Genomic DNA, 144,179 nt, shown 5'->3' on the forward strand with positions numbered 1-144,179 from the left:
AATCATGGAATCCTGAAGATATATTTTTGATGTCTGGTCCTTCAATTTCTGACTGCATTTATTTTTCTTTAATGATTCATTTTAGCAATGCCTTTATTTTACTATCAAAATCATCTCTGGATATCTCTCCTTGTGAAAGCATATTTAAGTGTGCTTTTTTTAAAAAACCAAGCATCTCAAAAATTATGTCTGATAGAATATGCACCATTCTGCTCCCATAACCCCCAGGAACATTTTTATCCTGGTTGCCTAAAATTCTGAGCAGCTAATAAAGCATTTCTCCTCCTTGACCTTGGAGACAGTCTTTTTTTATATTCTTTCTGTCCCATGCAATTAAGAAATGCAATGTCACATTTTTCTCAATCAATTAGATCCCTTTGGATCTTTTGAGTTCTGCTATTCTATAATCTTGCAACTCACAATAGTATTTGTGATAGTTTTTAGAAATAAGGAAGTAATGGATCAAATCTGGGGAAGTAGAAGTAACAGATTACTTTTTCAAAAAGGAGGCTTCGCTGAATAAATGAATGAATGAATGGGGAAATGGGGGAATGGGAAAAACATTTTTTTTTAACAATTTGAGCTACTCAATAATGGAATGAGTTTATAATAATAATAATATTAGACAACATTGAAAAAATAATTAAAAGACTTATATGCATTGTGACCATAATCCTAGGAGATGATTAATAAAAGTATTCTATCACCAATTGTTTCAAGTTTTTAGTGTTAGAAATATTATTATATTAATTTGATAGATGAGTAAACTAAGGTTTACTTAATAAGATCATAGGATTTAGAGCTAGAAATAACCAAGTTAGATATAATCTATCTCCCTCATTTTTACAAGTTAGGAAACTGAAACCCAAAAAGGGAAAGAGATTTGTCCTAAAGTCACAAAGGGCCCATCTATTCTCTGCTGGATCACTTCCAATGATGGAAATACATAACTTTGCAAAGTGAACTTTGCAATGAGACCAAGACCTGGTTTTCTGATTCTGAGTCCAAAGAACAGTGCATCAGCAAATATTTGCCCTCCTCCCATCCCAAATTTTTTAGGGTAATGAAAGAATAAAAGGTAGCTAATGGGTGGAGTTCAGTTCATTTCAATTTAAAGAAAATTTATTAAGTTCCTACTAGGTATAATCAGGTATGTGCAGGTAAATGTTTAATAACTGGAAAAAACCCCACACAAACAGAACACTTTACAATTTAATCTGTATTATTAGCATTTTTCCCCATCGCTTTCTTAAGTCTTCTCTTCTTGTTATTCAGTCATTTAATAGAGTTCAATTCTCCATGACCTCATTTGGAGTTGTCTTGGCAAATACTAGAGTGGTTTTCCATTTCCTTTTCCAGCTCATTTTACAGATGAGGAAAATAAAGCAAACAGGGTTAAATAACTTGCCCAGTATCAGTAAGTGCCTGAGGTCAGATTTGAACTCAAGAAGAAGAATCTTCCTGACTTCAGGCCTGCCACTCTATTCACTGCTCCACCTAGTTGCCATTCTTAAGTCTAGACAATAAAAAATAAATCACACCCTGATTTGTAGCTAATCCACTTTTTGAGATGTACATGTTTACACCAAAAAATGAACAATTGAATCCCATAGCCCCAAAAAAGCATTGGGACAAAAGACCAGGCTACAACCACAAAACTCAAATGATCCCTGCCATTAAGGAACTCTGTTCCACTAAAAGGATAAATAAGAAACCAAATGATTAAAGAAAAACATATAAATAAATTTTCAAAAAAACAATTTTATGAGGGAAAGAACACTGAAAATTGAAAGAATCAGGAAAGGTCTCCTAAAGGACATGCAACAGAACTGAGTTATGGCTTCGAATGGGCAGGAGAGACAAGGCAATGTATTTTCCACTCATGAAGGGCCAGAGTTGATGCAATCACTGTTCTGTGTGGAGAATGTCTAGCTGGTCAGTTTGCCTGGAATGGAGACTATATGAAGTGGAATAAAACGAAATAATTTCCAGGAAGGGAAATAGGAGAGGAGAAGAAAACAGAGAGTCTTAAAAGTTAGGTTGAGCTTATAACATTTGATCTTAGGAGCAATAAGTTTTCTGAAGATTTTTTAAGGAGAGGTCGAGGTGTCATGATCATATATTTTAAGAATATCAATTTAGCAACTATAAGAGGAATGGATTAGAGAAGGAAAATATTGGAAACAGGGAGAATAATTCAAGTGAGTTAAGTCAGCAAATAGTGATTTATTTGGTTCTTTTGTTTGTTTTTTGCAAGGTAATGGGATTAAGGGACTTGCCCAAGGTCACAAAGTTAGTAAGTATTAAGTGTCTGAGGTCAAATTTGAACTCAGGCCCTCCTTACTCCTCCTTACTTCTGTGCCATCTAGTACCCCCTCAATAACTATTTATTAAACAATTGCTATGTTTGTACCACAGTTTTGTGGTACAGTGGCTAAAGCACCAATCTTAGAACTGGGAAGACTCATCTTCCTGGGTTCAAGTCTGGCCACAGATACTTCGTATTTGTGTGACTTTTAGGCAAATCACTTCATGCTATTTGCCTCAGTTTCCTCATCTTTAAAATGAACTGAAGAGAGGGATGAATATGAAAGATGATGAGATAGAATTGGCAAGATCTGGCAACGGATTAAATGGGAAGAGATTATGAAGAAATGGTAGGCTGGATGCAAGGTTGTGAGCTTGGGGGACTGAAAGGAAGTTTAGAGGATTAAGTGATGGGTTTGGGGATAGTATGATAGGTTCTATTTTAGACATGTTTTATATGAGATGCCTATGAATTATCCAGGTAATGAACTGATCTTTTCCATCTCATCTTCTGAGTTCAAATTGGTCCTTAGACACCTACTACCTGTGTGATACTAAGCAAGTCACTTCATCTTGTTGTCTCAGTTTCCTTCTCTGTGAAATGAGCTGGAGGGGGAAACAATAAATCACTTCAGTAACTTTGTCAAGAAAATCCCAAATGGGATCACAAAGAGTTGTGAAGTTACTGTTTTGGGATTAAAGTTTAGAAGAGACATTAGACTTGAACTTAAAGATTTGAGAGCTATCAATGAATGATTGAAAATGTATTTATTAAGTATTTTTTGTATGCCACTGTGCTAAATACTGGTGATGCACGTGAATCCCCAGCAAGAGTTAGAGGTAGTATCTAAATCCAGATCTTCCTGACTCTAAAGCCAATACTTTGATACCATGTTGCCTCCCTCAATTTCCTATATCTGGGTATCATATCTTTATTAGCAAAATTTGCTGTAAAGATTTTCATCCTTTTAACTTTTCTTCCTGTCTCTTTAATAGGCAGCATGAATAAAATGAATAATTGTTAGAGCTAACATTTATATAGAACTTCATGATTAATAATGTGCTCTGTTTGCTTATATGGTCATCACTCACCTCATAGAAGTTGTCAGAAGTTATTATTACTCATTTGATCCTTATCTTGTTATTTAGAAGTTTACATTTTATTATCCCTATTAAAGAAGAGCAAATTGCTCAGAAAGATTAATTGATTTGCCTATGAATTTACATTAGGGAATCAAAACAGACCATCAAAAGTGCTTAATAAATAATTGAATCATCTTATGTTTTTTTTTCTCTATTTCTCTGTTTCCATTAATGTTTCAGACCCCCCCCCCCCCTTTCTTCTTGAAAGCATAAACCAAGTTTGGAATCTGATTTTTGTCTGTTTTTGAAAAAAGAAGTATCCTTTCCTAGTGGGAAGAGAAGAGCAGTTAGAAAGACAGGATGGATTGGGAGGAACCTCTTTGTTTCAAAGAGCTTGTGTTAGAAAAATGAGGAGGATTCCATCCATTGTTCTGTAATTATTCTTTAAATTGATGTCCAAGCTGCATAACTGACATCAAAAGAGGTTGAGGACATATCCTCACTCCAAGTTTGGACTTGAATGGCAAAAATGTTAGTGTCAACAGCTAAAATTATCGAGTTAAATTTTTTTGTTCTAGTCTGCCTGTTGCATAATCTGTTTATTTGTGGCAGACAGAGATCATCTTCCCAAGTGGGATAGGGGAAGATGGATTTGACTCTTTCCCCCTGTTAAGGCACAATGGTTTTCTAAATTTGCCTTGGAACTCAATTTAGTCTTGGATTTTTTTTTGTCACTTGGGTGGAGGGATGGTACCGGATATTAATATTGATGGTGATGTAAATCATTATCTCTAGTCTTATTTTGATCCAGTGTTCTAAGTTCGTTTTCAGAGACCTTTGAAGGTTAAAAGTCCAAAGTTTGCTATCACATAATGGTAGTATTGTGTGTGTGTGTGTGATTATTTTAAGAATAAATGATATTTGTAACTTTTGTATTTATAACACAATAATAGCCTTTCTCCTGCTACCCCCTCCCCCTTGCAGCAAAGAATAACATCTAATAGAGTGATATTAGCTGATGATGCAGACTATATTCTACCATACCTTGTTATTGAGAAAAGGGCAATAGATTTCATCATCTCTTCCTGAGAAAGGCAGCTAGGCAACCATGTGGCACAATGGACAGAGCACTGGGCTTGGAATCACAACCAGCCTCAAACACTTAATAGCTGTGTGACCCTTTGAATAAATCCCTTAATCTCTATCTCAGTTTCCATCACTGTAAAATGGGACTAATAACAAAATGTACCTCTCAGGATTGTTGTGAGGATTAACTGACATAATATTTGTAAAGTTCTTAATATTTAGTATACTTAGAATAAAATGTTTAGTTACTATGTGCTTGAAACTTAGTAGGAACTTAAAAAATACACATTTATTTCCTCTCTTCTAGAATGTTTATTAGTTTTTTCATTTATTCAGATTTCAGTTTCCTTTGATTGCTCTTTTTATTTATATTATCTTAGGAATTGTGTTTATTAGTCTTTTTTTCTGTATATTTCACTCATCAATTAACATACAATTTTCCCAGGTTTTTCTGATTCCTAATGTTTGTCATTTTAAATGGCATAATAATATTCCATTTTGGTTTTATAACCACTCTTTGTTTAGCCTTTCCCTATTTATTAGACACCCATTCATTTAATTTCTAGTTCTGTGCTTCCCTAATAGAATTTCTTGAAGCAGTGTTTCTGGCTAATGCAAGATCAGGTCTTCTTTATCTCCTCAAATCCCCCAAATCCTTCCCCCCCCCCACCCTGGCCCTGTCCTTTCATTTTACCTTAAAGCAACTTAATATGTATTTAAGACTTGTGGCTCCAGAATTTGGGACTGACTCATGAAATGATTCACTGTGATGAAATTCGAACTGGGCATGGTATGTTTGATTTTTAACACATGTATAATACATGTATTTAGCTGTCACTGAAAGCACTGACAGTTTATGGGAGAGGTACCATGTACAAAGAGCCAGTAGTGGGCATTCCCAGCACACACCCACTTCCAAGCATGCTGTGATATGAGCTTTTTTTTTTCCCTTCTGAAAAGCTGAATACTCGTAATATAGGCAAACCCTCAGCCCACTGTATCCAAAAACAACTTCATTTGCTCGCCCCATTTAAAAAAAAAATCAAGTCATGTTTTTCTTTGAGGGCCACCTAATGAGACCAGTCCTGCAGGTATAAACAAGATTCAATTTTGGAATAAAACTAAGTTGAAGTTAAACCAAAAGGAAGGAATGGCATTGTGACCAGTTTCCCATTCAGTAAAAAGCTGCTACCGACCCAGAGTTTCTTTGAGGGTCATTATAACAAGCATATTTTGGCTCATGTGGTTGAATTTCACCTCTACCTACCCTTCAAATATTTTCCAATTTTTGCTTCCTAGGATTTTGACTTCTCTCCATAGTGAGGTTATTCTACTCCATGGTGAGGAGTATTCTAAACACACCCAAGTTAACCCTTCATAACCCTAAATAATTTGCCATTACCACTCATTTCTTGATACTTTAATAAATGCCTGCTAATCCAGCATGGGGTCGAATGACTGAGAATTGGAAAGAACCTTAGAAGAAATTATTCGCTAACTTATTTATCATGATATTATTTCTCTCTCTCTCTCTCTTTCTTTTTTTGTTTTTTGGCAATGCAATGGGGTTAAGTCACTTGCCCCAGGTCACACAGCTAGGTAATTATTAAGTGTCTGAGGCTGGATTTGAATTCAGGTTCTCCTGACTCCAGGGCCAGTGCTATATCCACTGTGCCACCTAACTTCCCTTTATTGTGGTATTATATCAAAGTCATCCATAATTTTCTGCACTCTAAAAATACAGTCCATGCAGTATTTAGAGATTATCATACATTGAGCTCTGAAGGAGACTCAGAGATCATTTAGTTTGACAGTCTCATTTTACAGTGGAGAAAACTGGGACCCAGAACCATTATGTCACCTATCCAAGGTAACAGGGTCTAATTTCTGTTGAATTCTCCTTACAAACAAATCTGACAAGCATTTCTTGGGCATTTTATTATGTACATTTCTTTTGAAGTAAAATTTTTGTATACAGGTTAGTCTACTATGTTTCAGGGATAGAAAAATAAAAAGAACTTTTAGTCTACTATGAGAAATAAGCAAAGAAAGAAATCTAATTAGGTAATTTGAAATGGAAGATGAAACAAGTGTAAACAAGTAATGGAATCAGGAAAAGCTTCATTTAGGAACTTTGAAGGAAGCTTCTAAGAAGTGACAGCAATGAGGAGAGAATGAATTGCAGGAGGAATGTATAGATTGGAAAGGGGAGAAAGTGAAAGCCAGTAGCCTTATTAGGAAGTTGTTGTAATGTTTCATAAAAGAGGTGACATGATGCTAAACTAAATTTAGTGGCCTTTAAGTGCAAAGAGGGAGATAGATTTGAGAGATATGAAGGTAGAACTGTCAGAGAGCAACTGCTTAAACAGGTGAGATGAGATAGAAGGAAGAGTTGAAAATGACCTTGAGATTATATACTTGGGTGACTGAATAATGATGCCAACAGAAATAGAGAAATTTGAATAAAAGATGAGATGGATTGGGGAAATGGGAGGAAATAATATGTTACTCATCTTCCTAAGTTATTCCCTTTCCTTCTCTCAATTCATGTTTCTCACCATCTTATTCACAGTTGAGGATAATACTTCAAGAGGAAGAGGGGCTTAGGCATAGGTTGCCTGTCATTTATCCAAGCAGGCAAAAAATAGAAGCAGTCTAACCCTACAGAGCATCATTGGCCACCCACTTAAAGGAAATGACATCATTGATTTTTAGCTAGGGTGGCCCACGGATCTTTTTTGTTGATGTTGAGTTGGCTGTTTACTTCTGATATGTAGAACTTGTCATTGAAATGATATTCTGGGGTAAAAACACAAAATCATCTGTCTGAGTATGAACCAAAGAGAAATACCATAGCTCTGTTTATCACTTTTATGATAATCCCAAATGGAAGGATTTTCTGGGTTAGTTTTGATTTCTAGAAAAGGAACTGTACCTTTAACTAGGATTTGAAAAAATAATATCTTTGCTTCTAATCAGGCACTCTCCCAGGCTATGTCAGCTGGCAGGGTTATTTCTTTGGGACAGAGGGGGAGAGCCCAACTCCTTGGGGCCTTGGAGCACTGTTGGACCATGTGCCCTGATTTTTGGTTTGGAAAATATGGTCACTGTAAATACATCTGTATGTCTGACATGTCCAATATGCTCTTGGCTTCAAATTTCCCAATGATATAATTTACAAAAACTTCTAATTAAGATCACTTAAGGCCAGATGTGAACTGTCCCAGGAACCCAGTGGATATTGGTGGAGGGGAGGTGATGATGAAGTTTTAAAGCAGGCATGCATAGGTGGCCAATATGACTTTATTGTGGACAGCAAAGTAATATGATAAGAGAAACTAAAGGAGGGATAATTCAATAACTCCCTTCTATTCCTATACCAAGGTAGAATAGCTAACCTGTTGAAGGAGAACTAACCTGCTCTGGTCAGGGAAAGAAATCAGGCCAAATTATCTAGTCCTAGGGGGTTTGAAGGTGGGAGGTTCTAGAAAATTGGTGGAGTTGCCAATTTTAGAAAACTGTATCAGGAATGATAAAAAGGGAGAAAATGAATTGTTTCTCTTTTAGTAATGGTAGATGGGTTGAATTGGAGGGAAAACTAGATGGTATAGCAATAGACATTTTTTTTATTGTAGAAACCATTACTTACTTATGCTAATAGTGAACGGTAAGAGGAAGAGGAGGGAAGAATGGGTAGATATCTCAAACTCTATTTTAACATTTCAAATTCCTTATCCATAAAGACTTTTTCACCAATATCACTCATCAAATTGAGAACTATGATTTGGTTTGGTGAAAAAAGCTGGTGCTAGTAGTGAGGAAATCCTGGGATCTATACCTAGATGGGGTATTAAAAAGTTGTGTGCCCTTAGGCAAATCATTTTCCTTCTAAGTTTCAGTTTCCTCCTGTATAAAATGATGGACTGAGTCAAGGGTCAGCAAACTATAGCCTGCAGGTCAAATCTGGCCCTCTTCCTTTTTTTATTTAATGGTCCATGAGCTAAGAATGTCTTTTTTTTTTTTACATTTTAAAATAAAGATTGCTTTTAAAAATGTAAAAACCATTTTTAGCTCATCAGTCAGACAAAAACAGGTGGTGGGTAGGATTTGTCCTTGGACATTAGTGAGTTGTCATCTTGACTAGATGACCTCTAAGTGTTCTTTCCAGTTATAATGCTCTATGATTCTTTTCCTTGCTGTCTAGTTATAGCAGGCATGTGAATACTGCTTTTGGATTTGACCTTGCTTGTTTCTCCCTCTCCACTATGATATCACCTGCAATTGGATTTAATCCCGTCAGCTTTTTTTTTGGGGGGGGGAGTAGCATAGTTATTTTAACTTTTCTGAACATCACAAGAAAAGTCCTGGGAATTTCTGACACCTTCTTCCAATTCTCCTCTTGTTTTTCACTTGGGGTGGTCTTTATCTCTTGGGAGAGAAACTCACATATTTGTGACCCTGCCCAGTGATGCATTCTAAATTGGAATGGATGAAGGGCCAAGTATCCACCACTGAACCTCGGTATTATGGGGCCTACCTAGCAACAACAAACAATTATTAAATACTCAAAGTGTGTGGAGCTTCTAAGCACTGGGGGAAAGAGACAGACAATTTTTATAAGCTATTTTCCCTGCTTTCTTGGTATTTAGTCTGGTGCAGGAATGATACATGCACAAATAACCATAGCATTCACTATTGGCTAATATGTATACTAGAGAAGCACTGTACAACAGTGTGGGGTGAGAGCTAATTTAGAAGTGAATTGGAGAAGCCTTTAGTAAGGAGAGATCCTTGAAATGAACTCTGAGGATGAGAAGGGAAGAATGGGAGGATGTACATTTTTGGATAGAGGGAATAATAATAGGAGCAGAATCAATGAATATTTAGCAGACAAAGAAAAATTCAATGTAGTTGGAGTATGGCATATATGGATGGTAATGATATGGCAGGAGAGGCAGGACAATGTGATTTTATGGAGATCTTTGATGATCAAGCAAAGGATTCTGAACTTGTCTCAGTAGACACTGAACTCCGTTTTTTTTCAAGGATTCATGCTAACTAAAATGCATTATGTAGTAGATCATACCAGGAGTCATTCTAAATAGTTTTTGGGGTGAGACCTGCTAAAATTCCTTGAGGGGAGGGAGCACTTTGTTTCTGCTTCTGGGTATCCCCAATGCTACAGGGACATATATTGATAATATATAGTAGGCACTTAATAAAGGTTTTGTTCAACTGAACTAACTTGATTATGGAGTCATTTCATTCCTGATTAGGTTCAAAATTAGTTCCTTCTCATCTTCATGTAAGAGTGTCACTGGCTTTGATTGGGTATTGTTATAAAGATTCTATTATAGTCTTACATATTTAGTTCATATCTGAGTGACTAGAGGACCAGGTCTTATTGAAAAGAATTGTGTCATTTGTTTATTCTTTAAAGGTAAAGATGGTCTTCCATCTCCTTTTTTTGCATTAACACCTAGTGAGTAGTGGGTACTTAATGAATGTTAATTCTATGACACTATGGAAATCATGACCAGCCATGATGAATCCCTAGAAGAGGGCAAAGATTTAAGACATTAGTTAGGAGAATATTTCTTTATTATTATTCTATTTATTCTATTTAATATTCTATTATTATTCTAGGGAACACACAATACATTATATTGTGATTTCTTCTTTATGAGGACTAGATAATGTCATTTTGGTATTAATCAGGTTCTGTAAGCAATTGTGTATAGGGAAGTATACTAGGCACTAGAAGAGATACAAAAATTGAGAGAAGAAACAACTGATTCCCACTGTGAGTTTTTAATCTAATAAGGGGATAAAATACAAATAGATTCAATAATAATTCATAATAATATGTGATAAGGGGATTCAGAGATATGGTGGCAAAGCATTACATAAGCTCTGAGGGAGAATTTCAACCAGTGGTATCAGGGAAGGCTCATGGATGAGGTAGCATTTGATTTAATTCTCAAATGATAGGATATCAGGTGATAGTCTAGGTGGGGATCAAAGTGCCCCTTATTTCCTCAAAATTACTCTTTCATGTCTCAATCCAAGCCCTGCCTTTCTTACTTGTCTCCTTCCTGATCCCTTATCATCTTTTGATTAGAGTCATCTATATCAGGATGACTATGATCAGAGTTCCTGCCAATCATTTGAAGGAGATAGTAATATTGAACTGAAGATCTCAGATCTGATTTCCAAGACTTGAAAGACACTGGAGACCTCCTGTGTGCTACACAGGTTTAAGCCTTACTAACCAGAACCCTTGACTCTGAGAAAAGGCTCATTCTACTTAAATTCTAAAGTATTTAATCAGGAGTAATGGAGGTCACTCAAGAAGGCCTAAATTGCCCCTAAATAAAAGTCAATAGATACTCTTAAACAGCTTTTGGAGCACTGCTGCTAAGGACCCAATATGGTTTCTTATTATCTAAAACTTCTGGAAAACATGATGCCTTAAACCCTTAATTCCTAACCTACATATTACCTTAGACTTCTTGGAAAGTAGACTGTGACTCATTACCCTTATCTCCCCTATGAGACCTGATAATGATCCTGTCTAATCCAGAATGTCTACTGTGTGTCTATTCCTGAGTGACCTTGAAAGAACCAGCAGTAATGGTGGATCCCAAGTCAGTACTACTAGTGAGGCTACCTGGTTATACTCATGTGAACTTTTGATTACCTACTCTATCCTTTCCTTTCCAATCATGGTTCTCCACTTACTACTGCTTGTATGGATTTTTTGTTTAGATTTGGTTTATTTATTTTATATTATTACAATAATCTCTGTTATGAGAGTAAACATACCCCCCCCCAAGAAGATGAGAAACGTCAAGAACACTGAGAGTGGGAAAAAAACGTACTTCAGTCTGTGTTCAGATTCCAATGGCTCTGTCTCTGGGATGAGTTGCCTTCTTTATTATAAGTCCACTAAAGAAATTGCTTCAATATTTTTCCCACAGTTGCTATTACTAGCTGTATTTCCTTCCTACTCTCATTTATTCTATTCTCTCTCTCTTTTCGCCCTGTCCCTGCTCAGTCTCTGAGTACCCTTTCTCATGATCTACCCTCTCTTCTATCACCTATTCCCCCTTTCCTCCCCCCCCCATTTCCCCTTTTCCCACTCCTTTTGTCTCATTGTTCTCTAGGGTAAGATAGATTAATATACCCTATTAAGTATGTATGTTATTACTTCTCTGAGCCATTTCTGATGAGAATGAAGGCTCACTTATTCCCCCCCCATCTTCCCCCATTCCACTCCATTGTAAAAGCTTATTCTTGACTCTTATGTGAAATATCTTAGCTCCTTCTTCCTCTCCTTTCTCTTCCTCTCAGTACTTTCCTTTATCACCCATTGACTACATCTTTTTACTACATTATGCCATTATATTCAGCTCCTTCCTGTGCCCTGTCTATTATATGCTCCTTCTAACACCTCTTATAAATGAGAAAGTTCATATGAGTTATTAGTATATTCTTCCGATGCAGGAATACAAACAATTCAACATCATTAAGTTCCTCATAATTAGTCCTTCTCATCCACCCCTTCTATGGTCCTGTACTTGGAGATCAAACTTTTGTTCAGCTCTGGTTGTTTCAAATAGGAAAGCTTGAAAGTCCCCCCTTTCATTGAAAGTCCATCTTTTCCCCTGAAAGAGGATGTTCACTTTTGCTGGGTTGTTGATTCTCAGTTGTAAACCAAGATCTTTTGCCTTCCAGAATATCAGATTCCAATCCCTACAAGCCTGTAATATAGATGCTGCCAGATCCTGTGTAATCTCAACTGTAGAGTCACAGTAGCTGAATTGTTTGTTTCTGGCAGCATTTAGTATTTTCTCTTTGACTTGGGAGTTTTGGAGTTTGGCTATAGTATTCCTGGAAGTTTTTCTTTTGGGATCTCCTTCAGGAGGTGACTGGTGAATTCCCTCAATTTCTATTTTACCCCCTGCTTCTAGGATCTCAGGGCAATTTTGCTGTTTTATTATTTCTTGAAAAACAAAGTCTAGGCTCTTTTCCTGGTCATGACTTCCAGGTAGCCCAAGAGTTTTAAAATTATTTCTTCTGGATCTGTTTTTGAGGTCAGTTATGCTTCCAATGAGATATTTCACATTTTCTTCTAATTTTTGTTACTTTGGAATAGTTTTATTTCTTCCCTATTTCTTGCAAAGTCATTGGCTTCCTTTAGCTCCATTCCACATTTGAAAGAGTTATTTTCTTCAGAGAGCTTTTTTATCTCCTTTTCCAGCTGACCAATTCTGCTTTTTAAGGCATTCTTGTCCTCATTTGCCTTTTGAGTTGTTTTTTCCATTTGGCCTAAACTGGTTTTTAAGATATTTTCTTCAGTATCTTTTTTTACATTTCTTTCACCAAGCTGCTAATTTGATTTTCATGATTTATCTGCATTGATCTTATTTCTCCTCCCAATTTTATCTCTACCTCCCTTAATTGATTTTCAAAGTCTTTTTTGAGCTCATCCATAGCCTGAACCCATTTTATATTTCTCTTGGAGGTTTTGGATACAGAAGCTTTGATTTTGTCATCTTCTGAATCTCCCATGAGATCAAAGCAATTTTCTATGGTCAGATCCTTCTTTTTCTTTTGTTTGCTGATTTCTTCAGCTTATGATTGATTTACCACACTTCCAAGGCTTTGGGGGGTTTTGAGACACCTCACTGGGACCTTGATTCCTCCAATGTCTTATGAGAGACTCTGACTGCTTTGTTGCCTGTGCTCTGGTCTGTGGATGACCTCAGGCCCTACCCTCTGCCCTGGAGCTGTGAGGATGGTCCCTGCTCAGCTATGGTGGTATGAGGGTCCAAACTGTAACCTGGGTCTGAGTGTGGGCAAACAGTTGCCCCAGGGAGAGCAGAGAGACCTCTGAAGCCTCCCTGACCTCCTTACAATCTGTGGTCTGTGCTTGGGAGGTACAGGCTGGCTTCCCTGATTCTGGCTGCAAGTTCTCACCATAGGGCTACTCTGAGGTCAGTGCTTACTCCACACTCACTCTGGCATGGCAGAGTTCTCTCACCACCCCTTCAAGCTGCTCCTGGTGATCCCTGGGCCAGGAGGTCTGGAAACAGCCCTCTCTGCCATGGACACAGGTGCCCCAAGGGATCTAGGCACTCCCCTGGCTGCATTACACTATGGCAGCAGCTGTGGCTGTGTGCTCACAGTGGTTTTTTCCAACCCCCAGTCCTGGTGAAACAGACCTTTTACTCAGTCTTTCTGTGGGTTCTGACCCTCTGAATTTTGGCAAGAGTCATAATTTGGCAGCTTTTGGAGTTTTTTGTGGACTGAGTTTCTGGGAATTCCTGCCTTCACACTGCCATCTTGGATCTGCCTCTGTATGGATTTAAAAAAAAACCAACTCTTATACTGCTCTTCTATTTTTGTATATCTTGATCACAGGATGAAACAATTGTGTTAAAGGCAAGTGAGAAGGATACCTTGTACAGCAAACCCCTTACTATAATAAACAAATGTGCAACTCGTGTTGCCAATTGCTTGATTGGTCAGGGGATCATCTTTGATACCCAAGGACCAGTAGTAAACTCACATCTCAGGTTATGCTCCTTAAGATAGGAACTGTCTTTCTTTTTCCTATTTGTATCCTCATCACTTAGTACCTGATAGCAGGTGTTTCTTAAATTTTTATGGACTATTAACTATCTGCAGTCCCTCTGAGCCAAAGGGTTTGAATTCCAGGAAATCCTGTCTGCCATTTATTAATCTTCTTTCCTTTTAGTCTGGAATTTATAACAAGTTCAACTATATACTTTCTCCTCTTGCAGGAATGCCTTGTATTTTTACCTGGTTATCTTAGATACTTTGGTGAATCTGAACCCCAGATTATTCCTACACTCTGCCTCCTACATTCCTATCATAGAAAAGGACTATTGAGAGGCATCAAACTTCGCCTACTGGTGTGTTGTAAATATATGCTACCAAAACTCAATTGGACCCTCTCTATCTTAAAGCAACCTTTTAGTCTTCCCTGACTGCCTTTCTGTTATGCTTCTTCAACATTTCCCCCCAGAAAATATTCCCTTGTCTCTTCAAGCCTCCTATATCATTCTTACTCCTAATCTCTCAGCAAAGGACCTCCATGCACATTTTACTAAACAAATAGGACATTCATCAGGAGCTCCTTTTCTCACTTACTTTACATTTCTAAGCCTCTTATCATTTTCTCTTCTTTTACTCCAATCTCTGATTAAGAGATAATCTCTCTCCTCATCTAATTATAGCCTTGGCCATATTTGCTCTTATTTCCTACAAAAGAATGTATCTGTCATCTCTTCTCTTTCTCTAAATTTAAATCTGTCTCTTCTGAACACATGTCCAGATTTCCCCCATCCTTAAAAAATGACCCTATTATATTTGCAAAATACATGTCAGTCAGTCAGTCAATATACATGTCAGTCATTCATAGCCTAACTCTTAGAGAAATTTGCCTATGCTATAATGATTGCTTTCTTGTGTTCAACTGATGTTGAAAATAGGCACAAATTATGGGAAGAGAGGAGGTAGTTGAAATGAGAGGCGCAGTGTTTGAATAGACTGCAACTTGTGTATTGAAATCCTCTAGTGTAAGAGGAGAATTTGGGGTGAAGAAGACTATGAGATAAATGCTATCTTTTTTTTGTTTGTTTGTTTAGGTTTTCACAAGGCAATGGGGTTAAGTGGCTTGCCCAAGGCCACATAACTAGGTACTTATTAACTGTCTCAGGCCAGATTTAAACTCAGTTATTACTGACTCCAGGGCTGGTGCTCTATCCATTGCTCTACTTAGCCACCCCAATGCTAGCTATCTTGAGAAAGGAAGGAAAGGGAATGGAGGTTTGGTTGATAACTGGCTCTTATAGTGGGATAAATCTAAATGGAGTGAATCTCACAGGAGAAGACATTGCAGAGGAAGGGTTTGGATGAGTCAGTGGGGAACAAGGAATAAACTTAATCTTCTTACAGACAATTGTTTCTGAGGGTAAAAAGGTATAAACTGTACTGAAAAAATTGTCCAAAGTCACAGTGCTTTCATAGGTATCTATGAATTATGAAAGATAAAAAGTAAAAGAATGAGAACAAACTTACGATGAAAAGGGATAGAATGGGAGTTACAGAGGATACAATAAAATACATAAGAAGATTTGGATATTGTTTTGGAAAAGGCTGAGGTAGACGGGAGTGGTAGCAGGGGAGTACAGGTGATCTTCACTTAGGCAGTTAGTGATTCTTGTATTATCACCAGAAAAGGAGAGGAAGAGATGGAAATTTGCTTGCTAGAAATCAGAGATGTAGGACATGTTGAGTGGGGCTTCCTCTTTCAAAACTCCTTTGAATAGAAAAGGTGGAATCAGATTTAAATAATTTTTAGAGAAGGGAAATAACACCAGTGATTCATTCTTTCTCTGATGAAAAGGAATCGGTACTAAAAATAGATGGCAGCACAAAGGTTGTTGGTCAATAGGTTAGGAGTAGGACCAGAGAAATTGAGGAGTAGACTGATAGGATCTAGGCCAAGATTAACACAATAGCAGATATTTTTTAATCTAGAGGCATATATGTAAGTGCCATATCAAAACTTGGCAAAACAAATATTTTTAGATAGCCTTATCCTAAAGCTGAATTTGGGGGGTACAGTAGTACGAGGAGAGAAGAACTGGTTCCAATAGACCAGGATTATAGCTAAAGCTAGGGATCTTTGTCCTTGGAGTAAATTAGACAAAACATATTCAAGGCAAACATGCCATCTCTTAGTTTCTTATTAAAGGGAAAAAACTAACAGATAACCCACAACTAATTATTTTTTATTAACTATGTGCTAAATGCTTTTATTGTTATGCTTTTGGAAACTACAAATACCTTCCTTATTTTGGCATCCTGCAGTAATAACCAGATTGCCCCACCCTAGCTCTAGCTCTGGGGCAATAGTTGCCTCTTTTTTGGTCGAGGACTTTTCCATCTCTGTTGCCAAAGGTAATCCAAGTGGGGCATTAGTGGACACATCTTCAGTCCATGTTGTGTGATTTATCAGGTAAGGGCTGGCTGCCTGCAAACTGCATTTTTAAAGAAAATAATAAAGCAACTCAAAGAGTCTACCCTTGGCAATAATTATAATCTTCCATCTGGGGCAAGTGAGAAGCTCCCCAGAACATCAAGTTCTTGTCTAGTCTCTATAAATTCCCTAGTCAGAATGTCTTTGGCAGCATTTCATTGCTTCTGGCTTTCCCTGGTTCCATCATCACTCAAGGGGAAGGATATAAGTTGAGTTGTCTACCACTTAGGAACTATGAGGAGAAGGCAGGGTCAGGTATCTGATGAGTGGGGACATTCCTGTGAACAAAACAAGTATAAAAATGTACAATATAAGGGTAAAGTCCATCAATCCGTATGATTTTACCATGGACACCAAAATAAAATGGGGAGGGTAGCAAGAAAGGGTTACTTTTCTGTCTCTTTTCTTTTTCTCCATTGGGGCGGGGCTGCTGTCCCTCTGCCTGCATCTCCCTGGGAGTGCCTGGTGGTTGATCCAATTGGCTTGCTGTGTGGGAGAGACACCAGGCCAGACACCAGCTGTCCTGACTATTGAGTGGAAAATATTTTGCAAACCCTAAATGTGCTCAGTAGAAATGGGAACTATTATTATTTACTACTCTAGCTCCTTCAGGTATTATTTTGTGTTTTGGGCTTTCACCATCCACTATGATGCCATAGCACCTGGCTTAAATCCTACTCATTTCCAGATGCTATGGAGAGATGGTGGTGAGTTAATTTCTCCTTCCTCTGGGCCATGTCATCCTAGGAAGATATCAGTTATAAGTTATGGCTTTAACTCTATTTACTCTAGCTTAGATATTTGATAACATTTCCCTGGTATCTCTTTCCTCAGTTTTTCTAAATGTGAACTATTCACATAAGTTAAACCAGTAGAGATTTGGGTTGAATGTTCATTACCACCAGAATGATTCAGTTTAGAAACGGGTGACTAAGGGAGACTCTGGAATTTCTCCCAGGAAACCTTCAAGAATAAAACAGATAGCTAGTTATCCTGGTTAATGCAGACATCATTCAACTGCCTGAAATAAAGGAAGAAGCTTAAACAGGTATTCTCTTGAGATAAATCCCTTCTGGTGCCATGATTATTTTATTCTACTGTTTGCTTGTGAAACTTTGAGCTAATTTTGTTTTGAGCAGATAAGAGTCAACATTTCCTTGGGAGTCCAAGTTTCAGTATCCTAACTGTGTCAGATAGTTTCCTCTGGGTAAAGAGCTGGCTTGTCCTGAGCAATGAAAAAGTTTCTCACTAAGATATGTTTTGCCTGGGGAATGTCTCTGGTTTATTGTATTAATACAGAAGCTTCAGAAACGAGCTCTCCATTTGTTTTCCTCATTTTTCTTGCCATATTTGTTGAGTAATAAAATGTTTTAAAGACTTTCCCTACTTGCCTTGGTGTCATACTTAACCTACCAAGCCAGATCTGAAAAGTGCTGAATTTGGGTCTTGGAATCATCTACTATAAAGTTAAAAATTAAAAAAATAATTGAGAAAAACAGAGACACTATAATTTAAGTATACTATTTTCATTTTAAAGGTTTTCAGCTTTGAAGTGGGTTTTTAAATATGTGCTATATTTCATTTAGCCAACAAATATTTCATCAAGTGCTTGCTATTAATATAGCCTGGTTCTAGGTGCTGGGGATAGGGGATACAGACATAGATTGGGTATCACAGAAGTTACACTCTAATAGAGGAAGAACTACAAACATAAATAACGATGATTCACAGGCAAAAAAAGTGCGAATAAAAATCCGAGTAAATTGCTTTAAATAATTTGAGTAGTTGAAAAGTCACTCACTTGCACAATAACACTAATATGCTTCTAAATATGTATTTCTGTATATATGTATGCTTATATATGCCCTTACATATTTCAATATGTATAAGTGTACATGTATGTATGTATGTATGGTATTCGTATTGAGGGGAGGAGCAGGTAGGGTAGTAGAGAATGCAAGATGGGTATGATAAAACAGGCAGCACCTAGTTCACCAAGAATAGAAGTAATTATGATACAGAGTTAATAAGAAACCCATTCCAATTATTGGAGCAAGTTGGAATAAAACACAGGGACAACAGAGGGAGCGAACTGAGAATGCTGAGTGGTTCACCCGACTTAGAGGTACAATGAAATAGGAACAGAAGAACTATTCCTGGAATTTATGTGTTCAAATCCTATCCTAGATTCTTAATAGCTGTGTGACAGTGGACAAGTCACTTAAAGGAGGGGAGATAAAATGGTCAGTCAGTTGAAGCAAGATTCCCAAAAGATCTTAAAGGCCAAGATAAGGAACCTGTGATTTATTTAATAAACAGTGAGGAAAATTTGTAAACAGAAGGGTGACATAGTAATTATTTTTTAAAACTAGTGACTGGTTTTAATATTCAGATGATATCTTTGATATTTCACATTTTTACTAAGTATAAATTCTAATTGGATAAATATTAGAATCCAGTCCAAAAATACATTGACCTGAGAGGCATGGGAAGCAAGATTAAATCACAGCTCCGTCCTAAAAAAAAAATCACAGTATTCTTGGTACTCCATCTCTTCATCATCCTCTGACCTTCTGGTTGGAGACTGGAGCCATTTAAGGAAGAAGCTCCTCATTCTCACTTGAATGCATCACTTTAGGACTTCTCTGGATTTTTTTCACTATTGCCCCCATCTTTCCCACTCCCTCCACTCCTTTTCCGCTTCCTTTTTGTTTTGTCTTCCCCCCTCCTTAAAATGTAAACTCTTTGAGAGTTTTTTCCCATATTTGAATCCGTAGCTTTTAATACAGTGACTGGCACATTTAGTGACTAACTGAACCTTGGTTAATCAGTATTTCAGATTCTACTTCCTTAGTATAAAATAGCTACATACTTTCAAGAGATGCTGAAAGCAATGCACTTTTTTCTCCTGTGGAAGAAAAAAAGAGCATGGAACTAGACTTGTATTTATTTTGTGGGTTTCAGTAGAGAAGATGAGACTAGGTACTTATAAATGGGACCTGTGTAGAAGTTTTGGTCAAATAGAATTTTAGTGGATATCATTTTAGCCCTGGGGTAGGTAGTGGGAAGGGGCAACAGGGAATATAATGTAGAAGTAGGGTGTAATCATGGAAAGAGCATTGGATTTGCTAACGGGGACCTAGATCTGTATCACCTTAGACAAATTTCTTCTTTCAGGACCTCCCCAAATAATAATTTATAGAGAAATGATCTTCATTCATTAAAGTCACTGAACTGTTCAGTGCCTCAATTTACTCATCTGTAAAATGAGGGGCTTGGTTGAAATGATCTCTCAGGTTCCTTCTAGTTGTAAATCTATGATTCTATCACACTTGGTATTAATCCCATGAAAGATGGATGTGGGGTAAGATCTTAGTTGATCTGAAACCCATGAGGAACTAAGGGCAGAGGGAGATCTGCCCAGCACAATCCTAACCTCCCAGACCTTTCCAGGCTTCTTCAGCCAGTAACCTTACTGCTTTAGTTGCTTTCTGTTCTGACTCCTCATTCATCACTTCACATCCTCCCTGTAGGACATAAATGAAGGTACTAGTGGATACATTAGGAAGAGTCTCATTTACTTGGAGGAATAGAGAAAAAAGAACTTAACTCTTTCATGGAGATAGAAGGATGATGCTGGAGTGTTAGGGAGTTTGTCTTAGGGAGTGTGTTTTTTGAATATTTGAGTTTTAGACCTTTTCTGAGTTATTATGTGATAAGCAGTCTGAAAGTAAGAGCAGAAATACAGCAAAAAACAGAAAATGTGTTACAGGGTTTAGCTAGCCTCATCTTTTTTTTCCTAGATCCCTGGTTTACCATCTTTTATATTGTGTCTCCCTTTTTCTGGGACCATTTTCTCTGGGTGGTTATGTGCATCCATTTTTTGGGGGGGTAAAATAGGAAAAATACTAGATCACTGTATGTTTTCTGTGGGTCTCAAATCAATGGTTTACAATTCAAATGTAAAGGTCTGTTTGCTCCTAGATCAATTTGAATATGTTCACTGTAAGATTCATTGGTTTTAGTTCTTACATGTGCCAAATTGAGAAGCAATTAACCTTAGAGTCAGGAAGATCTGGGTTCAGATCCTACATTTGACATGTTGTCTTTGTGACTCTAGGCAAATTGTTTGACATCTCAGTGCCCCCAGGTTACTTTCTAAAATGACAGAGTTTCAGAACAGATGCTAATCTCCACTGAGGGAGGTGGCAGGATTGGTAGGTGTTTCTTCACCAGGAGTTATGGCTCATGTGAAATTACAATCCTGGATCAAAAGATAAAAATAAGTTGTTAGAAAAGATATATGATACATATAAAATCACTACTCCATTGCCACATATCTTAAGGATGTTATTATTTATTATTGATTAAATTTAAATATTATTTTTAATGGAGCAGCTAGGTAAATCAAAGGAAAGAATATGGAATTCTCATCTTCCTGACTTCAAATCTAGCTTCAGACAGGAGTGATCCCCAAGCAAGTCATTTAATCTTGTTTACCTGTTTCCTTATCTATAAAATTAACTGGAAAAGCAAATGGCAATTCACTCCAGTATCTTTGTTTTTTAAATTTTTTTTTAAAAATTATTTTAATTCAGTATCTTTGTTTAAAAAACCCCCAAAGGGATCATGAAGAATTGGAAACAAATAAAATGACTGAACAACAATGGCAAATAATCTTTAATATTATTGATGAATTATTAATAAGAATTCTTTTGCAATTTAATTCAAAAAAGAAAATGATTAAATTCTATATGAATCAATAATACACCATATGATAGTGTATGTGTGTATGAGTATGTGTGCATCTTACATAGAGGAAGAGGAAATCATTTTGTATCACCCTTGGTAGTCTGTATAGAGCTTTCAGCTATCTCAAACTGCTGGTTGTAGAAGCCATTCCTGATCCTTCTTGATTCTAGTATCTTCCCTCTATTGAATATTTCTAATTGATCATACATACATACATATATATATATATATACATATATGTGGTTAGTTAGTAAATTCATATCTAGTCATTTGAATGTTTTCTCACCCATTATACTTCAGAATCAAGACTATCTTTTACCTTTCTTTGTTTCCCCAGCTCTTGGCCCAGAGTTTGGACATAATGTAGGCATTTGGTAAATGTTTATTGATTGACTGGTAGATAAGAAAGTATCTCTATCACTAATATTCTAGTGATGCTGTGTGCCTGTGAATCCTGGAAGACTATGTTCCCAGAAGAGTTTAAATTGCAAATAGATATTGACATTTATGTGGTACATTATGATTTATAAAGCACTTGCCTCAAAACAACCTTGTGAAGTAGGTTAGTATAAGCATAATTATCCCCACTTACAGATGAAGAAATTGGTTCTTGGAGAAATTAAGAGACTTAGCCATTGTAAGCCTGCTATGTAAATGCCAAGGCATCCTTTGCAACCAAATCTCCTGACTCTAAGTACACTACATCACCTTTCCTTTTTATAAGCTAAGGAATGATAGAAAGGCACATGATTAGAATAAATAGACTGTAGCTATTACTGACAATGGCTTGGTTATAAGAAGCAGTGGCATAAAAAACATTATCACAAAGGCACATACATGGTCTAGAAAATGAGGTGGGCTTGTCACGTAGTGAGAATGAGATGCAACAGATGGACAGCCCCAGTGGCACTTTGGTATTCTTGAGATATATTAAAATAACCAGAAGCATATGGGGAAACATAGACAAGAGTCACATTGGATGGAGAACTCTGGAGGGGTTCTCATCTTCATTGGTGACAGAAGTACTCATATTGACAAAATAAAAAAAAAAAAAACTCTCCCAAAGTACTAGTTCTCTCCCTCCAACTCTCCCAAGAAACACTTTAAGAAATGCCAAGTATTTTTAAAATGAAAATATTTTTCATTGTAGAGTATTCAAAATTGGGTCAATGCCTTCTTTTAAATAATCATTAACACAGTGAGTGCATACATAATAGCTTTTGGAAATTCAAGTCTCTTTATGACTTGGAGTCTATCAGTGAAGCAGGTGCAGGATCTGCAGGGCCAGCAGAAACTTTCCCTGTGCCCCCTCCTCACTAACCCTCATTTTTGCCCTCAGGTTGACTGTACTTAGGAATAGAAGCGGTTGTTCGGTCTCTGAGGTCTAGTTAATCTTCGGCCTATTTACTACGTTTGCCAATGAGAGGGCCAATTAGTTCCAGGTGTGAGGCTGGGGTCTCTGATGTGGAACCTCTCTATTAAGGAGCTGGCTAACACCTGTCCACAGAAAGGCTCCATATGTCTTTACTAATCCCTGTAGCCATGCGTTGCCTCCATCTCTAGAACTGAATGTAATTCACTTGTTTCCTGTTCTTGAGAAAGTGCCCTAAGTCCATTTCAGGAGCAAGCACTTTGGACATTCCTCCCCCCCACTCCTCCCTTTTAAATGTTGAGGACTCAGCCCTGTTCCACTAAACAAGCTCCAAACCAGAAACTGCCCTCTGAGATTATGTGTCGAGGTGTGCTTTTATGGGCAAGGCATTTCTACCCCCCCCCCCCCATGCTTAAGACAGACATCTGTGTTCTTAAAACCACAGCAGCCCCCTCATTCCTTTGGAGGTTCCTCTTAACCAACAGGAATCTAATGGGCGAGCTGCCTCCAGGGAGAATGCTGTAACTGTCTCTTCCACCAGGAAGGAGCATAAAGAAAAACCGTACAGTGGTAATTCACGTACTGTAAAACCCACTCCTTAATGTTTTCCAGCCCAGAATGCTCCTCGCGCACGCCCATGAAATGTTCCCAATTACAATGTTCCTTTTTTCAGCCCCTGGGAAAAACCTGTTTTACTATGAGTAGCACACGTTTGTAATTGTATGTTTTCATGTTCAACCAATCATGGTCAATACTCAGTAATTGATGTTTAGATGTAAATATATCGTCTGCATCTAAAAAAATCATACCTTGACTTGTAGGATAATGGTAGTAATAATAATAATAATAATAATAATAATAATAATATTTGAATAAAACTTTATTGTTTGCAAAACACTTTAATATACATTTTATCATTTGATTCCCATAGTCATGCTTTGAGACAGGTGCCATTATTATTTTCATTATACAAAAGAGGAAATTAAGGCTCAGAGAGATTGACTGATTTGTCCAAGGTCATGCATCCCTTAAATGTCAGAGAACTTAGGTCTTTTTGCTAAATTGCTGATTTGCAATGGTGGTGAGTTTCTCCATTCTGGGATTTATGATGAAGTAATAGATGCCAATTTATATATTCTATTTGTTTGTGTTTGTATAATCATCACTTCATATGTGTCATAGCACTCACATTTTGTGATTTCTTTACTTTGGAGAAAAACAAGAATTATAAGAAATTCACCCACCCATCCATGCCCAGTTAGGGATAGTAAGTGACTGACCCAAGATCACACAACAAGTGTGTGAAGGAAGCAAGTTAGGAACCCAGATCTTCCTGACTCCAGACTGGCTCTCCATTAAATGCATTTTGTTGCCACCGATATTCTGAAGAAGGTATCTTAAAAGACACTTTCTATGAACTATTTAATTCTCTATCCATGGATTCATGGGAAAAAAAAAATCCTGGTTCTCTAAATGTCTCTGTGTACCCTGCTTTATACTTCTAGCCTGGTCTTCAGCAGTCAGAATCTTAGATTTAGAATTAGAAGGGACCTTAGAGCCCATGTATTCTAACCCCTCATTTGTCATGTTGAGGAAATTGAGGTTCAGAGTTGAGGTTTCCTGCCCCAGGGTCACAAAGTTAGTAAGTTGAAAAGCCAGGATTTGAACTGTATTTCTCTTACTCCATCTTTAGCCAGCCCTTTCCCCACTGTCCTGCTCTGCTGAATTGAAGAAAGGAGTTGCTACCTCATACTTGGACATCAGGGAGATGACCCACACCCACTTAGGAAAAAAATCTATGGGCAGATCATAAGGAATTGATTAGAAAATGTTTTTACAAAGTTTGGGAGCTATATACTGAGAAATACATTTTCATTCTAGTATATAGTGCCAAGGAGTCAAATAAATAACTTACTGGGAAACATTGGCATGCTATCAGACAGTGTGAACGAGGAAAGCACTTAGGACTTAATTCATCATCCACTCAGTGAGGTCCATTCGAAAATAAGAGCTACAGTTTCCAAAAATAGAAGGAAATGTGGAAGTTTATCTGCAATCTTTTGCTCTAATTTAAAAATTGAGCTCATTAAAATGTCATCCTCTGAATCAGATTCTGCACCATGAGAAAACAGAAAAGCAACATTTCTGTAGCACTTTTAAGTTCTCTAAATCACTTTCCCCCACAACAATATTGAGAAGTACAAATATTATTGTTCCCAATTAACAGTTAAGGAAACTGAGGTTCAGGGAGGGAAATAGCCTAGACCCATAGCCTAGACGACTAGAAAGAATCTGATCTGGAACTCGAGCTTGGATTTCCTAACTCCATGTATGACTAGAACTTTCTCTGCTACATGAATGGAGTTTTTACTCCAAATTCTCCAAATCTTGGTGACTCCATCCAGTTCCTTTTTCTTAGATACCCTAATCTTTAACAACGTAATGCTGTTTATTAGGAAAAACCTCCACTTATTTTTCTCCACTGGAGTCTCACCCTAGAGTAGTTACCCTGTCTTAATTCTGTCAAGTCTTCAATCTGGAAGGCTCTGATTATGAGTTGGCAATGACCTCAGGGCTAGGCTAGCTTTTGTCCAAAGAAGTTTATTACTAGAAGATAATGACTTTTCCCCCCAAGTCATGGGAATATATCTTGTTTGATGGAAAGACATACTTTATCTTTCAGGGTAACAACAACAGCAATAACAATGTAGCTTATAAAGCTCATACTTTAAAGCTTATAAAGTTATTATACAGGGCATCCCCAAAGTCTTGGGACAGCCCTGAACTGTTAAAGCTGTTAAGCTTCAATTATTAAAACTTAAACCTGTGCTAAGACTTTTGGAATACACGAACTGTATTTTACACTTTGTAAGCTTTAAAACATCATGTGAATCTTCTTATTGTTGTCGTTTCATATTTACATGTAAGTTATCAAAGGTAGTGTTTAGAACTGCACTCAGACTTTTGGGACATTCTGTATAAAAGTCTAATGTGAATCTAGCCCTTTTTTACAAATGCAGAAACTGAGCTTTAAAGAGGTTGAATGGTTTGCTCATGGTCACATATTTAGTTGTATCAAAGATGTGATTCAAACCTTGGTCTGGCCTGCCTCTCAATCAACCCATACTCTGTCAATTAATATGCTTTCTTTGAATCATTCCAAATATGAAATATATGTCCTTTTAAATTTCATAATGCCGCTAATACTATTTCATTTATTTTTGGATCCTATGGATTGCTTGGGTTAGTCAGATAGTTAAAAGCGTTTATTATCTTTCTAAGTGCCAGGACTTTGCTAAGTGCTAGAGATATGACAGCAAAACATTTGCAAGCAAATAAAATTGTACCTGCCCTCAAAGAGCAAGAACAACAAAGTAGGCAATAACCTTTTTTGTGTGTCAGAGGTTTATTTGGAAATCTTGTGAAGACTCTAAATCTTTTTTTAGAATAACATTTTAAAAGTCGTAAAATAAAACACATTTATATATAAAATACATAAAATGCAAAGGAAACCAATTATATTGAAAAGCACTTATTAAAATATGTGTTTTTTTAAGTTATGGAATCCCTAGGTTAAAGACTTTTGATTAAAATTTAATTTTGTTATATTCATTGGTGTGGGTGATAACCACTTTCTATACCAATGAAACTGTTCGGGGATTTGTAGTTACTTTCTCATCCACTCCTCCAAATCTCTCTTCTCTATGAAAAAATCTTCTAATTTCCTCCATGGCACAGATTCTAAATCCTTCACCATTCTGGTGGCTCTCCACTCAGTGCTCATCAGATTATCAATATCCTTACATAAATCTGCATCCAGAACTCAAAAATAATCTCTATAGATGTGGTCTGAGGAGCTGCAGCAATCATTTCCCAAACCCTGGAAGTTATGTCTCTCTCTTAGTGTAGCCTTTGAATATATTAGCTTTTTTTGCTTATTCAGTCATTTTACATTCATGTCTGACTCTTCTTGACCCCTTTTGAGGTTTTCTTGGCAAAGATACTTCCCTTTTCTAGCTCATTTTGAGACAAGCAGGGTTAAGTGACTTGCTCAGGGTCATACAGTTATTGAAATGACTTTAGGTCTGGCACTCAATCCATGTAGCTCTCCCTTACCAGACCACTGTTGAATCACACCATATTATACCACATCTACTGTTAAAAGTAAACTTGAGATACATCAAAATCTACAGATGTATTTTAGAAGAGTTACTCTCCTGTTACATGCCTTATCTTTTGTTAAGTTTGTTTTTGAAGCCAATTGTAAGACTTTATACCAATTAACTTGCATTTTGTTAGATTTGCCTAATGTTCTATCCTGTAAAGATTTTTTTTTGGATCTTGACTTTATAGGTTGGCTATGCATCCCAGTTCTTTGAGATCAGAAAATATGATAAACATGCCATATCTTCCTTTATCTAAATCATTGATTGAAAAAACAAAGTCAAACAGCATAGGACAAAGCACAGATCCTTGGGGTACTATAAAAGAGAGTTCTTTACAGGTTGACATTGGGTTTGACCATTTAATCAGTTCCAAATCCACTTTATGTACTCTCATTAGATCTAGCTACATGGAGTCAGGAAGACTTGAATCCAAATCCTGTATCAGGCATTTATTAGTTTGTGACACTTAAGTTCTGTTTCCCTCAATTTCCTAACTGTAGATAACAATATTACTTACTCTGTAGGATTCTTGCAAGCATAAAGTGAGAAAATATGTGTAAAGCACTTAGGATAGTACTTGAAATATAGTAAGTGCTAAATAAATGCTTATTTTCTTAACCACCCCCCCCACAACAGCACATCATCTTTATGCAAAGCTTGAGTGAGATAACTGATAAAATACATTGCTAAATTCTAAGTAGATTATACCAAAGCATACTCCTGAATGCTCACTCTAACTTCTTAATTTTAATAAAAAAAATTTTGGAGGGATAGGAGGCAGGACCTGTGATTTCATGAGTATGAAGAATTCATGGTATGGAAACTCCACCCATGGGTGCAGATTGGCAATTTCCATGTAATTTAAAGTCTTATAGAATTTTTTGGAATGTGGAGATATTACATGATTTACTCTTGATCCCAAAGCTAGTGTGTGTCAGAGTCATAACTTCCCTAATCCAATCTCCTAACCCTTATGTCAATCTGCTTCTAAAAAACTATCAAAAAAAAGAAAATGAAGTTTATTTGGCATTTCATGTTTTTAATTAAACCATGCCAGCATTTGTGACCATGATTTCATATTCTAAATGTTCAATAATTATCCCTTTAGGATAATTCAAGAATTTTATATGAATAGAAATCAAGTTTCTTGACCTGTAGTCTCTACTCTATTCCACTTTAAAAAATTAAGATACTTGACTTTTACTGATCCTTTGTTTGAGTTGAGTATAAATTCCATTTACTATTTTTTGTTCTGTCCTTTCCAAGCCAAAAATCATTTTCATTGACTGGGAAAGCAAAAACAATGCAAAAGTGAAATGAATTCCTCCTTATCTTTGAAAATATTTATAGTGCTTCATAGAACAAGATTCCCTTTTGCAGGTTTTCTTTCAAATAGGTATTTCCCATCTACATGTCAAAATGACAAACTTTCTCCAGAGTTCTAATAAAAGTGTTATAAAAGCTTAGCAAGATGACCTTGAGGTTATTAATATCAATTAAAGCATGAAACATTCTTGCCAAGTGTCTTTGCCAATGTTGTGACTGCTGTCAGTGCAGAGTCCAATTAAAGAGGAATTCCATATAGTTAGAAAAGTCCTCAAGATGCTCCTCTTTGCAATTATACTTGTATCAAGGTCCAGAACACTGAAGAGTCCATTAAATAAGTTCTATAAATAGTCAAAACAGTTTAGCCTATCCACACAAGAAAAATCAAGTGGATGAAGGATACACATTACCCAAATATTGAAAGTATAATATGACCTTATATTTTATCACTTCATTTATCTTGGATAGATACTCAAAATGATGAATGAAGAGAGCTCAGAATTATATGGGAGGATATTTGTGTGAACTGTACAATGCTTGTGATGATGCTGAGATTTCCCTTGAAACAAATTGTGCTCTGTGATTTTAAATGGTATTGAAGAGTGATACATAGTGAAGTAAGTAGGCTGCAATATATTATAAGCAAATAATTTATTAGAAGTAAAAGATGTCATTAGACAGAAAAATATGGAATTGGAAGATGAAGGTGGACCAGTCATACAGTGAGAGGAAGGGTCAACTTATAGTTATTCTGAATGTGTCATTGATATACTTATCAATTTCAAAGATCTAAAGGAAGGCTTCCTCTATGCTGAATTTTCAGCTCATGGAAGGTTTATAGAAGGACATGAATCAGAATCATATAGAAATGAGAAGGCAGAATGCTACAGTGGAAAAGACTGCTAAATTGGGTGGCTGATGACTGGAAGTCAAATCTTCTATCTGCCATTTTTTCTACCTGTGTGATCTAGGACAAATCTGGTTTTGAACTTCCTGGGTACTATGTTCAACTTGAAATGAGAGAGTAGGTCCAAATGATCTATAAGCTCCCTTTAAGAAATCTATGTCAATAAACACTTTGAGGATGGATTTTACACGATTAGAGAAATATTCCATATCACTGAGATGGGTAGCTAAGTGGCACAGTGGATAGAGTACTTGGGCTGGGTTCAGGTTGTCTCATTTTCATGGGGGTTAAATCTAGCCTCAGACTTTATTAGCTGTGTGTACCTGGGCAAATCACTTAATCCCATTTACTTCAGTTTCCTCGTATGTAAAATAAATTGGAGAAGGAAATGGCAGAGCATGCCAAAATCTTCTAATGGCAGAGTAGATGGAGCATTGACCCTGAAGTCAGGAGGACTTGAGTTCAAATCCAGCTTCAGACACTTAATAATTACCTAGTTGTATATCCATGGGCAAGTCACTTAACCCCATTGCCTTGCAAAAAACCCCAAACAATAAACCCAAAAAATAAGGAACTCCAAATGGGGTCATGAAAGGTTGGACACAATTGAAATGACTCGATAAAAACAATCATACCAATGAAATCACAAATTTATAGAAACTTTGAACAATTATCCCAGGATCCTCAAAGTCTTGTGGCAATCTTATTCTCAAATTCTATTTATTTTCTTCCTCAGTATTCTAAAGATTCTACTTTCCTTCTTTGATTTTTGACTAATATTTTGTATATGGGATAAAAAGAACATGCTTGTATTTTGTCTATCTTTTAAATGGAGTGAGGATAGACTGTTCACATTCTAAACCCAATATTTGTTTGATCATCATGAATTTATTCTTTCTGGAAGCACTAGCTATTATGTCCATTTTTACCTATTGTCAAATATTGCTTATATAACCATGGGAAAATCTTTATTTTCATAACCACAACTCTGAGATTATGAATTACAGAAGTTTCTTGGATCCGTGTTGTTTTCACACTGAGAGTTCTCAAACCTAATAAAATCACATGTCTGGCCACCCCCACCCCAAAATGTACCTAATTATTCTTGTATATTACAATTTATATTTGTGTCATCCTGATACCAAGCTATAAATTCTATTTAGAAGGCAAGGACCTTATTCTTTATAACTTTTTTGTCTACACCAGTACCCAGTTCAGTTCTAATCACTTTGAACACTTTAATAAATGAAAATTCAAAAAATAAATTTGAGGCAGGGTTATGGCTTTTTTTTGTGAATAAGAAATTTAAGTTAGGTGCAAAATACTCTAGGTTTTGAGGGCCATTGCTGTCTGGTTTATCCCCCATGCCTAAACCTATGTTACTTAAAATTTTTGCATTGTATTTATTTTTCATTGTATTGATTTTTGGTGAGGGTGGTGGTGGTAGCACTTTTTTCCTTAGATCTGGAAGGGAATTTAGTTATTGTCTGGTTCAATCTACTCATTTTATACTTGAGGAAATTGAATCTTAAAGAGGAGAAATGGCATGTCCAAGGTTACACAACTAGTCAGTAGCTAGATTCATACTGAAGTCCTTTGAGTCCCAAAGATTTGCTTTCTTTCCTGAAACATGTTTTGAGAACATTTGAAGAAAAAACACATCAAAACAAAATTTTTTAAGAAAATTCAAGAACTCCTTTCTTGAAGAGAAACTAGACTTAATGGAAAGTGCCTATGCTTCAAGTCCTGACTCTTGCATTTCCTGTGTGATGAGAGGTAAGACACATAATCTTCTTAAACCTCAGTTACCACTTCTAGAAAATGGAAATAATTATACTGAAACTACCTCCTTCCAAGGATTGTGGTCAACAAAGAATTTTGTAAGTCTCAAAGCATAAGAGAATTCAGAGCTCTTATTAACAAGGATTTTTGGCAAGGGTCTCCACTCCTGTTTTTCCTCTCTTATCTGACAGAAGTTGATATTTACATATTTTCTCCTAGATCTTCTTTTTGTTTCAAATTTCTATTTGAGTCTCCTAATTTGTATTGTGTTGTTGGTGATTCATCTTTTCCTCCCTCCCCCTTTAGTGTTCTGCACCAGTTCCTTGTTTTTTCTTTTGGAATCCTGCTCCCCTGAGGGTGTTTGGAAAATTTCATTCTTCCAGATTTCTTTTCACTATGTAGTCTTTGATTTGAAAAGAAATCAAATGAATCTTGAAGAGTTCTCTTTTCCATCACTGCCTGGATCTCTATGAACACCATGAGCATCAGTGTAGGATAGTGAAAAGAGTCAATATGAGATCTAGATTTCAACAGGGAGTCAACAAAAATCTAAAATTCAAATCCCACCTATAAAACTTTTCAGTTTTAGATTCTCAGAACAGTCAATTGGCCATTCTAAACCTCATTTTCATTATCCATAAAAAAGTAGGTATCACTATACATACATAAAGATTGATATACACACTGAGAGGTGATGTGATATGATGGAATGAAGGTCCACCCCAAGGTTAGGAAAGCCTGGGTTCAAGTCCTAGCTGTCAGATGCTAGTTTTTGACTTGGGGTTAGTCCTTAAATCTCACAGTGCTTTAGGCAATTAAGACTCTAAATTGCAAGGCAAGTGCCCATCTGCATTGGGATGTGGAGTTTCCCATGCCAACTAAATTGCAGGGAGATGTAATTCATGAAAATAAGAATTATCTCATTGAGAAGTAGCCTGGCATAGTGGATCAACTACAGGACTAAATTAGGAAAACTTGGTTTCCAACCCTGCCTTTTATTCGTGTGACTTTAGGTAAATCATTTAATCCCTTTGAGGCTAGAGAAACTCTCTAAGGTTAGAAATTAGAGATAAATTAAAATCTGTCTCTGTATTGGTTTATCACTCTGGGTTTTTGTTGTTTGTTGCTATATAGTCTTGTCATGCATTTATAGCATGCTAGTTCCTCTTTCCTTCACTATTACAAGAGGGCCATAAGGGTCAGTTGATCTAGTTATGTGAGATGCTTTGCAAATCTTAAAGCCTTTGGATAGAGCACCAACCCTAAAGTCAGGAGAACTTGAATTCAAATCCAGTCTCAGACACTTAATAATTGCCTAGCTGTGTGACCTTGGTCAAGTTACTTAACCCCCATTGCCTTGCTAAAACGAAAAAAAACATCCCTAAAAAAACTCAAAGCCTTATATACATGCCAAATATTAGTATTCTCTAAATTCTTGAGGATTTCTTTAGCAATGTGAGCTAGGTTTTGATCAAATAGATGTTTTACTCAACAGATCGGTCTCAAATTTTTCACTTTGATATTTTGTTTAGTTGTTTTCAGTAATATCCAATTTTTCCTGACTCCATTTGGGGTTTTCATGGCAAAAATACTAGAGTAGTTTGCCATTTTCTTTTCCTGATCATTTTACAGAAGAGAAAAGTGAGGCAAAAAGATTTAAGTGAATTGCCTAGGATCACACAGTTACTATGTATCTAAGATCAGATTTGAACTTGGAAGACGAGTCTTCCTGACTCCAGGACTGGCACTCTAACCATTGTGTCACCTAGATGCTTACTACTTTGCTGTTGCATGACACTAAACAAAACAAAAACAAGAACACCATCATCATCATCTGTCCTGGAGTCAGGAAGACTCATCATCCTGAATTCAAATCTGATTTCAGGCACTTACTAGTTGTATGACCTTGGTCAAATCATTTAAACTTTTTTTGCTTCAAATTCCTCATCTATAAAAATGAACTAGTCAAATGACTTCAGTATCTTTGCTAAGAAAATGCAAAATATTATCCCAAAGAGTCAGACTATAAGAAATGACTCAATAACAATTTTCTGCAACTTTCTTGACTTTTAAAATGATATCAGGATGTGTATGATTCTGCTGTAGTCCTGAGGTATCACAGTATTATAGAAAGAGAACTGGAGAAGAAATCAGACCTGCGTTTGATTCTCAGTCTACTAGATAGCTTTCCTTAGGCAAGTCCCTTCATCTCTCTGAACCTCAGTTTTTTTCTCTGTAAAATGAGAGAGGTGGACCAGGTGCTCACTAAGACCTCTTGTATTGACATTTCCATGACCTTTGTACTCAACCTTCTGGGCCTGCCATTCCATGATGCAGATCCCTTCCCATCATCTTCACATTGTATAGACACAGATAGAGCACAGAGACAGTTTGTTATATTTCATTTTGGACACATGAATAGCTAGCCTTCTTTTCAAGTCCTTTATGGTAACATCTTTTATCCTGCTTCAGTAATATGGTGAACACTATTCACATCCACTTTGTACCTCTCTATTTGTCCTTTGGATGACTCTGAATTTTCATTCTTCAGGGACTGTTTTATTCCATGACTCACAACCATATAGTATCAGAGGAGAAATATATTGTTAAAACATGAAGAATCGGTCTCATGGAAGAGCTTGGGATCATGAAAAAGGCCTGGAGTGTCCCAAAGGTAATCCAGTCAGTTTTTCTCTTCCTGTGCACTTCTGGGCCTACATGATTCTTGTAATGTACATGTTCAAGATGAGTAAACTGATGGACCAACTGTATGGTCTATCCATTTGACTGCATAATCATTTTTAGATCAAGGGTGAATTTTTCATGCCCTTGACTTTTCCTTTGTGGATAGACTAGATCATACTCTTTTAAGTGATTAGGGATTTCTTTTTAAGAGATTCTGCTGTCAACTGGGGCATGATGCAATCACAACAATGTCATCCACAAACAAGAGCATATGGGGGATGTCTTTTGTGCAGGAAGACTTAACCCCACGGGGCCCATAGATAGATTCTAGGGATTTGTGTACTTTAATGGGGAAAAATTATTTCTTTATTTCAATATGATTAGTTGTGTTGTAATCTGATGCAATTTTCCCCTGCATTTTAAAACATTATTCTGAGATCCAGTCCAAAGGCTTCACCAGACTGCCAAAGAAGTCCATGACACAAAAAAAGGTTGGGAGTCCCTGATTTATAGGGAATCTCTCTTTGCTTTGTATTCTATGCTGGACCTCTTCTATCACTGTGGCAAACACTCATTATAAACCTATATCTCTTTGGTTTATGTCTTGATTAATACAAATAATAATGAAATTATTGGATAGTTGTTTTTGCTGTTATAACTATCAAGTAATCTTATATAATTTTGACAAATACATTTGTTGGAGGCTTTTTAGGCATTTTGCTTTCTGAGTCAAATCTTTTTTTTTTAATATTCAGTAAACACTAAGTACAGCAGGAATTTGTTTCCTATGCCTTTCAGTCAATTATGTGATGGCACTTTGTAAGGATACTTTCTATGTTCATTTAGATTTATTTTCACTAAAAATTTGTTGACATGAGAAAGTGAGCTTAAGAATTGGTAGTAATATTTTATTACTCATCTTCTTTTTGGAAGTGTAAGGTATAAGATTTTTTTTTTTGAGAAATTGTGGAGTGTTCTCCCTTTTGAGATACTTTAAAAATCCATCCCTTGATGCTTTCAAAACTGTGTTAATGCAAGCACAGACTTCCACAGTTTAGTTCAGCTTATCTTCCACCTTTGTTTTCTTTGGTATAATATTTCCACATCCTTATGTAGGAAGCACATGATGTGAGAGTACAAACTTGGTGTTTCTAATATCCTTGATGGAGGAAAAGCATTTGTTACAAGAACCTTTATAGCATTTTAAAATATATTTTCATCTATTTATTTTTCTCCTAATTGATCAGTTATCTAACAGATATTTATTACCATGTTACTATACTGAGTACTGGGAGACAGAATGACCAAGGTATTATAGTTCCTTCCTCCAAAGAGTTTACATTCTAATTGGAGAAGGGAGAGAAACCACATGAACACACATCATTTACAAAATGAGTACAAATTAGTTTTGGGGAGAGATTGCCCTAGAGAATAGGGGTCAGTGGAGAAAGAGAGAAAGACTTCATGTAGAAGGCAATTATTAAGGTAAATTCTGAAGGCAGCCAGGGATTGAGAGAGATGGAAGTGAAAAGGAAATACTTTGAAGAGATATAACAGTGTAAAGACATGGAGACAGAGCAGATGGAAGATTCACCATCATGTTTGAGAAGCTGTAAGCAGGTCAATATTGCATAGAAGGGAATAATGTGTCTTTTGGATGAATTTGCTTAACTGACTTTGTCTTGCCAATATTTTTCCCTCCAATGTTTTATGAGGTGATACTTTTCATAATCTTTCATGATTATCTTTTTTTTGAGCTCTTACTAAAACGTTTATATAGTGTTCCAAAACTCTTTAAACTTTAGTAGCTTGAAGCTGTGCTAAGACTTTTGGGACACCTTGTATTTTACACTAATGTTACCCTTGGCTACCTTATCTTTCCATTTGTCTAATGATCCCCCTTAATTCCAATTCCTATAATGTTTCAGTTCTAGAAGACACTACTACTGGTAAAGAAAAAAAAAAGGAGGACCAAAGAGAAGGAAGGAAAGAAATAAGGATTTATTTAGTACTTACTATGTACTAGGGACTCTGCCAAAAGCTAGAGATATAAAGATTGACCTTATCCTCAAAGAGCTTACATTCTAAGGGGGAAAGACACTGCACAAAGACAGCTGAAAGGTTCAGGTCAAGAGGAAGGAAGAAGGTACCTGATACAGAGACACAGTTTTGAAACCCAAAAGCCAGGGAGAGGATTGAGAGGGGAATGAAGATCCACTTGAATGACTCCACAAACTGATGACCTCCAGGAGGAAGTCACTAATGGGGAGGTGGGTCTTACAAAGGGTTGTCCCAGATTAAAAAGGCGTATATCCTACAACATCCACACCATCTCCAATAGTTCTGTTTCCTAGCAATTAGCCTATGGAACAATTCTGGTAAAGGCAAATAGGAAGGATTCTTTGCACAACATACCCCCCCCCCCCCAACCATAATAAACATAATTGTGCAACTCATGCTGCCAATCATTTGGTTGGTCAGTCTGGTCCTCTTCAATACAGAAGGACTTATCATAATAGTAATATTCCAGGAAAAGGAGGCTTAAGGTACTTAGATAAGTTCCAGGATGAGATATTATAGTGGAATAGTCACAAAGAAAGGGAAAGTAAGTCAGTGGAGAAATATGACTTGAGGAGATGATTATTAGATTTGATAGTATTAGCATTTAGGAAATTTTATCATTAGGAGGTATTGATTTACCAGGATCCATTTAGCTTCCTATCAGGTCTTTTGTCTCTCACTGTTCTCCTAAACTAAAGGGTGTGTCTTTTCTTTGAAAGTCTTACTCTTTGCTTCTTTAGAAGCCTGTTTTTTTCCTTTTCCACTTCCATTCCTGGTCCTACTGATTTTTGCTCAGTCCCTACCAATGGAAATAGGAAGGGAATTTAATATTCTCTTACACATGGTTTAGAATCACAAATTTTTCTTTCCATTTTAATAGCTGCCCTCTGTTTTTAAAAGAGAACTGGAATTTATTTCAACCACTGGAACAAATTTGTTTTAATCTCTTAAGAGATTCAAGAAAATTGAATCTATATGACAGTAAATAAGGAAATGTACGTTATTCACATTTCTATTCAAACAGATGAGTTCATTAACTTACAGTTCAAAGTATTTTGGTGAATACCAAAGATCATCAAGATTTTCACACTGGCAAAGAAAAAAAATGTTAAGAATTTTTCCTGGTATGTGGGTAAAACATACTATAAATAGATGAATGATTCACAAAGTGCTCCTAATGTTATGTCCACCATATCTAGCTAGTTTATTCCCTCTGGGGTTATAAATAATTCAATTCTGAGCATGCCAGAAAAAGGCACAGGTTCTCAATTATCCATATAAAGCCATAGAAAATGGTATTCTATCCCTTCACCCAATGGTCCATTCCATCTAGACTGATTTGGGTTCATTGGTGTATAACTTAGATCTTAAACACAATAGGTGGAGTAAGTGGAAAAAGAAAGGGGTAGTAAGCTATCCAAAAGTCTTTACTCTCATGACCTAGGATACAAAGGTCAGTGTAGTGTAGCTTAGGAGGAACAAAGCCCCTGAGTTTTTTCCCCTCTTTCCCTCCCTCTGTCCCCACTAAATCTTCTTAAGTAGACAAGATATTTTAAAGTAAGACATGGAAGCATATATATATATATATATATATATATATATATATATATATATACATACTTTTGATATCTATTGAGAGCATAACCAGAGAATGGGTTGATGAACTACTGAACTACTCAGGGAGAAGAGTAATGACCAATATTTGTTCTTGATAGCCCCAATTTGTCTGCCCATTTCCATTTAATGTCAACAATTTGTATGGTTTTTTTTTAGGTTTTTGCAAGGCAAATGGGGTTAAGTAGTTTGCTGAAGGCCACACAGCTAGGTAATTATTAAATGTCTGAGGTCGGATTTGAACTCAGGTGCTCTATCCACTGCTCCACCTAGCTGCCGCTAATATCAACAATTTGAAGGAAAATTGCAGCTTCCTAGTAGTCTCTGGATAAATTATCACCCATTCTCTGGAGAAAGCATACCCAAATCCTTTGCATAGAGGAAAAGAGAGTAATAGTTTTAAAAAAAGAAACATATAGATGATAGAAATAGGAATAAGCAAGAATAATAAGATAATGTTAGAAATACTAAGACACAGAGAAACTGAGGTTGATAATGGAAGTTTAGAAAAAACAAAAAAAAACCTTTTTTAGCTATATTGGGAAGAGGATCAAAGAAGGGAGTAGATCTTAGTTTTGGATGGACAGATTCCATGATACTTGATAACAAGAAGGCTCAATTCTGAGTTTGTTTCTGTTTTTCTTTGAAAAGGAAAAGGAAATGGAAATGACAGAAAAATAGACTGACAGGAAATTGATACCTAAGATAAGTAAGGTTAAGAGAAAACCCAAAGATGCTTTAGGAATTCACGTCATTTGACCTCAGTGAAATACGTACTGAGGCCCGGAACAAACTGACAGAGGTGATTCCTAAGTCATTATTAGTGACATCTGACAGATTTTGGAAAATAGGTGAATTTCTATAAGATTGGAGAAAGTAGAGTTAATGGAAGAAAACTGAGTCTAGACTATGTACCAGTGATTTTTTTACCTCAAACTCTAAGAAAATTCTAGAATGTTTTATTAAAAAATGATTCATGAATCTCCAGAAAGGGAAGCTGTGATTAATTACAAAGAGTTACCATGGCTTCACCAAGAATAGGTCATAGTAGATGAGTCTTATTTCCTTTTTTGACAGCATTACTAGGCTCATATGGAAGGAGAATGCTGTGGATATACTTTACCAAGATTTTAACAAAGCTGTCAAGCTATTTTTGTGTAGAGATGGAAAGATGGAGATTAGACACTAAAATATTCATATGGATTCAGCAGATAGAGTCATTGTTAATGATTAAGAAATAACTCTGGGACCTATAGTTGGTCTTTTGCTGTTTAACATTGTGAATTGGATTAAGGATAGATGGTATGATTGACAAATTAGTAGATGACACTAATGTAGGTAGAAGCCACAATGGATAACTGAATCAGGATCTCTAGGGATTTAACAGGCTAAAGGGAGAGAAGGGAAGAGAATGATGATTTATATAGCATCTGCTTTATACCCAGCACTATGCTAAATGCTTTTCAAAAATTAACTCATTTGATCTTCACAACATTTCTGTGAGGTTGGTGCTACTACTATCTTCATTTTACAGTTGAGGAAACTAAGGCATAAGTTAGTTTGCCAGAGCCATACTGCTAGTCTTTATCTAAGGCAGCATTTGAATTCAAGTCTTCCTGACTCCAGACCCAGGGCTCTATCAACTGTGCAACCTAGTTGTACCTAAAGGATTGGAAATCTAAAAAGATGAAATTCAATGGAGATAAATTGTATCATCCTGTACTTAGTTACAAAAGATCAATTTATCATAAGATGGGGGTGAGGGGAGTCATATTTAGGCAGCAATAGTTCTGAAAAGGATTTGGGGGGCTTGAAGTTTTGAGCTCAAATAGAAACAGATCAATTGGAAAATCATAAATAATCATTATCTTGTATCGTGTCCTATTTATTTTGTTAAACATTTTTCAATTACATTTTAATCTGATTCACTTGGGAGTAAACTAAAATCTGTGAGTTTGTCATCTTTGATTTAGTGAAGTATAAGCTCAGTGAGTCAGTAGAATGATATATTAGGGGGTTAAAAAAGATGATAATTTTGGCTTCTAAGAATAGTAAGGTTGTGGTCTTCAGACTTCATCTGAATTCTGTTGTAGGCAGTACAACAGGTTAGGACTTTGATAGGAGAATGAAGAAGAAATAGGACAATGGAGGTCTTGATGTTCTTGGTTAGAGGAAGAAGGGATCTTTAGCCTGTAGAAAGGAGAAGGCTGAAGACTTGAAAACTGTTCTTCAGATATTTAAAGGACTATCATGGAGAGGAAGAATTAAGCTTATTATCTTTGAACCAGGAGCAATGAATGGATATTGCAAAGACACCAAATTGGTCTGGATAACAAAAACAAAACAAAATAAAACAACTTCCTAATAATTAGAGTTGACCAGAAGTGGAATGGACTATCTCAAGAGGTGGTGGTTCCCTCTCCTTGGAGGTCTTTATGAAGAAGCATAATAGCTATTTGTGTATGATATAATGAAAACTTCTATTTTACATGTCCCTAAACTTGATATCCATAGAGATTCTTTCCAATTTTCAGATTCTGACATTCTGTAAATAGGTTTGGACTCTTTTGGTTGTTCTATGGTCAGAGTAGAAGCAATGACAGAAAAATCTGAATTTTAATGTAGGGAATGAGTTCCAGGTTGGGGGAAAAACTAAGCAATAGTCTTTCTAGGTTCTTCTCTGGCATTAGGAATTGGACTGATATTTGTTTTCTTTATATAGTATGGAAATCTAAATCCCTCTTCTTGGTGATTTGAAGGAGGGCAGAATGGTAGCATAATAAATTCATGCAGGTGTAAGCTGAGAGCAAAGATGGGTGAGGAAGTTTGCTGTATGAAATATTAAACTATTCCAGACTTCTTGATACTGCTATGCTTATTCAGCTATGCTATCGCCACTAGCCTTGAGAAGATAGAAATCAGGAGAGGGACCACAAACCCTTAAAAGAACTCCACTGACTGGACACCGACTCTTCAGAAGGTTTTGCCAGGAGTAAGAAAGCATCAGAGTTGATGTCAATTGGCTCCTCATGGAAATGGCTAGAAGCAGAGACCTAAGTTCTTGGCATTTTTTGACTCTATAGTTAGGAAAGATTTATGGGCCTCTGGTCCATCCTAGTTTCTTTAATGTATTTGGTTTGTCCCTTTTCAAATATTATCATTAAAGACCTACCTGCAGTGTGTTTTTGCCTATGACTTCAATTGAAATACTACTGGGATTAGATGAGGAGTGGAGGCTTTTTCCTCCCCATAGTGAGAGGGATAATGTGGTGAGCCAAGAGACTGATAGATTAAATTGTCTCCCTGGGGGAGACAATAGGAATGTTGTAGTCTCCTGAGAGGCATAGAACCACAGAAGAGAGCCAGCTTTTGGAGAGCCTCTCTGGTGTCAGATGAAGCTTATAACTCAATCAATCAATGAACATTTATTAAGCACTTATTATGTGTTCTAGGGTAGCTAGGGGTTGCAGTGGTTAAGGCACTGACCTTGGAATCAGGAGGACAGGAGCTCGAGTCTGAACTCAGACACTTGACACTAACTAGCTGTGTGATCCTGGGCAAGTCACTCAACTCTGATTGCCTCACATCCAGGGCCATCTCAAGTCATCCTGATTCATATCTGGCCACTGGACCCAGATGACTCTGGAGGACAAGGTGAGGCTGGTGACTTAGTATGGCCCCCACCTCACTCAAATCCAGTTCATGTTCTTGTCATGTCATCACCTCCCTGATGTCATGGTCTTCTATGAGAATGAAGAGCAAATTATTATTATTATTATTATTATTATTATTATTATTATTATTATTACCATCATGTGCCAATTATATGCTAAGCACTAGGGATACAAAGAGGCAAAAGACAGCACTGCCCTCAGGGGTAACAGGGGAAACAACCTGCAAACTAAAATATACATAACAAGCTATAAGCAAGACAAATAGGAAATAACTATTCTACTAAAGGTACTAGAATTAAGAGGAGTAAGGGAAAGATTCCTGTAGAAGGTAGAAATTTTGTTAGAACTTAAAGGAAGCCAGAAGCTAAAATAAAGGAAGGATAGTATTACAGGTATGGGAGACAACCAGAAAAATTGCTAAGATTAAGCATTGGGTTAACACAACTTAATTCCTATTAGTAAATAGAATCAAGCAACTAGTCAGTAGCACCCTTTGATGTTTATCCATATGTTTTACATATATTAAATGTATACATATGATTTTAAGATATATAAAACATTTCTCTTGCAAAAATCCTTTGAGATAGAAATGCAAGTATTAGACAGGGAGAAAGGTAACTTTTTCTCCCGGTAAAGATATATGAAGGCTAGAATTTGGTCTCTTTCTGGGTTACCCAACTTTATTTGCATGCTGACCTAAGAGAGTCAAAAGAGGGAGGTGGGCTTCATTGCCCTGGCTTCCATACAATTCCATGGGCTATGGTATTTAGAGAAGTATCACCAAAATCAATTTTTGAGACATGGAATTTCAATCAGGGATGTTACAGTTAAAATAATTTTTTATAATCCTAAATTAATTAGCTATTTGGAACTGTAAGGTTTGCATGTGTACCAGATACAATGAGATAAAAGAATAGACCTTGTTAGCTTGAGTCCCCTGTCAGCTTTGTTGGCTGCACTGGGGTAGGTAAGCTGTCTTAGAGTTCTCAGCTATGCTTTAAAGTTGTAGCTATTCCTTCCAGGGATAGGTTTTCTGACTACCACATTCTAGCAGATAGTAGTAGAGAGACTGGCCATTCCTTGAAGTGACTAAGGAGCTACATCCTGGCAGATGGTAGCAGTCAAACACAAGAAAGATAACTTGACTGGTAATAGAGCTGTAGTGTTCAATGGGAACAAAAAATTTAGAGAAGAGCAGAAATACTATACCCAAAAGCTATCGGCATAGAATAGCTATGATAGCACCAGAGGACACTGGCTGTACTTGAAAATTCAAGGAAGAATTTGTCATGGACATGATGTGCTCTGGTCACACGTGTTCTTGGTAATATTCCTTCAATGCAGGTACTCTAGGTACAAACCTTTGCCTTTGGTGATAATATGATAATGTGTGGGGAAGTTTATTTCATAAATCCATAGAGACGTTTTCATTTATATTGGCCATACTATTTGAATAAATACATTTTATGTTTAACTGAAATGTCCTCTGATTGGTGAGCATAAGTTTTTGTTCATTAGGAATAATTCTGAGTGAATGCTGACCCACTGAGTGCCTTGAAACTCATGAGGCTCCACATGTGAGGGAATCCTAGGGGACTCTAAGAATTATTCCCATTTTATAGATGAGGAATCTAAAATGTAAATGATTGCTTTCCTATTTACTATTTGTGCGACTTCAGGCAAATCACTACCCTTGTCTCTGAACCTTAGACTTTGTAGCTAACAGTCTTGTGGTTTAATGGACAAATGAGAAAGGGGGATTTGGGAAGGAAGAGAGCAAGATTTTATTATTTACCTATTAAACATAAGATATTGAAATAAACATTTTACAAAAAGATATGTTATTTGATCCTCACAGCAACCCAACAGCATAGGTATTATTATCTCTCTTATCTATCTAAGGTGGATAGAGGTTAAAGTGTTACACAGGGTAACACAGCTAATGTGTGAAGACACATTTGAAGTTAAGTCTTCCTTGACTGTAGACCTACGATGCTATCCACCATGCTACCTATGTGATTAAACTATGATCTTGTTATAACATTGAGACATTCTTTGACTTTGGACAAATACCTTGTCCTCTCAGAGCCTATGTTTCCTTCTCTGAAAAATGAGGGAGTCAAACTCGGTGATCTCTAGGATTACTTCTAGTTCTTTATTTTAGAATAGTAGTTCTGGTCCTGGAAGCTGATTCTACCATAAGCATATTTGGTGCTATATCTTTCTTTATTTTGAGATTCCTGGACAGGACTCAGAGCAAGGAGGAATGGGTAGGGATTGGGAAGTAGTTTAGTCCTCAAATAACTTGATTTGTTTCAAGGCTTTGAGGCCCCTGTTTAATCAGCAGCAAACCTAAACACTTGGCTACTCAATTACAGCCCTCTGAGACTGTTCAAGTTTTTAAACAGGCAGACTTGGCAGTTCTGACATATATACTTGGACAGTGCAATATCACTTTGGACTTGAGGTTCCTCTCTCTAAAACTAGTGTGTGTGTGTGTGTGTGTGAAGAGATGGGATGGGATTGTTGGTGGTGGCGGTGTGATGCTGTCAGAATAAGGATGACAATAGTGAAGTCAATAGTCAATAATGTCATCAGAGGACTGTGTGACCCTTAGGATCTAGGAATAGGTGACTAGGCCCTATCCAATCACAATATTCCCCAAGAGGCCCTGATATTTTGGGGAGTATGATGACCACTATTCAAACAACATAGTTTTCTCTCTCTCTCTCTCTCAAATATTGTCTAATATTATCTGAAGAACTAGTGTTCTTGACCTCCCCAGAAAGTTCAGAGTATATGACATAAAAGGGAGCAAGGCATCATTCCCATTCAGTGGGATTCATCTACCTGTGTTCTTATGAGGTGTAGGAAAGATCCACTGCAATTAGAATACATCAAAACTCTCATCTGCAATTCAGTGTCTAATTAAAGTTAGTGGGGTAGGTAGGGGAGAGCATTGGAGTAGGGAGGCATCAGGAGATCAGAGGCACAGGATGTCACTAACTATGAAACTTAAAGATGATAATTGATGTAAGCAGCAAGATGGGGAATTAAATATTGATTTCACTCCTCATGACCTCTCAAAATTGTCCAAACCAGAAATTGTGGACCAAATATGAAGTGACTTTAACTCTCTCCATGGTCTAAAACACCCAAAATTCAAAAGAAGGAAAAAACCTCATGAACTGATGATACCGAACTAAGTACTCTTTCTTCACTTCCCACACTTTATAAGCAGAATCTAACACAGGTTTACAACAAAATGCAGCCTCTTTCATTTTCTCTATGCTGCAGGTGCATTAACTCCTGCCTCTGAAAGGTAATGACAGACCATAGTCCTTCAGAATCAAAAGCCTCCGGGTCTTCTGCAACCCTAAAGTATCACTATTGCCAGACTCTATTCTACTCCTGACCTAGAACTCTACAACTGGTGCTGGGGCAGACAACCTATGGCACCAGAGGTGCTAAGTTCCAAACTGCTATTGGTAGAACAGAGAACTAAGAAACAGAGGGAGAAGGACAGAATAGCAGGACAGGACATCATATGTGTCTATGTGTGTGCATTATACAGCACTCCATTAAACCTGAAGGATGAAGGAGTACAGCTTCCATCAGGGGCCAGTTCTGTCCCTAAAGTCACTTAAGACCAAGACTTAAACTGACAGATCATGAACTGCTCATTATAGAAGGAGTCTGAGACACTTAGAGATCCAAATAATCACCATCAAAGGGGGCATCAGATGGAAAACAATCTTAACAACTAGGAGTTCTGATAAAGATCTCATTTCTAAAATATATAGAGAATTGCATCAAATATATAAGATCACAACTCATTTCCCAATTGATAAATGGTCAAAGGATATGAACAGTTTTCAAATGAAGAAATTAAACATATATATATATATATATATTCATATAAAAATGCTTCAAATCATTGTTTATTAGAGTAATGCAAATTAAAACAGCAATGAGGTCTCACATCTATTAGATTATCTAAAATGACAAAAAGGGAAGATGATCAATGTTGGAGAGGTTGTGGGAGGATTGGGACATTGATACATTGCTGGTGGAGTTGTGAACTGATCCAACCTTTTTGGAGAGCAATATGGAACTATGCCCAAGTTTTCTTCTTCCTGAGATCTTTGTGATTTCAGATTCCCCTCCCCGTATTTCCCCCTCCCTATTTAGTTAGATATCCCCTTTTTAAAAATAATTTATTTATTTTCATTTATATGCACATGCATATTTCCAAATTACAAAATTTTCCTCCACTGTCCCTTCCCAACCACCTCCACTCAGCAGAAAACAGTCAGGTTAGCATTTTACATGAATATTTTGTTCAACATATTTACAAATTAGTAATTTTCGGCATGAGAAATTAAGATTAAGGAAAAGAGATACATAAGAGATAATTTTTATAAAATTTTCATCAGATTTGGAATGGTCGGGTGTTTTTTTAATTTGTGTATGTTTTGTTTTGTTTTGTTTTTCTTCTTCTGGATAGGGATAATATAGTCCATAGCCAATCCAATACAGTTGTCTTAGCTCTCTGGACTGTGGAGAGGAGCTGCTTCCATCAAGGCTGTTCATCTCATAATGTTGTGGTTGATGTGTATATTGATCTCTTGGTTCTACTCCCTTAGCTTAGCATCTGATCCCATAAGTCATTTCATGCTTCTCTAGAGTCCAATTATTTATGATTTCTTTTAGAACAATGATATTCCATAGTATTCATGTACCATAACTTGTTTAGTCATTACCCAATTGATGGACTTCCCCTCAGCTTCCAATTCTCTGCCACTACAAAAATAGCTGCTATGTATATTTTGGAAAATATAGGACTTCTTCTATTTTTTACAATTTCTTTTGTATATAAACCCAGAATTGGAATTGCTAGCTCAAAGGATATGGACATTTGAAAAGTGAAAGACAATATATATATTATAGACTCACCAAAAAAATGTAGGAGGCATTGGAATAGTGTTCTCCATAAAGCAATGGAGCTCAGGATGCAGCACAGTGCAGACTTGCCCTGAAAATCTGAGTTTGATCATGCATGAAAAAATAAATACTCACTTATAAAGAGGTGCTTGAGTTTTTTCAAAAGAAAACAAGATCTGTAGGAAATATTTCCCTCTCAAGCACCCCAAACATTGGTAATATAGGAGTGAATAAATGTAATAACCAAGGACAGCAACAGTAAAAGAGTAATAATAGAGAAACTTGTAATTGCCTCTATCTCATTTGGTAGACTTGTCAATAAACTTCTTTCTAAATGTGTATAAGAAGACAAGGATGAAGAAAGAATTCTGCTGTATGTAATATTGAAGAGGAACAGAACTTGTTCATACCCTCGACTACTGGTGAATCAGATTGTGTTTGTGTGTGTGTGTGTGTGTGTGTGTGTGTGTGTGTGTGTGTGTGTGTGTGAGAGAGAGAGAGAGAGAGAGAGAGAGAGACAGAGAGACAGAGAGAGACAGAGACAGAGACAGAGAGAGACAGAGAGAGGTTGAGAAGATTATGTTTTGTTCCTAGGTCAAATTGAAAGATAGAATTGAAAGAAAAAAAGTCTCAGAAAGAGGATCCTAAGGGGAAATGGGGTGGGAGGAGGAGAAAGGATTGAAAAAGGAAGGAAACCCTGCTTTGGTAGTGGGAGGGCGTTCCATTGATATATGGGTGAAGATAAATGGTCTGTAAAGAGAGATGGGGACCTTGTGCTGTATGTGTTCTGAAGGTTTTGAAGCTTGACAAGTCCACCAAATGAGGTAGAGGCAATTGCAAATGATAAAATAGACAACTTTGATTAAAGCAAAAACTTCTGTACAGATAAAATTGATGCATATAGGATAATAAGGGAGCTGGGAGAAAGAAATCTTTGTATTCAGTTTCTCTGATAAGGGTTTAAGTGTATACACACACATTTATGTATGTATTTATATATATATATATATATATAGTATGCATATATACATATTTATTTCTGTAATAGATAATTGCTCAAAAGACTCTAAAAAGTATTTGCAACCTTATAAAAATACTCCAAATCACTAATATTAAGAAAAATTCAAATCAAAACAGCCTTGCACTTTGAAAACAATCAAAACTGACCAAAAATGTCAATAGTCAATGTTGAAGGGATGAAGAAACATGATAGGCCTGCTTAAGCATTATTGGTGGAACTATGAAATGATATAGCCATTTTGAAAATTAATTTGGAATTATGCAAATAAAGTGAATAAAACATTCATATCTTCTGAATCAGAGATTCTATTATGAGTTTTATACCTCAAGGAAGTCATTAATGAGAAGAAAATCTCCATATACTCCAAAATATTTAAAACAACATTTTGTGTTATACCTAAGAATTGGAAACAAATTAAATGCCCATCAACTGGGGAATGGCTAAATTAATTGTGATGCCTGAATATAAAGAAATGCTACTGTACTGAAGGAAATGTATGTGATAAATTGTTATACATGTATAGCCTATATTAGATTGCTTTCTGGCATGGGAAGGGGCGAGGGAAGGGAGGGAGGGAGAAAAATGTAAAACTCAAAACCAAGCCCAAAAAATTATTATTGAATGTAGTTGGAAAAATAAATTTTAAAATTGTTATTTTCTGAAAAAAATAAATATATGTGATATGAGAAGTGTATGATGAAAACAGAGAAGTATAGAAAGATTTATATGAAATAATGTACAGTGAAGTAAGCAGAGCCAAGAAAATACACAGTAACTATAACAATGTAAGTGAAAAGAATAACTACATACCAAAAAATCCAAACTAAATGTAGTAAAATTATAAAGAACTTGCAAGACTCATATGAAGAAATATGAAAGGATACTCCCTAACCCACACCTTCATGAGAGTTCCACAGGTGTTACACATTGTAGATGTTTTCAGATATTATCAATGTAGAGATGAATTGTGTTGATTTATTTTCTTTAAAACCACATTTTTTGCTACATGTTCTGTAGAATGGGAAGGGAGAGGGATACTTGGGACTGATATGATAATGCAAGAAATAGAATTTATGAATAACATTTATTTAAAAATAATAACTAACATTTAAATAGCACTTTAAAGTTACAAAGTACTTTTCAATCACTCACCTATGAATCTCACATTACCCTCTTGGGGTGGGCACTACAAATGTTGTTCAATCATTTTTTCAGGTGTGTCTGATTCTCCATGACCCCATTTGGGGTTTTCTTGGCAAAGATACTGAAATAGTTTATTTCCTTCTCCAGCTCATTTTAAAGATGAGGAAACTGAGTTCAAAAGAGTTAGGTGACTTGCCCAAGTGACCTAGAAAGTCATTGTCTGAGGCTAGATTTGAACTCATGAAGACGAGTCCCTGACTCCATTGTGTCACCTAATTGTTCTCCTAGCTGAATATGGTAGCTCATAACTCCAGAGTTATTTTCCTTATGAGAGAGTTAGTTCTTTCTGACAGAAAGGTTTCTTAGTTACTGTCTGCAGATACCAGCAGAACGTAGAAGATGGCTCCGAAGAGACTGAAGATAACCAAATAGTACCACAGATCAGCTCAGAGACACTCATATTTTTGATGTTGAAGACCTGAGTAGTTCAAGTCTCATGTTGATGATGGTACCAAATTGGCAAAAGACTAGTTCAAAAAAAGCTATTTTTTTTAAAAAAAGAGAAAAAACCCCCAAATTATAGCAAATTATGTGACAAAAAATAATTTCCCTAAGTATACCTGGTATGAACTTTTCCATTGCTTACCTCTTTACTACTGTGAGAAGGTAAGCAGGGGAAATGTTCATATGAGTAGCAAGAGCAAATACTTTGAGGGTAGGTGCATGTAGAGGAATATGAAGTCCTGAGGAATGAGTGACTAAGCAACACATAACTAATGTTACAGTGCCATAGGTTTCTCCCAATATATCTTTCTTCCCTTCTTTATTGGATATTAAATTAGTTAAATCTCCATTCTCAGCTGCATACAATCCTCTTTAAGGTTCAAATGGTCTCTTAGGACTTCAGGTATTGTCTACCCTGTTTAGGATGTTGTCTTTTTTAAGAATCTATTGCTCACAACTAATTCTGACAAAGGACTCATTTCTAAAATATACAGAGAACTGAGTCATATTTTTAAAACAAAAAGCCATTCCCCAATTGAAAAATGGTCAAAGGATATGCAAAGGCAATTTACAGATGAGGAGATCAAAGTAATCCATAGACACATGAAAAAAATGCTCTAAATCATTAATTATTAGAGAAATGCAAATTAAAGCTTCTCTGAGGTACCACCTCACACCTCTCAGATTGGCCAGTATGACCAGAAAGGATAATGATCATTGTTGGAAGGGATGTGGGAAATCTGGGACACTATTACACTGTTGGTGGCGCTGTGAACTCATCCAACCCTTCTGGAGAGCTATTTGGAACTATGCCCAAAGGGCGACAAAAATGTGCATACCCTTTGACCCAGCAATACCACTACTGGGTTTATACCCTGAAGAGATGAGGAAAAGGGGTAAAAACATTACTTGTACAAAAATATTTATAGCAGCCCTGTTTGTGGTGGCAAAGAATTGGAAATCCAGTAAATGTCCTTCAATTGGGTAATGGCTTAGCAAGCTGTGGTATATGTGTGTCATGGAACACTATTGTTCTATTAGAAACCAGGAAGGATGGGATTTCAGGGAAACCTGGAGGGATTTGCATGAACTGATGCTGAGTGAGATGAGCAGAACCAGAAAAACACTGTACACCCTAACAGCAACATGGGAGTGATGTTCAACCTTGAAGGACTTGCTCATTCCATCAGTGCAACAATCAGGAACAATTTTGGGCTGTCTGCAAAGGAGAGTGCCATCCGTATCCAGATAAGGAGCTGTGGAGTTTGAACAAAGTGCAAGGACTGTTCCCTTTAATTTAGAAAAAAAACAGATAGCTTATTGTCTGATATTGTTACCTCTTAGACTTCTCTTCTCTTTAAGGATATGATTTCTCTCTCCTCACACCCAATTTGGATCAAGGTACAAAATGGAAACAGAGTAAAGACTGACAGAGTGCTTTCTGTGGGGGGGGGAGGGGGGAGGGAAGCAAGATTGGGGGAAAATTGTAAAACTCAAATAATATCTTTAATAAAAATAAATTTAAAGTAAATAAATAAACAAACAAACAAATAAATAAATAAATACTCCATTTTGACCATCAACAAAAAAAGAAAGATTTAAAAGATGTGGCCATATATTGGATTACCTTTTGTCAGGTGGAGGGAGAAGAGAGGGGAAGGAGGGAGAAAAATGTAAAACTCAAAACCTAGCAAAAAATAAGATTGGTGAAAATTAGCATTGTATATTGTTGGAAAACAATAATAAACAATAAAAACAAAAATATATCTTAAAAAAAAGAATCTATTGATCCTATGATGACTGGACTGATCCCTGCTAACATCTGATAGATTTATCCTCTTGAAGATTATCAGTTACTCTCTGTGATCATTTGCTGGCCTGTATTTGTAGTATTCCTTTTTCTGACAGGGAGAGTCAAGTTTTATTTGTGTATCAAAAAAGTTACTATTAGGCAAGATAACCAACAAAAGACATTAGAATGATCTGGGCTAAGGAGAAGTATATTCTTGTGACTATTTTTCTCTTAGGAGCAACTAAAAGCTCTTGGTCGAAGGCAACTATATTATGTCATTAAAGAGTTTCATTTCACTCACATTAAGTTACTGATTAGGATTTCTGCATCTCCCAAAGGCATTTCTGTCTTCTCTTCAATCAAAGACCATAGTTGCTACATGGGTTCTAGTACATTAAGTACTAGTCTTAAATTAGTGAAGGGGGAAAATATCATTAGAAATAGTTGAGGTAATATTATGGGGGCTCTTAGTCCTAGAAGATAAATATTATAAAGAGTAGAACCACATTCCAATGATGTTTCACAGAGGTGGCATTTAATTTCAGTTTAGTGAGTATTATTGCTTATTTATGGTCATCCAATAAATGTTTACACACACACATGCACATATATATATATGTATGTTTTCATATATATATATGTGTGTGTGTGTGTGTGTGTGTGAAGGGAGAATTTATATATTGTTTATATATTGTATCTATCTATCTATATATAGTATGGTTATATGTATGTGTGTGTATGTATGTATGTACATAAATATAAACCCACACATGTGTATGTATGTATATATATATGTGTGTGTCTGTATTAGCAAATCCAGGCTAGTCTTCTTATTGAGGATTCTGATAAAGGAAGGATCTATGATTTGTTGAGTAACACTACCTTTTCAATTAAAACATGATTACATTGGAATTCACATCTGAATTAAGATATATTCTATATTAAATATGGAAAAATGTTTTTATTAACTCAGACCTCTGCTTAACAGTCAGGTATGCTTATTGAGGAATCAGTTTCTCATGAAAGTGTTCCTCCTTCATTATCTAGGAGATTCAAATCTCTTCTCTTTGCAAACTTACCTCCTATTAGTTGCCAAGTAAATACTCTTAAAGCACAGGACTAACCATGTCATCACTTTGCCCTATTACCTCTGGTGCAAAATGCAAATTCCTCTTTTTTGTCATTTATAACCCTTTCTAGTTTGACTCCACTTTGACCAACTAGGTGTGATGCACTTTACTCCTTTTCACACACTATACATTTTCTTAGAAAACTGGCCTTCTTTCTCTCTATGGGCACCATTACACTTTCCATCTCCATGACTTTCAAAGACTTTCCCCCAGACCTAGCATGCATTCTGCCTCACTTCTGCCTCCTACAATGCCTAGTTTCCTTCAAAGATTAACTTTAGTGCCATTCCCCACAGTGTTTTCTAATCTCCACAGGTACTAGTGCTTGCCCCCTGATAAATTATGTTGCATTTTTTTTTTTGGTTTATATTTTTATGCCCACTGGCCCCAAAGCCCAATATTTACTTTCAGGTGTACATATTATCTTCTCCTATAAAATGTATAGGGTAGGAACTCTTTTATTTTTGTCTTTGTAAGCCCTGTGTCTGACACTGTTCCAGCCCTGTGCTAGCAATAGTAAATGCTTGTTGATGGATTTATTAATTAATTTATCCACATAAAGACAGATTTAATCATCCATGTGGGACCAGAGTTCTTAAACTGGAGTCCATGACTTTTAAAAACTATATTTTTGTCAACTGAACCTCAATATATTTATTTCCTTTGTAATCAATACATTAAAAATATAATTCTGAGAAAGTTTCCATAGGTTTTAACAGGCGGTCAAAATGATCCATGATTAAAAATAAAATTCAAAATCCCTAGGGAGTACATAGTATCCTGGACTTGGAGTCAGAAAGATTTGGGTTCAAAACCTGCTTTCTGACACTTGCTATCTGATTCTGGGTAATTTCTCTAAGCCTCATTTTCCTCATCTGTAAAACCAAGGGTTTATTCTAGATGATCTTTAAGATCACTTCCATTTTTAAACCTCCTGTGATCTGATTCAATCCATTCACTCCATGATAAGAGATTCTTTTTTATTGTGGTCATCATTACAGCAGCATCTAGAAATACTGTAGATGGATAAGCTTTTATAAATTGCATGTACTCTCCCTATTAAGGGGCCCATTAGTGTGGAGTATTGATGGCTTTCTCAGCCTCTCTTCTCTAGACCTCTCTTAAACGTCTGCTTCACTGTTCATTGGGAGCATGTATATTCAGTCCAGCATGACTTCATTAGCAGGGGACACTTCCCACATGTGGGATGGGAGGAGGAATGCCTTCCTCTAGTCCTTGGGATGTTGACAGAGCAGAGGTTGGACTGCATGGGAACAGTGTGTGGACAAATGTTTGGCACTGGAACTGTGATTGGGTTCCAGCAGTTGAGTTGTTGAAGTCCAGTGAGGCAGTGCAGCCAAAACCACAAAGTCCTAACCTCTTGTTTGACAAAGTCTACATTGAACAACCATCAGTTTGGACTCTTTGATGGACTAGCCTGCTCGCTGCAGCCCTCACATAGTGCCTTCTAAAAGTTCTATCTAGAACAAAGAAAAACAAGTATTGGTTTGTCATTGCTATTGAGAGACTTGTATCAACCAGGCTTCATAGCATTCAGAAATCAATAGTTTGAGAACCATCAATTTAGATGTGGAAAGAACCTAATGGTCATCTAATTCAGCAGACACTCCTGGATTTTCTGCCATACCATGGAGCAAGAAAACATTTATCTAAAAATCTTTTATTTATCTTTTATTTATCATATTGTTCATTTCTTCATTAAATAAAGATGGAGTAGTTCCATAGAAAGTTAAAAGCATACTGGCATCTATAGCAGGTGTTGTATGCATATATCTAATGATTGCTAGCATGGCAGAGATCAGAATTTCCAGACTTAGAGTGAGGAGAAATGAGTTTAGATCCTAACTCTGATTCTGTATCAATTAATCAACAAATATCTACTATGTTTAAGCTGCTATACTATATTCTAGTGATCCAAATATCAAAAATGTAACCATCTCCGCCTTTGAATGACAAAGACAATAAGTAGATATACAAGGATATACAGAATAAATATCAAAAGAATAAACACAAATAAGGTAGTTTGGGAGGGAAGACACTAACAATTGGAAGTAAAGATCAGAATAGGTTTCATGTGCAAGTTGGTGATTGAGTTTGCAACTTTAGATAAAAGAATAATTCTTTCTAGGGGGGTGGGGTGAGGAGAGAGGGCATTCCAGGCATGTAGGATGGCCATTGTGAAGGAACAGAGTTTGGAGATGGACTGTTGGACATATGAGGAAAAGAAAGATCAGTTTGGTTAGATTACAGAGTGCAGGAAGGGGAAATGTCCAATAGGACTGGAAAATTAGGTTGGAGACAAGTTGTGAAGGGCTTAAGCAAACAGAAGAATGTGTGCTTAATACAGTGGTTTCACATCTAATAATTGTGTGACCATGAGCAAGATATTCTATATATCTGACCTCAGTTTCCTCATCTTGTAGTAGTAGTGGTAATTGTCAAAGAAGACCATGACATCGCATGAATGCTTATTATAGTGAGGGGAATGCTGTGCAAAGACATTCTCTTAACTGCCTTTTCCAAAACCATTTTACCCCATGGTCTGATCTGATAGAAAATAGGACTTCTGATGATGATCTGGATGCTGTGGGAGTGCTTGATGTTATGAAAAGAGTTCCCCTCCCATATCAATGAGGCACCACATCAGCAACATAGGCAAAGTGCCAGTATGATCTTCTGGTGACAAATTGGCAACCTAATGGCAATCCAAATCTGACTTTTGATTGTCTAATATTTAGTATGGCCTTTCCTTTCAGGTCTGCAACCATTCTCTCCTTGGAACCCAAAGACTTTGGTTTCTCAGAAGCAGCCCAGTGGGTCATGGGAATAATGCCGCTGGATCACTAGTCAGCATTGGAACTAACCTCTCACTTTCATTCTTGATTAATGAAAACATTCTTGGCAAAATGCTTTTACTATGATCAGTCTTAGGATAATAATACCAACCAATATATGTTAGAAATGAGATTTGACTCTAGGTTCTCCTGACTTCAAGGCTAGGTCTCTGTCTAGTATATCATGCTTCCTCTTTTGTTTTTTAAATACAAACAAATCTCAATTATTCAAGTTCTTCCTCTCTAGGCTATAGACTAATGATATTTTTCTGGTTTTCCTTTATGTTGTCTTTTCTCATTTTCCCACACCCTGGACATAGCATTTATGACAAAGTTTGAAAACTCTCCCCTTTAGGCTTTGAGAATTCAGTGTAATTGCCTATTGCCAAGGTAGACTGTTATAAAGATCAATGAGATCATATGTGTAGAGTAATTTGCAAACCTAAAAATACTACATAAATGTCAGCTATTATTATCATGGTAAACTAACATCCATGTAGCTCCCTTATTAGAGAATTATATATGTCAGAATTTTAAGTGTGGATCCTCTCAGATTTATGGTGAGTTTGTGTGCTAATACTCAGTGAAATATCCAGTTTCTTGTGGGAATGAACAAACATGTATATTTATGAATAAGAAATAGATAGGTTTATTTTGGTGGACTTTAGGAGGGTAACTATTTTTGAGTAGATGAGATAAACTGACCCTTCTCTCACTTTGGGTGGAGTAAGATGAGATCTCTGACTTTTCAAGTGATCATGTGGAGTACTCAGCATGCAACCAGGAAGCCTGTGATTGTAGACTGAACCAATGAGTTCCATCTGAAGACCCAAGGCTGGTTAATCCTAAAGCATTTGGGGGTAGAGATGCTTAGGGAATGGGGAAAAAAGCATTCTTTAAGGAGATGTCTGTAGGGTTCCAGTATACAATGATGTACAGTGAATTCATTCCTTAATCAGCTATGTGCAATTGTTCCATAGAATCTTCTCTGGTCCTAGAGCTCCTAGCTTCAAGTTCTTTTGATGTTTTTACATTGATTAATCAGAATAAAATTCCTGGAGGCCATCCTAATCAACTACTCAATGTCCCAAATTACCCTCATTTTCATTTACTATTCTCATTACATGGGTGATGTAATCCATTACAATATGTCATATACATCAACTGTGTGCTTTGTGAACCTAATTTCCTTTGGGATGGTAGAGAAGCAAATCACTTACATACAAATATGAAGGGAAATGTCTGACATGATATTAGATCTGTTGCCTTCCTTTCTTCTCTTTAATTCTATGTATCATTTCCGGACTCTAAATTCTTTTAGGTTTAATTTTATTCCTAATGTCTCTAAGGAGCCATTCCTGACTATTCAAGTCCTCATTAATATCCCTTTTTCTTTGAACTTAAAGAACACTTTTAACCTCATTTTTTCAATTTAACACTTAAGTTTCTTGGGGGCGAAGACTGATTTACTGTCCAGTCCTTAGCACTATGACTGGTGTAAAACAGTTGCTCAATAAATGCTACTGGATTGATTGATAATACCTGTATTTTGATTGTTGTTTCATATATATTTATCTTGTCCCCTGACTAGATTTAGCAAATAGAACAGGAAATAGAGCTCTTTTCTTATGTTCCTTCTTTTTATACCTGGAATGTGCTTAAACCAATATCAATTTTCTCCATGAAGATCTAGTGAAAGTTTCTCCTTTTCTGCAAAGTCCAATATAGAACACATTTTCTCCACAAAGACTTCCCTGACTTCCTGCCAAAGTATCCCCACCCTCACCTCCTACCCATGGAGAGGTGAAATCTCTCTCTCCTTCAGAAACTCAAAGTATTTTGCCTGGGTCTCTCCTTTGAAATCATCTCTTCTGTGTATTGATGTCCTTATCATTTCACCTGTTATTGTAAGCTCATCAGGATAGTTTTTTTAAATCTTTCTTTGTATCTATTTCACTGAGCATGGTGCCTTCTTATACATTGTAAGTGCTCCATTAAGATTTATTGATTTGAATTGTGTTCCTTTTTTCCATAGCAGAACAAAAAGTAAATAAATACCTGCTCAAGAGTGATTAAAAGTATGAGAACTTAAAACAAAACAAAAACCAAAAACCTCCCTGGAGTCAGTTTTTAATGTGTTATAGAAATAGAATTAGGAAAAAATACAAACAGTCCCTAATGAAAACAACAAAAATTCCAAATTGAAGGTATGAGAAATGATTCTGTGAGAACGGACATTGAGTATCTTGGTTGATTTACTCTGGCAGCTCTGCTGTATCTCTGATGAACATGTCACATAAAAGACACTGTACTATATCAACTGGGGCTGAAGCATATCTTAGTCTGGAATTCTTCCCATTGTGAAGGCCATGTGAAATAGCTTAGAAAGGGCTAGATTGTGCACAGGTTAAAGCAGGGAGAAGGAGGCTGGCATCAAGATGACATTCTGACAGTGAGTTGAAATGTACAGCTCTATCAGAGAAATCTCTGTTGCAGAGCTCTTTCCTAATCCAGATTTTGACATTTGTGTCCAGAAATATTTGAAGCACTTATAGGAGCAAAGACAGATTGAGCCAATTTTTTAAAATTCTTCTTACCCTGGAAATATAAAAACACAAAGTCAGGTTGGAAATGCTGACCAGAACCACAAACCCCACCCAAGAATATGTTTCAATGAATGGATTTTCTTTCTGAACATTTATCACCTCTTTGGAGGTATTAGGAAGAAAAAAAGAATGACAGATTTATTTTAGAGCTGGAAGGATCTTTGGAGGTCACCTCTTCCAATCCCCTCATTTTGCAATGAGGAAGTCAAGACCCAAGGAGATTAATATTTGCCCAAAGTAACAAAGGTCATATTTGGCAGAGTTGGGTTTGACCCCAAGTCCTTTGACACCAAATTCCACTCTTTCCACTGCATTCTGCATACATAGTTACTAAAGGAGGGACCCTGGCTTGTTCAATGCCTTTTTTCTGTTGGTTGTGATTTTCAAGGTTTATATGTTTTAAGAGCTCATCAATGTTTGTAGACTGATATTAGAGAGTATTCTACAATATCATGCACTCTGTAGACAGGATGCCCAAAGACATGTTTTTATATCTACACAAACTTATGCACGTACCCATTCACAAGTAGACTCTCTAATCTAATACTTTCAGACCGCCAGATTCTGTGTGCCTAGCAACAATTCTATTTTTTTGTGTGTTTTATCCTTCTTCCCAGCTTCCTTGCTAGGCTTTGGGGAATTAGCAGGGCTTACCACCAATTGGATTGCAGAATTTTTTGGCCCAGAGTGAGGTTTGCTATCATCAGGTATGTAAAATCCTGCCCAGTGTAGTCAGAAGTTAAAACCAAACCATCATAAACCTGCAGGACTTATGACCCTGAGAAGCCCAAGGGAATTTCCTGGACCAGACCTCAATGGAACTTTGCCCAAAACCCCAAATGGGAAATATATATGAACTGACTCAGTGCAGTGTGAAGGCTAAGGCGGCAGCAGAATTCTTTTATAGACTGATACAATGATAGATTAGCAAGCATTTAATCCTAGGTTAGGGGTTTAGAGGAGTCTCCATTCTCCACCCTGCCTCCCTCTCTGTGAATGTTAATGGCCCACAGTGCCTGGTTTAATGGCATTGGGCATTTTTCTTTTGTGACACAATTATTCCATTTTCAAGTCAATTAGAAAGTCATTATGTAGAGAAAGGAAATGCCAAAGGATCGACCCTATAGGTGAAATGTGATGCAGGACCATAGAACACAGGACTTAATGAGCATTCTGTTTTGTTTCTTAGAGAAAAGTGCTGATTCCTGTTTGAGAGTTTCTTTGTGACAGATCCATGGTTATTAGATTGTACATTGTATGTGCCATTTATATCATTTCTCACATGTTGGTAATTGTTGCTAATGTGAAGCAGTGGACTTACTCTCACCATGCATTTTTCCATTCCTCTTTGGGTGATCTACAATTTTCATTCTTCTGAGATCAGGGTATTTTGTCATTTGTAGTTACTCAGATGATCAGGAATGAAAGTTAACATGATGAATGTCTTGATGAAATCTTAAAAGGATCAAAGGAAGACCTCTAACAAATTGGGGTAATCTTCTAGGGAGGGCTTAGGAAGTCATAGGAGGGAAGAGCATAGATTGATTGTGACTTGCCCTGGTGGATGGAATACCCTGCTAATGAGCTCATGAATCCATTCCCATTTTCTTGACTTCAAGAAAATCCAATGTATTAACATCCAGTAGGTTCATAGAATAGACAAGATAGGGTAATGATTCATGTTACAAAAACCAGTCAGCAAAGCATTTATTAATACTAGTCATTCACTAAAAAAGCTGAGTTTTTTAACCAGAGCTGTAATTTCATTGCTTTGAGGAACTCTGCACCACCAAAGCAGATTTTCTTCTTCTTTTTAGTTCTCTCTTGGTCCCTGAAATGGTTTTAAAGAATTGCCTGGGGATATTGAGAGTCACAGGGGTCAGAAGAACTTGAATCCTGGTCTTAACTGATCTACTAAGTGTCTGAGGTAGAATTTGAACTTAGGTCTTCCTGACTTTATCCATTGTACCACCTAGCTACACTATGCTGATGGTACAAAGACAAAAACAAGACAGTTTCTACTTTTAAAGAATTTATAATTTCTTGGATAATCTTTCCTTTAAAAAGAGAGAATCATTATTGAAGTTATAAAATGAAGCCATGGGTTAATCGTTTTCTTTTCTAAATTCATGGTAAAAACCAAATTATACCTATATCACATACTGTAAAAATAATCAATCTAAATAGTATTATAGCATATTCTAAGTGGAAAGGACATTCAAGAATTTTCTAATCCAACCCCCCCCTTATTTTAGAAGTGACAAAATTGAAACCCAGAGAATGAATGCTTTTTTTTGCAGATCTTGAAATTAATTAGTTGCAGAACTTGGGAGGGAAATACTTGAGGATGTCATTATAATATTTTTTTGTGTGTGAGAGGCAGAAAAATGGGTGACTATATCACTGATGCCTCATGATCTATACAAAGAGTAGCATCTCAATTGGGCAAGTGAGAAAATGGGACATTTTATAACAGAAAATCCAGATGACATTGAATCTGGAGGTTTTTAACTCCTCTTGCTATGTTCCAGATCCAATTCCACATTTCATCAGAGTTGTAAAAAAGATGGAGAGAAGGAGAGAGATAAAAATTATAGGTCCCTAAAGGGAGTTGAGTGTCAGGTATCCTCCTTCTCAGATTCACCCTGTAATGGTAAAATGTTCTTTAGGTTCTGAAGGCTGTATTTGCCCTAAACACCCTTTATCAGCCTAACATTTCTTTAATATTTTCCAACTAGTTGTGTGTGTGTGTGTGTGTGTGTGTGTGTGTGTGTGTGTGTGTGTGTGTACACGAGAGAATTCTTCTGGGTATGGGTTTTCATTAGTATGGGGGGGGCTCCTTGTGAGGGAATTTCTCTGACAGTGCAGATTGTTACCTTTTTTTTTTATCTTAAGGAACTACCTAGAAGCATTGAGAAGTTGAATAACTTGCTCTGGATCACATTGACAGTATGGTTCAGAAAAAGACCTCGAATCCAGATCTTTCTGACTCCAAGAAAAAATATCTATTCATTTTGGCAAGATTTAGAAATTTAAAAGCAAGTGTAATTCACTGAGGATTTTTGCCATATTATTTTCATGGTTTCTTCCCCAAAGGTCTATGAAATATTAATTTTGCATTGAAATCATAGGCTCTTATAGATTACATCAGCAGATACCAAACTCAGAAAGGTTCTGTCAAACTGCTGCTGCTGCTGATTTGTTCTCAAGGAAGACCATGACATCAAGGGAGGTAATTCCTTGACAAGCACATGAATTAGATTTGAGTGAGGAGGGGCTATGCTAAGTCACCATCCACGCTTTCTCCTCCAGCCATCTGGGTCTGGTGGCCAGAAATGAATCTGGACAACTGGAGATGACTCTAGAATCAGGATTAAGTGACTTGCCCAAGGTCACACAACTAGTAAATATCAAGTATCTGAGACTCTAGTCCTCCTGACTCCAAGGCTGGTGCTTATTCATTGTACCACCTAGCTGCCCTTCCTGCCAAGCTAGAAAGATAGAGGACTTGGGTTTGAATCATGACTCTGTGTAACTTTGGGCAAGTCCCCTCCCTGGGTCTCAATTTGAGGGGCCTGAGTTAAATGACCTCAGAAATCCTATTCAACTCTATGTCCAACCAATCTAGATCTAGAGATGTTTATCACCAGGTTGATCATAGGATGTTATCTTTTTTGAGACATGGAAATTCAGAGATTATCTTCTAAGACATAAGTAATTTTATCTGCATCAGTAATAGAAGAACTCATATTGGCAAATGTATTGAAATGTGATAATTCTGAAGGAAAATGAGAAGATAATAAGCTTGGATGTATACTATAACTCCTTGAAGAACAGAAACAGTAAATCTAATTCTCCCTTGGGCACTGAAATGGTACTTAGGAAATACCAAAATACAACTTACATTGGTCTCTAGAAAAAGAACTGATATTCTCAAGCCCTACTCAGTCCAGGTCTAGTGACTTTCTGCAAGTCGATGAGAGATACTTAGAAAGGCAGTGAATGAATGGGAAAATGGCAGAAGTCTCCAAGTCACACATTTAGTAGGATGAAAAAGGAATTTGGGCTAAGTGTTGTCATTTAGTGAGCAAGCATAGTGGGTGAATTTGTACTTCCCTGCTCAACTTTGACTTAAATTAATCAATAAGCATATTTTGAATATCAGTTTTATGCAAGTCACATGCCCATCATTAGTTATTTTGTATTTGGAAAATTATAAGGGGCGGCTAGGTGGTGCAGTAGATAGAGCAACAGCCCTGGAGTCAGGAGTATATCTATGAATCTATATGTATGTCTAAAAATATATATCAGCATAAATCCATATTTTCTCACTGCCATCACAACTTCCAATTGGGAACTAAGAAAAACAAATTCTCTATTTTAGAAACATACATTCAAGCAAAAAAAATTCATCATTGACCATGTGTCAAAAAAATATGTCATATGTGACACTCGGAATCCTTCACCTCTTTATCAGGGGGCAGTATCATGGTTGATCATCATGCTAATAAGGGTACCTATTTCTTTCAGAATTGAGTCTTTTACCATAATCTTGTCTTGTATAAATTCCTTTTCTGGTTCTGTTCACTCTGGATTTGTTCATAGAAATTTTCCCAGGTTTATCTGAAACCATCCCCTTCATCATTGATTACAGGCAGGGGAAATTCATCACATTTATACTATAACTTGGTCAGTCATTTATCATTTTATTGGCACTCCCTCAGATTCCTATTCTTTGTTAATTAAAAAAACGGTACATTTTTTGTTTGCACATCCTGAGACCCATCTTAATACAGTATTCTATTGCTAATGTTTTATGACTATTTTTTTCCAAGGGGAAAATGTCAATCAATCAATATTTATTAAATCTTTGATATAATTTTATTAAATTGGTTTTTGAAGAAGCATAGTCTTCAAAAACTGAGAATTACTTCCATTTCATGATTACTCATTGGAAGATTTTTGTGGGGGGAATAATAGAAGGCTATTAATTATTAATTATTGCAATTAATTCATGTTAGGCTCTGTTATTGGAATACGGATTATATTCTCCATTTTCCTTCAAGTCACTATTTCCCAGTTTATTGATTTCTTAGCCATTTATTAAATGGTTGAATAATTGAGGAAAATGAATAGATGATAAAGATATAACCCATAGTCTCATGGAGTTCACAATCTATCAGGAGCTAGAAAAGATGGGCAATTCACACACAAATATTAACTGCAGTGCTGCAAAAAGTCACTTAAAAGGAACTTTATGAGAGATTAAATTCTTTGTGATAGTTGAAGAATGAAAGATCATTGATAGAAGAGGGCATGAGACAAGGTGTAACAGTGGAAAGATCAATGAATTTGGAGTCAAATGACAAGAATTCAAATCCTACTTCTCTTACTTCTACTTGTATGATCTTAAATGAATTAGGTTTGTCATTGGAAATTGAGAGGATTGGACTGAATGGCTTCGAAGGTCCCTTTCTTTATCTCTAAATTTATGCCTGATTATAAGAAAAGTTTCCTGGATGAAATCCAGTCAGTCTTAGCACATTCAGAAGTTTCAAATAAATCCTTATCATGGTAAGGGGTAGGTCAGAAACAAACGGTGAAACAAAACTATATTTCTTTGATTGTATAGGATGCAGATTGCCCTGAAAATAGCCCTGATCCACTTGTTTTAGGAGAATTCGCTCTAAGCCACCTAAGTGCTTAACCCAAAAGATGCCAAAACACTGTAATAAATGGTTACCCTGGAAACTCAGGGAAACCCTGGATAAACCCAGGGTATGATATCATTATTTAGAATGTCCCAGACCTGCTGTTTCTAATTCTCAGTTAACACTTTTTGGATAGTTACTCTGTTGCCGAGGAGGAGGCCCTGAACTCATGGTTCATAAACAGAAGAATTGTCAAACCAGTTCAAGGGGGATCCAGCTTAACAGGGCAATGTTTTCCACTTTGAATTTAATCGAAACGACTCATGCTAACTTTCAATTCTAGGATCAGTTACATGTACCCCTCCTTCACCTTTCTCCACGCTTGTACTACCACTGAAAATATTACATATTTCCCCCACTTTAAAGACAGTATACTTAAAGCTGTCATTTAAAATTTGGGACCAATTAATTCTAGGTAAGTTGGCACTTCACAGTCTTCTAATAAAGAACCAGGCAGAAGATGTGTCACCTGGAGCTTTCCAGATGTTCCAGTCATTTAATCATGATGCATGTAGCTTTTCCTGAAATGTCTAGAATTGTGGGTCTCTAGTTTTAAAGGTAAAATATAATCAACTTTTATTTGAGAGGTATTTAATACATAAAAAGTTAAGCAAAATTAAATATAAACTTTAAGCTCAGTCAAATTGCTAATTAGACACCATCTGCATAGAAAAATGCCATTATAACACTAAAATTTAATAATTATTATTAAATAAATATAATTATAGTTAACATTGGCACAGCACATTCTAACTGCCAGGTATTGTACTAAGTGCATTACAGATATTATCTCATTTGATCCTCATAACAACCCTAGGAAATATATATTATTATTATTTCCATTTTACAGATGAAGAAATGGAGACAGGTAAAGGTTGAATGATTTTTCCCAAATGTCTTGCTAAAACTTTAACACCAAACAATAATTCAATCAAGTAAATAATGCTAAATTTCATTCATATTTCTCCTCTATCATCATCTTTGATTCTGAACTCAAAGAGAATGTCATGGAAGAAATGTAGATATTTAGATTGATGAATCAAAGTCCAATTCAAAAGAGAGAAAGTAATAATAGAATGGTGCATTTTAGAAGTGGAGGGTCCCAGGGGTTTACCAATTCCATACTTCCTTAATTTACAGATGATAAAAGTGAGACTCACATGTTAGGTGAGGAACCCAGGGTCATATAAATGACAGAAGAGCCAGGACCAGATAACAAGTCTCCTACTTCTCAATCTGTTATGCTTCCCATTGTACTATGCCTCAGGTGGCTAGAGCTTTCATATCTCGATTAGTTTTTCATATTCTATGGGATTTAAAGTGAAGGATTAGATCAAAATTTGGCCCACTTTTCTTGAGTGAAGAATTAGGGGAAATGGAAAGAAGGAGATCCACAATCAAGGACCTTCAGTTTAGAAGAGGACCTGCTCATGAAGAGGCAGTGGTGAGAAGATGACAGGATCTTGGCTCATTCTGGTCCATACTGTTGTTAGGCATCAGTATTTAATAAGCTCTCTTGAGAGTTCTGAAGATATGTGGAATTTGGAAAAGGAGAAGGCTTTGAACTGTTTTAAGTATACTCTTACGATGTGTAGCACTTTTCAGTCATTGCATGTTAATAATTTTCTTGAATGGGGAACAGTTATAAAGTTTTGAAAAAAGTGATCTTATGTCAGCATTCAAACTCCTGGAATTTGGTGTTGATTTAGGTAAACTTGCCAAATGCACGCATGTCCTAAATAAAACAATGAACTGAAGAAAGGGGAAGAACCAAACCAAGTGAGCACATGGCGTGAATCCTCTCCAAGTGTTCTGCAGTTGTAGGAAAACTGGGTGGATAAGTCGGGCTGATGGCCAGGAAGTTCAGGCTTGCGGTATCAGTACTTACACAGTTCATCATATTGAGTCTTATTGAATCTGGCAGTGTTTTGAGGGTCATAGTCCCTCCTCCCATACACATTGGCTATCTGTGTAAGGATTCTCTTCAGTGATTTAAGGATAAACTTGCCTTTTTTCACAAAGATGCACAGATAATTTTTTTTCTTCCTTGGCTTCCTTGTAATAATTTGTATCCCAAATGAGGAAAACATCATGTATTCCCAATGTGTCTCTTATCTCAAGCTTACTTTTGATATTGCTGCCTGAAATGCAGCATATTGCTATTTCATTTCTTTCAATCTGATCAGATATATTACTAGGCAATTTGCCTAAGCCTTTTCTTTATAGTGATCTCCAATCCAATGCAACAAGCATTTATTAAGTACTGACTATATGTGAAACACAATGGTAGACACTATAGCCACAAGGATAAAATTAAGAATAATCCTGACCTTCAATGAGTTTTCATTCTACTCAGGGATATAGCACATAAGATAATAATATAAATAGCCATTTTAAAGGGATAGAGCACTGGCATCTAAGGAGATCAGGAAAGGCTTCCTGAAAGGATGATGTATGAACTTGTCCTTGAAGGAGGGCCTGGTTTTTACAAGGTAGATGGAAGGAGGGAATGCATTTCAGATATGAGAAATCAGTTATACAATGGCATAGAGGGGAAAGAGCAAATGCTGAGTTCAGAGAGCAGTATTCAGATCAGATTAGTTGGAACATAGAATATATGAAGTAAAAGAGATGTAATGATCCAGAATTGTAGGCTAAAACCAGTTTTTGAAGAGTTTTGGATGTCAAGCTAAAGAGTTTGCATTTTATCTCATGGGCAATTGAGAGATATAGAAACTTCCTGAACAATGGAGTGACAACATCAGATTTGTGTCTAAGAAAGACTACTTTGGCAGCTATATGAAGGTTGATATGAAAAGTGGAGAGTCTAGAAATAGGAATGCTAATTAGGAGGCTATTGTAACTAGTCCAAGTAAGAGGTGATAAGGATTAGTATAGTTATAGTGTGAACAGATAAGAGGGTTTATGTGCAAAAAAATAAAGTTAATAAGACTTGAAATTTGATTGTCCCTTATGTCCTAGTTTTTGTGTGTATCTGCATATTTTTGGTCCATAAGATTATTGTTATTGTTTGTCTTTCCTTCTTGAAGAGGACCAATGATATTATGAGGTATGTCTTGACATACCTGTGAATTGGACTTAAATGAAGCAGAGTATGCAAAGTTATCTACTTCACTCTCTCCTCTAAAGTCATCGGAATACAGTGGCAAGATAAAAGTGAAGGCTATGAACCAGGGGGACACTGACTTTTTAATGTTCAGATCTTTCACAGGTTTTAGTTTGTCTGAGGCAATTTCCATTCAATGACTAAGGGTAGATAAGAGTTGAGACAAAAGATGACTAAGTTTATCATCACAAAAGGATCTGAGAGTGTAGGATCAAAATGGAAGGTGAAGAGCCTGGAAGTTTCTGAACAGAGCTGAAAACAATTGCTATTTACACTCACTCTAAGGTAGTCATCAAGACTATAGAGCAATAGAACAACAAAAGCTTGGGCTGGGGTCTACTTTGAGATTGCAAGCTACTTGAAAACAGGGTCAATGACATATCTCTGTTTCCTCAACATACAGAATTGGACTATACAAATAGGTGGTTAATGAATATTAACCAAATTGAATGGAAAAATCACCTTCTGTATTTTCATGATATTTAGCAATTACTTTTACTTTCTTTGGAATGTAATTTATAGTCAATACTATCGCCACAATTATAATAATAATTACTCTTATTTCATCAATTTAAGGTATGTAATTTTTTAATTTATTTTTTCAATTACACGCCAAGATAGTTTTCAACATTGATCCTTTTGCAAGCTTTTGAGTTTTGCATTTTTCTACATCTCTCCCTTTCCTTTCTCCTTCCTGTAACAGTGAACTCTCTGATATAGCTTGTGCTTGTACAATAGTGTTTAATATAATTCCATATTAGTTATGATGTGAAAGAAGAATTAGAACAAAGGGGGAAAAACCATGAGAACAAAGACATAAAAGAAGTTTCAAAAAGTATACTTTGCTCTGAATTCAGAATCCATAGTTTTCTTCTACAACAGGTCTGTCAGGATTGTCCTTGATTACTGAACTGCTGAGAAAAGTTGCATCCATCATAGTTGATGTGTAATTTGAACAGAATTCATCCATTATTTGAAGGGATATTTGAAGTGATTATTCATCCATTATTTGTAAGGCAACCCTATCAAGAAATAAATGGATTCTCTATAATGGTCATTTATTTCATTCTGAACACTAATTGAAGTATGGGGATTTTCTAAGGGTGGGAAATAATATTTGGGTCCTCTATAATATAATATTGATTGATCATACTATCATTTCCTTTTAAGTACTATTGCTGGTTTTTCTTCCATCCTCTTCAGGCTCAGTCTAAAAGGAAAGGATTGTTCTTAGTGGCACCCCTAGAAAATTGAACTGGATCTACTTTATTATGCATATTTGAAATGCACAAGAGTGGTTTTATTTATCTATCTTCATAATTTCCTCCCAGTTCTCTAGATAGAACCTTTGCAGGCAGTTTGGGTTTATGGCTGATTATGAGGAAAGGATGTGAAAGGAATAATAAAATCATAGACTTATAGAATTAGAAGGGATTTCCAAATAGACTAGTTTGACTCTTATTTAAAACCTGGATCCTGTCTGAAAACTTCCAATAAGTAGTCTTGTGGATTTTATTTGAAGACCTCCAGTGATGGGGAATGAACTATCTTCCAAGGCAACCTCTTGGATTTTGAATAGTTTAAATTATTAGGAAGCTTTTTTTCTAAGAGCAACTGGAAATCTGATTTCCTATATTTTTACCTTCTGGTCCTAATTCTGCTTTCTTTGTCATATCAAGTCAAATAATTTTGCTTTATGATAGTGTTTCAATTTTGAACCCAATGATTATATCCTCTCTGCCCATCTTCTCTCCTATCCTGCCTCCCAAACTGTCTATTCATTAACCTTCATTGAATCATCTGCAGTTTCCTGTTTGGGTTTTGATATTAATAACTTTGATAAAGGTAGATATGGAGCATTTATCAAATTTGTAAATATGATGTACTGGTATGATAAGGGAACTGGAAATCATGTCCTTTGAAATCACTGCTAATTTTCAGTAGAAGAGGAATGACACTTGTGATTTAATTTGAGCAGGAACTCTTGTATAAGGAACCTTTTTCTATCTGACATCATTACTCACAAGTTTGATAAACATGCCATGTCTATCTTTATCAAAATTATTCACTAACTAAAATATTGAACATCATGAAACCAAGCACAGATCCTAGAATGTTCTATTAAAAACTTCCCTCTAGGTTTATGTATTTTTCTTTCTGGATTCTGTATCTTTCCATTGTGCCTAAGGGACTCTATGAGAAAATTTGTCTTGTTGAAATCTAATTTACTCCATCTATAATCCCATCAAAGTAGGTCAGCATTTTTATCTGAAGCATATAGTCAAAGAGAGTTAGTGACATTCCTAAGATAAATAGTATGATCAGAGATGAGACCTGAAACTGAGTCTTTCTTGGTTCTCAGGATAGCTCTCTGTCTAATATGCTATGCTTTAATTTTTAGATGGCACAGGGTATAGAGTGTGAGGCTTGGAGTCAAGAAGACTCATCTTCCTGAGTTTAAATCTGGTTTCAAACATTTACTAGTTGTTTGATCCTGGTTAAGTCACCTAATTTATTTGCCTCACTTTCCTTATTTAAAATGAGCTGGAGAAGGAAATCACAAAGCACAGACAGGGTTACAAAGAATAGAACAAAAGTGAAAATTACCAGAGAAAAATGAAAATATGCAATTTATTAATGTTCCTTCTAAAATGTGAGGTTCAAAGCTGGGGCACAATATTCCAGATATTATCTAAATAGGGCAGAGTACAATGATACTTTCCTCTTCTTATGGATACTACATCTATTACTGCAATCTAAGCTGCCTTTTTGCTCTCATTCCATGCTACTAATATATTGAACTTGTAGACAACCCTTTGGTCTCCCCCAACCCAGCCATATGCCTTCCCTATCCTATTCTTCTTCAATAAATCTGAGGTAGAGGACCCTATTAAATTTCATCTATTGGTTTTAGTATAGATACCGTTTCAACCAATGCAGATAATATTGAATCTTGAGACTAACATCTCTTCCAGTTTCATATTATTATCCACAAATTTGACAAAATTCCATAGCTATCTTTCTCAAAGTTATTAACTAAAATTTTAAACATAATAGAACCAAGAGCAGATCCCTAATATGCTCCATTAAAGACCTCCCTCCAGGCTTATGTATTTAAAATTAACACTCTCTGGATTCATTCCTGGAACCAATTCCAAACTGTGACAAAATCTGAATCTTTCCATTAAGTCTATAGGGATTTTATGAGAAAATTTGCCTTGCCAAAATCTAATATACTCTATCCATGGCATTCTTCTGTTGTACTAATCTATTAACTCTAACAAAAAATGAAATTGTGGTAGTTTTGGATGATTTGTTGTTAATGAACCCATACTGAATTGTAGTCAATATTGATTCATTTTATAAGTGCTCAGGAACTCCTCATTTATCAATTTATTCTTGAATTCTGTTAATTGATGTCCTATTAGACTACATTTTAAAATATCCATAATATTCCCTATTTTGGAAATTGGGACATTTTTCTGACCTCATTATATTGAGATCTCTTCCTTTTGCTACAGTATCTCAAAGATCATTAATCATGCCTCAGCAGTCACATTCACAAATCCTTTAATATGGCCCAGTATGTAATTAGCCTAGACCAGGTGATACTTCATTGAGGTCCTCTTTTTCCATTGCTTCATATACTTTAGATTGTAATTTCCTGTGTAGTTGGGGTCTGCAATTTATTTAATCTCTGAGGGAGCCAGAGGTCCTCTCTCATTCCCCCCATTTAAGGTTATGTAGGGGAAATTGAATCAGCAAGACATCAAAATTGGGATTGGCAGTATATGATTGGGGCAGGAATGAAGTTGTATGATAGATCAGAAGAAAACATTGAATTTCCTTGTGGGTCCACAAGTTGATTCTTCCTTTATATCTATCTATCTATCTATCTATCTATCTATCTATCTATCTATCTATCTATCTATCTATAACTCTAGATTCAGATCTCTCTCTCTCTCTCTCTCTCTCTCTCTCCATATATATACTTATATATGTATAGTAGTGTTTTCCTTGAGAAAGTTTGTTGTCATTCATGCAGTGTGGCATCTAGGTAGAACAGCAGTTTGTGTGCTGGTCGTGGAGTCAGGATGATCCTGAGCTCAAATTTGGCCTCAGATACTGTACTAGCTGTTTGATCTTGGTCAAGTCACTTAATTCTGTTTGCCTCAGTTTTCTTCTCTGTAAAATGAGTTGGAGAAAGACATGGAAAACCACTTCTGTATCTTTGCCAAGAAAATCCAAACATGGGGTCATGAATAGTTGAACATAATGGAAAAAGGCTTGAACAATAAATTTCATTCAGTATGGATATTGAGGAAATGAGTGCTCATGAAAGCAAGAAAAAGCATCCAGGTAGAACACAAGCAGCCCAACCATCTATCAGATAATATCAATGAAATAAAAATTCTAAACTGTTTAGCATACATAAAAGGCACAATGTAAATAATATCTGTTAATGGAAGCATTCCCCACCCCCTACCCAATTAGTTTCCAAATCTGTCTGTGCCTTTTTCTTATTCTCCTGCAGCTCTTGTCCATCCTTTGTGATTTATCTATCCTCTATATATTTGTTATATATAACACAGGGGTATGAAAACTGAGGCTATAGTTGTTTGATAAAATTATTAAAACCATTTTAACAAGGATGAAAACTGAGTCTGAAATTTGCAAACATCCATTCATATTCAATAAAGAGTTGACCTTTGAAGCAGGAAGACCAGGGTCAAGTCCTGCCAGTGATTCCCATACTAGTTATACTATTCTGGACAAGTCACTTAACTCTTCAATGTTGCAGGCAACTTTCAAGGAATACACATTTCACTATCATTGTTATTCTTTAGTGACAGTTCCTCATTGAGAATCCCTTATATTAATAAATGAGAGGTACATTTAAAATAAAGATTATAGCTCTTCATGGTTTGTCATTTTTATCCTTTGTTCTCAAAGAAGACCATGACATCAGGGAAATGGTGCCTTGACAAGCATTTGAATTGGATTTGAGTGTGTGTGTGGGGGTGCTGTGCTAAATCACCAGCCTCATTTTCTCCTCCAGAGACACTGGGTTCAATGACCAGAGATTGAGATGCTCCTGGATGTGAGGCAATCAGGTTTAAGTGACTTGCCCAAGGTCAGACAGCAAGAAAGTATCCAGTGAGGACAGAGTCAAGATGATGGCATGGAGGCAGGAATTCCCAGAATCTCTTCCTGCAGAACAGTTCAAATGCCTTAAAATGATGACTCTAACCAAATTCTAGAGTGGCAGAATCCACAGAAAGACTGAGTGAAACAATTTCCTGGTCCAAGATGACTTGGAAGATCTGTTTCACTGGGGTTGGAAGGGGCTGCAGTGAAGCCTGGGTTGCACTGTGCAGTAGTGAATGAGCTCCAACTTTCCAGGAACAACATGCAGGGTGCCTGTGTCCCCAGGGGCACCTGGGTCCCTGGCAGCTCTGGTTTCCAGATCTCTCAGCCTAGGGATTGCCAGGGACAACTTGAAAGGTCAACGAGAAAACTTTACCACAGCAGAGTGAGCATGGAGCCAGTGCAGCTTAGGCTTCAGCCCAGCCCAGCCCTGGGAATTAGGAGCTTCTGTATCCAAAACCTACAAAAGAAAAGTAGAAATTGATCTCAGGCTATGGAAGTGCTGAAAAAAAAGATTTTTTTAAAGGTTTTTTGCAAGGCAATGGGGTTAAATGACTTGCCCAGGGCCACACAGCTAGGTAATTATTAAGTGTCTGAGGCTGGATTTGAGCTCAGGTATTCCTGACTCCAGGGCTGGTGCTCTATCCACTGCGCCACCTAGCCACCCCCTGAAAAAATATTGTGAAAATCACGTAAAGGAGGTAGAGAAAAATTGAGAAGAGAAATGAGAGCAATGCAGGAAAATCATGAAAACCAAATCAGCAGCTTGGTGAAGTAGACACACAAAAAAAAAAATAAGAAAGAAAATATCATCTTATAAACCAGTTTAGGTCAAATGGAAAAAGCAGTCCAAAAGGTTAATGAGGAGAAAAATGCTTTAAAAAGTAGAATTGGCTAGATGGAAAAGGAGATATGAAAATTCCCTGAAGAAAATAAGTCCTTCAAATGTAGAATGGAGCTAAGGGAAACTGAGGACTTGTGAGAAATCAAGAAACAATAAAACAAAACTAAAAGAATGAAAATATAGAAGAAAATGTAAAATATCTCATTGGAAAAACATGTGACCTGGAAAACAGATCCAAGAGAGATAATTTAAAAATTACCTGAAAGTCATGACCAGGAAAAGAGCCTGAACTTCATTTTTAAAGAAATTCTCCAGGAAAAGTTTCCTGATATCTTAGAAGCAGAGGGTAAAATAGAAATTGAGGGAATCCATTGATCACCACCAAAAAACTCCCAGGAATATTATAGCCAAATTCCAGAACTCCCAAATCAGAGAAAATATTATAAGCAGCCAGAAAGAAACAATTCAAATATTAAGGTACTATGGTAAGGATTACACAGGATTTAGCAGCATCTACCTTAAGGACTTGTCAGGCTTGGAATATGATATTCCAGAAGACAAAAAATAACCCTTGGATTTCAAATGAGAGTCAACTACCCAGAAAAAGTGAAAATCCTCTTTCAGATGAAAAGATGGATGGACATCCAATGAAATAGGGGATTTTTAAACTTTCCTGTTGAGATGACTCAGGTGAAGCATAGAGAGGGTGGATGGGGAAAAATTGATTGAAATAATTATCTTGAATTGTTTGTATTCCTGCATGTGAAGTTGATACTGATATTGTATATGAACCTTCTCAGTTATTTGAGCAGCTATAATGAGTATATGTAGACAAGGCACAGGAGAGAACTGAATATGAAGGTATAATATATTATAAAGATGGAGTCAACGGACAAATAAGGAATGTACTGGGAGAAAGGGAAAGAAGAAGTAGAATGGGCTAATGTAGTTCACATAAATGAGTCAAGAAAAGTTTCTACAATGGAGTGGAAGAGGGGAAAGGGAGAGGGAATGAGTGAACCTTCATTCTCATTGGAAATGACTCAGAGAAGAAACAATATATACATTCAATAGGGCATAGAAATCTATCTTACCCTAGAGGAAAAAGAAGAGGGAAAGGGATGGGAGAAAAGGGACAGGGGAATGGAAGGGGGTGTAGGTGATAGAAGAGAGGGAATATTGTGGGAGAGGGTAGTCAGATACAACATATTTTTTTTTGCTGGGTGATGGGGTTAGGTGGCTTGTCCAGGCTCACACAGGTGGGTAGTTGTTGGGTATCTGGGGTTGGACTTGGGATCAGGTCCCCCTAGCTCCAGGGCTGTGCTCTGTCTGCTGCACCACCTGGCTGCCCTACAATACACTTTTAAGGAGGTACAAAGTGAAAGAAGAGAGAGAGAACAGAATAAATGGGAGTGGGGAGGAATAGAATGGAGGGAAATACAGTTAGTAATAGCAACTGTGGGAAAAAATTGAAGTAGTTTCTTTGATGGACTTAAGATAAAGAATGTGATCCATCCCAGAGACAGAACTAATGGTATCTGACTACAGACTGAAGTACATTTTTATCTTTTCCTCTCACTTTATTTTTCTTTTTTTAAAAAAGATTTTATTTATTTTGTTTTACAATTTTTCTCCTAATCTTACTTCCCCTCCCCACAGAAGGCAATTTACCATTCTTTACATTGTTTCCATGGTATATATGGATCCAAATTGAATGTGATGAGAGAGAAATCATATTCTTAAGGAAGAAATATAAAATATAAGAGAAAGCAAGATCAGAAAATAAGATATCAGGTTTTTTCCTAAATTAAAGGTAATAGTCCTTGGTCTTTTTTCAAACTCCACAGTTCTTTCTCTGGATACAGATGGTATTCTCCATTGCAGACAGCCCCAAATTGTCCCTGATTGTTGCACTGATGGAATGAGCCATTCCATCAAAGTTGATCATCACCCCTGTTTTGCTGTTAGGGTGTACAGTATTTTGCTGGTTCTGCTCATCTCTCTCAGCATCAATTCATGCAACTCCCTCCAGGCCTCCCTGAATTCCCATCCCTCCTGGTTTCTAATAGAACAAGAGTGTTCCCTGAAATAAATATACCACAGTTTGCTAAGACATTCCTCAATTGAAGGACATCCACTTGATTTCTAATTCTTTGCCACCACAAACAGGGCTGCTGTGAATATTTTTGTACAAGTGATGTTTTTACCCTTTTTCCATCATCTCCTTAGGGTATATACCTAGTTCACTTTATTTTTCTTGAGGTTTCTCTATCATTGTGGGGAAGGGAGATTATGTTTATTTTTGCAAGACTATTGTAGTAATGTGAAAATAAATAAATAAATTGGAAAAAAAAGAAAAAGAAAGTTTCAGGTATCTGAGGTTAGATTTGAATCCAGGTCCTCTTGAATCCAGACCAGTTCTCTACCCACTGTGCCACTGAGCTGCCTCTTCATAGTTTACAAAGTACTTTTTCTTGATACAAACTGTGAGGTAAGTACTCTATATTTTTATCCTCATTCAGGAAGCAATAGAAACTTTGAACCTGAAAGGTTATCTATTCTAACTCCTTCATTTTCTGGATGAGGACTTAAGTATAAGATAGAAGTGAAGTGACTGACACTGTAATTCAATAGCCAACTGGCATAGTCAATAATTCAATAGTCAACAAGCATTTCTTAGTTACTTGTTATATGCCAGACCCCGTGTTAACTACAGCATATATAAATAGAAAGGAAAACAGTTTTTGCTTGCAAAGTGATGAGCCAGCTAATAGTTTCAGATGCAGAATCCAAAAGCACATCTCTTGACTCCAAATTCAGCCTTTTCCCCCACCATTTTTTAAAATATCATTTCCATGTTTTCATTATCTTCTCTAGCAGTTTAGATTACTTATGATATAAAAAAATAGAAACTCCTCCCAAGTATTTCACAGTTCAACTAGTACCACAAAACTTTGGGCAAAGGAGAACAATATTTAGACATAAGCCTCAGGGGGAAATGACCAATTTTTCAAGAAAGGACCAAGTATGGGAATTGATATAACTTTGTTATAAGACCAGATGTGTTACAATGATTTGGCAAGGGAAAGCCCAGTTACAGGTGCTCTGGCAAGTCACACTCTAGAAGTCATCTTTGCTTTAACAAAAGATCTATCATGTATGTGAAATGATTTTTAATATATTTTTAACACTAGAATAGATTCTGTATTACCTTTGGGCTGAGATTTTTGTCTTTTACCCTGGTTTTAGAAAAGAAGTGACAAGCCCCAAATGATTTCTAGACAGGATCCTATTGCTTCAATCAGGCTATACCTATATTTCATGAGTCCCAAAGGATGTGAGGGAACTGGCCCAACCAAATGTAGGGAAAGGACCCTGTTTAAAAAATCCACAGAAAACAAATAATGAGAAGGTCAACTGCTGATTTGAGGGGTGATGGTGGGGGTAGAGAAGGCAATGGATAAACAATAAATGCTACAAAAGTAAACCAGTTACAAAATATTCATCCAGGGCATCCCCAAATAGCAAACACATCAGAAGTATTAATGTAGGAGCTCAGTCCAGTGTTTATTGTAAAGTGTTTTTGGACTAAAGAACAAAATTCTTCCAATTGTGGGGCAAGTGCTGCCAATGGACAAGGGCACCAATGGTGTACAGGAGCTCCTATTAACTGGGAGTTATTAAATTTCATTGTGAGAATTTATACTTCAGAAATCAGCAAATGCTACAACTTAGAGCTTGATTTATTGTTTTGTTGATTTAGTCTTGAGAAATTGATGGAAAATTCTAATAATGCATACTTTTTTAAAAAAGGAGAACCAACTGTTAAATGTTAAGTAGCAATCTCCTTGGAAGGCCCTCACTCGAAGAGGCAATTCCCTTCTTTTGATAGATTGTATTAGATAGAAGAATAACCATTACCTGATCTTTTTTTGCCTGTGAACTCAGGGTAGAAGGAGAGGGGAGAGGAAGTGAAAGAAGAGAAAAGTTAGAGAAGAAAAGGGGAAAAAAGGAATAGAGGCAAAGTAGAGAAAATTAGGAGAACAGAAGGGGAGGGAGAGGTGAGAAAGAGTTTTAGGAAGAGAGAAGAAGGACTAAGAAGGGAAATGAGAGGGAGGGAAGGAAAAGCAAAGAGAGAGGAAGAAAGAAAAAAGGAGAAAGGGTGAAGAGGGGAAAAGGAGATGGATGGAGGATATAGTGAAAGAGGGAAGGAGGGGAGCAGATGGGAAGAGAGGGGGGAAAAGAAGGAGAAAAAAGGGAGAGGGAAAGGAAGGAGAGAGGAAACACACACACACACACACACACACAGAGAGAGAGAGAGAGAGAGAGAGAGAGAGAGAGAGAGAGAGAGAGAGAGAGAGAGAGAGAGAGAAATCCTCCCTAGAATCTTACTGAAGTAAAACTGTTCCTTGTTGGATTCTGACAATTCCCTGTAGTGCATTCTAGTTCGATGATGTAAAGTAGTTCGGGTGTGGGAAGCCATACCATGAAGCACAGGAAATAGTTTAAATCTTTTGAAATGTTTTTAAGGTTAAGTAAATGGGGAAATGGCTACAGTTTGACTCGCCAACCCCTTCAGAGTCATTTTTGCTGGCAGGCAGTTTTGTTGTCATTGTTGTCCACAATGCTATGAAATCACATCCAAACCCAGGTATTCTGGGCACAGGAAGAGTTTGTTTTCAGCTCCCTTCATGTCTTTCTTCCTCTGTTCCCACTGCCACTTAAGCAAAGGCAAGCTTCTGAGAATACCGTTAATGGCTGAATTGTGCATGTACCTAAAGATAGCCATAGGTGTTGGAGGGAGGAGGAGGGGGAGCCTGCCTTGGTAGAAAGAGCACTGGGTTTGGCATCGGTAGGCCTGGGTTTGAATCTTGGCTCTAATGCTATAGCTATGTAATTATGTGGAGTTCACTAAATTTCTCAGTGTTTTTAACCTGTAAGTCGGGGATAATACCTCAAAGGGTTATTGTGGGAAAAGTTTTATGGATGTCTGAAAATTATGTTGAAAATATTAGCTATTATTAATAATATGGGCAGGTGTGATTTTTAAGGACCTCCAACGAAACTCTTACTGTAACCATTTAAAATACAAAGGGAATTGTAACTTTCAGCTATTGATATTTGATGATTACTTTGCTCATAAGTATAAAAATGCTTTGTGAAGGGAGATCACTGTACTTAGACTTTGAATATGAGCTCTTAATGGAGAGTCAGCCAGAAGGTCAAATATTTTGTAGAGCCTGCTTGGATCAGCTGTACTGTTCTCCAAGGTCACCCTGGCAAACATGCTTCTAGCACAAAAAAGCCCAATACATAGCAAGTGGAAGCAGCATTGGATTCAGAGTCAGACTATCTGGGTCTAAATTCCAGCTGCTACTTATTTTCCATAAAACCTTGGGTAAGTTTCTTTACCTCAAGGTCTCAGTTCTCTGTCTTTGCCTTTGCACCCCCATGTCTGTAATATAATTCCTTCTCACTTCCAAATCTTACAAGCCTCTAGTTTCCATCAAGTTCAGGCACCATCTCATACAAGAGACCTTACCTCCTATTCCCATAAATTGATTTTGCATATGCAGTATTGTTTAATTTTTGTCTTTGTACCCTCAATGGCAACCACAATGAGGTGCTCATTTAATAAATACTTGATTGCATGATTGATCTATAAAGTCAAAGATCAGAATTTGATTAAGTACAATGATTTCAAGTCAGGAATTTGTAGGTTTAAATTCTGTCTGATACTACAAGAGAACTAATGATTTCAATAGGTAAAGAGAAGGAAAGAAATAATTGTCAGTACGGGAGAAAACCTGTCATTGAATGGCATCTACCAAGAACATCAAGTAAGACATTTTGGCTGGAATTTAAAGTTTGGTAAGAGAAGTAGGAGTAAAGTCTAATTAGCCTATTGAGATGGTTTGGAGTCATGCTATTAAAGTCTTAGGGGAGAAAAAGAGAACTAGAGAGATTTATCTTTCATCCTATATACTGAAGGGTCTTGAACAAGGGAATAAGATCCATAGCTTAGTTATGAATGAAGAAGTGGAATTCACCAGGTAGTTATTATTTGATAATAGTTCTGAAAATGATTGGAATCAACTGATACATTAAGTTTTCAGACAATTACTATCAGTAGTTATTGGGAATTATACTTATAATTTCTTTATTGTATCAACTCTTGGTAGAAATTTCAACCACCAATTCAGGTCATCGACTTCTCTATAGCTTCTAGACCTAGTTGCCTGGGATGCTAAGAGGTTAAGTGATGGCCAATTATCCATTATATGACTTGAATTCAGGTCTTCCTGATTTCAGGTCTGACCTTCTCTCCGTTATGTCATATTGCCTCTCTGTTAATACTTTTCCCATGGTGGGGTAGTCCAAAATTAGCTAAAGACAAATGAAACCACATAGAACAAGATGATAAAGAGTTTCTTTGAGTAGATGATTGAGGCTATGGGTCCTGATGTGGGCAAATGCAAGAATGTGTGGAAACCTCTGAAAAGAGACCAACATAGATATTGACTACTCAGAATTCAACCTCTTGCAAATAACCCTGAGGGGACTTCTCTTGGGCTTATGGTTTATGAATTGGTTACTGAACTTTTCTAGATGGCTGGGAGTGGTGCTTATTGCATCTTTTAGTAAAAACAGCCATTTGATGTTATAGCTGTACTTCAGAACATCCCATTTATGGTAAATTAGGAAGAACTACCCCTTTCAGGATATTGAGCCTATAAGGTATTTTAACTTTTATCAAAGCTTGTTGATTCAGATGACATTTAAAACATATTGAAGCTGGAATTACAACAAAAAATCCTAATGAATTTTGAAACAGCAATTCAAATTTGCAAGTTTATGTTAAATTTGACATAGGAAGACTGAAATTGCATATTATCTTTTGAACAAAATGTTTCTTGGCAAGATTGTTGAACTATGTTTAAATCTAGTTTTTTTAATACTTCAAAATACCAGTGTTTACACCAAATGTCCCCAAAAGAATAACAACAAAATGAGGGGTAAGGAAAGTAATGTAAGAAAATGAGGAGAAAGAAAAGAAATCCTTGAGTAGATCTCCTTAGAAAGAAGCAGAGAGTTTGGAGAACTAATAATTATTGTTGTTGAATTATTTTAGTCATATCTTATTCTATGAATCCATTTGGGATTTTCTTGGCAAAGATACTAGAATGATTTGCCATTTTCTTTTCCAGCTCATTTTGTAAATGAGGAAACTGAGGTAAACATAGCTAAGTGACTTGCCCAGGGTCAAAAAAGTGTCTGTAGTCAGATTCTACTCACTGATGCTGTCTGAATACAGACTGAAAGCATGCTATTCCCCTTTCCTTCCTTCCTTCCTTCCTTCCTTCCTTCCTTCCTTCCTTCCTTCCTTCCTTCCTTCCTTCCTTCCTTCCTTCCTTCCTTCCTTCCTTCTTTCCTTCCTTCCTTCCATACTTCATTTCTTCTTTTCCCCTTTCTTTTTTCTTGGGTCTTCTTGATTAATATGGAAATATTTTACATGGTTATATGTATATAGCCTCTATCAGACTGTTTGTTGCCCCAGAGTGAAGGGTGGGGCAGGAGGGAATGATAGAGTTTGAAACTCAAAATTTTAAAATTGTTTCAACATGTAATTGGGTAAAAATAAAACATTAAAAAGATGAGTCTTCCTGATGCTTTATATATTGTGCCACCTCATTCCTAAAACAATGAAATAATTGGAGTAGAAGAATACATGGGAAAATACCAATAGCTGGAAGTCCAGGAAAGTCCAGGAAAGAAAATGGTATCACCAGAATATTATCAAAGTGGTTGAAAAAAATTATGAAGAAAAATATAAGAATTGAAATAATTTTTTAAAGAAGAATCATTGATTTAGAAGAGAACCTAGAAAATCTTAACTAAGAAGCTAAAAAAATAGGAGATGGAATCTTTAAATGCCATATTACCAGAAGTATTAGAGGAAAGTCAAAAGACATGAAAAAATAGAAGGCACAATAAATCAATAAGGAAAGATGAATGAAGTGTTATAAAAATTATAGAGAATACAAGTTTTTTTGTTTGCCAATAAAATCATAATGAAATAATAAACCTGAATAAACTGTTTCAGGATGTTGGAAAATAAAATCTTTCAGAAATATTTGGAACCAGAGAGATGTGTAGAATGCAAGAATGAAAAGGATAACAGTAGAGAGAAATTGTAAATTTAACTTACCCAGAATATAATCACAAATCTCTAGAGCTTCTCACTGAAAAGGTAAATGTTATAAATAACTAGAAAGAATGTTTACATATAAGGGAAATCTGGTTTGGACTATTCAGGAAAACTCATCATCAAAGAAATGAATACAATAAAACAAAACAAAACAAAAATCCTGGACTATGATATATTGAAAAGGAAAGAAAAACTATCTTGGGTCAGCTAGATGGTGCACTGGATAGAACTCAGGAGGACCTGGCTTCAAATCCAGCCTCAGATACTTAACAATTACCTAGCTGTGACCTTGATCAAGTCACTCAACCATATTTCCCTATGAAAACCAAAATAAGAAAAAAATTCTTGTTTAAGGAAATCTTTCCTGAAAATACTTTTTGAATCCTAACATTTGCTTATGTGTAGATACTTTACCTTCTCTATTGAAAGCAAACTTTATGTGTATGTATATTCATGCATACATACATACATATATATATATATATTATATATATATATGTCTATGTATATCCATCTCTCTCTAGCATGGAGAGAGAGGGGGAGAGAGAGAACAATGGGAAGATTGAAGTTTGTAGTTTATTTCAAGTTTCATAGATTAAAAGATTAAATAAAGTAGAGCCAAAAAGAATAATATACAAAATGACTATAGCAATGTAAATAAGAGAAGTTCTGATCAAATATTACAGTTATTATTACTAATATAATGTTAAATTTAAAGGCTATAGTCCTCATTATGTTAACAACTGATAAATTGTTTTGAGATCATATATCTTGTAGGTAAAGTGTTAAGTTTTAAAGAAATGTCTGTTGTTTCCAAAAAATTGTATCAATCAATTAAATGTTAATAAATTTATAGAAATTACTATAAATTAATAATGCAAAAAGAATTTGGGGGTGGGAGTGTTAATTTTCATAAAAGAAGAAAATGTTTTTATGTATTTTATCAAAACCAATTCCCTTTTCTTAGTATCTGAAAGTTTTCACCAGCAGGCTTCACTCCAACCTTTCAATCTTATTTTATACTATACCCTTTTCTATACTCGGCCCTCTTGCCTAACTGATGCTCTTGGCTCTTCTTATGCTTCCTATAACTGTGTTTTTGTTCACACTGTTCCATATGCCACTCTGCCATATTTTGGGGCTTGCTGAATTCCTATCCAACCTCTGAAGCTTTATTTATATTCTACTCCCCCGCCCCAGAATCCTTTCCTCACCACTTATTTGGCAATAATAAGTGCCATAAAACACATTGGAGTTTGCAAATTAGGGAAGGGTACAAGCAATTATTAATCACTTATCTTGTGCTAAGAATTTTCCAATTATTACTTCATCAGATCCTCACGATTATGGGAAGGGTGCTATCATGATCCCCTTTGACAATGAGTTAGACAAAGGCTGCAAGACTTGATTTTCTTGACTCAAAACTGTCCTGGGATTGGATTTAAATTTCCTGACTCCAGACTGTTCCAGTCATTCCATCACTTAACTGCTTCTAGATTCAGACAATATTTCTATACATTATCGGATTAGAATGTCACAAGTATCTGTTGAAATAAGGACTACAGATATTATTTATCCTTTTAACTATGAGGAAACTTTGGATGAGAGGTTAAATGAGATATATGTGGTTACATAGTATGTTTCAAAAGTCATCATTTGAATTCAGGATATTTAATACTCAATCTGATGACCTCCTTTGAGGCATATAGCAGTTAGTTTTGTAGCTTTCTGAGATATTTATAAAATATTTGCCATACATAGTTTAGCCCCTCTTCTTCTCTTCCCCCTTCTAAAGAAGGAATAATCTTTTCCTCTGGCTCTGCTCTCCTCCCTAGAGTAAACTTTCAGGGAAATCAGCAAAACAAAACTTAGGTACTATGTCCATAGATGGATAGGTGAGTTTTCCTCTGCTGCATCTTACTATCTTCCTCCTCTGACTCACCAAAGGGTATATCTACTCAATTTGTATACTTGATATCGGACAGATATTATCTCCTTCCCAACAGAATCAGTAAAATATGTGAAGATCCCACCAAATATAGGAAAAACAAAACACTCAAATAAAACAAACAAAACCCTCTGTTATACATTATTATACATATAATTACTTTTGTGTCTTAACCACCTGTAGATTCTAACTTCCAGGAGGGCAGGGAGTATTTTATCTAAATTTTTTGTGTCATCCATTGTGTTTAAAATATTGATCTGTACATTTCATCATGAACTGATGAACCAATGATTTGAAGACCAGTGACTTTTGTGTTATGTTGTTGCCAAAATAAACTCTCTGAACATCCCATGTTTACAAAAGTTTCTGCTGCCTCTATGTCTGTCATTGCAAAAAAGAGGTTACTTGGCAGGATTATTAATTGGCTATCCAATTTCTTTGGTTAATGCCTGCATTCATTAAAATTAAAATTTATTTCTTTTAAGAAAGAATTTTGTTTAAAATATAATTCCTACTTTTTATTAACTAAAATTATTTTTCTTGAGTTCATCAGATTTTAATTTATTTACTTGTTTCTCAAATTAGTATTACTGGAAATAAGCTGTGTCATAGGTCATTATAAAGTGTAACAATGAAAGGAATGATAGATTTGGAATGAAAGGGTCATAGAATTAGAGATATAAGGAACCTCAAAGACTATCTAATTCAACACCTATCATTGTACAATTGAAGAAACTGTGTCACAGGGAAAAGTGACTTGGCCAAAGTCCTGCAGCTAATAATTGTCAGAGGTAGAATTTGAACTTAGGTTCTCTGATTCTAGAAGTAAGCCTCTTTTCACTTTATCCTGAAGACTTCAGATGAAATCTTGGCTCCGCAACTTGCTACCTGCAAGACTATGAGAAAAATCATAATATTTGTTTAAAAAAAACCAATATCAGCAGAGGACCTGGCACATAAATATAACATATGCTTATTCGTTTCTCTTCCCTTCCCCAATTTAGGCCTCAGTTTCTCATCTGGAAAAAGAAGGGGTTAAACTAGAGGAGGGGCTTAACTTGAAATTCATAGAATACAAAGGGTGTTGGTTTGACTTCAGGGGTTCTGTGAACTTGGATGGGGGGGGAAAAATCAATCATATTTTCAATAACTTCTGAAATTTAAGTGTTTTTCAATTATGGATGTAGGCAATAAAATTAGTAAAATTAGCAAAATCTGTCTTTGTCATCAATGGAAATCACAGATATAGTGATACCATCTTTCAGTTGCAGGTATGTAAAACTATTTCATATATATATCATTACTTCTCTCATGATAGTTATTAGATCTGCTAAGAGTCTAGTGAGATTGTACTTAATTTTTCTTTATAGCTATGGATTTTTATTATAATTGGTTTCCTTCATAATCTTATGCATTTGATATTTCCTTTTACATTTAAAAATCTTCATCAAATTGCCAAAGGGATCCATGTCTCAAAAATGGTTAAGGACCTCTAGACTAGAAGACTTTTTAGGAATTCTTTCTCAATGTATGCTATGGAAGGGATGTTGCCTTGTGATAAAAAGAGAGCAATGAAAGTGAATGAGCTTCCTCATCATTCCACCTTTAATAATCTAAAGGAATTTTAGGGAAATGTTAACCCTTCTGCTCCAGTTCCTGTCCCTCCCACCCATTTTCAAAATAAGTGTGAACTTCTAGATCTAAACTACATGGGATATAATGGGTTCCTAGATTTGGTGCCCACCTAAGAGGATGTGCAAGAATACCCCAGAGTTGCATTATATTAAGAAAAGAAGAATTCTGAGATATTTTTAATCCTCACTCAAAAGAATCCTACTCTCAGAAGGTCTGAGAAATTTATATACTATCAAATTATATAATGTATTTGTGAAAGAGAGAGAGATTTTACACTATCAAAAATACTATTATTGACATATTTTTATTTCTAACATGAGGTTCAAGAGTTGAATTTTAAAATAATTGTTCTTACAATATCCCTTTCTTGGCTGGGAAGAAAAGGTGATTTAGATGATTCAAATGCCAAAATACAGTTTTAGGGCATGATTAAAACAGATCTGAAAATAGGCTTGTGATGATTCTATGTCCCAGGTCAAATACAAAAAAAAAATCTTTTTAATCACTAGTAAACATTGGAAGAAAATAATCACAGATCATGAAAAATGGAAAATGAATTTGTTGAAGGCTCATTTCCTTTTGGAGTTATCTGGATAGAACACAAGTTCAAAATTTTAGCCCCACACAAAGGTACAGATGAAAATGGATTTAAGACTCATTTCCATTTGTAGTTATCTGTATAGACCACAAGTTCAAAATTTCAGCCCCACACAAAGATGCAAATATAGTGAAATTTGATACATTGGAAAGTTTATTCCAGAATGAAAAGCTCCACTTTAAATGATCCAGACTCTATTGGAATTTAAGGTCAAATACTCAGATCAATAACTACAAGTTTATATCACAGACACACAGACACACATACACACATGCACACAGACAAATATATAGTCATTTTTTGTCCTGCCATTTCTGAGTCATTTTTTAAGAAAATGAACATAGAATCTATGAGGAAAGAATAAAAGATACTTTGTTTATTTTTCAGTACAGAATAAAAGAATTATATATCATGGTGAAAAATGTGTACTTGGTTTCATCTGATAAGTTTCTGGGTGGTACCATTTCAATATGATCTTTGGGTGTAAAATATACATATTTCTGTTTTTGTTACTAGTCATCCAAATAATTTAAGAATTTTTATTTATATAATTTAATAATTAAAATTTTAATAATTATATATTTTATATAAATACACAATATTTTATAATTATTTATATAATCTTATGATTTAAGAAAATTTTTGAGAATCGATTTTTTCCTTTGGGGTTCTGGCCTGTGACTTCATCAATCAAGGGAAATCTAGGAATGGAAATATTTCCCAGTATTGAACATCAACTGGTCACATAGTTAGTATATGTCACTGAAAGAGTTGAACTCAAATCTTTCTTACTCTCCATTTATTCACTATGTAAACCTGCCTTTCTTGAAATACATTGATTTCTGTACATTTATTTTAAATTTGAATGATTGACTCAGTCATTAAACCAAACTTCTTATTAAATAATTCTCTAAAAAAGAGCAATAGAAATGCAAACTGGCAATTCTTTATATTTCTAAATAGAGGCATTAGCATTTAAAGTTTATGAACAATCATCTTTAACCATAGCTAAACATATGAATCTGCTTAATAGTTAAAATTCAATTGGATAAAATGACATTTGTAAATATTTTTAGCAGGAACTTTGGTACTATTGTCTAGGAGATTACTATAAATCAGTTTGTGATATGAAACACTGCCTAGTATGACAACTTCAGAGAGCTATCAGGGCATTAAGCTCCAGATTATTATTGTTAATGCTAATCCTGGTAGAATTACCTGATACATATGACTGCTATCCTTTTTATAATATCATAGTTGTGTGACTTGTATTTTGCAAGTGTCTACTTTAAGTTCTTTTTTGACTTCTCCTGTCCCCCCAAGAATAGAAATCTTAGATCTGTTTCAAATGAAGATAAGTTTAAACCTGGTTGAATGACTCTTATAAAATATTTCTGTTGAGCAAATGTCAGATTTGTTCCCATGCCCCTGAAGAAAATGTGTATCAAATAAAGAGGACCTAAATTTGATTCCTCTAGGTTCAAATATAAGTATTGTTTTAAAGATAAACAAAATTCATTTTGACCAGAAACAGACTCAGGTTCGAAAACACAAACCTGTAAGAAATTATGTCAATGTACCACTAACAAACATGGCTAAAGATCTGCTAGAACATGGAGATACCTCTAAACCTACACATCCATCAATAGACAACTTCCACATGCATATGGAGATGGGTTCATGGTTTCTGCACAACAGAAATTTGGGCATTTTGTTGAGGGCAGTCATTTCAATTTTCTCTAATGTTTCAGCAATTTTCTTTTATGAACACTTTGATCTTTTTCTGGGGGAATAGGAAGGGTTTGTTTATTTTTGTTTCTGAGTTTTCATATAATGTTCCATATTGGCTAAACATGAGAAATGAAATACAATCCATTGTCTAGTATACTAACAGGTCAAAACTTGACATTGAATGAATTAAAAAACAAGCCATTAGTTAAATATTTTAATAATAATAATAATATAGTAATAATAACATTTAGATTATTCCTTTAGATCAAGGGTTCCTAACCATTTTTTGGTAACATGGAGTCTGTAGCATGGAGCATATAAAGCTCTTCTCAGAATAGTGTCTTCATATGTAGAAAAATAAAATACATGTTATTACTAAATAGACCTATTAGCTTGAAATACAGCTTTTTTAATACATGGAAAACAAATTTATGAACTTCAGGTTAAGAAGTCATAATGTAGCTTTCCACTTTTTCATTTAATCCTTACCATGTATCTTAAAAGAATTTGAAACTCTAACTGACAACTACCTTGCCCTCCCATAAGTTGATCACTATGCCAATTATATGAGGCCTAGTTCTTGAAGATCCAATCATATATGATAAAGCTAAGTTACATAGGCTTAGGTAGCACCAAGAGAAGAAGTATGCATCAGAAGAGTACCATTTTCATGCCTTCAGACTTTGTTTGGATCTCCAAATACTTGTTTATTGTATCATCACATTTTTCTACTTAGAATAAAATACATTATTTTAAAGTGACCATTCATCATAAGCCCCATTCTAACCCTCTTCTCTTCATCTTAAAACCCCTTGTCATAATTCCTTAGTCTTTCAGAACTGAGCAACCCTTCTCCTTACAAAGTCAATACCTCTATAGAAGCCCATGATCATGATTCCCTATATGATTTCCTCTGTACCCCATCAACTTCTCCAACAGCTTTCCCTTTTTCTGTCTTCAATCTCTAGTTATTCCTTCCCTATTGTCTGCAAATATGCTCATCTCCCCATCCTCAAAAAAAGACTCTACCATCTCACCAAACTATCAACCTATACCTCTCTTTCCCAGGGAAAAAACTGTTTACCAGAGCAGTTAAAATGACAGAAAAAACCCACAAACCCCTCTGAACGTCTTTAACTAATGCCATAAAGTAATTCCTGAAGCAGCAGAACCCACAAAAAAGATGGGATGAAATAATTTTCCAGACAAAGACAATTTAGAAGGTTAGCAGGAAAGGTGCAGACTACGCCAATATTGACCCAGCCCCAATAGACGAGGAACAAGCCTTGGGAGTCTCTGAATCAACAATGAAAGCAGCTGCTTCTAGAACTCTCAACTCACAGATGATCCCTCCTTACCACCTTGATCATTTTATCCTGAAAATGCTCCTACTTGACTTCTTTCTTCCTAAAACATGATACACAGAATGGAACCCTATATTATGACTATATTCTGATCCAAATTGAATAAGATGGAATTGATCATCTCCTCTGAACACTATAACTCTTTTGATGCTTAGATGATTTTTGTCTGCCAACTTCAAGTTCACCAACCCAGCTATTCCATTTGGTTACAGCCATGTATTTTATACCTATGACTGTTTGAACTAAATATACTACTTTAAAGTTATTCCCATTAAATTTCATTTTATTGAATGTTCCAAGCCACCTAACAAAATGGAAGACTTGATAAAGAGATGGGGATAGTCAATATTAGAGGGGTTCTTTATTGGGAATGCTATTTCATGATCCCATCATTTTCAAAAGGAATTTGAAGTTGTGTAAATAAAGTAGTTAAAATATTCCCATCCTTTGACCCAAATATTTCAATTTCAGGTATATACCCCAAGGAGATCAGTGATATAAAGAAATGCCCCTAAATGCACCAAAATATTTATAGTAACACTTTTTGTAGTAACCAAGAATTGAAATCAAAGAAGATGCCTATTCATTGGAAAATGAGCTCTAAATACAAAAAAACAAGATGAATACAGAGAAACATGAAAAGATTTCTATGAACTAATGCAAAGTGAAGAAGGCAGAACCAGGAAAACAAGAGAACATTTTCAATAATGTAAATGGAAAGAGCAATAGCCACAAAGTGATAAAAAAAAAATGTATACTGCGAAAATAAAATAATATGGTTTGTTCTTTAAAACCCCAACTATTTACATTTGCTGCCTCTATTTCCTTACCTCTCTTTCAGTCTTCTACTCTATAATTTTGCTTCTGATCTTATTATTGATCTGAAATTTCTCTCTCCAAAGTTAACAATGATTTTCTCTCCTCTCTCCCCACATAACTCTATCTCTCATTCTCTCTCTCTCTCTCTCTCTCTCTCTCTCTCTCTCTCTCTCTCTCTCTCCCCCAACCTATTTAATTATGTCATAGTCTTCTTTGCTTTCCTGTCATCCATATTACATTCCCTTACTAAAGATGTATCTCAGATATATCTCAAGGCTCTGTCCTGGGACCTTTTCTATTCTGTCCTTAACCTCATTAGTTTTGATGCTTTTAATCACTTTATAAATGACTCCTAGACCTTTAAATCCAAATACAGTCTCACTTCTTAACTTCAGAGCTACATCACAAACTGCCTTTTAGCCACTGCAAACTGGATTATTACAGACATCTCTATTTTTTTGTTGTTTTTCAGACATTTCAATGGTGTCTGATTATTTGTGATGACAAAGATACTAGAGGGGTTTGCCATTTCCTTTTTCATCTGTTTTTTACGGATGAAGTTAACAGGGTTAAATGACTTGCCCAGGGTCACACAAATGTCAAATGTTTGAGGCCAGATTTGAACTTGGGAAGATGAGTCTTCCTGACTGGCACTCTGTACACCATGATATCCAGCAGTTCTATTTCTAATTTAAGAAGTCAAAAAATAGATCATATCATCTTCTCCACAACTCAGTCTTCTATAATAAAGTGTTGCATTTACTTTAAGATCACTACCATTCTTCCACTCTCTTAAATTCAAAATCTTGACATTATTTTCAGCTTTCATCACTCCATATATTCAGTTAGTTGCCACATTTTTCTGCTTAAATATATTTACTCACTAAGCCACTAACTTAATTAAGTCCTTGTCATAGTTCTCTCATACTAAAGCAATGATTTTCTAATTGATATGCCTATCTTTTTTTTAAGTTTTTTTGCAAGGCAATGGGGTTAAGTGGCTTGCCCAAGGCCACACAGCTGGGTAATTATTAAGTGTCTGAGGCTGGATTTGAACTCAGGTACTCCTGACTTCAGGGCTGGTGCTCTATCCATTGCGCCACCTAGACACCCCTTATCTCGTTTCATCACTTCAATCTATCCCCTTTTACAACTGCCAACATGCTTTGACCATGTTATAGTCTTATTCAAAAAATTTCAATGACTCCCTTGTCTTTAGATAATTTTTTAAAATGAAATTTCTTTAAAAAAAAATATCGGGACAGCTATGTGGCACAGTGGATAGCACACCAGCCCTGGAGTCAGGAGTACCTGAGTTCAAATCCAGCCTCAGACACTTAATAATTACCCAGCTGTGTGGCCTTGGGCAAGCCACTTAACCCCATTGCCTTGCAAAAAAACCCCTAAAATAATTAGTTAAAAATATCACTTTTCAGCTTGATTTCAACCTATTTTTCCAAATTCATTAATATACTACATCCTGAAATTTATGGTTCAGGCAAACTGATTTTTTTTTTATACCTTCCCCTTCCTAATGGAAATTCTGAATTCTGTTCCCCTCAATGGCATTACATTGCCCACCTTTGGCTTTCTTTTCTTCCCATACCTTGAATGGACTTCCTTCACATTTCTGCCTTGTAGAGTACTTTATTTTCTTGAAGATTTAGCTCAAATAATGCCATGATTTTCCCAATCCACTCAACTGCTTCCCTTCTTAACTACCTTTAACAACCTTTTATTTATCATTCATTTATGCTACACATATACAATAACCTCCATGACCACAGAGATCATTTAACTTTTTAAAAAAACTTTGTATTTCATTGTTTTCTGGAATTCCTGGCTAGTAGGTACTTGATATATGCTTTTTGTTCATTGATTTATTGATTGATGAGAAGTTATGTGACACTGTCAAGTGTAGATAGGTCTAGAAAAAGGTAGACTACTCATGTATAAGAAATGAGTATCAAGGGATGGATAACCTGAGTACTATGTTTGCACATTACAATCTTGGAAGAAATGAAAGAAACCTCTAGTGTACTAGGACTTATTAAAAGATACTGGTAGATCCAGAAGAAATAATTTAAAAATTATTGGGGTATCTGAAAGCCATGATCAGGAGAAGAGCCTAGACTTCATTTTTCAAGAAATAATACAGCAAATTTGGCCTGAGATCCTAGGAGCAGAGGGTAAATAGAAATCGAGAGAATTCACCAATCACCTCCTGAAAGAGATCCCAAAAGAAAAATTTCCCAGACTATCATTGTCAAATTGCAAATCTACCAAATCAAAGAGAAAAACTCTAAAAGCTGCCAGAAATAAACAATTCAGCTACTGAGTCTCCACAGTCAGGATTACATAGGATCTGGCGGCATCTACATTAAGGGTTCATAGGGACTGGAATATGACATTCCAGAAGGCAACAGATATTGGTTTACAACCGAGAATCAACTACCCAGCAAAACTCAACATCCTCTTTCAGGGGAAAACATGGACTTTTAATGAAGGGGACTTTCAGACTTTCCTACTGAAAACAACCAGAGCTGAACAGAAAGTTTGATCTCCAAGTACAGGACTCTAGTGAACCATAGAGGGGGTGGAAGAGAAGGACTAACTCTGAGGATCTTAATGATATTAAACTCTTTGTATTCCTACATGGGAAGAAAATATTGATAACTCATATGAACTTTCTCATTTATAAGAACTGTTAGAAGGAGCATATATAGACAGGACATAGGAAGGAGCGGAATATAATGGTATAATATAGTAAAAAGATAGAGTCAATGGGTGATAAAAGAAAGTACTGGAAGTGAGGAAAAGGAGATGAAGAAGAAACTAAGAAATTTCAAATAAGAGTCAAGAGAAAGTTTTTTCAATGCAATGGAAAGGAGGAAGGCAAGGGGGAATGAGTGAACCTTCATTCTCATCAGAAATGGCTCAGAGACGAAATAACATACACACTTAATAGGATATAGAAATCTATCTTACCCTAGAGAAAAATGAGAAGAAAGGGATGGGATAAAGAGGAATGGGGGGATGGAAGGGGGAATAGGTGAGAGCAGAGAGGGAAGATTGAGGGAGAGGGTACTCAGCTTCAACACACTTTTGGACAGGGCCAGGATGAAAGGAGAGAGAGAATAGAATAAATGAGAGTGAGGAGGAATAGAGTGGAGTTACACCTAGTAATAGCAACTGTGGGAAAAAATATTGAAGCAACTTCTCTGGTGGACTTATGATAAAGAAAGCAACTCACCCCAGAGACAGAGCCATTGGAATCTGAACACAGACTGAAGTATACTCTCTCTCTCTCTCTCTCTCTCTCTCTCTCTCTCTCTCCTTGAGGTTTCTTATCTTCTTGGGGCTGGAAGTGGGTTTATGTTTACTCTTATAACACATTCAATTTACATCAATATATAGCATGGACATAATGTAAAGACTATCAGACAGCCTTTCGGGGGGGAGGAAAAATTGTAAAATTCAAAACCTTACAAAAAATGATGGGTACATATTACTATTGCATATAATTGGAAAACAAATAAAATGTTAACAAAAAAATTAAGGGTAGTGATAAAAAAAACACATAGAAGGATTGTGATCTGTGCCAGTGAGGGGGTACATGCAGGCATGCAAGAGGTCACAGAATCGTCTTGGCATCTGTATGTTATTATAAGAACTTTCAATATTTGTGTTTCAAAAAATATTTCAGGACTTAAAATTTCTCAAGAACTGTGATTCATTATAGTTTTTTCAATAAATTTCATAATATCTTTGTGGTGGTAGGCAGGATATATTATCACCTTCATTTGATAGGTAAGAGGAATTTAAAGAGTTTTGCTTATGCATATACAAAATCTAGACTCTCACATAGAAACAGAACATAACTTTGGTGATTTCCAGTCTATTGCCTTTCCACTATAGCACAATTTATTGAGGTCTTCATTAAAAATAAAGTCTGTATAAATTCAAATATAAACCAAGACCAGGCAGACTGTGCTGGCACATGCTTATAAGAAAAAAAAGTCATTTTAAAAGGGGATCTGGAAGAATTTCTTCTGGAGATCTTTTTAATTATGTAAAAATCATGCAGAATGTTTATTTTTAGAATTAAACTTTGCACAGTTGGACAAATTAAGAGGCAACACTAATTGTTAAACTGCCACTAAGTGAGCCTACAGTAATCCAGGCCTTCATAATCTCACACCTGGGTGACTGCAGACTCCTCTTAGGTGTTCTCCTGACACTCCCCCCCCCCCCCACCTGCTGCTTTCTCCCTACTTCTCTATATTTTGCACAGGGTTAGAACAATTTTTTCCCTCAAATGTTGTTTTTATCACGATTCTCCTTGAAACTCAGATTGGTTTTCTGTTGCCTCATACAACTATTACTCATTAATAGTATAAGAAAGCACAAGATTAACTATTCAGTAAACTATTAAGTGTTTTGAATTTGGGGCTGAAGTGAGGCTAGAAATTGGATATGTGGAGAAAAAGGCATTCTCTCAGCATGAGCAAAAGTATTAGGAAAGAATGAGTATGAAATCTTGAAAGTTATATGATATCAAATTTCTCTTGTTGGGAAATATGAGGATTTGAAAATGGATAGATAGAAAGGTGTTGGATTGTTAAAAAGTTAAAAAAGATTCTGATGGGCATATATTTCTGTATAGAATTTCTTCTCATTAATAACTTTTAAGGGATATTGTAATACAAGTATTAAGAATAAATTAGGCAGCATTATATGCTAGATATACAAAGAAATAATTGAAAATAACACCTGCCACTAAATGGTTTACATTCAATAGGAGAAGGGAAGAATACATAAAAGGCAAGACTGTACAGGTAAGTGTATAACAATGGGCTCTCAAACAAAAAAATGTTATGACATACTTTTTTAAAAATCTTATTTATTTCTTAGATTTTGATTTCCAAGTTGTCTTCCTCTCTGCCTCCCAACTCTGCACTGGAGAAGGTCAATAATTGATATAGACAGATGTGGAACCATGCAATACATACTTTCATATCTATCAGTTCTTTCTTTGGAGATGAATGCCAACTTCATAAATCTTTTGTAATTGATTTGAATAACTTGCTCAGAATAGCTTAGTCATTTTTATTCTTCAAACAATATTTTTAGCAACCTTTTTAATATTTATTCTCATTTTGTACAAAATAATGTTTTCATACATTAATAAAATATTCTTGTTTAAGAGTAAATGAAATACCCCTCCCCCCATAAATATAGACTCGCTTGAGTGATAAAGTAAATGGGAGAGAAAAAAATTAATATTTAAAAAATAATAGTAATAATTGTAGGTATGGCCAGGTGGCACAATGGATGGAGCACCAGCCCTGGAGCCAAGAGCACCCAAGCCCACATCCGGCCCTGTACACCCAACAATCACCGAGCCATGTGACATGCAAGGCACCCCAACCCCACTGCCCTGCAAAAACCAAAATAAGAAAAAAGACCCCAAAATAAAATGAAATAGTCATAATGGTAGGGGTGCCTGGGTGGCGACAGAGCATTGGCCCTTGAGCCAGTGGCACCCGGGTCCAAATCTGGCCTCAAACACCCAACGATCACCCTGTTATGTGGCCCCAGGCAGGCCACCCAGCCTCATTTACCCTGCACATCCTAATAATAATAATAATAATAATAATAATAATAATAAATGTGCTTGAATCTTTGTTCCAACACCAACAACTCTGTCGAGGGTGTATCACATTCTTTATGATAAGTCCATCACAAAAGTTACTTCCATATTTTTCCACCATTGCCATTGCTGATCACAACTCCCTCCTTTCTTATTTCTCCACTACCATGTACTATATTTTCTTTCTCCTTTCACTCTGACTCTGCTGTGGGGTCACTGAGTGGTGCAGCAGACAGATCCCTGGTCCTGGGGCCAAGAGGCCCTAAACCCCCATACCACCCCCTAGGCCCAGCATCCACCTGGCCCTATGGTCCCAGCCAGGCCTTCCAATCCCAGCCCCTTGCAAGAAGTAAAAAATAAAATGTGTTATATCTGGCCACTCTCCCCCCATGGTCCATCCTCTCCTCCATCACTCACATCTTCCCCTTCCACTTGTACCCCACCTCCTTCTTAATCCAGATGTCTATGCCATTGAGTATATATGCTGTTTCCTCTCCTAGCCACCTCTGATGACAGTGAAGATTCCCTCATTCCCCCTTGCCTTCCCCCCTTCTATATCATTGCAATAGCTCATTGTAATAAAGAAAAATCTTATTATATGAAATATCTTAGCCTACTCCCCCTCTCCTTTATCTTTCTCCCATTACATTCCTTTTTTTTCTATTGACTCCATTATTACACCATATTTTATCTTCAAATTCAGCTTTCTCCTGTGCTTCAACTATGAAAGCTCCCTCTACATGCTCTATTAACTGAGAAGGTTCAAATGAGTATTATCAGTGTCATTTTTCTATACAGGAATATATGCAGTTCATCATCATTAAATCCCTCATATTTTCCCCTTCCCCTCCAATCTCTATGCGTCACCTGAGTCCTGTATCTGAAGATCAAACCTTCTGTTCAGCTCTGGCCATTCCAACAGGAACATTTGAAATTCCCCTGGCTCATTGAAAGTCAATCTTTTTTCCACTGGAAGAGGACATTCAGCCTTTCTGGGTAGTTGATTCTTGGTTGCATTCTAAGCTCTTTTGCCTTCCGGTATATTATAGTCCAAGTCCTATGAGCTTCCAATGTAGTTGCTGCTAAGAACTGTGTGATCCTGACTGCAGCTGCACGATATTTGAACTGTGTCCTTCTGGCTGCTTGTAATATTTTCTCTTTGACTTGGGAGTTCTGGAACTTGGCTATAATATTCCTAGGGGTTGTTTTTTTGGGATCTCTTTCTCTGGGGGATTGGTGGATTCTCTTCATTTCTATCTTGCCCTCTGCTTCTAGAATATCAGGGCAACTTTCCTGTAGTAATTCTTTGAAAATGATGTCAAGGCTCTTCTCCTGATCATGACTTTTAGGTATTCCAATAATTTTTAAATTATCTTTTCTAAGTCTGTTTTCCATATCAGTTGTTTTTTTCAATGAGATGTTTCAATTTTTTTTTGGTTTTGAAGTATTGAGTACTGGTTTCTCATAAATTCATCAATCTCCCTGAGTTCTATTCTTTGTCTGAAGTATTTGTTCTCCTCAGAGAGTTTTCTTATCTCTTTTTCCATCTGGCCAATTTTGCTTTTTAAAGCATTCTTCTCCTCACTAACTTTTAGAACTGTTTTATCCATTTGACCTTAGCTGGTTTTTAGCATGATATTTTCTTCAGCATTTTTTTGGATTTCCTTGACTCAGCTGCTGACTTCATTTTCATGTTTTTCCTGTATCTCTCTCCTTTCTTTTCCCAGTTTTTCCTTCTAACTCCCTCATTTGATTTTCAAAGTCTTTTTTGAGCTCTGTCATAGCCTGAGCCCAATTTCTGTTTTTCTTGGAATCTTTAGATGCAGGAGCTTGTGCTTCCTCATGTTCAGACTGAGTATTTTGATCCTTCTTGGGGTCATATGCAAAATATTTCCCAGTGGTGTTCCTCTTGTTTCTCATTTTCCCAGCCTGAGCCTGGTTTTGGGGTGCTTCCTGAGCTTTTGGGACACTCCCACAAGGGTCTCAGTGTGTGAGGCTCTGTCCTCCCTCCTGGTCTGTGAATGACCATATGTGCCCCCCTCTGCTATGGGGCTAAGGTGGGGGGATCCCTGCTGTGCTATTGGGGGGGGGCCTAGACTGTGATCAGGATCTGAATGTGTTCAGAGTGCCAGAGTCCTCTTCTAGGGGCAGAGGATAGAGCTCGGCAGTTTCTCATCACTCCCCTCCCTTTGCTCAGCTCATGCCCTGGGGGCTTCTGCTTACCTTACCAGCTCTGCCTGTTTCTGTTTCCTGGTCTGCCTTGGCCACACTGCTCTCTGTGTGCCCTGAGGGCTGGGCTTCATGCAGTCTTGTACCCGGTGCACAGTGGGGTGTAGCTCAGGAGACTGCTGTGAGCCTCGGCTCCCAGCGCCCTGGGGCTGCCTCCAGGATGGTAAAGTTCTTTTGCTCTGGTGGGCCACCCCTCTGGTGGGCCACCCCTCCAACCCTGGGAGCAGAGGCTTTCTGCTCTCTTCCAGGTTACCTTGAGTAGGAGAACTGCCTCACTGGGTCCCTTTGTGGGTTCTGTCTCTCAAAAATTTACTTAGAGTCCTTAGCTTAAGAGTTTTATGAGAGAGCACCTAAAACACGTTCAGTTCTTGTCACCATCTTGGCTCCTTCTTCAACCAATATTGCTGTTATTGTGTGCAATATTCTCTTCATTCTCCTTTTACTTTATATTATTTCATGTAAGAATTTCCATGACTTCCTAAAATCAACTTGTTCATCATTTCTTTTCCTTTTTTATTCACTTAATAATTATTTATTGAGTATTTTTCATATCTGACTTCCATATGAGGTGAATTGGGGCACATACAATATAAATGTATGGATCTTACCTTTAAGAAACTTAGAATTTAGTTGAAAAAGGCAAACATTTATTGAAATGCATCAATATGAAGTCCAAAATGGTATAATTGAAAGAGAAGTATCTGGGAAATGTAAAGGAGTGATTAGAATTAGGTATAATCAATTATATATATATATATATATATATATATATATATATATATATACATATATATGTATATATATTTATTTTATTTTATTTTATTTTATTTTATTTTATTTTATTTTATTTTTTAGGTTTTTGCAAGGCAATAAGGTTAAGTGGCTTGCCCAAGGCCACATAGTTAGTTAATTATTAAGTGTCTGAGGTCGAATTTGAACTCAGGTACTCCTGACTCCAGGGCTGGTGCTCCGTCCACTGCGCCACCTAGCCGCCCAAATCAATTATATTTTGAAGTAGTTTTTTCAATTTATTTTTTTATTCTCATTTTGTACAAATGTTTTTTTACATTAATAAAATATTCTTTATTACAAGTAAACAAAATACCGATCCTCCCCCATGAATATAGATAGAATTGCTTGGGTGAAAAAAGTAAAGGGGAGAGAAAAAAATTAAAATAAAAAAATAATAGTAATAATTGTAGGTATAGCCAGGTGGCACAATGGACTAAGCACCAGCCCTGGAGCCACGAGCACCCGAGCCCATATCCAGCATCGTAAAGCCAACCATCGCCCAGCTGTGTGACATGCAAGCCACCCGATACCCACTGCCCTGCAAAAACCAAAAAGAAGGAAAAAAAGACCCCAAATAAAATAAAATAGTAATGATAGTAGGGGTGGCTGGGTGGCAGACAGAGCATTGGCCCTTGAGCCAGGAGCACCTGGGTCCAAATCTGGCACCAGACACCCAAAGATCACCCTGCTATGTGGTCCACATAGGCCATCTAGCCCCACTTGCCTTGCACCTTCCCCCAATAATAATAAAAAAAAATGTGCTTGAGTCTTTGTTCCAACACCAACAACTCTGTCATGCGTGGATCTCATTCTTTATGATAAGTCCATAACAAAAGTTACTTCCATATTTTTCCACCGTTGCCATTGCTGATTGCAACTCCCTCCTTTCTTATTTCTCCACTACCATGTACTCTATTTTCTCTCTCCTTTCACTCTGACTCTGCAGTAGGGTCGTTGACTGGCTAAGCAGACAGATCCCTAGTCCTGGGTCCAAGAAGCCCTGAGCCCCCATACCACCCCTTAGGCCCAGAATCCACCTGGCCCTGTGGTCCTGGGCAGGCCTTCCAATCCCAGCCCCTTGCATGAAGTAAGAAAGAAAATGTGTTATATCTGGCTACTCTCCCCCCATGGTCCATCCTCTACTCCTTTATTCACATCCCCACCTTTCCCCCTGCTCCTCCCTCCTTCTTACTCCAGATGTCTATACCCAATTTAGTATATATGCTGTTTCCTCTCCTAGCCATCTCTGATGAGAGCAAAGTTTCCCTCATTCCCCTTGCCTCCCCCTTTCCATATCATTGCAATAGCTCATTGTAATAAAAAAAAATATCTTATGTGAAATATCTTGGACTATTCACCCTCTCCTTTTTCTTTCTCCCATTCCATTTCCCTTTTTTTCTATTGACTCCATTTTTACACCATATTTTATCTTCGAATTCAGCTTTCTCCTGTGCTTCAACTATAAATGCTCTCTCTACCTGCTCTATTAACTGAGAAGGTTCATATGAGGATTATCAGTGTCATTTTTCTATGCAGGAATACATGGTTCATCCTCATTAAGTCCCTCATATTTCCCCCTCTCCTCCAATCTCCATGCTTCACCTGAGTCCTGTATCTGAAGATCAAACTTTCTGTTCAGCTCTGGCCATTCCAAAAGGAACATTTGAAATTCCCCTGGTTCATTGAATGTCCATCTTTTTCCCCTGGAAGAGGACATTCAGCCTTGCTGGGTAGTTCATTCTTGGCTGCATTCTAAGCTCTTTTGCCTTCCGGTATATTGTATTCCAAGCCCTACAAGCTTCCAATGTAGTTGCTGCTAAGTCCTGTGTGATCCTGACTGCAGCTCCACGATATTTGAACTGTGTCCTTCTGGCTGCTTGTAATATTTTCTCTTTGACTTGGGAGTTCTGGAACTTGGCTATAATATTCCAAGGGTTTGGTTTTTTGGGATCTCTTTCTCTGGGGGATTGGTGGATTCTCTCCATTTCTCTTTTGTCCTATGCTTCTAGAATATCAGGGAAATTTTCCTGTAGTAATTCTTTGAAAATGATGTCAAGGTTCTTTTCCTGATCATGACTTTCAGGTATTCTAATAATTTTTAAATTATCTTTCCTAAGTCTGTTTTCCATATCAGTTGTTTTTTTCAATGAGATATTTCATATGTTCTTCTAATTTTTCATTTTTTGTTTTGAAGCATTGATTCCTGATTTCTGGTAAATTCATCAATCTCCCTGAATTCTATTCTTTGTCTGAAGGATTTGTTCTCCTCAGAGAGTTTTCTTATCTCTTTTTCCATCTGGCCAATTTTGCTTTTTAAAGCATTCTTCTCCTCACTAACTTTTAGAACTGTTTTATCCATTTGACCTTAGCTGGTTTTTAGCATGCTATTTTCTTCAGCATTTTTTTGGATTTCCTTGACTCAGCTGCTGACTTCATTTTCATGTTTTTCCTGTATCTCTCTCCTTTCTTTTCCCAGTTTTTCCTTCTAACTCCCTCATTTGATTTTCAAAGTCTTTTTTGAGCTCTGTCATAGCCTGAGCCCAATTTCTGTTTTTCTTGGAGTCTTTAGATGCAGGAGCTTGTGCTTCCTCATCTTCAGACTGAGTATTTTGATCCTTCTTGGGCTCATTTGCAAAATATTTCTCAATAGTCTTCCTTTTGTTTCTTTGCTTGCTCATTTTCCCAGCCTGGGCCTGGTTTGGGGTGCTTCCTGAGCTTTTGGGATACTCGCACAAGGGTCTCAGTGTGTGAGGCTCTGTCCTCCTTCCTGGCCTGTGAATGACCATATGCGCCCCGCCTCTGCCACGGGGCTGAGGTGCGGGGGGGGGGGGGGGTCTAGACTGTGGTCAGGATCTGAATGTGGTCAGAGCCCCAGAGTCCTGTTCCAGGGGCAGAGGACTGAGCTTGCAGTTTCTCTTCACTCCCCTCCCTCAGCTCAATGGGCTCATGCCCTGGGGGCTCCTGCTTACAGTCTCTGCCTGCTTCTGTTTCTGGCTCTGGGCTGCAGAAAGACCAAGCTGTTCCCTGTGTGCCCCGAGGGCTGGGCTCCATGTGCTAGCTCTGGCAGAGGTCCCCTACTGTTCCCCCACTTTGTTCCCGGTGCTCCTCGGGGTGCAGCTCAGGAGACTCCCCTGCTGCTGTGAGCTGAGCTCCCAGCGCCCTGGGGCTGCCTCTGGGAGGCTGAAGTTCTTTGGCTCTGGTGGGCCGCCCCTCCGACCCCGGGGAGCAGAGCCTTTCTGCTCTTTTCCAAGTTACCTTGAGTACGAGAACTGCCTCCCTGGGTCTCTTTGTGGGTTCTGTCTCTCGAAAGTTTAGTTAGAGTCCTTAGCTGATGAGTTTTATCAGAGAGCTCCTAAGACTCGATCCCTTCTTTTCGCCATCTTGGCTCCGCCCCCCCATCATTTTTTATAGTATAGTATTTTACCACATATACCACAACTTTTTCAGCTGTTCCCTATTGATAGGTATTCCCTCAATTTCCAGCTTTTTGTTATCACAAGAGATCTGCAGGCCTAATTGTGGTATTGCTGGAATACACAGATTTATAATTCTTTGGACATAAGCCCTGATTGTTTTCCAAAATGATTACATCAGTTCCAGCAACAGCATTTTTGGAGTCTTAATTTTTCCACATTTCATCCAAATTTGACATTTTCCTCTTCTATTATTTTAACCTGATAGGTGTAATGATGCCTCAAAGTTGTTTAATTTGTATTTTTTTGATGCATAACTATTTAGAAATTTTTCTTTTATATGACTGTACACAACTCTAATTTTTCTAAAAGCTGTACATATCCTTTTGACTATTTATCAGTTGGAGAATGAATCATATTCTTATTAATTTGCCAACATTCTCTAGATATTTTAGATGTGTCATTTCTTTGAAAAACTCTCAATAAAAATCTCTTCCCCAATTTTCTACTTTCCTTCTTACCTTGACTAAATTGGTTTTATTTGTACAAAAACTTTTTTTAGATTTTTTTGCATACAGGTTTTTTTTTTAATTTTTATGTATTTAAGGCAATAGGGTTAAGTGACTTGCCAAGGTCACACAGCTAGGTAATTATTAAGTGTCTGAGGCTGGATTTGAACACAGGTACTCCCGACTCTCTCTCCACTGCACCACCTAGGCACCCCTACAAAAACTTTTTTAATTAAATAAAATCAAATCATTTCCTTTTTTTATCCTATCATACTCTCTATCTCCTGTTTATTCACAAATTCTTCTATCCATAAATCTCATAATATGTTTAGTCTATGTATACATTTAACCTCATCTTCATAAAGAGTGAAAGATATTGGTTTATGCCAGAGTTTCTGCCAGAGAGGCTTCCAATTTTTTCAGTAATTCTTACCAAGCAGTGAGTTCTTATCCTCAAAACTTACATCTTTACATTTCTCAAATACAAGGTAACTTTAATTTACTTCCATGTATTATATACCTACCTTATTCTACTGATTCATCACTCTATTTCTTATTATCAAAATTACCACCTTAAGTCATGATACTTCTAGACCTCCTTCCTTTATATTTTCCCATAAATTTGTTTGATAATTTTGATTTTTTGTTCTTATAAATGAATTTTTTAATTTTTTCCTAGCTCCATAATTTTTAGCAGTTTAAATGGAATGGCATTAAATAAGTAGATTAATTTAAGTTAAACTGGCATTTTATTATATTAGTTTAGTCTACCAATGATAATCTGTATAAAAATATTTTGCAATTATGTGCATATATTTCCTGGGTTTGTCTTAACAGGAATACTTCCAAGTATTTTGTATTGTCTCAAGTTATTTTAAATGAACTATTTTTTCCTATCTCCTCTTGTAAGCCTTTGCTGGTGATACATAGAAATGATTTATGTGTGTGTGTGTTTTTATATCCTGCTAATTTGCTAAAATTATTAATAGCTTCAACTAATTTTATATTGAATCTCTATGATTGTTTTAGTATGCCATCACATCATCTGCAAAAAACAGAGTTATATTTCCTTATTGTTCATTTTGGTTTCTTCAATTTTCTTTTTGTCTCTTATTGTTTTTGTGAGCATTGCCAGTTTAATATTGAATAACACTGATGATAATGGATGTCCTTGTTTAAACTCCTGATTGAATTGGGACACACACACACATATACACACACATACAGGCATATACAGATAGATAAACAGATAGATAGATGGATAGATAGACATAGATATATACACAAATATCTATATAGATATGTAGGTACACACACACACACAAACACACACACATATATATGAATATGTGTGTATTGTTTACTGGTTCTAGGTGGATGCTTTCTATCATTTTAGGGGAAAACCTATTTACATCTATGCTTTCAAGTTAATTTTTTTTTAATAAGAATGAGTATTGTATTTTGTCAAAAGCATTTTCTCTATGAATATAATCATAAGAATTTTATTGTTTTAGAGTTTTTGATATAATCCTTTATCTTAATATTTTTCCTTATACTAAATAATCCCTGCATTCTTGGCATAAATCTCATTTGATCACAATGCATATTCTTTGTGATATATTACTGTAGTCTCCTACCCAGTATTGTATTTAGAATTTTTGCATCCGTATTCATTAATGAAATGGGTCCATTATTTTCTTTCTCTGTTTTTTTCCTCTTCATTATTTAGGTTTTAGCTCCATATTTGTTTCACAAAAGGATTTTAGCTGGACTGTCTTTGCCTTTGATTCCAAATTATTTAATAAGTAAAATTTCCTAGGAAATCCATATGGTTCTGATTTTTTTCCCTTAGGAAGTTCATTTATGGCCTGCTTAATTTCTTTTTCTAAAATAAGGTTTTTAGTTATTCAATTTCCTCTTCCATTAATCAGAGAAGTTTATATTTTTGTAGTTAGTCCTCTTAAATTTTTAAATTTTTTGGCATATATTAGGTATGAATCCCCAAACAGTTGAAAAACTAATAGGAAAAAGGCCTATAATATACAAAGACATTTGTGCAAGCTCTTTTCTGGTGGTAAGGAATTATAAAAGGATGTCTATAGATTGGGGAATGCCTGAACAAATTATGGTATGTGATTATGATGGAGTCTATTATGCTATAAGAAATATTGAGCATTTCTTAGAATGATGTTCTCAGGAAAACCTGGAAAGACTTAGATAAACTGATGCAAAATGAAATGCACTGTGTATGAATTGACAGCAATATTTTAGGATTATCAGTTGTGAGCAACTTAACTTTTCTCAGCAATGCAATGATACAAGACAACTCTGAAGGACTTATGATGACAGATGCTATCCATCTGCAAAGAAAGAACTAATGGTGTCTGAATACATACTGAAACATACTTTTTAAACATACTTTTTCTTGAGGTTTTAGTTTTACCTATACTTTCTTTCACAACATGACTATTATGGAAATTTTTTTCTTGACTACACATGTATAACATATCAAATTGCTTGCTTTCTCTAAGAGAGCTTGGGGAGGAAAAGAGTGAATGTGAACCCCAAAGTTTAAAAAAAAGAATGTTAAAATTCATTTTACATGTAATTGGGGAAAACAAAATGATAAATTAGTTTTAAAAATTTTTTGGCATATAGTTGCTTTAATATCCTCTTCATTGGTAGTGAATTCATACTTTTTCATTTTTGATACTAATGATTTGGTTTTCTTCTCTCTTTAATAATTATATTAACCAATTTTATTTTTTCATTAAATTGACTCCCAGTTTTATTTATCAGTTCAGTTCTTAATTCCATTTTATTAATCTCATCTTCAGTTTTCAGAACTTCCATTTGATGCTCAGTTGAGGATTTTTAATTTCTTCCTTTTCTAGTTTTTTAAGTTGTATAACCAGTTCATTGATCTTTTCTTTCTCTAGTTTATTGAACCCACTTTTTAAATTAAATCTGCACATTTGCATTTTCTCCATCATGTTTCTGAGTCTAGACAGCCCACAAAACAGTAAATTAAGCTTAGATCTGAAGTATTTTCCAATTTCTAAGGTATAAATGATCACACTGAAAACTTACTAATTAATTCTCTGTCACAACCCTTGCATAAGATAAGCAAAATATAAAATACATGCAAAGTAAATATGGAGTAATTTGGGCAGTGGGCATCATCAACGTCTGGAAGGTGAATCTTATGTTGAGTTTTGAATAAAGTAGAGCTTTCAGGTGATGAAAGTAAGTGGAAGAAATTATTCTAGGCACTAGAAATGTAGAGACAAAAATGAAATCATCATTTCCTTTGAAGAGAAAGATGAATTTTCCCAAAAACCCTTCTTGAGATTATATTTTTGACCTGAAAATTGGAGTAGATATTTGCAGCTGTTTACTCATTAAGCTCTGTGTAAAGCTATATGAAATATGGAGTTATTACCTTAGGCAAGTGTCTTCATTTCCTTGGGCTTCAATTTCCTCATTCACAAAATGAGATGTGTGAACTAAATCATCTTTAGGGTCCCTTCTAGCTCTAAATCTATGATACTATGATTTTTATAATAAATAAATCTATTTTATTCTAGATTGCAGGGACACTGATTTGATTCATTCCTCTACAGTGGTCCCTATTTTATCACCCTGATTCAGTTAGCTAAAAGTAGAAGTCACTTGTTTATATTTTTATATTTTAGCTATTAATTGCAGATGTGAAAATACATCTTACAAATTCTAGTGCCCCCCTGACTGAATTCCTTGCCATCCCTACATAGCCAGACAGTTTCTTTTGCCTGAAATGTTCTAACATTTCCTTATATCCCCACCTGTCACATGAGTAACAGTCCTTTTAACAAATGCCAGTGTCTGCATGAAACCTATTTGATCCTTACAGTTAATAAGGGCCTTATTCCTTGACATTTGTGTACAATGATTACACTACTCTAATGTTCTTATGATATAAAATTAGGTAACATAGTTTTCTTCAAGTTAAAAAATACTTCATGAACACTGTCTCCTTTGATCCTTATAATATTCCTATGAGGTTAGGTAGACGGTACAAGAATGGGGTTATTGTCAAGGAAGTGCTTTGTAAATCAAAAAGGGCTATAAAAATATGAATTAATGTTATTGTCATTGTTTCTTGAATTCTACAGACAAGAAAAGAAAGGCTCTGATAGCTTAAGCAACTAAAAGGGGAAAATAATCATTTAAACATAGATAACTGAACCTAAACCAAAAGACAATGAGCACTTGACCTCTGGTTTTGGTCAGTCCAGCCATTTTTAAACATCATTCCTTTCTGATAACAATATATGAAGTAAACAATTAAGAACTGAAACTAGTCTCTTAGAAATATATTTTGATATATAATTTAAAGAATATCAGAAGTAAAAATATATAAAATTGCTCTGCAGTCTTATGATAATTTAGTACTACTTTTAAAAACTCCAAAAATCTATAAAAATTCCTGCCAATGGAAAAGCCTTACAATTAACTCTATATGAAGATAAGTTTAGGTCAAACATTAACATTTGTCTTATTTGTATAAACAGAACTGAACTTTTCAATATATGCTAACATTATTATTGAATAAATGAGTAATGAATATTTGGTAATTCCTTCAGTCTGAACATTGACTTCATTTGAGGCCTGCTTCACAAGGGAAATGTGCACCTGTTGCAATAATATATATGCAGAAATTATTAAGAAAGTGTGGAATGTCACACAAATGATCAAATTTATGAAGTAATTCACAAATATTATTTTCTTGTCAATTGTCTTTGTAAAAGCCAGTCATTTTCTCATATGAGTGTGGAATAATTCACTTAAGATGATTGATCATAGGGGGTCTTCTAAGCAGTGAGAAAAATGTCTGTGACTTCAGGAAATTTCCAAATAAAATTATAACTAAAAATTGAAATAATGTTTGCAAGTTAAAAGCATAGATGATGGATATATTTAAAATTCAGAAGTAGCAGTGTATGAAGGGAATTGTGCTTCTGGGAGCCTGTGTTTGCACTCTATATTTGCTCATAAAAAAATCACTCTTTATCAAGGTCAGTAGAAATAGTCCTAGATAACTGACTCCCAGAGTAAAGTTTGCCAAATTTCAGATACTCGAATCCCAACAAGTCAATTAACCACATCCATTACCCAGCAAAATGAAGTCAATAAGCATTTATCAAGAGCTTACTATTAGCCAGGCAACCCTCCCTCCAAGTAGCTTACAGTCTAGTGGGAGATAAATTTGAAAACAACTATGTGCAGTAAAAACACATACAAGATAAATTTGGGATAATTACAAAAGGAAAGCACTAGCATTAAGGGCCATCAGTAAAGTCTGCTCATAGAAGATGAGATTTTAACTGGAACTTGAAGAAAACCAATAAAGACAGAGGAGCAGGAGGCAGGGATGAGGAGAGAAAGAGAAACTTCAGCCAAGAGAGAAAATGAGAGAATTAGAGTGAAATTTTTTTTTTCAGAATTAGCAAGAAGGCTAGTGTTACTAGATCTTGAAATCCCTGGAGGGGGAGTTAGATGCAAGAAGACTGGAAAGATAGGAAGGATCAAGTTATGAAAGGCTTTAAAAATCAATCAAATGGTTTTCTATTTGATTGTGGAAGGAATAGGGAAGCACAGAGCTATGACATGTCAGATTGATGCTTTAGGAAAAACACTTTGTTAACTGAGTGGAGAATGGGTTGGAGTGAGGGCAGACTTGAGAGGGAGACCAATCATAAGGCTATTGTGATGAAATGAAGACAGCCCAGTCAAATGGTGACAACGTTAGATCATATAGGAGAATTGTGAAGATTAAACTTTTAGGATTTGGCAACAGATTGGATATGGAATGTGAGAGGGAGGGACAAGTCAGTCAATTACCTATCAAGCATTTATTTAGTGCTTACTGTATACCAACAACTAGACTAGGGATATTAAGGAGGACAAAAATAGTTCCTGCCTTCAAGGAGCTCCCACTCTAACAGGGAGACAGTATACAAATAGTTATGCACATAATGATGCTGGTATTATGAATCTCTGAACAAGAAATCTGATGAATGAATACAATGAAGAACATGTTTAAGAACCCAGAAGTGTGTTCAGTTCTAGGAGGCAGAGAAATTGCTTTCTTTTATTCATAAAGGAAAGTAAGAAAGCAAATTAATGCAATAAAATGTAAATAGTATATATAAGATGGTGGTTATGATTCTCATCCTTTATTACCAAAGACCAACGTCACCATGTTTGAGACAAATTACAGTGTATCTGATGGCAGCTGATCAGATCAATATGAGCTTGGAATGCTCTACCACAGGTCAGGCACAAATAGTCCATGTGAACACCTGGGGTGGGTACTCTAAACTTATGTTTCCTTTGAGTTGGTTCAATTCTGCTGTCCTCATAGAGTGTAGCCCCCTCATTGATGAGGGCACTCCATGCTGGGTGGCCATGTGTCAGTGTCTCCCATGCTGTACAATCAATTGTAAAGTTCTTCAATGATGCCTTCAGGGTGTCTTAGTATCACTTCTTCTGACAACCTTTTGGGCACATGCCCTGTGTGAGTTCTCCATAAATTAATTTATTTTTGGCAAATGTCCATCTGACATTATAACAATGTGTTCAGCCCATTGTAGTTGTACTCTCTGTAGTAATGTTGGAATGTTAGGTAGTTTATCTCAAGAAAGGACCTCAGTGTCTATTATCTTCTCCTGCTAGGTGATCTTCAGAATCTTCCTAGGACAATTTAAATGAAAGTGATTGAGTTTCCTGACATGACGCTGGTAGATTGTCCAGGATTCATGGGCATATAGCAATGAGGTCAACACAACAGCTTTGTAGATCTCCCATTCTTTCAGAGACTCCCAAATACTGAGCTAGCTCTGGCAATGCATATGTCAACCTCACTGTCAATGTGTGCCTCCTTGGAAAAGAGTCTGCCAAGATAAGTGAACTTGTCCACAGTAATCACAACTTCTCCATCTGCTGTAATCAAGGGTTCCACATGTATGATGCTGGCTGATGGAGCACCTGTGTTTTCTTGACATTCATTGTTAGACCAAAATTAGCACATGTAGCAGATAATTGATCCATACTTTGTTGAATCTCAGCTTCAGAGGCTGCATTGAGGGCACAAAGATTTGCAAAGAGAAGATCATTCACCAACACTCTCTCCACTTTGGTTTTGACTTGTAGCCTTTTCAAGTTGAAGAATTTACCATCAGTGTGGTAGCTGACCTTGAGGCCATGGTCATCCTCAGTGAAGACATTTGGTAGCATGGCTGAAAACATGCTAAAAAGTATGGGAACAAGGACACATCCTTGTTTCATTTTATTGGTGAATGGGAAATCTCGAGAGCATGGTCTACTATCCAGAACCCGGGCATGCATGCTGTCATGGAACTGATATGCAATACTGATGAACTTCACCAGGCAACCAAATTTTGATGTAATTTTCCATAAACTCCCATGACTGATGGTATAAAAGTTCTTGGTCAGATCTACAAATGTTGTATACAGACCTCTGTTCTGTTCCTGGTATTTTTCCTGGAGCTGTTGGGCAGGTGATCAGCCTATTGAGAAGGACTCTGGAGGTGGCTAGGTAACCCAGTGTATAGAGCACTGACTCTGGAGTCAGGAGTACCTGAGTTCAAATCTGGCCTCAGACACTTAATAATTATCTAGCGGTGTGGCCTTGGGCAAGCCACTTCACCTCAATGCCTTTCAAAAATCTTAAAAAAAGGACTCTGACAAGAATCTTACCAGCAATGACTAAAAGAAAAATACTCTTGTGATTTTCACAGGGCAATCTATTCCCTTTACCTTTATAGAGATGGACAATGGAGATATATTTGAATTAATGGGGGACAACCTCTTCATGCCATAAACCTCGAAAATTTTGGTCAGTTTTTCAATGGGCAATGGACCCCTGCCAACACACACCTTGTAGGTCTTAGCTGGAATAGAATCAGCATCAGGTGCTTTGCTACTTGAAAGGTACCTAATGACATTCCAAACATTTTCTTCAGGTGGAACTTCACTTAGGGACTGATTGACTTCAATGTAAGGTAAATAAATGGTCAATGGCTTCTGCTCAATCATTAGGATGATCTGTTAAGAACACTATGGAAATGTTCAGCCCCATTCTCTAGGATAAAGTCCCTCTTGTTAATCAATATGGCTCCATTAACACTGAGCAGTTGAGATGCCAAGTCACAATCTTCTTTGAAGAAGTTTTGGTGTCTTGACTGCACTGTGGAATCCCTGCCTGCTTATCAGGCCAGAGTTAGGTAAACAGATGGTTTTTAGGGCTCTTTTTCTAGCATCTTCTTCACATCAGGAGGTGAGCAGTGTGAACATTAAAAGGGTTGCTGAATCACCCAGGAGGTTGCTGATCTCACTACTGCTTTCAGTGGGAAAAAGACTCTATGACCTGGGTCATCTATGTTCAAGGTTGTGACTACAACTTCCAGTGCATCTACACCTTGCAGATGTATTGTCACTTACCTGTTATACTATAGGACTTTGAGGAATGATTATGACTATGTCTTCTGTTGTGTGTGTAAATTGGATTTAAGTGAGGTAGAGATGCACAGTCATCTGCCTCACTCCTCCAAAGTCATCATGATCAAGCAGAGCAAGAGAGAGTCAAGATAATTTGTGATGATTTTAGATGCAGTGGATGACCTTGGTGTATTCGATGTCTAACCAAGCTCTAAGTATTTCAGCTGGCTTCATGGCCATTGGAACAAACTGTTATCTTCCACCCATTCCACCAGTGGAAGACTTCACATTCTTGGGTTAGACAACTGTAGTACTGTCCGGTGAGTTTGAGACTCTCTCTGTTACCCTCAATCTTAGCCCATCTGTCAAAATGGTTTACCAGGATGTGGCCCCTGAGCATGCTATAACTTCTTGGAGCCACAGGTGAGAGTTGGTTAGCTCAAGTGGATATCAACGGTGGAAAACAGCCCTGAAGAGGGCTCAGCTGCCCTCACACCAAGGTACTTATCTTCCTTGAACACACACTACAGCCCATATATAAGATAATCTCAGCAGGGTGGTACTCCAGTGGGAAATAGTAGAGAGGGTTATAGGGAATGGTCTGTAGGCTCTTACATATATATAATTATATATCATATAGTTATATATATATATATATGTATATATATATATATATATATATATATATATATATATATATATATATATATATATATAAAACATACCAATCAAAGGATTTAATAGCAACAATTAAATCCACCTTCTTCCTTTTCTGTTTTCTGAACAATTAAAGGAAAGGTCTTTACCATCAAGTCTCAAATATACCATTACCTTGTTTTTTAATGCATTGCCTTCTCACAGTCTATAGTCCAGTCATATTGACCTTCTGGCTGGTCTTCACATAAAGCACTCCATTTCCAAATTCTTTAACTTTGTACTCACTGTTTCTTATGCCTAGAATACATTCCTTACTCATTAATCAAGAATAGGCTCTCAAATAACAGCCTTTTCCACGAGTCTTTCCCAATCCCTCTAGTTCCTAGTGTCCTCTTGTTTTATTTCATGTATATTCTCGATGTATTTATTTATGCACATGTCATCTACCCAATAGAATATAAGATTTATAAATAAAGAGATTATTTCAGTTTTGCTTTTTTTTTTAAATCTCTGGTACCTAGGACAGTGCCTGATATACAATAGGCATTTAATGCTTTTTGAATTCATCCTTCACTGTCATTTACATTTGTAGAATTTTATTCTATTAATTTGCTTTCTTACTTTCCTTTCTGGTTAACATAATACAATTTCTCTGCCTTCTAGGGTTGAACACCTTTATGGGTTCTTAACACTTTGTATTATGTACACTTGTGTTCAATCATCAAATTACTTGTTCAGAGATTCATAATACTAGCATCATCATTCACTTTTGGTGTAAATCCTATAAGATTCTGTTTCTATTTACCTCTTATATTCTCTTTAATTTTTCCTTTGTTGTGTCTTCGTGAGCTAGAGTTTTATGCTAAAAAAGTTGAAGTTATATTTGTTTCAACAAAATATTTTTATTTTTCTTTTTTTAAAAGGAAGTAATACTGGATCGAGTGTCAAGAAACCAGACTTCTTAGTCATATTTCTTTCATTGTATGATCTTGGACAAGTAAGAAGCTTTATAGGTCAGTTTCCTAATTTATGAGTTAGAAGGGTTGGAATAGCTCTTGCCTCATGCATTTGAAATTCTGTGATTCATAACTTTGAGAAAATTAGACTTCTAGTTTTCCATTAACATGGATTTTTACTGTACACCAAGCAAATTCTTAAGATGTCAGTATATTTACTAGATAGTCTTTCCAATGACAGCTTACAGTCAATTTAACATATTCTCACATTTTTCTGTTTCTCCTACCCAAATTTATGAAACAACCTACCCTTGTTGGCAAAATGCATATAGTTTAAATTGATAGAGTAAGAGGTGAAGACTCTCTTCAGCACTCAGAGGACCTATGTCTACAAGCCATTGTATCTATGTGTAATTTTGTAGACAGCACTGTTTAGTCATGAAGTTGGCACCTTCTCTACCTCATGACCTCTTAAAATACGATATATAAAACATTCTTAAAAATAATTTTGTTCATATAGTTCCTGATTTTGTTTTGGCGACTGTACACCCAATTATTTTATATTGTCTGGAGTTATTTTAAATAGAATTTCTCTTATCTCTTCTTGCAGGGTTTTGATTGTGACATATAAGAATGTTGATGTTTTATGTGGATGTATTTTATATCCTGGGAGAGGGAAGAGAGAAGAAAAAAAAATTACATGGCATCTTTATCATATATTTGAAAGGAATAGCAAATTGTACATAACAGATATGCAGTTAAATTCATCTTTTTTCTGTTCTACTGTAATGAAAATACTTGCTTTATTTCTTAAGTTCAGAATAAAATAAATAAAAATTTAAAAAATAATTAGGTAGGGGGCAGCTAGGTGGCACAGTGGATAAAAGACCAGCCCTAGAGTCAGAAGTTCTAGTCCAGCCTCAGACACTTAATGATAATTGCCTGGCTGTGTGACCTTGGGCAAGTCACTTAGCCCTATTGCCTTAAATAAACAAAAATTTAAAAACTGTATTAAAAAAGAATTAGGTAGCAATGAGTAGGAGAAAGTCATGAGAAGGCCATTGCTTAGCTTAATCTACTTCAGACCCAGATTACTCTTCTGCATAAAGGAAATACAAAAATATATGACTAATCATAAATTACTACTGCATATACACTATTATTCACTAAAATGCCTAATGTTTTCCAAGAAAAAACTTCTGTCTTCTTTCTATAGATCTCTATTATCTTCCACCCATCATGGATTATCTCTGATATACTTCTGACAAGGACCATAAATATGTTTTCCTGGATTTTCTGTTTTGGGGGATTCTGACTTGTTAGCTCCCTAGATTGTAAATGTCTTATGAGTTTTTAAAAATTGAAATCCAAGCCCCAAGATCGATGTTTGCCATTGCCTACTATTAACTTTTAATTTGATTCATACTATCAACAGTGATTAGTATGTAAGATATATGATACAAAGCTTCTTAACAAAGACTGGTATGACTAGAATGGGTGGTGGGTTGTTCTTGAAGAGATAAGAAATTACATATGGAAACCTCAAATGTTGCATTGATAGCCACAAAGGAAACACAATCAAACATGTGCATGTGTGTACACACACACACACACACACACACACACACACAAAGTTACTAAAGCTTAAAACTGAATTAAGGATTTTGGGATACCCTATATTAAAATAACTATAGGACGGTGGTATTCACAAGTAAAATACTGGGGAATATGGATAAAGCCAAAAAAGGGGGAAAATACAGACAGAGAGAAGATAACATGGAAGGCAATAAAGAGTTAGTAATTTACTTTAATAAATAACGTTGAATGTGATTGGATGGACTGTCCCATAAAATGTAAGTGAATAGGAAAGTAGATGAAAAATTAGAATCCTATAATATGCTGCTTACAAGAAATTCATTTGAAGCAGAGAGATACATATAAAGGTAAAAGGTTGGAGCAGAATATATTTTGCTTCAGACGAAGTGCTAAAAACAAGGAGAGCAATCCTTATCTCAGACAAAACAGCTTCTAAAATAGATTTCATTAAAAGAGATAAGGAAGGAAACTATATCATCTTAAAAGGTATCATAAGAGGTGGCTAGGTGGTGCAGTGAACAGAGCACCGGCCCTGGAGTCAGGAGTACCTGAGTTCAAATCCAGCCTCAGACATTTAATAATTACCTAGCTGTGTGGCCTTAACCCCATTGCCTTGCAAAAAAAAGGCACCATAGACAATGAAGCAATTTCAATACTAAATAATGCATGCACCAAGTGGTATAGCATCCAAATTCTAAGAGGAAAAGCTGAATGAGCTACAGGAAGACATAGATAGCAAAACTCTACTGGATGGAGATCTCAATCTTTATCTCTCAGATTTAGATTGATCTAATCATAAAATAAGCAAGAAGGAAGTTAAGGAGGTAAATAGAATGTTAGAAAACCTAGGCATGATAGACCTTTGGAGCAGATTGAATGGGGATAGAAAGAAATATACTTTTTTTCTGCAGTACATGACACACAAATACAACCTTATAATCAAATGCAGAAAGACAGAAATAGTGAATACTTCTTTCTCAGATCATAATGTAACCACAATCATGTGCAATAAAGGGTCATGGAAAGATTTAAAACTATTTGGAAAGTAAATAACCTCATTTTAAAGAATGAGTAGATCAAGCAACAAATTATAGAGAGAATTAATGATTTCATCCTTGATAATGACAATAACAAGAAAACATACCAAAACTTATGGGATACAGCAAGACAATTATTTAGGGATATATTATATCTTTAGCTGCTTACATGAATAGAATAGAGAAAGAAGGAATTAATGAACTAAGCTTGGAACTAAAAAAATTAGAGAAAGAACAAATCAAAAACCCCCAATTAAATATCAAATTAGAAATTCTAAAAATTAAAGGAAAAATTAATAAAATTTAATGCAAGAAAACTATTGAACTAAGTAATAAAACCAAGAGTTGGTTTTATTAAAAAAACCAATAAAATTGATAAACCTTTGGTTAATTTGATTTAAAAAAGAAAGAAGAAAATCAAATTACTAGTATTTTAAATGAAAAAGGTGAACTCACTACCAATGAGGAGTAAATTAAATTAGTAATTTGGAATTATTTTTCCCAACTGCATGCCTCTAAATTTGATAATCTAAGTGAAATGGATGAATATTTACAAAATTATAAATTGCGCAGGTTAAAGAAAAAAATCTCCAGAGCCATATGGATTCACAAGTGAATTCTATCAAGCATTTAAAGGAGCAGTTGGTTCCAATTCTATATGAACTCTGTAAAAATAGGGGAAGATAGAACTCTGCCTAACTCCTTCTATGACACCATTATGGTTCTGATAACTAAACCAGGAAGAGTCAAAACAGAGAAATAAAATTATAGACCTATCTCCCTGATGAATATAGATGCAAAAATCTTAGCAAAATGATTACATGTTACCACTAAGATAATACAATATGACTAAGTAGGATTTATCCCAGGAATGCAGGGTTGGCTCAATATTAGGAAAAGTGTCAGTATAATTGACTATATCAATAACAAATCTAACAGAAATCATATCATTATATCAATAGATGCTGAAAAGGCCTTTGAACAAAATACAAAACCCATTCCTACTAAAAATCACTAGAGCGCATAGGAAGAAATGGATTGTTCCTTAGAATGATTAGCAGTATCTATCTGAAACCATCAAAAGCATTATATGCAATAGGGATAGCTGGAGACATTCCTAATAAGATTTCCCAATTCCCTTCCCAGTTGCCAAGGCATTCACTCCTAAAGGATGTCTATTATCACCACAACTATTCAATATTGTATTAGGAAACACTCTTCATACAAATAAAATAATATTTAAATATCTGAACAAATATCAACTGCTCGTGGATAGGCCAAGCTAATATAATAAAAATGGCAATTCTATTTAAATTAATCTACTTATTTAGGGCCTTACCAATCAAACTTCCAAAAAAATTACTTTAATGCTCTAGAAGTAATTGCAACTCAATTCATATGGAGGAAAAAAGGCAAGGATATCCAGGGATTTAATGAACAAAAGTACAGAAGAAGGTGGCTTAGCCAGATCTAATACTATTCTATAAAGCATCAGTAATAAAAACTGTCTGGTATTGGATAAGAAATAGTAGTGGATCAGTGGAATAGATTAAGTGAAAAAGAGATAGCAGGAAATGATTTTAGCAATCTGCTTCTGGGATAAGAACTCTTCGATAAATCTGTTTTGGAAAATTGGAAATTAGTATGGAAGAAACTTGGATTGGACCAACATCTCACACCCTATACCAAGATAAGATAAAAATGGGTACAGAATTTAGACATAAAAGACAATATTATAAGCAAACTAGGAGAACAAGGAACAGTTTACTTGTCATATCTATGGAAAGGGAAGCAGTTTATGACCAAGGAAGAGATGGAGAACAGCATTAACAACAAATTAGAAAATTTTGATTACATTAAATCAGAAAGCTTTTGCACAAACAAACCACTGTAACCAAGATCAAAAGAAATGTAGTAAATTGGGAAATAATTTTTACAACTATTATTTTTTCACTTATTTGAACATTTTCTATTTTTTAATTTATTTTGAGCTTTACAATTTTTCCCCTAATCTTCCTCCCCCCCCCCCCCAGAAGACAGTTTGTTAGTCTTCACAGTGTTTCCATGGTATAAAATGATCTAAGTTGAATGTGAGGAGAGAGAAATTATATCCGTTTTTTTTTTAGGTTTTTGCAAGGCAAACGGGATTAAGTGGCTTGCCCAAGGCCACACAGCTAGGTAATTATTAAGTGTCTGAGGCCAGATTTGAACTCAGGTACTTCTGACTCCAGGGCCGGTGCTTTATCCACTATGCCACCTAGCTACCCTAGAGAAATTATATCCTTAAGGAAGAAAAATAAAGTATAAGAGATAGCAGAATTACATAGTAAGACAATGTATTTTTCCCCCTAAATTAAAGGACTTGGTCTTTTTTTCAAACTCCACAATTCTTTCTATGAACACAGATGGTATTCTCCATCGCAGATACCCCAAAATTGTCCTTGATTGTTGGACTGATGGAATGAACAAGTTCATCAAGTTTGGTCAACACGTTGCTGTTAGGATGTACAATGTTTTTCTGGTTCTGCTCATCTCGCTAAACAACAATTAGTGTTTCTGACAAAGGACTAATTTCTAAAATATACAGAGAAGGGAGTCAGAATTATAAAAAACAAGCCATTCCCCAATTGACAAATGATTGAAAGATATGCAAAGGCAATTTACTGATTAGAAAATCAAAACTATCAATAGTCATATGAAAAATTGCTTTAAATCATTACTGATTAGAGAAATGCAAATTAAAGCACCTCAGACCTCTCAGACAGGCCAATGTGACTAGAAAGGACAATGCTCAATGTTGGAAGGAATGTAGGAAATCTGGGACACTAATACATTTTTGGTGGAGCTGTGAACTCATTCAACCTTTCTGGGGAGCAATCTGGAATTATGCCCCAAAGGCAAAAAAAAATGTGCATATCCTTTGATCCAGCAATAGCACTACTGGGTCTATACCCTGAAGAGATCATGCAAAAGGTCAAAAACATCACTTGTACAAAAATATTCATAGCCCTGTTCGTAGCAAAGAATTGGAAATCAAGGGAATGTCCATCTATTGGGGAATGGCTGAAAAAATTGTGGTATATGTATTTTATGGAAAACTATTGTTCTATTAGAAACCAAGAGCAATGGGAATTCAGAGAAGCCCGGAAAGACTTGCATGAACTGATGATGAGCAAGATGAGCAGAAGCAGAAGAACACTGTTCACCCTAATGGCAACATGGGAGTGATGATCAATCTTATTGGACTTGCTCATTCCATCAACTCAACAATCAGGGACAATTTTAGAGCACCTGTGATGGAGAATACAATCTGTACCCAGAGAAAGAACTGTGGAGTTTAAACAAAGACCAAAGTGTATTAACTTCATTTTTTATTAAAAAGTGTCTTATGTACTAATTTTGCTATCTCTAAAATTTTATTTTCTTTTCAAGGATAAGATTTTTTTCTCCCAACACATTGAATTTTGATCAATGTACAGCATGAAAACAATGTAAAGATTACCAGACTGCCTATTGTGGGGAGATGGGGAAGGGAAGGGAGGGTGGAGGAAAAATTCAAAACCTTACAGAAAATGGTGGGTAGAAACTAGTATTATTTATAATTGGAAAACAAATAAAATATTAATTAAAAAAATTAAAAAAATAAAAAATTCTATAGGGAGATTTTAAAGCAAATCCAATTTATCATCTAAGCAGGATTTATAGGAAAGAAATGAATAGAAGGAATACTTAAGCCTATGAAATTATGGATTCACTGAAATATATTTATGAAGCACCAGAAGTGGACAAGATCTGGAACTCTAATCATATCTACTAGGTTAATTCAAACTCAAAGTCTAACAGAAGCCTCAAAATATTCCTTGCCTCCTTCCCCCTAAGCCTCATCCAAGATAACAACTCCCAATTCACGTTATCACACATGTCCACCCTCCTGGATGCCTTTTAAATTTTCCTGAGTGGATAACCCAAGGGACCCCCTTTCCTATTCCTATTTCTATTCTTACTAGATCCACTTACTTAGGTAATACTGTACCATTGGTAATGCATCTTAAAAGTTATTAGAGTACAAAGTGGAAAAAAATGTTCAAGTACATGTAATGATCACAATAACTGCTGGCCCAGGCACCTAAATTAATATACCATTGCCAGTTATAACTATGGAACATAAAGGTCAATGGGCATCATATTGTAAAGGGGAATATGACAATAGACCTTATTCTGAAATGGCCAGGTCAATATAGCCAAAAAAACTTGAAGTATGACTGAATTTGCAACTTTCAAACCAACTGCATTGAATATATCTAGATGTTAAGTAAGTAAATACTATGGTATAATCCAGCATATATATTATATTAAATGCACAATATTGAGACAGATTGAAGTTTGTACTTAATTAAATATTTGACCAAATATATCCTGTGAATGATGTTATAGTCAAATGACCTTGGCAGAAAATGTTCCTCACCTCTGGATAGTGGATACAGCGCTCAATCTACATCTCAGCATCACCTGTGTTTGAATTCAATGTCCATACTAGCTGTTTGTACTAGGAAAGTCACATAACTGTTGTCTCCCTCAGTTTTCATATCTGAAAAATGATATAATAATAACATTGACTTCCTAGGGTGGTTGTGAGGAATCAAATGGACTAAAACTTATAAAGAACTTTGCAAATTTTAAAGCACTATAAAATACTAGTTATCATTATAGTTAATATTAAATATATTGAGAAAAAGACATAGGACATTCCAGAATCTCAATCAATATGTAACTTTTTTCCTCTTTTAATAAATCAATACTAATTTGTTTTAAAGTTTTTTTCATCAAAATATATAGATTTTTTAAATTTAGCTTCTTTGTTCATAAAGGAAAATTTATTTAGGAAAAAGTAAAGCAAAACTCCTCACTTATTTATGCTATGATGTAACCAGATTACCTTAAAATTATTTCTCTTAGCAGGGATTCATTTTTCAGTCTTGGTATGGTCAGAACTAGTATTATCACAACTACTTGACTATTTTGAGTTCTTGTGACTATTGTGGCTTTTTTTTAAAAAGGAAATTTATGCTTCCATTATGTTCAAAATGTCATAATGATTTTTAAAAAGAAATAATATTAGAGATTTCTGTAGTAGCTTTCATACTTGTCCGAAGAGATTTATGAAAGATACAGCTATATATGTATGCATGTATGAATGTATAACTTTTTGAATATCATCTATCTCTACATAGCTATAGTTTGATATATATATATATATATATATATATATATATATATATATATATATATATATATAAAATCAGTCAAGTTGGGTAAAAATTTGCTCTTTTTTGAAATATAGAAAATATGTTGATATTATTCAACCTTTTAGTGAAATATTTTAAGGTTCATTTAAAAATCATAGTCTACTGAAACCCTATTTCTTCTATTATAAGTGATTTTATTCATTTGCTTATTTTTAAAAGAAGTAGTAATCTTGTCCTCTTCCAATACCTTGTCCTCCAAATGAGTTCCCCTCTGCTTTGTCTTAGAGGTCTAATATTTGATTTGTCTTTTTCCAGAGTTTGTTTACTTTTTAATCAGGGTTGATTTATTGATTTTCAAAACATAACTGAATGAGATTGTGGTAACAATCATCTATATGAACATTTCCCCTAAAAAGTATCAAGCAGCAGGATAACACATGTCCCAGGATTCTTTTCATGCTGTAAGAGGAAACTAAGGATGATAACTTACTTCAAAGAAAGGGGGCCTGTTTTCCTTTTGATTGTGCCCAGATAAAAACTAAAAGTGTGAATATAATAAGCGGAAGTTCTCCATATCCAGTCAAAGTCAATCACTGAGAAGCCTCTTAGAAGATAGATTACATTACTTCACTTTTGTCATGTTATGTAAAGTGATTTAACATGACATGAGAGTCAAGCTCCAAGGGCCTATAACAGAAGCCTTGTGACACAGTCTCAGATCCTTAGTGTTTACTTTGGAAGAGGTCCTGTGCTTTCTAGGTGTGCCTGGAAGCAGAGAGAATATAAATGACTATTCTGTCAGGATGATGTGGGAATGAAGCAAAACATACTGAAAACACACAAACTAGGCAACTTCTTTCAAACTGGTAACTATTGCAGACACACTAAGATGCATTAACATCTGCTACTTTAGATTTAAATTTTGTAGATATCCTAGACAGTCAAAAAAAATTATGGAAAGAAATAAAGTCTCCAGTTATTTATGACTCAAAACGTCCTTTTCTTATTTAGTCTAGTATATTAGCAATCTGTAATATTCTCAAATGATATCAATGCTCCTTTCTTGTGATCTCCCTCCCTCTCTCCATCCCCCCTTCTTTCCCTCTCTCTCCTTCATTCTTCTCCCTCCCTCCCTTCCCTTCCTCCTTCATTCCTTTTTCCTCTTTTTTTCTCTTTCTCTTCCTCTCTCATTCCTCTCTCTCTCTCTCTCTCTCTCTCTCTCTCTCTCTCTCTCTCTCTCTCTCTCTCTCCATCCTCTCTCCTTCATTCCTCTTTTTTTATTTTTATTTCTCCCTCCTTCCTTCATTTATTTTTCTCTCTTGGTCTCGGTCTCTGTTTTTCTTTCTCTGTCTCTGTCTCTCTGTCTCTCTCTCACGTTCTCTCTTTCACTCTCACTCTCTGTTTCTGTCTGTCTCTCTATCTCTGTCTATCTCTCTGTCTTTGTCTGTCTGTCTGTCTGGCTCTCCCTCCTTCTCTCCCTCCCTTCATTCTGAGCACATTGCTTAAACATGACCCACATACTTATCAAATTTATTATGTGTATTTTGCTGGCTTGTGTGTGATTTTTCATTTATAGTAAAAAGTGTTATGGGAGACAAGAAGCATTATTATTTATCATGTACAAAATCCCTGTATTCTGCTAGGGTATACCTAGACCAAACAATTTTCCCTATGAGAGCTAACTATCTACTTACCCATGAATTCAGGTAAGCTAATACAGAGTAAAAGGGAAGAGATGGGAACAAGTATTGATTGGGGGTCTGTCTTGTACAGAGACTCTGCTAAGAGTTTTACAAATAGTACTTCATTTGATTTTCACAATAACACTGACAGGTGCCATTATTATCCCTATTCTTTTACAGTTGAGGAAACTGAGGCAGACAGTAGTGAAGTGATTTGTTTAGGGTCACATAGTTAATCTGAAGTCAGATTTGTATTCAGGACATCCTGATTCCACTCAGCATCTATCCACTGTATACCCTAGCTTAATATCAGGTTCAAATAAGAAATGTTTCAGTTAGGTAGTGACACCTGAGTTGAACCTTGAAGGGAGTTATGGATATGGGAAAAGGTGATAGGTAGAGGAAAATATTTCAGGCAAAAACATAGCTGGTACAAAAGCAGAGAAACAAGTGCAGGGAAGAAGAAACAGGTCAGTTTGGCTAGAAGACAGTAGTGTTTGGATTTTATCTCCAAGGTAATGGTGAGACACAAGTTTTGTGAATGGGGGGGTGATATGGAGATATCATTTGAACTGTCAAGTATTGGAAAGGGGAGAGACTGGGAACTGGGATCCTATGGCAATAGTCTTGTGAGAGGTGATAAGGACATGAATTAGGATGTTGTTTGTCCTTCATTTTCAGAGGACTATCAGACATTATGGGGTGATGTCTTAACTTGAACATGAATTAGATCAGTGATACAGAGTTTCACAAAGTTCTGAGCTTCATTCTCCCTTCCAGAGTCATTGAAGTCCAGTGACACAAGTCAGGATTGACTGGCTATGACTGGCTATAACCCAGGATGCAGTTGGTGATCTTAGTGTCTATGTCTGTCTGATGAAGCTCTAAGTGCTCCATAGCACCTACTTCACCTGCTTTTATGACCTTTGAAACAAATTCTTTTCATCCACTTATTCCACCATGAAATCTTCACATGCTTAGGATAGACACCCCTCTAAGTCAGTTATGGGGTTGAGGCCCTTTTTTATCCTTAACCTAATTTAACCTGTTTGCCAAGATGGTTTACTGGAGTGTGGCTGCTGTGCATGCTACAGTTTCTTGGAATCACAAGTGAGAGTGGGGTGCCAGGTAGACACCAAAGGTGGATGAACAGCCATTCCAGAAGTGCTAGTCCTCTTTGAAGATTTCACAGACTCCATGAACTAGGATGGTGATTGTTTGTTTTTTTTTAGTCTTTGTAAGGCAATAGGATTAAATGACTTGCCCAAAGTCACACAACTAGGTAATTATTAAGTGTCTGAGGCTGGATTTAAACTCAGGTACTCCTGACTACAGCACTGGTGCCCTAGCCACTGTGCCACCTAGTTGTCCTAGGATGGTGATTAAATGAAAAGGAAGAAGTGAGGTTCTGTGAGAGGTGTTGTGCACCTCTCTCTCTCTCTCTCTCTCCCTCTCTCTCTCTCTCTCTCTCTCTCTCTCAAAATGGAGAAAATAGTCAATGATGATTCTGACTTTGCACATAAGGATATGCAAAGACTAGAAGAACAGTAGTATCCTCAACAAAAAGAGGTCAATTGAAAGAAGGGGTAGATTTAGCAGGTAAGACAAAGAGTTCTGTCCCAACTTATAGAAAAGTGTAGAAATCTGTATTAGGACAAGTACCCACGAGGAAAAATAAAAATGATAATGATAATAACTAACATTTATATAATACTTTAAAGTTTGCAAGGTGTTTTACATTTACAGTTACATTATCATTATGAAAGGATTAATTTCTTAAAGTTGCACAGTGTCTTGTATATTAAAGTTGATCAATAAACATTCTTTGGGTTAATAAGTTGGTGAATGAGTGATTGACCTTTTTCATTGTAATCTCTCAGTTCCCTTGCAGTCAATTTGCATTATTAATTAACATGTTACTTTGTAAAAAATAATTGTATTGCCTTGGGTCTTTCCAATTGATTCATTGCTATTTAGTATTTTTAGTGAAAATTTTAGATGATTTCATGGGTTGGTATGATCAAAATATTCTCTAGTGGTCAACACAAAAAATAGGAAATAGAAAATATAAAGATAAAATTGACTCGTTTGTCTTGACCACAAATGGCAGAACTAGGAGAAAAGAATAGAAGTAGGGAGTAAGTTTGTGCTTTGATATAAGGGAGAACTTCCTAATCATTGAATTCATTCCAGTGTGGAATTAGTCATATTAAGAAGGGACTACTAGTGGTGACTTCCCAAATCATTGTGCATATATACCTGCATGAATACTATATGAATTAATCTGTAAGCATATTATATCCTCCAAAAGAATATAAACTTCATAACACAGGTGCTATCTCAGTTTTTACATTTGCATTCTTAGTTTCTAGCACAAAATCTATTGAGTGGTGGCTTCTTCAATGGAAGATTTTCAAGCAAAGGTCAGATATTAATAATAAAGAAACAAGATTGTCACTCTTGTTGAGTCTTCATAGAATCTCAGAAATAAGACTTATCCATATAGCTTAACAAGAGTTGAGATTCCTTAAGAATCTAAGGATTAATGTCATTCCAAGCAAACTACCAAAAATGATTTCACAGAGTTAGAAAAAATGATAAAAAAATTCATTTGGGGGCAGCTAGGTGGCATAGTGGATAACGCACTAGCCTTGGAGTCAGGAGTTCCCGGGTTCAAGTCCGGTCTCAGACACTTAATAATTACCTAGCTGTGTGGCCTCGGGCAAGCCACTTAACCCCGTTTGCCTTGCAAAAACCTAAAAAAAAATTCATTTGGAAGAATGAAAGGTCAAAAAATATCAAGGGAATCAAATGAAAAACATTAAGGAAGTAGCTTAGCTGTACTAGATCATAAATTGTATTACAAAGCAGTAATCATCAAAACAACCTGCACTGGCTAAGAAAAAGAGTGATAGGTCATTTAAAAGATAGATAAAAAATTACCAGTATTAAATGATCATTATAATTTGGTGTTTGATAAATACAAAGATCTAAACTTTTGGGACAAGAACTCACTATGTGAATAAGATTGCTGGGAAAACTGAAAAGTAGCTAGTTAAAAACCAAGTATAGATCAACATCTCACACACCATATTCCAAGATAAGGTCAAAATGGTTACACGATTTTGACATTAAAAAGTGATATCTTTTTTTACATGTATGTATTTATTTTAATTGCTACAGTAGTCTTGTTGTGAAAGTAAACATAATTCTCCCTCTCCCCACCAAGATAAAGAAAACTCAAGAAAAATAAAGTAAGAGGAAAAAAAGTATACTTCAGTTTGTGTTCAGTTACCATCAGCTCTGTCTGTGGGATGGGTGCTTTAACATAAGACCACGAGAAAAGTTGCTTCAATATTTTTTTCCCACAGTTGCTATTGCTAGCTGTATTTCCCTCCATCCTATTCCTCTCTATCCCCATTTATTCTATTCTTTTTCTCCTTTCACTCTGTCCCTCTTCAAATGCGTGTTGTATCTGGTTACCCTCTTCCTCTATCTTCCCTCTCTCTATCACCTACATGCCCCCCCTTCCCCTGTCCCCTTTTTCCCACCCCTTCATCTCTTTTTTCCTTTAGGGTAAGATAGATTTCTATACCTTATTGAATGTACATATTATTCCCTCTCTGAGACACTTCCAATGAGAATAAAGGCATACTCATTTCCCCTCACCTTTCCCCCTTCCAATCCACTGAAAAAGCATTTTTCTTGCCTCTTTTACATGAAAAATCTTAGCCTATTCTACCTCTCCTTTCCCCTTCTCTCAGTACATTCCATTCTCATCCATTGACTCCCTCTTTATAATATATTATACCTTCAAATTCAGTTCCTTCCTTTGCCTTTTCTATATAGGTTCTTTCTAACTGCCCTAATAAATGAGAATGTCCATAATGAGTTATCAGTATCATCTTCCCATGCAGGAAAACAAGCAGTTCAATGTCATTAAATCCCTCATCATTTGCCCTTCCCAAACACCCTCTCTGTGTTTTGCCTGAGTCCTGTACTTGAAGATCAAACTTTCTGTTCAGCTCTGGTCATTTCAACAGGAAAGTTTGAAAATCCTTTGTTTCATTGAAAATCCAACTTTTCTCCCAGAAGAGGACATTCAGTTTTACTGGGTAATGGATGCTCAGTTGTAATCCAAGCTCTTTTGCCTTCTGGAATATCATATTCCAAACTGTATAAGCTGCTAAATCCTGTGTAATCCTGACTGTAGTGTACAACATCTGAATTGTTTCTTTCTGGCTGCTTGTGATATTTTATCTTTGACTTGGGAGTTCTGGATTTTGCTTATAATATTCCTGGCAGTTTTTATTTTAGAATCTCTTTCAGGAGGTAATTGGTGGATTCCCTCACTTTCTATTTTACTTTCTACTTCTAACACATCAGGGCAATTTTCCTGGAGAATTTCTTAAAAAATGAAGTCAAAGCTCTTTTTCTGGTCATGACTTTCAGGCAACCCAATCATTTTAAAATAGTCTCTTCTGAATTTGTTTCATAAATCAATTGTTTTTCCAATGAAATATTTCACATTTTCTTCTAGTTTTTCATTCTTTTGGTTTTTATTTATTATTTCTTAAATTCTCACAATCATGAGCTTACCTTAATTCCACTATACATTTGAAAGAGCTGTTTTCCTCAGAGAGCTTTTTTATCTCCTTTTATATCTGGTCAATTCTACTTTTTAAGGCATTCTTTCTCCTCATTGACCTTTTGGACTGTTTTCTTCCATTTGAACTAAACTGATTTCTAATATGTTATTTTCTTCAGTATTTTTTATAATTCCTTCAGCAAGATGCTGACTTCATTTTCATAGTTTTCCTGTATCGCTCTCATTTCTTTTCCCAATTTTCCCTCTACCTCCCTTACTTGATTTTCAAAATCTTTTTTGAGCTCTTCCATAGCGTGAGATCAATTTCAATTTTTCTTAAAGACTTTGGATACAGAAGCTTTGACTTTGTCATCTTCTAAGTGTGTATTTTGATCCTCCATGGGACCAAAGTAATTGGCTATGGTCAGATTCTTTTTCTTCTGTTTTTTTGCTCATTTTTCCAGCCTATGACTTAAATTTAATGCACTTTCCTCCAGTGTTTGAGAGGTTTTGGGCCACCTCCCCTAGGGACCTCAATTTCTTCAAGGTCTTCTGAGAGGCTCTTATTGCTCTCCTGGACTGTGCTTTGGCCTATGAATGATCACAAGCACTCCCCTCTACTTGGAACTGTGAGGAGGGTCCTTGCTCTGCTATGGAAGTGTGATTGTGACCTGCATCTGAGTATGGGCAAAGCAGCAGAGTCATGCCCCAAGAATAGTGGAGAGAACTTTGTGATCTCCCCCATTCCCCATACAATCCATGGGCTCAGCACTCTGAAAGCAGTAATCACTATCTATCTATCTATCTATCTATCTATCTATCAAATAAAAAGTAATCATTATATTTATTATATATTTATATAATAAGAATATACATATGCACAAAAATATTTATAGCATCTCTTTATATGATAGCAAAAATTGGAAATTGAGGGGATACTCATAAATTGGAGAATGGTTAAATGAGTTGTTATATATGATTGTGATGGAATACTACTATATAAGTAGTATACTGTAGTATTAGAAATAGCAGGCAGGTTGGTTTCAGAAAATCCTGAAAATTCTTGTATGAATTGATCACAATAAAAACAGTGAAACTGCAGATCTGTTTCTGGTTCCTAGGTGAGGCTGCACTGGGATCCTTGCTCACTCTGGCAGAGTTTTCTTGCTAACCTTCCAAGTTGTCCTTGGTGATCCCTGGGTTGAGAGGTCTAACTGCCCTTGCTGCCATCCACTCAAGTGCCCCCCAGGGTCCCAGCTGCCCCCTTCCTGGAAGGTTGGAGATGGTTCACTTTGGGCTGTGGACCTTTCCAACCCCAGTGGAACAGACCTTTCCTATGGAACTTTCAAGTTGCCTTGGGCTGGAAAATTGTTTCACTCAGGCTTTCAGTGGGTTCTGTCCCTCTAGGATTTGGTGAGAGTCATAATTTTAAGGCATTTAGAGTGATCTGGAGAGGAGTTTCCAGGAATTCCTGCCTCTATTCCACTCTCTTGGCTCCACCCCCCCAAAGAGATTATATTGTAAACAAATTAGAGGATCATGGAATATTTTATCTGTCAAATCTATGGATAAGGAAACAATTTATGATCAAATAATAAATAGAGAAGATCATGGAAAGTAAAATGGATAATTTTGGTTACATGAAATTAAAAAGTTGCTGCAAAAAAACAAAACAATGCATCAAAGATTAGAAGAAAAGCAGAAAATTGCAGATTTTTTACAAGATTCTCTAACAGAGATCTCATTTTACATATATAGAGAGAATTGAGTCAAATTTAGAAGTCATTCCCCAATTAATAAATAATCAAAGGAAATAAACAAGCAGTTTTCAGATGAAGAAAGCAAAGTTATCTATAGTTGAAAAAAAGCTCTCAATCATTTTTGATCAGAGAAATGAAAGTTAAAATAATTTTGAAGTATTGCTTCATACCTATCAGATTGGCTAATATGACAGAAAAGGAAAACAATAAATGTTGGTGGGAAAATGAAGACAATACAGTACTATTGGCAGAGCTGTGAACTGATTAAACTATTGTAGAGGGCAATTAGGAACTGGTGAACTATAAAATAGTGCAGACCCTGTGACTTAATAATGGCACTACTAGAAGTGTACCCCAAACATATAAAAAGAAAAGAATATATATCTACAAAAATATTTATAGCAGCTCTTTATATGATGGTAAAAATTGGATATTGAGGGGATACTCATCAATTGGAGAATGGCTGAATGAATTTTTATATATAATTGTGGTGGAATACTATTGTATGAGTAGTATACTGTAGTATAAGAAATATCAGGCAGGTTGGTTTCAGAAAATCTTGACAAATCTTATATGAATTGATGACAGTAATAGCATTATTGTATGTTAATTAACTGTAGGTGACTTCATTTTTCTTAGCAAAACAGTGATCCAAGACAATTCCTACAGCCTTGTGCTGAAAATGCCATCTACCTCCAAAGAATAAACCAATGGAGTCAGTTTAAATGCAGATTGAAGCATCCTTTTTTTTTTTTTAGGTTTTTGCAAGGCACATGGGGTTAAGTGGCTTGCCCAAGGCCACACAGCTAAGTAATTATTAAGTGTCTGAGACTGGATTTGAACCCAGGTCTCCTGACTCCAAGGCCAGTGCTTTATCCACTATGCCACCTAGCCACCCTTGAAGCATACTTTTTAAATTTTCCCTTTTTTTTGTTTTTTTTTACAACAGGGAAATGTTTTGCATGATTCCACATGTATAATCTATATCAAATTGTTTGCCTACTCAAGGAGGATTAGCCTACTCAGGGAGGGAGGTTGGTATTCAACATTTTAAAACTGAATGTTCAAAATTGTTTTTACATATAATCAGGAAAAAATTCATTAATAATTTTAAAAAAGAATCTAAAGATGAGTTATTCAATAGGTCAGTACGTATTTAGATAATTATTTATGGAAAAAACCAACACAAATCATCAGTGAGTTCTTTACTGAATCAAGAAATAGTATGCCAGTCAGTCAATAAGAAGTTATAAAGCAGTAAAAATTCTAGGCACTGAAGTAATTGTGGGAAATACAAGGAAAAACAAAAAAATAGCCCCGTTTTTATACAATTCTCAGTCTAATGTGGTGAATTGTAGGATCACAGTTTTTTGAGCCAAAAGCAACTTCAGTATTTATTTAGTTCAATCTTCTCAGTTTCTATAATGAGAAAATCAAGGCCTATAAAGCTTATGCATTGCCTGAGGACACACAATTAATGAATATCACAAGCAGAATTTGAACCCTTGTGTTATGACTCTAGCCTCAACCCTCTTTTTGTTATGCCAGGCTGCTTGGGCAGAAAAGCAGTTCCTTGTGAAAAGAGCAGTATGAACTAGTTTTCAGGAGCAAGCAAGTGGTAGATCCCTCCTCAAAATTGATAAGCTACAGAGAAGAAACAGTATGGAAGAAGTATTTTGGAAGGAATTTTTGGTTAAGTAGGACTTGGAATTGATGGCCACTGGGGTCCCTTCCAACTCTGAAAACTTATTCCTGAGGAGAGAGTGTCTAGCATATATGTATTTACATATTGGTTGATTAATGAATATATTGGGTATGTGTATATTTTATACAGCCAAGGATAAGTTATAGGAGTTGGAGCTGTGATTTTTTGGTATAAGGAAAGCCTAGGTGAAACATTCTTCTTTCTATCAATTAGGGTGGCATGTTTTTTTGCAATTTGCAGTTTAGAGAGTTGCCTAGAGCATTGAAAAGTCTTGGTTTGCACCAGAGAAAGGAACTGAAAAAAGTCTTCTTGGCTCTAAGGGGTAATACTTCCTCTCTGCCTCACATACATATATTTGTGAATGCCCAGATTGTAAGCTTAATGAGAATTCTGAAGAAACCTTTCATTTCTTTCTTATCTTGCTAGGGTCTGATATAAATGGGTACTCAAAAAATCACACTGACTGACTAGCTGATGTAGAGAGAAAATTGTTATTGGATTTGAGGTAAACTGGTTTGGCAACCATCAGCCTTTGAGTCCCTGGAGAAAATAAAACTGTATTTAAATACACATTTCTAACCATGTTTATTTCATACTTTCCCAATTTTTTAGGTTGTCCACACTATTGTTTGGACAAATCTATCAACACACTAAGGGGGGGTTACAATTTTTAAAACATTATTATTATTAAATAAGATTTCATGCTTGATCAAACCACACCCAATGAGGCCTCACCCAAAGCAGCTTATATATGTTATTAGTCTTAGGAATGTTAAGGGTTTTCTATTCAGTCCCTGTTGGGCTGTCCTATGACGCCAACAGTGACTCTGAATTAAAGCTGTAATATATGGTTTAGCCTCAACAGTTTGTGATGTCATTTTTTCTGTGGTAAGAAAAACAAATGCTGTCATATTTTATATTTCAGCCTCCTACAAGCCAGCTTCAAGAGATTAAGTATGTGCATTACTGTCACATTGTTCCCTCCTGGCAGTAGCTGCCAGTAAAGTATTATAACTCCATACAGTTTTCAGTAAATAATTTTGTAAAATAGAAATATAATTTCTTTGATAAATTACACGATCTAAGAGAAATCATGTATATTATAGTGGAGAGAGCACTGGATTTTTGTCCAGAGGATTTGGGTTAATGTGCTGGCTCAGTTTCCTACTAGATGTATGACAGCAGGGAAGTCACTCTCCAAATAAGCTTGTCAGCTTTCTCATTTATAAAATGAGGAGCTTGGACTAGATATTCTACAAGATCTTTTACAATGAAACCTTTTGATCCAGCTGAAAGTCTAGGTGAAACTTTAGCTATTAAGTATAAATGTTAAGTCTTAGGGCTATGTTTATCCAATCTCGGGTAATAATTATGTTTATAACTCCAGTAACTAGAAACACAGTAGCCAAAACATTTTTAAAACAAGCATGGTACATTCATATGAATTCATGATAGAATCAGGTATGGCTTGAAACCTCTATTTCCATTGTTTACCTCTTTGGAAATATGGTTTTGAGGAATTCTTGTGAAGATATAAGCACACTGCTTTATGTTTCCTATCATTTTTTATTACACTCATAATCTACTCTTTCATAATGCTTGCAATCATACATTTATAGAATCATGTTGAAACTGTTTAAATCATGTCAGATTCAAAATGCATAAAAATCACCTACATCTATTTTCCTCAGAGTGTGATATTCATCTTGCCAAAAATGAACAGCTTGACTGAGTGAACAGCTTTATTCTGGAAGAATCAAGCTAAACATTGGGGAATTGCCTTCCTGGTCATTTTTATACTTCCATGATATTGCCTAAGGGGAAAAATTATATGAAGTTCAAAAGTGACAAAAATTTGTCTTCTTTCCACTTTCTTTTAGATATTTGATAAAAAATGAAGCTTTGCTTTGTCGTTGAATAGATGTGTCTGGTAAAATCAAATTCTTTAAAGTTTAAGGAGAAAGGCCTTCTTCCTTTTTTTTTCTTTTGTCTAATACCCTGTATTAATAAATGCTTCATGAGACTTGCTTGTAAGATGCTCTCTTTTCCCAAGTTCCTTCATTAAAATCCTTTGCAATTACTAAGAGGGATTATAAGGTAGAAAATTGATCTCAAAGTAAAAAGGACCTGGGTTTGAGTTCTACCACCTCTGATATACAATGGCTGTTTGATCCTAGAAAAGATATTTAGCTTCATATGTTTGAGGCAACTCTAAATCTAGCATTTCTGGAGATTGTCAATTTAAAGATATTTCATTCTCCCTATAAATTAAATCCCAGGTCAAGTCCCTTTCCTTGAATGATTCATTGAAGTATAGAAATGATTTGGAGCTTTCCAAAGCTATACCAGGGGTCCAGCTAGGAGGAACAGTGGATAGAGTGCTGGGCCTGGAGTCAGGAAGATTCATCTTCCTGAGTTCAAATCTGCCACAGACACTTATAAATCTGTGTGACACTGGTAAGTCACTCAATCTTGTTTGTCTTAATTTCCTTCTCTGTGAAATGAGTTGGAGAAGGAAATGGCAAGCCATTCCAGCATTTTTACCAAGAAAACTCCAAATGGGGTCCTGAAGTGTTGGACAAAACTGAAAAACAAGGCTATGCCAGTAAAGCATAAGCTCTGGCAAGCCCTATCAATCAGGAAAGAGTTTAATGATGGCACCAGTGGCTGAATGTTTTTAATTCATGGACAAGCCTGGACTGTTTCAGAGAGATTTACCACTAGATGGTTGATTACCAAATTTTTTTTTGGTCCAAACAACTCCTGAAAATCAAGATCCTCTTGACTTAAGGTTCCTAATTCTTGGGGGGAATCTATAACTGGGGACTCAAGGAGTCCCTGAGAAGGGATTCTTGGTTTTCCTTAATTTTTTTTTGAGTGGGTTGAAGAAAGGCGTTTGCAAGCACCAAAACAAACAATAACCTATGATTTTGTAAAATGATATTAGCTTCTTAGGTTTATTGTCATGCATGTGGAAACATGGAAGAATGCTACTTTCCTACTTTTTAATGAAGTGTGTCATATATATACCTTTCCCCAGACTCCAAGTTACTAGAGAACTATCCAAGATCTGGGACTATTGACTTTACCAAAATAAGTTCAGTTTCTTTGTTAAAGACAGCAAATATTTAGGGGGAAAAGGAGGGTAGGAATTTCTATTCCAACAAGTGAAAACACAGCTTAAGATTTTGGAATTGAATCAAAGATACAGAAAGTCCCTCTGGTGTTAATTCTAGAACCCTAAGGGAGAAAAATCTAGCACTATGCAGAACTAAGTTTGAATTAGTGAACCCAGAGGGTCTGCAACAATATACCAAAGTACAGAGGAGATACTATTTGGGTATCATTTCAGTAGGAATAGCAATACAAGTGAAGTCATAGATGTTCAATGAATAATCAATAGGTACTTGAAATATGCAAGCCTTATTTTAGATGCCAGAAGCATTAAAATAAAAAAAAAGTCAAGGCCCTATCCTTAAAGAATTTATACTTGGGAAAGATGTGGCATTTTTAGGTAAATATAATAAAAGGTAAAATGAAATGAAGTTGAGACCAGGCAAAGTGAGACAGAAAACTCTTTCAGTTAAGGGAAACTTTTGAAATGTTGAAATATTTTTCTAGTTAAGATAAACTTTATTAGGAGAATAGGAGAATGTATGAAACATAATTGGAGTTTAATAATAAAAACTTTGTTAATTTCCCTGGAAAATTAAAATTACTCCCTTCAAAATGCACAGTAATTGCCAAATCTAAAGATCTTTTTCTGGGTACTCATCCTTCTTGATTTTTCTGTACTATATGACTCTATTGAGCACATTTTCTTACAGGCTATATTTTTGGTGAAACAACTTTTTCTCTATTTTTCATCTACTTTTTTGATTAAAAAGTAGGTATATTGTTGCAGACCCTCTGGGTTCACTAACTCAGTTATCATTTCTTTGCAGATAATTTCCCAATTGTCCCCCAAACATCTAAAACTCATGCAACATCAGAATTTTTTCCCCTTAAAACTTATATCTCTTCTGAATGGTTGAGGCACTTCCAGTCATCCAAATGTGTAATCTCGATGTCATCCTCTGCTATTTTCATTCATTCCACATATTCAGTAAGTTGATGAATTTTTTGTCATTTCTTTTCTTATAATATCACTTGGAGATGTCGCCTTACCCTTATTCACAGAACTGCCATCTTACTCAAGATCTCATTGATTCTACTCATACTATTTTGATAACCCCCCCAATTATTGTTGCTTCTAATTTATCTCAAATCATAACAAAATGTTGTCCTCATCTTACCTTTGGATTCTCCTTGAAATATTCTGGAATTTCTTCCAGTAGTCGGTTTCAACAAAGGTTATAATTGGTGATAGTTTTCATTATCTACTTTATATAATTGTATCAATTTAAGGAAATCTCAATTTATGTATGTTGACATTTGGACCAATATGGTACTTTTTTGTAACTCTCATGATAAAGCATTCTAATGTACATTAAAGATGTGGGGATTTTTGGCACACATTTCCTCTATTACTCTAGAACATAGTTCTATGATATTAATGTTTCATTTTTTTGTTTTTTTCATCCCTAGATTTTCCACAGTGCATAGCAGGTAAGGTTTATTGACTGATTGAGACAGAAATTCAGTCTTGTTAACTTTTCTTTTATTATATTGTTGTATATATATGGAAACATATTGTCTGCAGAAAAACCTCTATGAAGCCTTATTCCATAGTAATAAAATGCTTTCTAAAAATCAGCAAACGCACTATGGAATTTTTGTTTCATTTTATCAATGGCATGGTTTTAAACATATAGTTTGCTGTAGAAAATTACCTGAAAAAGCTGGATTATTCCTTTTTCATGTTTTCCCTGGTGCATATGTAGCAGGTGTATATGTATAGAAAATATAAATGATATGGTATCATGGAGGGTAGTGGTAAAGCAATGGACTTCCAGATCAGACATTCACTAGTTATGTGACCTGAACAAATTCATTTAATATCTTTGAGTCTTAGGTCCCTCATCTGTAAAAAACTTGATCTCTAAAGTCTCATCCAATTTTTAAATCTATGAGTCTAAGACTATAAAGCAACTTTAGTGAAATCCAAAGAAGAAAATATAGGTCAGAAAAACATAATCACCCAGATTATCTATCTCAAAAGGCAGCCTGATAAATCAATTCATCAGGAAGAGTTTCTTGAATAAATGATGAAATCATGTAATTTGTTGAATCCAGAAGTGAAAAAGATTTAAAAAGTGGCTATATTTTATTTCAGAGATTGTTTACCAATTCAGTGATTCCAAACTGTTCGTAGGCACAAAAACTGATATATATTCAATGATGTCATATGGCTAAGAATCAAATACCATGACATTAGAAAAAATTAAATTGTAAATAACTCCAGGCAATGTAAAGATATATTGGTATAAACAGACTTTAGCATATTACTAATAAAACCTTATGGGGCAGGGTTAAATATACATATAATTGAACAGGTAGGCAGATCACATATTAAAAAGACAAAAAGGGGTATTCCAAATGATATATTGGCACCCCAAAGATGCTTCAAAAAGCAAGAAGAAATTCCATAGTACTTTGTGTAGATATTGTAATGGTGGAAAAGGAAAAAAAGAATTTAAGAGGATAAGAAGGCATGGATGGGATTGTGATCTTAACTACCCCTCAAAGAAATCATAGATTCATTAAAATTATCTTTCTCAGAGCCTAGCAGTTGAATTATACAATGAAGACTTAATAACTGATATGGAGACTTAGTTCAAAACTCCTTTCCAATGCCACACATCTTTTTTTAAATTTCTTTTTATTTTTTCCTTTTAAAGATTTTATTTATTTTGAGTTTTACAATTTTCCCCTAATCTTGCTTCCCTCCTCCCACTCCCCATGGAAGGCAATTTGCTTGTCTTTACATTGTTTCATTGCCACACATCTTTAAGATCACCTCTAATACTAAAATTTGATTCTCAATTTTGACTAACCAGCCCTAGACAATCTGATTATTTCTGTAGTCATGATGTCTTTGCTTAGTTATTTCAGTCACATCATACTTTGTGATCCCATTTGGGATTTCCTTAGCAAAGCTACTGAAACTGTTTGCCATTTTCTTCTACAATCCATTTTACAGATGAGGAAACAGGCAAAAAGAGTTGTATATTACCTAGGGTCACAGAGCTAGTACTCTCAAGAAATGCTTACAGAATGAGTAAATCAATGAATTCTGAGAAGAAATACATTGTTATTCCACAATAACCGAGTCATCATTTTACAATGTAATTAAATACTAAGGCAAAGTAGAAAATACCATTATTCTGTTAATCTCTTAATATTACTAAGGAACTGACCTCAAGATATTGTTTCTCTAAATATGAAACAATTATACTCAGGTTACATAGCAAAAGAACATTGTAATTGTGAGGAGCATATATATGTACACCAAGGGGCCCAGATAATGACTGCATATTTTTATTTAAAGTTGGTGCTTGATTTTGGAGTTAGAAAATATTTCCATTTATGTAAATTTGTTTCCTTTTCGGTGAAGTGAAGTTAGATTGGATAATCTCTATGAAGTCTCTTCTAGTTTTGACATTCCATGATCTTATAATTCGACCTGCCTATATAAATCCTCCAGGGGGAAGTGAAAAAAAGAACTTACAAAAGACTGTGCTTTCCCTCTGTTAATTATTTTCTATTTGTCTTGCATATAAGCTTGCTTTGTATATACTGGTTTGCATGTGCTTTTATTATAAGCTACTTGAGGGAAGAAACCATCTTTTATCTCTTTTTTTCTCTCCAGCCACTTAGTACTGGTCTGGACTATGGGAATATATATAGTAGGCACTTGATAAATGTTTATTCATTGCTCTATGAACTCTCATCTCTGGCCCAGATTCTTGATTCCTAGCTTCCTACGTTAGTGCTACGGGTGATTAGAATGTTAAGATGTTAACCGACAGGATCTCAGGTTGTGTTCAGTGTGGTGCCATACTGAACATTTGTTGAGGATGCTGATAACTTGATGTGATTGAATTTAAAGGCAGTTTTTTTTTTCTCAGTAAGCACTTTAAAGTTTGGCAACAATGTAATACAGAGTGGATAAAATGAGCAGAAGAGCAGTAATTTGCCTTAGTATAAAGATGAAGATGGGATGGCTCGAAGACGCTAGTTTTTCAGGAGGCAAAGCATTCTCCTGAGAGTAGATCAGAGAGCATGTCTCAAAAAATCTTTGTGCCATCAAGCAAGTGGAGAAGGTGGCTCATTATCCCTGGCCAATTTGCCAACGCATTTGGACCCGGGAAAACAACCATCTATAAGTGACTTTTCTTCATCCTCGGGGATGCTTTCACTAGGAATAGCGGCACCTGCGAAGTCATTTCATTCCTACGTTTCCCCTGGAGCTCTGGGTTCTCCTGGGACATACCCAAGTTGTGGGGTTTTTCTAATTAGAGAACGCTTATGGGCTACCTAACCTTCTTCCTTTCTCCCACACCCCACTGCAAAATCACAGTTCGTGGAGAACTCTCGAAAAATGAGTTTCGGGGAGGTGCAAAGCTTAGACCACCTAATCCCAAAGGCTTTCAAGAGTCCCACCGCTCGGGGCGATTTCGTGTAAAAACCAACAAACGGCCCACTTGTCCGTTCTTCCCGTCTTTCTAGGGAGACAGGGGAAGTACGTCTCGCTGAGCCGGGAGCCATGTGCTGGCCCTCTGAAATGAGGAGGCCGGCTGCTGCCCCGGGCGGCCCGAAGCCTTAGCTCCCCGCCTTCAGCGGCCTGACACCGCGGAGGGGAGGAGCGGGAGCCGGGAGGGGGAGCGGGCTGAGCCAAGACAAACCACACATTCACAAATAACCCCCCGCTCCCACCCCCCGGCTCCCATTCAAAGCGGCCTCTCTCCGGGGCCGCGCTGACAGCGTCGGCACCGCCGGCCGGCCGGGGCGCAGCGCCGGGGCGCACGGAGCCCGAGCCCGAGCCCAGGCGCAGGGAGCCCCGGGGAGCTGGGAGCGGCCCGCGCCGCGGAGCCGGAGGCAAGAGCGGGTCGGGGCAGGGGGCTCGGCTGGCGCTCCCCTCCCCGGCGGGCTGGGGGGCGACCATGGCCCCGGCGGTGGGGCCGCGGCGCCCGGGGAGCCTGGCCCCCATCCTCTCGGGCACCTTGTGCCTCCTCCACATCGCCGGACAGGTAGGAGCCCCGCTCACGCGTCCTCCCCCCCCCTTCCTCCCCTCCTCCCCCCGGCCTCCGCTTCCTCGAAGTTTTCGAGGTGTCAGTGTGAGCCCGGGCACGGGCGCCCCCTCCGCCTTCAGCCCTGTGGCTGGGGGTCGGGGCGCTCCTGCCTAAGCCCTCCCGGGAGGGCCAGGTGGCCAGAGGCGGTTTGCGGCCGGTCCTTGAAGCGGGGTCCGCCGGTGTGCTAGCTTCCAGCCTTTCCCCCAGGTGGCCTCCGGGGCCCGCGGCCGCCCGCCGGGGGTGTCCCACTGGCCGGTGTCCTCGCACCGTCCGTCCCAGCCCAGCCCTCCTCCTGCCCGCCTGCCTCTCCTGCCAACTGCCCCCTGGCGCTCCGCCCCGTTCCACCTCTCCCTCGGGGAGCCCCCTCTGGGCGGCGCCCTAACTGCAACCCCGGCGCTCGCTCTCCACTCGCTCGTTCTGGGATGGCCCCCTCACCTGGTCCGCATCATCCGTACTTCGGGGTGCTAACTTCTCATGTGCAGGTGTGCATCCGCCTCCCCCTTTCTTTCTCCCTGCAAAGGGGAGCTGCATTCATTCAAACTCCCTGTCTCAGTTCTCTTCCTATTGGGGGTGGGAGGGCTGGGGAATGGGCGTCGAAGCAAAGACGACCTCTTCCAGGGAGAGATGCCCCCAGACCAGGGCAGCTTAACTATCGGGGATCTTGACCTGTTGTTTCCCGGCCACTTCTTGTCCTCTTTCGGTTTTCCCCAATCAGCAGGAGGCAAACTTCACCTATTACCAAGTATGTTAGCAAGTGATTACGTCCTTGGGGTTATCAGGTCTTCAGGTTGCTCTCCGGCCTGCAGCCCCGTGGAGAGCATATAGTATCTACAATTTGCTTATTCAAGGATTATCTTCCCTGAGAGCTGCGTGAAGAAAATAGTTGGGCAGATAGATTTTGACCAGTTAGGGTGTTGGGGCCTTCCTTGTTTGTTTCTTTCCAGAGACAGGTGACTGACTCAGTGTACAGAGCACTGGCCTTGAAGTCAGGAGGACACGAGTTTGAATTTGGCTCTAGACACTTGTGACCATGGGCAAGTCATTTAGCCTTGACTGCAATGAATCCAGGACCATCCCAGGCATCATATCTGGTCGCTAAACTAGATGGTTGTGGAGGAGAAAGTGAGGCTGGTGACTTAGCCCAGAATTCCTCAAATCACAGGCTTGTTATGTTATCACCCCCCCCCCCCCCCCATGTAGTGGTCTTCTTCCAAAATGAAGGAAAAAGGGGAAGCTAGGTGACACAGTAGATAGAGCACCAGCTCTGGAGTCAGAGGGACCTCAGTTCAAATCTAACCTCAGACACTTAATAATTACCTAGTTGTGTGGGCTTGCAGAAGTACTTAACCTCATTATCTTGCAAAAAAAAAGCTAAACTAAAAACGAAATGAAAGACAAACATTATCTCTGTGGGCAATGTAAAATTACTTCTGCCCTTCTGTCAAAAAGCAGTGTTTGTTATCATTAAATAGTATCTATTTCCTACTGTTTGGTTCGGGTTGGAGTTAGCCTTCTCCCTCTTTAGTAATGCCCATTCTTTTAAAAAATGCTAGTGGGTCCAATCACTTTTAAACTTTTTCTTTGTAAAGTAAGGTTCATGAGCAGAATAATTCTAGAGATGTTCAGTTTTGAATATGTAGATGATGTTAATTAAATAAGAAGTATCAACTATACAAAGAAAGTTTGTCCCATAACACATGCACTCTGTATCAGTGGAAGAAAAGTGATTTTACTTTATATATGTTTTCTGAATTATTCTAAGGCTAGCATTTTTTTTTTCAGTTTCCTTCCTCAACTGATTGGTAGTCAATTTATAAAAAAAAATTAGGATTAAAGAAATCCTAGGGACTGTAATATCTAAACCATTCAAAAAAAAGGGAAAAATCTTTTAATCTCCTGGACGCAGAAGTGCTAAAAAATAAGTTAATATAGTACCTTCTTCCTCAGTGGGACTTATCTGTGTCTAGTCCTTTTTGTCCCTCCCTACTCCCCCTGTTCAGACCTGCTTTGAACCAATAAGAGGTCTCTTGGCATCAGACTCAGTACCATCTTACCCAGCTTTGCACACCTGTTCTTTCTTGCTCTGATTCTCAACCAACTTTCTTCTTTCTGGGTGCGGATGATGAAAGCAATTTTATTTCCCCCCTCCCCCTTTTGAGGAAGTAGTTTATTGTTTAATTCCAAATGGATATTTCTTGTTATACTGTATAAGCCTGCTTTCCACATGTGAGGAGCCTGACTAAACTTGTCAGAGGAGGAATAGAAAATTATTTAAGTAGTAAATGGGCAAAGGTATCCTGGTGGAAGGCAAGAAAGGATTCTTTGCTTTCTGGTGCTCAGTAATTAACTCTCAGTTGACATTGTTACTTGATGTAAGTAGCTAATATTACCATAGTGTCTAATTCCCCCCCCCTCTATTATTCCCCTATGGGAGTTATATTTCCTAAATAAAGATCAATTGTTTTAGTAGGAACTGTCCTCAGCCTAAGAATAGATAGTACCAGCAGCAGAATAAACTATCCACATCGAACCATCATGCTGTAGGAGTCCAATGTGCCTCAAAATTAGTTTGGTACAGTGCTTTCTTCGTCAGACTAGAAATCAGATGTGCTTTGAGCATGTTTGAAACAAACACTTTATTAAATGGAGAAATTATTACTAGAATCAATTGACTACTTTGACAAATGTAGTGGATATTGCAATGTTATCTAATGATCTAACTGAACTTAATTCTTAAAGCAGAATAATGAAAAGCTTTAGCACAGATGAAAGACAATGGAAAGTCTCATTACTTCTTTTTCCCCTACCTCCTTGAAAGTCTGATGCCAGTATTATCTGGCTCTCTGTCTGCTGTGGATTACTCCCTCCATTGCAACTTCCTTTCTATATCTGGGTTAAATGGATTGCTCACTTCTTGAACTCTTTAGAAATATACTTCACTTTATTTTTCTGATTAATTTCATTCCATAACTTTAGTCTAAATTCTTCCCATTATTGAAATATCTCCCAAGTCAACTCTTCAGTCAACTTTGTAAGGTCATTAGAGATTAAATTAATCACAACTATCACACCCTCAATACCCTCGATACTGAGAAAACCATTGGATGGCAGTAGATGGCAGATTAGATTCGTATTACCTATTACCTAGACTTTTGCAATGGCTTGCCTCCTAATTGGGCTCCCGATTCATATCTCCCCTCTCTAATATATATATACTCCACACATCTGCCAAAGTGGTTTTCCTACAGTGCTGTTCTAACCATGTTGCTTACTCAATAAACTCTAGTACCTCAATATTGTCTGAGGATGAAATATAAATTCCTTTTTTTGGCTTTTAAACCCTTCCCTAAATTACCTTTCCAGCTTCATTCTAGTCAATTTCCCTTATTACTGTTCCTCACACAAGTCAAAAGATCTTCCATCCATCTCTTCATTGCACATTCCCTTATCTTTAAATGTTCTGTCCCCTTACATCCACTTCCCAGAATCCTTTACATCCTTTAAATCTCAACTCAAGCAGCCTTCTACTATCTTTCATTATCTTCTCTGTGCTTACTCTGCCTAAACAATTGTGCATTTATTTTTGCATATATATTCTATATACATCTATTTTAAGCTCATTGAAGCAGGAATTATTTCATTTTTTATCATTGTATATGTAGTACCTGGATCTAGTCATTGCTAAATTAGTGCTTATTAGCTGGTGAATTGGGGTGGGAATGGGGTTGAGGGAGAGGCCAGTCTAGAGAGTGCATTTATACTCAGTCAAATCAACACTGTTGCTTAAAAAAATGCAAAGAATGTGACTATTGGTGTTGGTCTGGAGAATCGTATCTGAATATAAATGGCTGTATATTTTTGTAGAATCAAATAATTTTAGATTTGGGAGGGACCTTAGAGATCATCAGCTCCTAACTGTACCTGAAGCATTAATTTTTTCTTCAGTATCCCTGTAAAGTTGTCTTTCAGCCTTCATTTGAAGACCTCAAGTAAAAAAGGATCTCATACTCAACTTCTTTGTGAAGTTGTCTTAATTATTAGAAAGTTATAAAAAACATTTTAATCCTTGAAATTTTTCCTTGTAGAGATTAAAGTGCTTCTTTCCTCCCTCAAATGTTTTCTTTACCCATTACTTCAGTGACAGATGTGAATTTAGATCTTTTCACTGATGTTTGTAGAACTGGGCACAATTATTTCAACATGACCTGATCAATTGATTTCGAGTATAGAAAGACTTCTCACCGGCCTTATTATAGGCATTCTGTTAATAGAACCTAAGATTAAATTCAGCATTTTTTGTTGTATTACCACATTGTTGACTCATGTTAAGCTTTTTTATAATTCAACAAATGACACTCTAATTAGGCAATCAGAAGTCTACATAGTAATATGATAGCTCCCTAGTAAACTCCCCAAATCCTTGCACCTTTTTGCTTATTTGATATTACCAAGAAGTATAAATGCTGTGAATTCATTAACTTAATTTTCTTATTATTCACTTATCTATTATTTTTTATTTCTCTATTATATATAACTACTTGAAATTAATTTCTGATGCAATTTTATATGAGATACAACCCAATCTTTAATTACTCTTTAATAGTGGTTTGACTATTGTAGATAATGTGTTGCATGAAAAGGACATTATGTTACTATACTAACTCCTATAATAATAATAATTCATATGAGTCTGTGGCTACCATTATTACCAATCCCCCCCACAAAGAAAAGTCTGAAGTTATTTGCAAGTTCTTGTCTGGAAGCTTCTTTTCCATCACTTCTCACTTATAAGTTTGTATGTCCCATCTCAGCCTTAAAATAACCTGACCTTTTTGCCCAGAGATCTAGCACAGATATATTTTCTTACTTCACAAATTTTGAAGCTCATGTCTTGATGACAGTTTTATGGAGGAACATGGAGTTACAGTGGTTTAAACATCAAGATTCTTTGCCTTAAATTATTATGGCAGTGTTAAAGTTTATCCTCTAATGTGTGATTGAGGTTTGTATATTTTGTGATAGAGAACAGAAATTAGAAATGATGGTTGGAAATAAAAATTTTTAATAATCATTGAGTTCAACTCAATTTTAATACTTGGAAATAGTACTTTAAATACTTTAAAATACTTTAAAGCTTGAATAATCAAAGTATTTAGTAATGAATAATAAGCTCATTAATGTACAAAGGTATAACTTTGGTGAGAATGAGAGAGAGAGAGAGAGAGAGAGAGAGAGAGAGAGAGAGAGAGAGAGAGAGAGAGAGAACCAGAAATTTAGCTAAATAGACAGGATAAATGTGATCCTTTTCCATGCCCTTTACTATCAATTTACTATCTAGTTATATCATGAATTTCAAGAATTAGTCACCAGCAAAAAAACCAGAAGTTTGTTTATTTGTAGTAACACCAGTTCTTATGAACAAATTGCGTTCACATGTTGGGAATATATTCAGCTTTCAGTTCCTCTTTGACTACAGATTCTGAATAGTCATGGAGGATGAAACTTCATTCCCTCTTTCTAACCCCATTCCCCCTCTTCTTAATCTGTAAAAAATTGGCTTCTATGCACGTTCTGCTACAGATCCATCATGGTCCTACAAGATTAACAGATACTTATTTAGAAAACTCTACAGCATCCAGGAACCTGACACTTTGATGAAATGGAGACTACATGCAGCTGAACACCTTCTTTATCCAACTGCAATGTAGCAACTGTTGCTAAGTTCTTTTTGGAATAAAGGCAAGAGATGCTTAATATGCCTTTTATTTAGAATTATTTCACAATTCTCTCACTAACTAGCCAAAACACAGACACAAATGTACACACCCACCTACATATCTGAACTTTATGACATTTGAAAGAAAATAATTTTTAATCATTGTCAATAGGAACTGTAATATAATGAAGTGAATAAACATTCCCTGCTTAGGAATTCTTTTGGAGATTTGTGAATTATTAAGAAACATGAGTTTAATAATGTGGGATATTTTGTTTATGAAGAAGCTATATATAGTTATCCAGATGTGTAATTTCATCCAAAGAGGAATGAGTGACAGGGGAAGAATGAATCCCTTCCTCAGAGACTTCCGTCTTTGATTTGGGATCAGCAATTTGTTAATCGATTTATTGTCTTAGAGAGAGGAAGCCATTAAACTTAAAGAAATCAGTTGTTGTCACAAAAAACATATGGCTTTGGTTTCAAACCTTTCCATATCTGCCTCTTAACTGCCCTTCCTCAACCCCAATACTATCATTATCACTACCCACTATTTATATCAGTGCTGGGAGAAGAAATTCTTAGTATATGGATGGTTATTTCTATACCTCTGAATGCATTCCAAAACTAATTTAAAATCTTTTCTTAGAGTATACATTTTGTTATTAGTTCTGTCTCCTTTCCTTTCAATTATTCTAAATAATAAAAATACTTTCTAAATCATGAATATTTTCTATTATTTTGGTAGACCTGGGAATTTTCTTCAAAATAAATTTGTTTAAATTTGTCACTTTTGTGTTTGCCTTTAAACTCAAACTTTAGTGAAAGATACTGCTCCTTACATATGCGAATGGATAACGAAAGAGGCAGAACATTTATATCAGAAAAACTGGCAAAATCAATATCAGAGAAAGAACATTTATATCAGAAAAATTGGCGAAATCAGCTTAGTTCTTGAAGAAACAGTCTTTGAGTTTAAGGACTCGTACTGACTTTTGTGACAACCAAATAGAGAACTGCCCCTCAGATGAATGTATTTAAAAGCAGAGAAATAAATGCGTGAGGCCACAATTATTATAGGGCACTGTGGTATTTCAGTTAATTTACTTGTAACTAGTTTTAGAGTTTTAAAGTAACTGACAAAATTATGTCAAATAATATTTGGAGACCAGGAGAAGATTATATGAGAACTAAGGGGTTTCTTGAGTTATTTCATAAAATAAAAATGAATCAACTATTGGAGAGGAGGTGAACATAGATAAGAGATATTAGAAACTATAGAAGATATAGGAAAAAATTTAAAGTGGAAGAGAGTAAGCTGAGTGCAAAAGTCTCAAGACTCAGATAAAAGACAGAAAAAGGCTTTCAAATGGAGGTGGGAGACATGTGATCACACTGACTGGAAGAGTATTTTAACTTTATAGCTTGACTGTAAAAAGACTGAGGCATTAAAAGAGATTCAAAATGGTGAAGTTGTGAACTACTCCAGCCATTCTGGAGAGCAATCTGGAACTATACCCAAAGGGCAATAAAATTGTTTTGACTTTGAATTTGACTCAGTAATACAATTTTAGGCCTATATCCAGAAGAAATCATAAAAAAATGGGAAAAGTCCCAAGATATTCATAGCAGCTGTTTTTTTGTAGTGGCAAAGAATTGGAAATTGAGGGTATGGCCATCAATTGGGGAATGGCTAAATGTGTTATGGTACATGAATACTATGGAATACTATTGTTCTATAAGAAACCATAAATGGTCAGACTCTAGTGAAACATGGAATGAGTTATAGGATCTGATGCTGAGCAAAGGGACCAGAACCAAGACATTTTATATATGAACAATAACATTGTGAGATGATCAGCCTTGATGGAAGCAACTCCTCTCAGT

General features: G+C 36.2%; 1 protein-coding gene across 4 annotated transcripts in view; it reads left to right on the forward strand.

Annotated features, from left to right (window-relative positions):
- Window positions 1-136,432: 136,432 nt before the first annotated feature.
- The window catches only part of ADAMTSL1 (ADAMTS like 1), a 1,134,116-nt gene continuing 1,126,369 nt past the window's right edge, over window positions 136,433-144,179 (forward strand). For all 4 annotated transcript variants that reach the window (XM_074197566.1, XM_074197568.1, XM_074197565.1 and 1 more), the window contains exon 1: window positions 136,433-136,534. In XM_074197566.1, the coding sequence (XP_074053667.1) occupies window positions 136,448-136,534 (87 nt within the window). In that variant the 5' untranslated portion in view covers window positions 136,433-136,447. The remainder of the gene's footprint in view (window positions 136,535-144,179) is intronic.

This window comes from Macrotis lagotis, chromosome 8 (assembly GCF_037893015.1).
Source record: "Macrotis lagotis isolate mMagLag1 chromosome 8, bilby.v1.9.chrom.fasta, whole genome shotgun sequence".
NCBI lineage: Eukaryota > Metazoa > Chordata > Mammalia > Peramelemorphia > Peramelidae > Macrotis > Macrotis lagotis.